The sequence below is a fragment of the Nycticebus coucang genome, chromosome 8 (genome assembly GCF_027406575.1).
Source record: "Nycticebus coucang isolate mNycCou1 chromosome 8, mNycCou1.pri, whole genome shotgun sequence".
Classification (NCBI taxonomy): domain Eukaryota; kingdom Metazoa; phylum Chordata; class Mammalia; order Primates; family Lorisidae; genus Nycticebus; species Nycticebus coucang.
In genome coordinates, this window is record NC_069787.1 from 51,927,011 (window position 1) to 52,071,189 (window position 144,179).

Sequence of the window (144,179 nt, forward strand, 5' to 3'; positions counted from 1 at the left end):
AACCAATGATTTCAGGTTGTAGAAGTCAGAAATCTTATCAGGTATGCTAGAGTAAGAAACTTCTCAGTGACACAGGAGGCAACGGAAGGGTATTAAGCAGGACACTGATGGGATAAGCCTCTTATTTTTAAAACTATCTCCCTAGCAAAAGAGGTACTAAGGATGAGTTATTGAGGGCATAATAATAGAACTAGGAAGATAATTTAGGAGGTCATAGAAAAAGTCCAGGAGAAAGATAATGATAACTTCATCCAGATATGTCACCAGAGGCAGAAGGCAGAAAAAGCCTTTAGATGACATTTTTGCATCAGGACAGAAGTTGTGGTAAGTTCCATGTGGATGGGAAGGGAAGGAAAGAATAAGGATGATTCTTGGACATTTGGCTTGAGAAAACTAGGTACCCTGAAAAATTTCCAGGGAGAAACAGGATAGAACGGGTTTGGGTTCCAAGAACTCTATTTTGACCATGTTCACTTTAAGGAGTCTGTTAGACGTTCATACACATATCAAATTGCAAGTTGGATATCTTGGCCTGGAGCTAGGGGACTAGGGAGGGCAACAAAATAATGTAAGTTACCAGACAAAGCAGTAGATCAAACTTTCCAGGAAAATGGTCTGTTCAGAGAATTAAAACCCAAGCCCTATGACATTTTCAAAGGTTTGGCAGAAGTAAAGAATGCAGCAAAAAATATGGAGAAAGTAAGGCTGATTGATAGAAAAAAGTGCAGAAAATGGTTTGTACCACAGAAGAGTGGAATGTGAGTCAAGGAGGAGATAAATTCTGTCTAACTTAGACCTGAAAAGAGAAGAGAGTAGTCTATTTTAACAATTAGAACTTCATTTTTGCTAGTGTTTTTGCCCTTATTGTTTGGATTTTCCCCCAATTTAATCCCATAAGGTTTTTTGTTTGGTTGATTTGGTATGATTTATAGTATTTTTCTCTTTTCTCTGTACTTGGTAGAGGTGGGGTACTGTGTCTAAACAGGCTGTCAAAGAGCTGCTGACCTCAAAAGAACCATCCAACCCAGCACCTCCAGAGGTGGGAGTCTATTTTAAGGTTGGATCAAAGTACACTACTGTACACCTATATTGCTCCTGTTTCCCTCATTCTGCGCCTGTCTTATATTTGTCAATATTTCCTTTTACTCATCACCTCTCCTTTCTCTTTTTCCTTTTTTTTTTTTTTAATCTTTTTTCACTTCTTGCTCTTCAATCTTCTCATCCTCTGGTCTTATACCAAAAGAACTCATCAAAACCTTAGGCCAGTGACACAGTAAATTAAAGAGCAAGAGGAAGTGAAAGGAAAATTAGGGCAAGGAAACAGATAAAAGAAAACACTCATGAGGAAGAATCAACAGACAAAATTCTGGCAACATGAAAAACCAATCCAGAGCAACACCCTGCCCCCCCTCCAAGGGATCATGAGCTACTACAGAGGATTCCACCTATAAAGAAATGTTATAAATGACAAAAGAGGAATTTAAAATACAGATGATGAAAACAATGAGGGAAATAACTGAGAATGTGGAAAATAACCAAAAAACAATGAAAGAAATTGCTGAGAAAGTGGAAATAATCAAAAGGAAACCCCAAAACAGAATTAAATAAGAGATGAACAATATGAAGGATATAGCAGAGCTGAAGGAATTGAAAGAGTCAATTAGGTAAGTTAAAGATGCAATAGAAAGTATCTACAACAGATTAGATCATGCAGAAGAAAGAATCTCAGAGGTAGAGGACAAAGCTCTTGAGATAACTCGGATAATTAAAGAGGCAGAAAGGAGGAGAGAGAATGCATAATGTTCACTGACAGAATTATAGGACTTTATGAAGAGTTCAAACATGTGAATTATAGGTATCCGAGAAGGGGAAGAAGAATTCCCCAGAGGAATGAAAGCCATTCAAGAGAATAATATAAATGAAAATTTTCCAAATATCACCAAAGATTCTGACACACTCCTTTCAGAGGCATATCAGACACCAGGTTGCCTCAACTCTAACACAGCTTCTCCAAGACACATTGTCCTGGTCAAGACAAGTGTGTCTTCAAGACACACTGTCCAAAGTCAAGACAAAAGAAAAGATTCTTCAAGCAGCCAGGAGTGTCAGTTGTTATACAGGGGCAAATCCATCAAGGTGAATACAAACTTCTCTAATGAAACTTTTCAAGCAAGAAGACAATGGTCGTCTATCTTTATTCTATTTAAACAACAATTTCCAGCCCAGAAGTCTATATCCTGCTAAGCTAAGCTTTAAAATTGACAGAGAAAACAAATATTTTACTGATAAGCAAACATTGAGAAAATTTGCCACAAGACCAGCTCTACAGGAAATACTTTAACCTGTTCTATACATTGACCATAACAATGGACCATCAGCAAAGTAAGCGCCTGGAAATTAAAGGACAGAACCTAGCTTCCACAATGATGCAGAAGACAAAACTAAGCAATGGACTTCCACAAAATAAGGTGACTAGAATGCTACCACACTTAACAATTAGCTCAATAAATCTTAATGACTTGAACTCCTCACTAAAGAGGCATAGGTTGGCTCATTGTATTAAAAAACACAAGCCATCCATTTTCTGTTTGCAAGAAACACACCTAGCTTCAAAAGACAAATTAAAACTCAGAATTAGGGGTTGGAAGACAATTTTTCAGGCACACAGAATACAGAAGAAAAGAGGGGTTGCAATCTTATTTCAGATATATGTGGATTTAAAGCAACTAAAGTCAAAAAAGACAAAGATGGTTACTTCATGTTGGTCAAAGGAGAAATACAACAAGAAGATGTTTCAATTCTAAATATTTATGCACTCAATTTAAATGCTCCCAGATTCTTGAAACAAATCTTAATTAGTCTGAGCAATATGATATCCTATTATACCATAATAACAGGGGACTTTAACACTCCTTTTACAGAGCTGGACAGATCCTCTGAACAGAAATTAAACAAAGATATAAGGGACTTAAATGAGACTCTCGAACAACTGTGCTTGATAGACCTACATACAACACTCTATCCCAAAGATAAAGAATATACATTCTTCACATGACACAGTGGAACATTCTCCAAAATTGATCATATCCTAGGACACAAAACAAACCTCAAAAGAATCATAAGAATTGAGATATTACCTTGTATCTTCTCAGATCACAAGGCACTAAAGGTGGAACTCAACTCTAACAAAAATGATCAACCCCACACAAAGGCATGGAAGTTAAACAAACTTATGCTGAATGACACATGGGTGCAGGAAGAAATAAAAGAGGAAATCATTAACCTCCTTGAGCACAGCAACAAGGAAGACACAAGCTACTAAAACCTATGGGATACAACAAATTCAGTCATGAGAGGAAAATTTATTGCTTTAGATGCCTACATTTGAAAAACAGAAAGAGAGCATATTAACAAACTAACAAGCCATTCTTACGGAATTGGAAAAAGAACAATCTAAGCCTAAACCCAGCAAAAGTAAATCAGAGAAAATTCGGAGGCATAGCATGATGGCAGACAGGAAAGACATTTAGCTCAACTCTACTGGAACAACAGGCGAGAGGGCTATACCATAACAAGCATGAAATATTGGTGTGGAGTGGCAGTTTAGGGTGTGTAGTGAGGTGGCAGATTCCCAGATTTGTAGTGTAATCAGAGCTGCAGAGACTACCAGGAAAGGCTCTGACCAGCGGTGGCCAGCGGCGGCAACTAGCCCCACTATGGAGGATTAAAATTCTAAGTTCATGGGAAAACTAGCTATTGTGTGGAAAGACCGGTGAAGTGTGGACTCCCAAACAGTATTAGGCGGCCAGAGTGGGGTACTATCTGGTGCGGCACCCCCACTGTTAGGTGGCAGGAGAGAGACTTAGATGGGAAAGATCCCAGATAAGAAGAGGCCATTGTTTGAAAATTTGGGGATGGCAGTCACCACAGGCACCTTTCTGCGCAGGCCAGGCAACATGATTTGAGTCTCACCTGCAGACAGTCATCCTACACTTATATCTGGCCCTGGATATACCACACTTCACAGTAGCTGTTGCAGGGAGAATTTGTGAAACCTGCCTGTGAAGATTTTTTGAGATGGTGAAATCAAGTTTGGCAGGATCTAGTGCCAAGCAGGTAATCAGGCAAACACCAAGAACAATCTAAGCCAGGAAACAGATATAAGCCTGGGAACTACTCACAGCATCACCTGACTGAAGTCAATCTCTATGGTAAAGGGATATACATTTATATATACATATTTATAAATTATAATTATAATTTGTAATTATAATTTATAAATATATATAATTTATAATTTTGTTGCCTTTTTCTCTTTGCTCGTTCTTTTTGCTTTTAAGAGTTTTTTTCTTGTAGGAATTATTGTTACATTTTTTAAAAATTATTCTTATTATTATTTTCTCTACTTCCCCTTTTTTTTTCTTTTTTTAGACAGAGTCTCACTAAAGTGCCCTCGATGGAGTGCTGTGGCAATCTCTAACTCTCTTGGGCTGAGCAGTTCTCTTGCCTCAGCCTCCTAGGTGGCTGGGGCTGCAGGCATCCACCATAGTACCTGGCTGTTTTCTTGGTTGTGGTTGTCATTGTTGTTTGGCAGGCTCTGGACTGGGTTTGAGCCCACCAGCTCTGGTGTGTGTGGCTGGTGCCCTGGCCAATGGGCTATGGGCGCTGAGCCCTCCCCTTCTCATGGTTGCTGAGAGTGTTTACATCACGCTATTTGTGTTTTTTGTTTGTTTTTGTTTCTGTTTTTGATTGTTTGTGTGCTTGTGTGTCTGTATTTTTTATTGGTTTGTTTGTTCATTTTATTTCAATGTGCCTTGCGTTCTGCTAAATCCTCGGGTTGGCTATTTTCCCTACTCCAATTTTTACATTCAACAACAGCAAAGGAGAGGGAGGTTGATAGACAACTGAAGCCAGCTTTCAACAGAAACTCTCATCCAGAGGGAGCATTAAAGGCCAGAAAGAACCTAACAAAGCTGGAGGTTGGGAGTCAAGCTGAGAGAAGAGATTGATAATTTCATGTTTTCTCTGCTGAGGAAAGCTGTGACTTCAAGGAAACAAACTACAGGTACAGAAGCCACCCCAAACAGGATGCGTGTCCATCCCCTTCCCCAAGAGAATTGCTTGTTTTCTGTGGGATCTCTGCTAGTGAACTGAGTTAGAGGTGAGTGAACTGAGGTGAGGTTCTCTTCTCTCACCTCACTGGAGAATATTGCTGGAAGCTTGGACTCCTTCTCCACAGAGTCCCTGCTGTGAGCCTGGGCATTCTCTTGTCTGGCAGGAAAGTTGAACAAGTATTTTCCCTACTACTTTGAACTCCCAGTCCACACTTCCCCCTGGCCTAGAAGGCGGTCTAGAAGCCCAACCCCTGCAGAGACCTGAACATTTGCAGTTCATTGTTAAGACTGGGCATTGCATGGTCTGAGGTAGCACAGCTATGCTGTAACTGTGAATCTGGTAACAGTGCAGAAAGGCACAGAGGGAAAGGTGTCTGGCTTGGCTCTGAGAAAGTACAACTCAGCAGCAAGTGGAGGCTTGGGTTTCCACACAATGGATGGAGGCTCAGGAGCCACTGAGGCATGGGAACCTGAGTGGAGACACCTCACACCTAGAAGCAGCATTAACAGATCCCACCAGGGTCAAATTTTGGAGAGACACCTCTCCAAATCTGGGGACTGCCAGAGGATAGCATTGCAGGGATACCGGAGGAGAAGAGTGGCTGGGGTAGAGGCACAGTCTCTGAGGGCGAAAAACATTTGCTGTTTTGTTAACCTCTGGTTTGGAATGAGCTCAGGTGGAGCACTCCCCAGTATCCATTGAGCACCTGAGGTAGTCATAGTTCAACTCCCCAGCTGCCTGGTGGCAGAGTGTGTTTGCCTGACTGACAAGGCATTGACTTCCATCTGACTCTGGCAGGCCAAAATCCCTGACACATTTGCTCAGTGGAGAAAATTGGGCCACAGCCCCATGGGGCTACCAGTACCTGGGTGTGATGGAGGTGCAAGGTGGGGAAGGAGGCACCAGCCCCACTGGACTATTTTGCTGGGTGGGTCTTTCTGACTCCACAGAGCACCAAAGTGAGTTACACTTGAGCTGCCAGTGGACAGCCCTTCCTACCAAGATGCTGAAGACCTTTTGAACTCTCCCACCTGATCTGTGTTTGTGTTGACCAGAACAATCGTTTTGGAATTCCTTACCTGGGCTGATCAGCCGGGGACTTACCAAGGTTATACCCTGGTTGTGGTGTTGTGGGAGTGTGGGATTCACTTCTTCCAGTTGTTGCCTGTGGGGGGGTGGGGTGTCTAAGTTGCTTACATATCTCCATAGCTGAGATTTCAGCCCAAAGCCAGTGATTCACTAAGATTGGACAGAGACTCTCTAAATACAGGTCAGAGTCATCTAGCCCCATCACATCAAGAAGGTCCCCAGAGTTGCAGTCTGTAGTACTGAATGGGACCTTTGTAAGTTCCAAGTTCTTTGGTAAAGGGCTGGTTAATTACAACTCCAGGAGCCCTCAAGTCAATTTCACCTTACCAGCTTCTCTAGCCAAATGGTGAAAAATAATCATGGGACAGAATCAGTGGGAAAACTCTGGCAACATGAATAATCAGAGTAGATCAGCTCCCCCAAGGAATGACAAAGGAGATGCAAAGAAGATACCAAACATAAACAAATGGCTGAGATGTAAGAAATCAAATTCAGAATTTGATTGGAAATAAGATTAACAGAATGGAGATAAAGTTGGAATTAGAAATTCAAGGAGCAATTCAAAAGTAGTCTCAAGAATTCAATGAATTCACAGACAAAGTCACCAAAGATTTTCACACATTGAGGCAAGAGCTTGCAGCCCTCAAAGATCTGAGATATACAGTAGAATCCCTCAGTAACAGAATGGAGCAAGCAGAAGAAAGGATCTCTGACAATGAAGACAAAGCTTTGAAATGCTCCCAAATGCTCTGAGAGAGAGAGAGACAAGTGGAGAGCAAAAACAGATCATTCCCTGAGAGAATTGCTGTACCATTGCAAAAGATCAAACATTCACCTTCTAGGAATCCCTGAAGGAGAAGAGGATGGTCAGAAAGGCACAGATACTCTACTCCAAGTGATAATTGAGGAGAACTTCCCAAGCATGTCAAGAGATACTGAAATTCAGATAGCAGACAGTTTCAGAACCCCAGCATAAGTCAACCAAAATAAAGCATCTTCTAGACACATTGTAATTAACTTTGCCAAAGTTAATATGAAGGAGAAAATTCTGCAAGCAGCCAGATGTAAGTAAATCATAACCTACATGAGGAAGAATATTAGAATGACTGCTAATCTCTCTGCTGAAACTTTTCAAGCCAGAAGAGGATGGTCATTGAACTTCAATCTCCTAAAACAAAGCAACTTTCAGCCCAGGATCCTGTAACCAGCTAAATTGAGTTTCGTTTATGACAGAGAAGTTAAACACTTTAATAACATACACACACTGAGGAAATTTGCCATAACCAAACCAGCTCTTCAGGGTATTCTCAGACCCACTCTCCATAATGACCAACACAATGCTCTACCAAAGCATAAACCACAAAGCAAAACTGTGTGAGACTTTCCCAAAACTACAATTTTTAGTCTTCAAGGGTCACAGTGGAAAATATGAAAAGAAAAGGCACAGAATATTCTAAATACATATACCTGACAAAGGATTTACATTTATAGCATATAAATATTCTTTATAATTCAGTCACAAAAATAAAACTCACTCTGAAATTCTTGATCAAAACCCAATTTCTACAGTGGTGAAAAGATTTAAAATGTCCACTGGACTTTTGCAAAACTTGACACCCAAAATATTACCAGGCTTATCAATATTCTCAATTAATGTGAACAGCTTAAATTGTCCTCTTAAGAAGCACAAGTTTGCTGAATGGATACAAAAACTCAGGCCATTTATCTGCTGCATATAAGAATCTCATCTTACCTTAAAGGATAAATATAGACTCAGGGTGAAGCGATGGACATTTGTAATCCAGGCAAACAGAAATCAGAAAAAAGCAGGTGTGGCAATTTTATTTGCAGACACGTTAGGATTTAAACCAATAAAAGTAAGGAAAGACAAGGATGGCCACTTCATATTTGTTAAGGGTAACACTCAACATGATGAGATTTCAATTATTAACATTTAGGTGCCGAACCAAAATGCTTCTCAATTTATAAGGGAGACCCTAACAGACATGAACAATTTAATATTTTCCTGCACCATAATAGTTGGAGATTTTAACACCCCTTTGGCAGTGTTGGATAGATCCTCCAATAAGAAAGAAACCAAAGAAATTTTGGACTTAAACATCACCATACAACAATTGAATTCAACAAACATCTACAGAACATTTCATTCTAACAAAACTGAATACACATTCTTCTCATCAGCCCATGGAACCTCTTCCAAAATTGATCACATCTTACGTCACATGTCTAACCTCAGCAAATTTAAAAGTATAGAAATTATTCCTTGTATTTTCTAGGATCATCACTCAATAAAAGTTGAACTCACCAATAACAGGTATCTGCAAACTCATACAAAAACATGGAAACTAAATAACATTATGCTGAACGATAGCTGGGTCATAGATGAGATTAAGAAGGAAATTGCCAAATTTCTAAAACAAAACAATAATGAAGACACGAATTATTACAACCTGTGGGATACTGCAAAGGCAGTCCAAAGAGGGAAATTTATAACATCTCAAAACTTCCTCAAGAGAATAAAAAGAGAGGACATTAATAACTTAATGGGACATCTTTAGTGACTGGAAAAGGAAGAACATGCCAACCCTAAACCAGTAGAAGAAAAGAAATAACTAAACTTAGAGCAGAATCAAATGAAATATAAAACAAAAAAATTATTCAAAAGATCAATGAACCAAAAAGTTGTTTTTTTGAAAAATTCAACAAAATTGATAAATGTTTGGCCAACCTAAACAAAAATAGAAAAATTCCCTAATATTGTCAATCAGAAATGACAAAGGTGAAATAAACAGACACCTGAGAAATTCAAAGAATTCTTAATACTATAAAAAAATTATTCTCAGAAATATGAAAATGTGAAACAATTTGACCAATACTTGGAAGCATGCCAACTTCCTAGACTTAATCAGAAAGAATTTGTAATGCTGAATAGACTTATGTCAAGTACTGAAAAAGAATCAACTATACAAAATTTCCCAAAAAGAGTCCAGGACCAAATGGCTTCACATCAGAATTCTATTAAACCTTTACAGAGGAACTAGTACCTATGTTACTTAACCTTTTCCAACAGTTGAAAAAAAAGGAATACTTCCCAAAACATTCTATGAAGCAAATATCACCCTGATCCCCAAACCGGGAAAAGACCCAACAAGAAAAGAAAATTATACACCAATATCTTTAATGAACATAGATACAAAAACATTCAATAAGATCATAGCAAACAGAATCCAGCAACATATCAAATGAATTATACACCATGACCAATTGGGTTTTATCCCAGGGTCCCAAGGATGGTTCAATATATGTAAATCCATAAATACAATACATCACATAAACAAATTAAGAAACAAAGACCATATGATTCTCTCTATTGATCCAAAAGAGCTTTCGACAATATCCAGCATCCTTTCCTGATCAGAAAGCTTAAGAAAATAGGTATAGAAGGAACATTTCTTAAACTGATAGAGGCCATCTACAGAAAACCCATGGCCAATATTATAGTGAATGGAATAAAATTGAAAATATTTCCACTCATTCGGAAACCAGGCAGGGTTGGCCATTGTCTCCACTGCTTTTTAATATTGTAATGGAAGTCTTAGCCATCGCAATCAGGCAAGAGAAGGCAATCGAATGTATACAAATAGGGTTAGAGGAGATGAAATTTTTACTCTTCATGGATGATATGATTTTATACCTGGAAAACCCCAGGGATTCAACTACAAAACTTTTTTAAGTGATCAAGGAATACAGTAGCATCTCAGGATACAAAATCAATACTTTCAAATCAGTAGCTTTTATATTTACCAATAATAGTCAGGCTTCAGGAACAGTCAAGGACTCTGTTCCCTTTGCAGTTGTGCCAAAGAAGATGAAATATTTGGGCATTTACCTAACAAAGAATGTGAAAGACCTCTACAAAGAGAATTATGAAAGTCTGAGAAAAGAAATAGTTGAAGATGTCAAAAAATAGAAAAACATACCATGCTAATGGCTGGGAAGAATCAACACTATTAACATGTCCATATTACACAAAGCAATTTACAAATTTAACACAATCCCTACAAAGCACCACCATCATACTTTAAAGATCTGTAAAAAATATTACTTCATTTTATATGGAACCAGAAAAAAACTCAGAGAGCCAAGACATTACTCATAAATAAAAACAAATTAGGGGGAATCATGCTACCAGACTTCAAACTATACTATGAATCTATAGTGATCAAAACAGCATGGTACTGGTACAAAAATAGAGAGATAGATGTATGGAACAGAATTGAAGACCAAGAGGTGAACCCAGACACTTATCATCATTTGATTTTTGATAAGCCTATTAAAAATATAAATGGGGGAAAGATTCCGTATTCAATAAATGGTGCTGGATGAATTGGCTGGCTACCTGTAAAAGACTGAAACTGGACCCACACCTTTCTCCTCTAAAAAAAATGGACTCTCACTGGTTAAAGGACTTAAACTTAAGACAAGAAACTAAAAATTCTTAGACAGAGTGCAGGAGAAATGCTTGAAAAAATTGGCCTGAGAGAATATTTTATGAAGAGGACACCCTGGGCAATTGAAGCAACATCAAAAATACACTACTGGGATCTGATCAAATTAAAAATCTTCTGCACCCCCAAGAACACAGTAAGTAAAGCAAGCAGACAGACCTCAGAATGAGAGAGGATATTTACAGGTTATGCTTCTGACAAAAGTTTGATAACCAGAATCCACAGAGAACTCAAACTTATTAATAAGAAAATAACAAGTAATCCCATTTCATTGTGGGCAAGGGACATGAACAGAAGCTTCTCTAAAGAGAATAGGCACGTGGCCTATAGACACATGAAAAAATTCCGATAATCTTTAATCATCAGAGAAATTCAAATCAAAACCACTTTGAGATATCATCTAACTCAAGTAAGAGTGGCTCAAAAAACAAAATCCTGAAACTATAGATGTTAGCATGGATGTGGAGAAATGGGAACACTTCTGCACTGCTGGTGGGAGTGCAAGCTAATACATTCCTTTTGGAAAGAAGTATGGAGAATAATAAGGGATCTAAAAATAGACCTGCCATTTGATCCTGCAATTCCCCTACTAGGTACACCTAGTAGAGGAATCCAAAAGAATAAAAATCACTTTGCAACAAAAATATTTGCACCAGATTGTTCATTGCAGCTCAATTCATAATAGCCAAGTCATGAAAGAAGCCCAAGTACCCATCGACCCATGAACGGATTAATAAATTGTGGTATATGTATACCATGGAATATTATGCAGCCTTAAAAAAGATGGGGACTTTATCTCTTTTACATTTACGTGGATGTAGTTGGAACATATCCTACTTAGTAAATTATCTCAATAATGGAAGAAAAAATATCCAATGGACTCAGTACTATTATGAAGCCAATTTACAGTCACTCACACTTTCATATGAAGAATAGATCACAACTATGGCCGAGGATGAAGGAGAGAGGAGGAGGGACTGGAAGTGGATGGGGGAGGTAAGATCAAGGGAGGGTAAACAGATGGATCACACCTATGGGGCATATTGCAAGAGTACATGTTGGATCTATTGAGTATAGAGTATAAATGTCTTAACACCATAATTAAGTAAATGAAATGAGGTATATATCAACCAGTGCAATGTAAGCATTCCTAATTCTATATGAAAGCAGCACATTGTACCCATAAATGCTTTAATGTATACATGATCTTTCTGTTTTATGATTTAATAAAAAATAAATAAATAAAATGAAATAGAAAAAATAAATTAAATCAGAGATTAATGAAATTGGAAACAAAGGAATCAATCAGAAAATTAATGAAACAAGGAGTTGTTCTTTTTTTTGAAAAAATAAATAGATAAATCTTTGGCCATACTAAGTAGAAATAGAAAAGTAAAATCTCTATTAACCTCCATCATAAATGACAAAAGGGAAATAACAACTGATGCCACAGAGATACAAGAGATCTTCTCTGAATACTACCAGAAACTCAATGCCAGAAATTTGACAATGTGAAGGAAATGGATCTGTATGTGGAATCACACCCTCTCCCTAGATTTAGCCAGGAAGAAATAAATTTCCTGAACAGACTAATTTGAAGCACTGAGATCAAAGAAATCATAAAAAAGCTTCAAACAAAAAAATGCCCTGTTCTGGATGTCTTCACACCAGAATTCTATCAAACCTTCAAAGAGTGTATTCCCATACTGCAGAAATTATTCCAAAAAATTGAGAAGGAAGGAATCTTCCCCAACATGTTCTATGAAGCAAACATCACCCTGATACAGGAAAAGACCCAACTAAAAAGGAGAACTTCAGACCAATTTCACTAATGAATATGGGCATAAATTCTCAACAAAATTCTAGCCATAGATTACAGTTTATCAAAAAAAAAAAGTCATATATCATGATCAAATAGGTTTCATCCCAGGGATGCAAGGCTGGTTTAACATACGCAAGTCCATAAACATTATTCACCATATCAACAGAAGCAAAAATAAAGATCATATGATGCTCTCAATAGATGCAGAAAAAAACATTCAATAAGATCCAGCCTCCTTTTCTAATTAGAACACTGAAGGATATAGGCACAAGTGGCACATTTCTTAAACTGATGGAAGCTATCTATAACAAAGCCACAGCTAATATTTTATTGAATGGAGTAAAACTGAAAGCTTTTCATCTTAGAACGGAAACCAGACAAGGTTGCCCTCTGTCACCATTGCTGTTTAACATAATGCTGAAAGTTCTAGCCAATACAATTGGCAAGACAAGGAAATAAAGGGTATCCAAATGGGAGCACAGGAGGTCAAATTCTCCCTGTTTGCTGATGATATGATCTTATACTTAGAGGACTTCAAAGACTGAACCACAAGAATCCTGGAAGTCATCAAAAATTACAGTAATGTTTCAGGATGTAAAATCAACATACACAAGTCAATAGCCTTTGTATATGCCAATAACAGCCAAGATGAGAGGCTAATTAAGGACACAACTCCCTTCACCATACCTTCAAAGAAAATGAAATAGCTAGAAATATATCTAACAAAAGAGGTGAAGGACCTCTACATAAAAATTATGAAACCCTAAGAAAAGAAATAGCAGAGGATATTAACAAATGAAAGAACCTACCATGCTCATGGCTATGAAGAATCAACATTGTTAAAATGTTTATACTTTCCAAAGCAATCTACCAATTCAATGCCATCCTATTAAAATACCAACATTGTGCTTTCAAGACTTGGAAAATATGATTCTGTAGGTTGTATGGAACCAGAAAAAGCCCTGTGTTGCTAAGGCAGTTCTTACTAATAAAAACAAAGTTTGGGGGGCCATAGTGGTCACAACTGCATAGTACTGGCACAAAAATAGATTTGGAATTGAACAGAAAAACAGGAAATAAAACTAACATCTTACAGCCACCAAATCTTTGATAAATCAAACAAGAACATACACTGGGGAAAAGACTCACTATTCAATAAATATTGCTGGGAGAACTGGATATCCACGTGCAAATGAGTGAAACTGGACCAGCACCTTTCTCCACTCACAAATATTGATTCCAGATGGATAAAGGACTTAAATTTAAGGCATGAAAGGATAGAAATCTTCAAAGAAACATTGGAAAAACACTGAAAGATATTGGCCCGGAGAAGGATTTTATAAAGAAGACTGCCGTAGCAATTGCAATAACAACAAAAATAAACAAATGGAACTTAATGAACCTGAAAAGCTTCAGTACAGCTGAGGAGACAATAACCAAAGCAAATAGACAACCTACACAATGGAAAAGGATATTTGCATATTTTGAATCAGACAAAAGCTTGATATCTAGGATCTATAGAGAACTCAAATTAATCCACATGAAAAAAGCCAACATCCCATATATCAATGGGAAAGAGACATGAATAAAACCTTCTCTAAAGAAGACAGATGAATGGCTAGCAAACATATGAAAAAATATTCATCATCCCTAATTGTTAGAGAAATGCAAATTCAAACCACCCTGAGATATCATCTAACCCCAGCGAGAATGGCCCATACATCACAAAATCTTAAAACTGCAGATGCTGGCACAGATGTAAAAGGAACACTTTTACATGGCTGGTGGGAGTGCAAACTAATACAACCTTTTTGGAAGGAAGTATGGAGAAATCTCAATGAACTCAAGTTAGACCTCCCATTTGATCCTGCAACCCTATTACTGGGCAGAAGGAAAAAAATCCTTTTATCATAAGGACACTTGCACTAGACTGTTATTGCAATTCAATTTATAATTGCCAAAATGTGGAAATAGCATAAATGCCCCCCAACCCAGGAATAGATTAACAAGCTGTGGTATATATATAGCATGGAATACTATTCAGCCATTAAAACAAAATGAAGACTTTACAGTCTTTGTATGTATTAACCTGGATGGAAGCGGAACACACTATTTTTAGTAAAGCATCACAAGAATTGAGAAGCATGAATCCTAGGTACTCAATTTTGATATGAGGAGAATTAATGACAATTAATGACATGGGGGGGTAGAGGTAGTGGAGAGCAGAGAGAGAGAGAAGGAGGAAGGGGGTGGGAGAAGTAAGAGCAGAGAGGGAAGGAGGGAGAAGGTGGGGGTCTTGGTGTGTGAGACACCTTTTGGGGGCAAGACACAATTGTAAGAGAGACTTTACCTAACAAATGCAATCAGTGTAACCTGGTTTCTTGTACCCTCAATGAATCCCCCCTGCAAAAAAAGTACCTTTGGGAACAACTGGATTGAATATGGTATAGGAATCTGACATTTAGAAATTATCAGTTGTGTCTGCTGTGTTTACAGGACTGTGGTTATGTAGGGAAATGCCCTTGATTTCTAAGATTACAGAATTATTTGAGGAATAAAATATCTGTAAATGACTTTAAAATTTTTAATAACATTAAAATATGTTTAGAAACACATATGGTAAAATGTCCTGTTTTCTTGAATATTGAAAATTTCCTTCATAAGAATTTGAAAAACCAGGTGGCACCTGTGACTCAAGGAATAGGGTGCCGACCCCATACACTGGGGGTGGTGGGTTCAAGCCCAACCCCAGCCAAAACTGCAAAAAAAAAAAAAAAAAGAGAGAGAGAGAATTTGAAAAACCCACTACTTCAGAACTCATCATAAACCAGTGCAAGGAAGGGGAGCAAACCAAAGTGGAATTGGTGGGGACTGAGAAAAATACAGCACAAGAGAAGACACAGATACAAAAGATGGGATCAGGAGAACAAACTGAGCTGATGGCTGCAGCCCACACCAAAGCACAAAATCAGCTTTATTTTATAGTATCTGTATGGTGTTGTCCAGGGGGAAGTAGCACAGACAATCTGAGGAAATTGCATAAACAAAAGACATAGTTTTTGTCTTCTAGTACAATATGAAAATGTAAATGACTTTAACAAAAATAAATCATCTTGTTAATGGTTTCTACTCAACTTCGTTAACATATGAGAAGAAGCAATAAGGGAAAGATCATGAGGATCCCAGCATAGTTAACAACACAAAGGAAGGGCTATGTGACTCAGTGGTTACTACTTTGTTAGCATATGAAAAGGAGAGGGAAGAGAAACACTATGGGGATCTCTGAATAGTTAACAAGACAAAGAGCTACCTGACTTCTGGCAGAGGGAGCGTGAAGAAAGGAATATGGCTGTTTGGGGAATGGAGGAGAAGCAGTTGGGGGCTCATTCCCTGAATGTTTGCTAGGCTGTGAGGGCCCTACCATCTCACATCCCACTCTCCACAAGAACTTTCCTGTTTACCTTCACCAATAATTCCATCCATTCCATCATTTTTTTCTGTGGCACTAATTGAGATTGTAAAATATCTTATGTACTGAGAATCTGTCACTTTCCACTAAAATGCCAGCTTGATCTGGGCAGGGATCTCTTTCACTATTCACCAGGGTTGTCCTGAAAATAGCATCAGTTTTTTTGTTTGTTTGTTTGTTTTAATCAGTAAAACAGAATGAAAACCTGGACTGGACAAGTCAGGGGAAGATTATAAAATGCCAACAACAGTAAGACACAAGATTTATACAGTAGTAATTAGGCAGAGAGACATCTCAGAAGACTTTTCAGCAGGGCAGTGACATAATCCAAATTAGTACATGATTGTTCTACCCCTGTCCTGTTGAGACTTAATTCATAGACAAGCCAGGTACTTTGCATAGGAAACATAGCAAGTGGGCAACTGGTTTTCATGACTTTCCATCATGGCTTTGTAACAGGTAATATTTTATGAGGTCGATCAATATTGTGTAGCAATTCATGCACCCATAATCTATGCAAATATGAAAGTGAATTTCTGATTGAAAAGTTGGTGTGGAAAGCAGGTTTCAGCTCAAAATAAGAAATCTCAGCAGAGTTTCAGAGCAAATACAATTCCTTTGGGATACTTTCTTAATTTTGTACAACTGTAAAATACCATATACTGTATCCTCCACCAATGACCCACGGTACTTTAGCTCTCTTTCAATGATTCTTCTGAATAACCATAAGAAATTTTATTTCTGAGTGAGTGAAAAGTGTCTTTCTGTTCCCTTTTATCTCCTTTCCCACCCCCTATCCTGGCCACCATCTATCCTTGAGATGGTAGATGTGTTCAGTGTGCCACAATGGAAAGGGAAGATTCTGTAAGCCCATGGACAGAAACAAACAAACAAACAAACAAACAAAAAACATTTTTCCTTTATCTGCACTTTTAAATTGGGATAGTATTTATATTGCAATTATTTCTGTATAGAAAATCACTCTAACATTTAGTGGCCTGAAATAACCATTTATGCTCACAAAGGGTGGTCAGGAATTTGAAAAGAGTGTAATAGGAATGACTGGCTCCTGTTCCACTGCCTCAACTGGGCAGGCTAGGAGCTGGAATCATCTAGAAGTTTTGTCATTCACATAGTTGATCAGGGATTGTCGGTGTCGCTCGGCCGCCGGCCAGCAGGGACGAACACACCAACGCAAACAGCTTTCAGCAAGTTTATTATGGGGGGCAAGCAGCTTGTCCGGGGAGAGCAGGATGGAAAAGCCCTAACCTTGTCCGGGGAGAGCAGGATGGAAAAGCCCTCTAACCTTGTCCGGGGAGAGCAGGATGGCAAAGCTCCCTAACCTTGTCCGGGGAGAGCAGGATGGCAAAGCTCTCTAACCTTGTCCGGGGAGAGCAGGATGGAAAAGCTCTCTAACCTTGTCCTGGAAGAGCAGGATGGCAAAGCTCTCTACCTTGTCCGGGGAGAGCAGGATGGAAAAACTCTCTAACCTTGTCCGGGGAGAGCAGGATGAAAAAGCTCTCTCCTTGTTTACAGCACTCTATATTTATACTCTAGGACACTTCCTGTTGTCGGTTTCTTGACTTAGATATCTCTCCAATGAGCGCAAAGGGCACGGGCGGCAAGGTTGTTGCCAGGGCGCAGCCTGCAAGCAGGTTTCCTAAAGTACGCCTCCACCATCCTGTTTTTGTGCCTGATCGATACATTGTATAAGGGCCCAGCACAAGGGATGACTCAACAGCTGAGCTCAGCTGAGATGATTAAACACAACACCTGAATGTGGCCCCATCAGTGAGTTGGGCTTCCCCACAGCATGGTAGGGCATGGGTAACTGTACTTCTTACTAAGAAGCTCAGGGCCCCAGGACAGAATTCCAGTGACTGAGGTAGAAGCTGCACAGCCTGGTCCATGTTGTCACTTCATTGTACTATATTATCAGTTGCAGGATTGTGAGTCTGCTCAGACTTGAGGGGTGGGGTGTCATTGCCACTGGTAAAGGCCCTGTTCCAGTTCCCAGGTTCAGGTTGTGGACGCTGTGCTGTTATCGCTCAGGAACAATTGCTCTTAGGTGACTGAGGGCTATTTACTTTAGCAGAAGAGATAGAAAGATAGTCTTTGAGAGTGAAGTAGTCTTAGAATAGATCTTAGTTTTTAGCAGAGCTTAGTGATCTTCAGGGGCGCCACACCATGCTGGCTTTCTGCAGGCAGGAGAAGCAACAGAAAGAGAGAGTAAGCGGGTCTGTGGTAGAATGTGCACGCTCCCGACTGCTTTCTCCTCCAGCCCAATATAAGGCTGATCTATGCCTCTCAACACCACAGGTGTAGAGACTGCCAATTCATTAATGCTCTTATCTCATGAGCTCTCTCATGCTTGTTAGGAGAGCTGAATCCCTCCCCATGCCCTTTTCACCAAGGTGGTCCATTATTGAGCTACAGGTGTTTCTTAAACTCTCACTCCTCCTAGCCATAGGCTATATGGGCTGCTACAGTGGGGACTCGGATTTTTGATGGGAAGAGAGTAAAAAATGTCTAATCTTGTATTAGAACTTCTATGATGGGAGAAATAATACATAATCAGAAATACTACCATGAAGTGTCTACTTGAAATAAGTCCACTTACTCTCAGTCTTGTGCAGACTTGCTGAGGGGTAGAACCAACTTGAAGAAGCAGGGCCATCTTCTGCAGATTTTTGTCCTTTACATCCTAGTTCTTGTTCTGATGATTCCTTCTCATTCAGTGAGAATAGAACATACAGATGTTGTTTTAACATTGAAGCTAGCAAAATTTTCTGACGGTGCTTTACAAATGTAGATGTGACAATTTCTCTAAAATCAAAGAATTAAGTGATCAAAGGATCACTTGATAAAGTGATTAATGGATCCCCATTTTCAGGACATACTGAACTGAGAGGGTATCGGCTTATGTAACCTGGTGTTTGTGCCATCCATGGTCTAGTCACGATGCTTCCACTCTGGGCTGTTGGCCTCAAAAAGCAGGAACGGTGAACAGGGACTTTTCAAATTGTACCAACAGTCTGGCCTAGTAAACTATTGAATAGTCCCTACCAAATGCTATCGACAGGCTGACAAGGTTGCTGCAAGGTCCAGCCCTTTCAGAAAAGTAATTCTGTAAGGAAATTGCCCGTGATGGAAGATGTGGGACTCAGCCAGGTGACAGCCATGTCATGGTGATCAATACAGGAACAAAACAAATCAAATATTAGTGAAAGATGGATTTGTTCATGTACAGGATCAGTATTTTTTTGTAAGTGCTGTTTTACTTCCACTGTCTGCTTTCCAGTCAAGGCTGGGGATAAGCTCACTGACGCTAAACACAAGGTGACATTTTTATTTCAATTATTTCCTAAACTGTCATCTTCTTCCTTTTTCTCTCACTTCTTGTGAAGAACTGCTGGTAACATAATGAAATACTCCATCAACCACGGAGACTGGAGTCTGTGGAGGCAGAAGAAAGTTTCTGAATGTAGAATACATCCTAATTTGGAAGCCAGCATGAGGATTTGGGGAGGTTGTTGGCTTCAGAAAAAGATATTATCAAGATAATTTAGCCTTAAAATGTCTAAATATCTATTTAGCAAATTAGCTGTTAATTAGGTATAAGCTGGCAGCCTTCAAGAAAAGAATCACAAGAATGATTATAATAAGGGCTAACCCTTGTTGAGTACTTATACTGATATTATTATAAAATCTCATTTTCTTCAGAATTGGTGGCCATTTTTAATCAATTTGTTTATGAGGTCTGCTAAAATTTTGCTTTTGATTGCTTCTTTTATGTAATGTGGAAAAAGCCACAAAAACCTGGGAAGGGGGAAAAAGGCAAAAAAAAAAATTGATGTTCGTTAGAGTAGAACTTTCTATTTTGACTCAGTTGAACAATCATTAAGTACCCACGTGGAAAGACTGTCTAAAAGAATTTAACTGACTGACTCCATTAAAGCAAGTAGATGCCACTGGTCTTTAGAAAACTGAAGTACTTGTCGGTTATTGCCATTTTTTTGTCCATTTCCCAAAGACCCCCAATATAATTTTTACCTGGAATGAATAATAGTTACTCATTTTGTCAATAAATATACAAGATGCAATCCTGCTTTATGTCCTTGACAACTAAAGATGATATATTTAGTTTATAAAGAATGAATTAAAATTTCAGCTAGTCATGGTGGTCTGTTAACTTCACAAAAAATTCACAAAAAAGTCATTGAGGGCAAGTGTGACAGGGGCACATAGAAGTAGATAGTGTCCCCGTGGAAAGGCCTTTCTCAGGCACTCAGGTTTTCAGCAGCAGCCTGGTATAAAAGAAGGGAGGGAGTAGGAGAAAAGAAACTTTCCTCTTTTCTCCCCTCCCTTCTCTTTCTCACTCTGAGGTAGAAAGAGTGATGGCCCATCAAAAATGGTCACATTCGAATATCCAGGCCTGACAATAGGAGTGGATGGGTTGGGAAAGTGGGGGGTCATTTACAATGTAACTTTGAATTAATGAGTGATCACTTCTTACTACAATCTTCAAATTGTGCTGTCTTGAACTGTCAGTCTCACCACCCAGTTACTCCTTGACTTTCCCTGTTTACTCCAACTGCTTTCTTAAGGGTCTTTGGTAGCCTCATAATTAAGTTCAGTAATGTTCTGCACCTCCACTCTCATTTTTAATCTCTTTATATATGCTTGTTTTTCTCTTACACATTGTAGACATCCCTTCCTTCTTAAGATATTTTCTGTGACTAGCTTCTTTGATGCTTTGAGGTTATTATTTGCTTTGGCGGGGTTCTTTTCTTCATCTCTAAATGTTCCTCTCCTAGCTCTTTCATATTTAAATATAAGGACTCTGTTAGGATCTGTCCTTGACTATATTTTCTTTTTTAATACTTTTGAACTGGCAATCTCATAACAAGACATTACTCCGTGGGTGCCACCTTGACCCTTCTTATCTCCAAATTTTAACTTTCTACCAGGCTGCACTTCTAAATGCCTGTAATATATTTCTGCACCTGAATATACCTCTGGTACCTGTAAGGGGCTAACAAAAACTTTCAGCTAACCATTCCCCTACCCCATGTATATAGCCTCCTAAGCGAGTTATTCTATTGCTCTGGTTTTTGACACTTCACCTATAGATCAGGAGTACCACGGGGCTACAGGTACCTTGGCTTGGAAGTTTCACCACTTGAGGCTTCTGCTGCAACAGTCCTCTGTACAATGATTTCTGCAAAGTCAATGGAAATGACTCCAGGAATTGTCTAGTGTGAGTCAGACAGAAGCATATATAAATCATGTAATAACAAGGTGGGAACACACAGTAGATACACATCTTTGTCCTTGCAAAGGAGGTGGTCAGCCTCACCTGGCCTGCTCTTGATGGGAGGTGTTCTCTGATTCACCTTTCCTCTTCCTCTTACTATCCCCCAATCATAGGCTGTCCATGTGGCCTCAGAGGAGTCAGGGAATCTTCCTTTATTTCCTCTTTTCTATTCCCTTATGAATGAAGGAAATTGGAGTTTGCAGAAATAGGGCACATGATAACTCAGCCTAGGTGGACATAGTCCTGGGGGGCACAGGTAGTCAGTCATATAATGGGCCTCCAGGTATAAACACTTAATTTCCCAATAGGCTCCCACAGTGTGTTTCTTATATTTGTTGGTAGAATCAGTGACCATCCAACCAATTACCCAAGCTGTGACTTGTGGAGCTGCCATTGCTTCTCATTAGACTCTACTATAGCCGTGTGGCAACGAGCTTCTGTCTAAACTGGGCTCATGGTGGTGGCAATGGAGAGGGAGGGACTAGTGCAGAAAATGGAGTAAATGATGAATTTAATGAGCCTTGGGAGTTCATTATGAAGAAAGGATGAAGGAGAAGGTGGAGTTGGATTACAATAATAGCTAACAATGATTGAGCCCAGACATATGTGCTGGGCATTATTCCAAGTCTTCCCAGATTCTCGCCATTAAGGAATTGTAAATAGGATAATGCTGAAGTTTTAACTTGAATCAGCTGATAGTAAAAGTCAGTGCCACTCAAAAGAAGATCCATAAATTCTTGTAGGTCCACAGACTGTTCACAACAACCCATGACAAAATGAGCACGTAAACTGGAAGTGAGCATTGGAAATATCTATGGCAGGCTAATAGAGTGACTTGTTTGTTAAATATAATAGTAAAGTTTTGGCTTCTGTGTTTTATGCTTTTGCTTTTATATTTTATGTTTCATATAATTTATTCGGATGGCATTTCACACATGTGCCTGTCACATTCATATGCACATGATCATCTAACAGGAACCATGAGGTCTCTGGATCAGAGAACAGATTATTTATTACTCACCTCAGTTCTCTGAGCCCCAATTCTTCTAGCAATACAATGAGAGCAGAAGAGGAAACTTGAAATTATGAGACTTGAAGCTTGTACAGTGTGGAGGGAGCATTGGTCCATCCCCTGCTCCAGAGAGAGATAAACCTTTACTCTGGATTATAAATAAATATTCTCCAGGGAGGTGAGGCAAGTGGGGGCTATCACTTCGCTAGCCTGGAATACAAACCAATGGCTTAAGGAGAGATAAAACTTTAAGTCTCTCCAGAGCAATATACTATCTCCAGCTTCTAATATTTGTCGGTAAATTCTCCTTTAAGTTTCCTAGTTCTCAGAAGCTCAAAGTATAAATATGAAGAAGTAGCTCCACATAATATTAATCTAAGACAGAATGGTAATTAAAGAAAAATCCCCCCTCCACAGTCAGTTGAGAAGCGTGACCGTAAGTGACGGACAGAAAGAGATGGAGATATGCCGTTCATGGTGATGAGGGGCAGGGTGAAAACTTTGATTTAGATGACAGTCCCTGGAAAGGCAGTTTTAGGGCATAGCAGAGAGCAGAGGAAAGATGCATTTTTAAAAAAGTCATCTTCAGAATGGCATTTGAGACCAGAAAGAGTGGAAAAATCTCTCTAATGGACAGAGAAGAGGCAGAGAAGCAAAGAAAGAAGAATGCTAAGAGAACGTGGCTGAGCGTTAGGGTTCACGGGAAAGACAGGAGTTTTAAAGGAATGTCTGGAGGAGGTTAGGGTGGGCATCGGAGCAGAGCTAACACAGACTTCAGGGAGGCACCATGGTTCAGTCACCTCCAGGCACCTCCCAGCTGTCCATCCCTATTAGCTGGAAAACTCCTCACCTGATAACTTGAGGATACAAATGCCAATCCCTTAGTTTCATTTTAATGAAAGATTTTTTTTCAAATGTTATTTCTTCTGTAAATAGAATGCTTTGCAGAACCAGCTCTCAGATTAGTTCCCTTTGGTTAACATTTGAAAATCTGGAGCTTTCTCATAAAATTTCACATTTCTAACTTCTTTGTCTTCCCCCCAAAAAAGAAAAGAAAGAAAATATGAGCATATTGAAGCTGCATTTCTCCCTAGATGGGACTTCTGTTCTCCAGCGTCCCATTATCCCCAGCCTGTTCACTCTCTGGCCAGGAGCCCGAATCACAATTGCCATAGTGTGAGCATCACTTTTTCTTTCATCATGCTGGCTTTACTTATTTATGTGATTAATGTATGATATTTTTCCTTAGAAGTTTTATTTTTGAAACATACTTTTATATCTTAAAAAAAAAAGCTAGCACCCAAAATAGAGTTTGATACCAGAAATTGATCCAGCAGTGGCTTTAAAGGATTGTGTTTCCCATCTCCACTCTATGGTGTCTGGGTCTGGCAGAGAGGGTGGCTGGTCACCAGAGAATGGTGAGTTGTGACTGAGAAGTGGCTGCCCAGCCAGACATCATGTCTTCAAGCTCCTTTGCATCTGAATGGAGCTGCATGATTTATGTGGGGCAGTGAAATGAGGGAGGCAGTAATGTGTACCACATCATGACCTGGGGAGTTGGGTCCATACTCAGAGCAAAGTTTTGGTGCTCTCATAGGCCACATGTTGAAGCCTTTAGCTTCATCAACTGCCCCAACCTTGCATCTTTGAATCAATGCTTTAAAAAGCAACCCAACTGGGACGGGGTTTACTTGACCTAGAACCTTCCAACTGGATTTTTTGAAGAGAGACTATGTTTGTTTAGGACGTTAAGTCACTAGGACTTTAGGGTTGTCTAACATAGCAATCAGCCTCTTAACTAAAACTCCAGTCATACAAACCTGGATGGGTTAATTTACTTATCTTTGCCTCAGTTTCCTCATCTATAAAATGAAAAGATAAAGACAGGATACCTCAGAGAAATGTCAGCATTAAATGGGAGTAGTTTGTATAAAACATTTAAGAGTGTAGTTGCCACTCATAGCATTGTTACTTTCTGCTTTATTAATGTAGCCAAACGTAGTCTTTGGAGAAGTAGGATTCATTCTCTTTCTTCCCAATGTATGGTAAGACCATAGAGGCAAATTAGGCAGAACCTAGAATCCCCCTTCAGAAACCCTAGTAGGTATTTCCATCAACAAAGTAGAAAATCCTGCTTCTATTTTTAACTAAGCAAATAAGAAGTTGGATAGGACTTTCTTGAAATGGCCATCCTCTCTACATTTCCTATTTATTGTTGGGCTGAGCCCACATAACCACCATATTGGCTGGTCAGGAAAAATGTGGCAAACTCTGTGGAAAATAGGTGTGTTAAATTATTTTCATCATTATTTTCACTGTGGTTGGGGTGGGAACATGGCCATTATTTTGATTCTCTTAAATCTGATCCTCCTATCATAGGAACCTGTGTTTATGGGGGAGGGGAGCTCAGTGCAGAGAACTCTTCTCACCATGGTGAAAAACAGCCATTGTGTTGACTATTATCTCTCTCAAATCTGAAATGAAAACGAGAGAGAGAAATGTGCCTTTATGGGATAGGGGACCTCAGTACAGCAAACTCTTCTCACTGTGACACTGACTAAGGCATTGGGCCTTCCTGGCTCTGGGTGTTAGAGAGCTGTCTTTCACATTCTACCCTGCACCATCAGGCAGCTTCTGCAGTGGTTGGCAGGGGTGGCTGTGGAGAACAGTCCTTAGTGAAGCTTTGTGTGGCTGGGGTGCCCTCCTGTAGTGTGAGAAGACATGGGGAAAAGTAGGCTAGAGGGGCCATTTCTAGAAACTTCAGCAGTGTGCAGGAACCTGTCCTGTAGGACAAAACCTACGGGTTTTTCTCTAAGTAAGCTGTATTGGAACTGCTATTATTTGAGCACTGGTACCCCAAACTCATGCTCCCCTTTTTATCCTCAATTTGAATCCACGTTTCTTCTTAATTGAATGTACTTTATGCCGCCTCAACTTTACTAAGTCTACTCTGCCTTTACAAATGGAACCCACAGTGGTTGGCATGTACACCTCTCCATCCATGGTGTGTGAGTTTATTAAAGCTCCATAAGGATTGCTCCTGGGCCAGCCAGGCACCCTGGCCCTGGCACATGCCCTGTGTCCTCTCCCTTCCCTCACACTATGTTCCTCCCCGGTTGGCAGCTCTGGAAGAAGTCTGTCAGTGCTGGAAAGGAAGCCAAGCAGATAATCAGGAAATCAAATATTCACCAGGAATGGGTATTTGGAGTGCAGCAAGTTCAATTTGCCAGATAATTTGCTTCCCACACTCAGCTTTACCTACAGCACAATGAAATACATTTCAATTTAAATTGCCTCCCAACTTCAATCAGCATTAATTTAATAATACATATTCAATAGATATAAACACTTCAAATGACTGGAAATGAGTGCAGATCCACATGTGTTTACACTGATATTGGTGCCTAAATATGATATTTATCAGGAATGGCAATGGAAATGATTTTTCTTTTCATCCCCCACTCCTCCCAAATACGAATATGAAATCACCTGCAAGGTGCTAAAGGATTTGCATACTGGGAGAGCATTTGGCTATTTTGCTTTGCTTTTCTGTGTATTCATTAAGGTTGACTCTGATGGGTTTCGCCCTCCTCTGGTGACTTTATTCTCTGGTCCAATCACAGCCCTACTTCTGGTTTGTCTAGAGCGGCTCAGCTCAACCTGCAAGTGTGTTTTCTTCCTTGTTTGTGGAAGAAGACGGAAGGCTGAGGGAGCTTTAGGACATTTTTGGCACCTAGACAAGAATGCCACACAACAGCCCTAGGACAGAGTGAACATCCTAAAATAGACTCCAGGATTGTCAGGAAAATACCCCCTGAGGCTGTGCCTTTCATGATGCAGATGGAGAAACTGAGGGAGGGAGGCCTAAATGTCAGGCAGAGAGGGGACCAGAAGTCAGGCTTCCACCTCTAGGACTCCAAAATACAGCTGCCCCTGGGGAAAAAAATACTTAGATTGCATGTGCAGCCAGATGACCCCACCCCCACCCCCTGCTTTTTCAGCCAGGTGTGGAATGGTTTGTTCAAAAAAGTAGTTTAGCAGCTAGGAAAAAAAAAAATTAATTAAAAAGAAATTTGAAAGTTTAACATAAAAGCAAAGAGTAGTGATAACGGTGGAGGAACTATACATCTTTAACTCTGTTGAAGTGACCTTGATGCAAATCTAATGCGAACATGTCAATTTTATTAATTCATTAATACAAATGAGATAGTAAAGCTGGTTGCAAGAGCATTTGAAGAATTGAGAACTTACAGGAATTTGAAAAAATGTGTGCATCAGTTTGCTTGATTAGATACAAAACTGTTTTATGTTTCACAGGGTAATAAGACCTTAAAACCTTAATGTTTGGGATAGCTTTTCTACTGGATGTAACATGTAACTCTAACGTGTAATTTCACTGTGTCTGGGCTCCTATCAGCCACTAAACAGCAACATCAAACACAGGTACTGGCTTCTAGAGAAATAAATCCTGAGTGGACCCGTGAGGCAAGGCCTTATTAATTCAACTTGCCATCTCCCGTGCCCCTCACCTATTTTCAAGTGTTGGGTAATGATCAGAGCAGATTTCCAGGTTTCAAATCATAATCACGGTAGAGCATCATAACCGCGCTTTATGTTTTCCCATCTATCTCTCAGGCCAGACGCTGCCTCCCCGTTCCACACCTGCCGCTGGTCTCCTTTCACTCTCAGTCCTCAGCCTGCCTGGGCTCTTGCCTTTCCTGCTCTTCCTCATTCCACTTCAGTAGTCCTTCACTTTTCTAGTATCAGTGTCACAGGATCCCCAGACTTCTGCAAATCCTCCTGTTGCAGACCAACCACCCTAGTAATCTTCGAGGTCAAAAATTGTCTTGCTGGAAACAATTTGGTGCAGCAGTGAATAGTAGGGTCAGACCTAGAAATCAAAAGCTAATTTCTGTTAGAGAAGGAAAGAATAGGGAAGAAGCTGAGGATACACAAGCATTAGATGTCTTATTGTACTAACTCAATCATACTAACATAATCCCCACCCAGAAAAGTCTCCAGAGATGTGTAGTTCAGGAAATAATTCAAGGGTTTGGCTCTCCCGGGCCAACATTCAGGGTAGCATCGAGCCTTCCCTTTCTATCAGCCATGTGCCTTCCTGTACTTGAAAGCACTTTGACAATTCCTGGCTTTCAGTGAGTAGCTTTGTTGGATAAATTGTTTTCCTTTTAGCATACTCTGAGTTTGTTTTTATGGATCTGTAATTATGATCAGCTATTTGGTCTGCTTACATAGGCACAGACTTCAATACTAAGTTCTAATATTTTAAGAAAAAGTGGTTCTGAAGATGACATTTCCTTGGGTTTCTCACAAGATCTGAGACATGGATGCATTTGCTGGGTATAAATAATTTAAGACATCTCAGCCTTCAGTTGGAGACAATAAGTACAGAATTTGTTTACCTTTAAAGTAGATCAGAGAAATAGAAATGGCATGAGGCCTGAGGTCAGAAGAGCAAGGCTGTCCTTGGGAGTCTTCTAGATAGGTGTGTGGCCTTCGGTCAGGTCTGCAGGCCCCAAAGGATAAAATTCCCCTTGCTTTGAGTCGCAGGCAAGTTAGTGATGGAAAGCATGTGTGTGTGTGCATGTGTGCCTGTGTGCACGTGTGTCTGCATGTGTGCTGTTCACCTGTTTCTCAGTATATGGCTTGTTTAAGTATTTGCACATTATCTTTAGAGCAGTAGAATCAAGTGTTCTACTGAACTTAAAGGATGTAGTATTCCTCCAACATTAACAGAGCTGTGGATTTTTTCTCTTTCTTTCTTTCTTTTTTTTTTTCTTTTAGAGATGGAGTCTCATTTTGTTGCCTACAGCTCACAGCAACTTCCAGTGCTTGTGCTTAAGCGATTCTCTTGCCTCGGCCTCCCACGTAGCTGGGACTACAGGCACCTGCCACAATGCCCAGCTATTTTTTGTTGCAGTTTGGCCAGGGCCAAGTTCAAACATGCCACCCTTGGTATATGGGGCCAGTACTCACTGAGCCAGAGTCCCTGCCCCAGAGCTGTGGGACCCTTTTTGTTTTGTTTTGCTTTGGTTTTAGTTTGTTTTTGAGACAAAATCTTGTTTTGTCACTCTGGCTACAGTGTAAGCAATCCTCCTGCCTCAGCCTCTCAAATAGCTAGGACTATAGGGACCCCCTTCCCTCCTCTTCCCTTCCCTTCCCTTCCATTCCTTCCCTTTCCTCCTCTTCCCTTCCCTTTCCATCTCTCTCTCTTTCTTTCTTTCTTTCTTTCTTTCTTTCTTTCTTTCTTTCTTTCTTTCTTTCTTTCTTTCTTTCTTTCTTTCTTTCTTTCTTTCTTTCTTTCTTTTCTTTCTTTCCAGAAAAGATCTTGCTCTTGTTCAGGCTGGTCTCCAACTCCTAACCTCCAAGAATCCCCCCTTCCCCTCCCAGAATATTAGGATTACAGGTATGAATCATCACGGGTTTGCAAATTTGTAGGAATAGCAGGTGAAGTCACCACCTGCTGGAAGCCACAGCCCCTCCCATGTTGCCCCTACACCTAGAGGAAATGCTGCTGTACCTGGCAGCTTGCACAAACCTCTAAGGAGAAGTCTCAAAGATTACAGAGAGGGATGTGCTGATCTATACAAATTCTACTGGCCTATATGCCTTAAGCAAGGGGATTAAGGAGAAGCCCATGAACTCATTTCAGAAAGTCTATGAGAATGAGGTTCCTGGACTTGATACAGAGTGTGTGTGTATTAATGGGGATCCCCCACACTCAGCTTGCCCAGCTTCCTCAGTTGCTCAGCATTCCTCAAGAGACATTGTGGACAGGGAATGTTGGAGTGCTCACTGATGCCCCCATGGTCCTGCAGCTCACATCTATGCAGCTTCCCCCATAGCAGTCACTGCTGATGACTTTGATTATGTCTTATGACATTTCCTCAAAGGGTCCTGTGTGTCTCCAGAGGTACAAGTTACCTGGGTTGTGGTTTCCTGGAGCTTGCGGGGCTCAAAGAGCTGAGCTTCACATCTGGGGTCCGTAACAGTGAACTCTGTCTCTGCCTTGTGTTTTCTGCTATTTGACAACTTCTCTCATCATGGAGATTCTGAGTTCTAACTCTTGATCCAATGTTGGAACAAGTGGCACAAGGTCACCTCCCATCTCCCCGTGTTGTATCTACTAACTCACACAGGCTGGTGGGATTTGTACATATCAGCACATCATGGTTTTGAGGTCTGTGATCTTTGAGTGTTCTCATGAGAGGTGAGTGCATGCTGTCGTGTTGAGTTACACTTCTCAAACTATGGTAAAGTTCCTTCTTGTTTTTAAAATTTCCACTTTTATAATGCAATAAAAGTAGAAGAAAAATTAAACTTAAAAATATACAAAATGCAAGTTCCTTGTTTTCATGATTAGATATAAAATTGTTCTTTCAAGTCTCTATGGAATCTCTGAATGTTTTTTTTTTTTTCTCAATTTCAATACTTAATTTATTGTATACCAGTAACAAGCAACTTCACAGACCAGTGTGGCTGATGGCCCACAACTGGAGAAACTCTGGTTGAGAGCACATGTGGGAAGGTTCTGTGCTGGTGTTTATATGTCCTGTCTGGTGTTTATATGTCCTGTCTGATCCTGTTCTCAGACCTATGAGGGCCTCTACCCTATCCATCTCCTCTAAGTCTTAGAATCCACATTCAAAGTTCTCTGTGCCTACAGGGTAGAAAGATAATATTCATAAACACAAAATAGTTTAAGGACACCATGGGTCCCTTGAAATCTACTGTATGAATGAAAAGAAGAGGACTTCACCTCCTAGACAACCTTGATGTTTAGTTATTTATTACAAACTTTTTAGCAAGCTGATTTTTTTCCATCCAAATTACAGTGACCTTAAATTACCTTATGTCTGACAAACAGCTTAGGTCTGAGCATTGAAGCAACAGTCTACTGTCCACTTGGATTAAGGGAGTGGGAATGTAGATTCAGCAGATGACTTGAAGAATCCAGTGTTTTCCCTGCATGCTAATTTGAGAAGGCTGCAGTGGTGTAATTATCTAAAGTATAAACATCTGTGTAGGAGCCTGATGCTTTAAAATTATACAACAGATCAATAAATCCAAAAGTTGGTTTTTTGAAAAGGTCAATAAAATAGATAAACCTTTGGCCAACCTAATCAGGAAACAAAAAGAGTAAAATCTCTAATTTTATCAATCAGAAATGGTAAAGATGAAATAACAACACACCCCTCAGAAATTCAAAAAATCCTTAATGAATATTACAAGAAAATTTACTCTCAGAAATATGAAAATCTGAAAGAAATCAACCAATACTTAGAACTATGCCACCTACCAAGAATTAGCCAGAATGAAGTGGAATTGTTGAACAGGCATCAACTATACAAAATCTCCCTAAAAAGAAAAGCCCAGGACCAGATGGCTTTACGTCAGAATTCTACCAAACCTTTAAAGAAGAACTAGTACCTATATTACTAACCTCTTCCAAAATATAGAAAAAGAAGGAATACTACCCAACACATTCTATCTACAAAGCAAACATCACTTTGATCCCTAAACCAGGGAAAGACCCAACAAGAAAAGAAAATGATAAACCAATATCACTAATAAATATTGATGCAAAAATACTCAATAAGATCCTAACAAACAGAATCCAACAACACATCAAAAAAATTATACACCATGACCAAGTGAAATTTATCCCAGCTCTCAAGGCTGGTTCAATATACGTAAATCTATGAATGTAATTCAGCACATAAACAAATGAAAAAATAAAGACCATATGATTCTCTCAATTGATGCAGAAAAAGCTTTTGATAATATCCAGCATCCCTTCATGATCAGAACATTTAAGAGAACTGGTATAGAAGGGACATTTCTTGAACTAATGGAGGCCATCTACAGCAAACCCACAGCCAATATCATATTGAATGGAGTTAAATCGAAATCATTTCCACTTAGATCAGGAACCAGGCAAGGTTGCCCATTGTCTCCATTGCTCTTTAACATTGTAATGGAAGTTTTAGCCATTGCAATTAGGGAAGAAAAGGCTATCAAGGATATCCACATAGGGTCAGAAGAGATCAAACTTTCACTCTTCACAGATGACATGATCGTATATCTGGAAAACACTAGGGATTCTACTACAAAACTTTTAGAAGTGATCAAGGAATACAGCAATGTCTCAGGCTACAAAATCAACACCCATAAATCTGTAGCCTTTATATATACCAACAATAGCCAAGCCAAAAAAACAGTCAAGGACCCTATTCCTTTTACAGTAGTGCCAAAGAAGATGAAATATTTGGGAGTTTATCTAATAAAGGACATGAAAGATCTCTATAAAGAGAACTATGAAACTTTAAGAAAAGAAATAGCTGAAGATGTTAACAAATGGAAAAACATACCATGCTGATGGCTGGGAAGAATCAACATCGTTAAAATGTCTATACTACCCAAAGCAATATATAATTTTAATGCAATTCCTATCAAAGCTCCATTGTCATATTTTAAAGATCTTGAAAAAATAATACTTCATTTTATATGGAATCAGAAAAAACCTTGAATAGCCAAAACATTACTCAGTAATAAAAACAAAGCAGGAGGAATCATGCTACCAGACCTGAGACTATACTATAAATTGATAGTGATCAAAACAGCATGTACTGGCACAAAAACAGAGAAGTAGGTATCTGGAACAGAATAGAGAACCAAGAGATGAATCCAGCTACTTACCATTATTTGATCTTTGACAAACAATTAAAAACATTCAGTGGGGAAAAGATTCCCTATTTAACAAATGGGTGCTGGGTGAACTGGCTGGCGACCTATAGAAGACTGAAACTGGACCCACAACTTTCACCATTAACTAAGATAGACTCTCACTGGATAAAAGATTTAAACTTAAGACATGAAACTATAAAAATACTAGAAGAGAGTGCAGGGAAAAATCTTGACGCAATCGGCCTGGGTGAATATTTTATGAGGAGGACTCCCCAGGCAATTGAAGCAGTAACAAAAATACATTACTGGGACCTGATCAAACTAAAAAGCTTCTGCACAGCCAAGAACATAGTAAGTAAAGCAAGCAAACAGCCCTCAGAATAGGAGAAAATATTTGCAGCTTATACCTCCGATAAAGGTTTAATAACCAGTATCCACAGAGAACTCAAATGTATTAGCAAGATAAGAACAAGTGATCCCATCTCAGGGTGGGCAAAGGACTTGAAGAGAAACTTCTCTAAAGAAGACAGATGCACGATCTACAGACACATGAAAAAAAGCTTAATCATCCTTAATCATCAGAGAAATGCAAATCGAAACTACTTTGAGATATCACCTAACCCCAGTAAGAGTAGCCCACATAACAAAATCCCCAAACCAGAGATGTTGGCATGGATGTGGAGAAAAGGGCACACTTCTACACTGCTGGTGGAAATGAACACTAATACGTTCCTTTTGGAATGTCACATACTTCGGTATTAATGTCTTGATAAATATGGCTGGTTAGATAAAAATCATTCTTCTACAAGAAGCCATCCTCCATAATTTTATTTAATGACCCCCCAAAACCTCCTTGTATGACTTCATCTTTGTGATAATTTCTTTTATGTGAGTGAGTTTTTCATGTAATAGCATTATCTTTCCATTTAATTGCTCTACACAGTTGCAGTCTCAGAAGTAATTCTCTCCCCCAATTGTGTACCAAGCCAGTTACAATCTTACTGACTGATGTGGCAATTTCAGGCAAGGAGGAAACAGTTAATGTAGTTAATGTAGTTAATGCTCTGATGCACTGTTTTAACCATCAGAGAAATGGTCTTTGGAGTAACACAGGAATTTCAGTGATTCTGACATAGTTAAAAATGAGTGATAGATCTTTGGTTATTTATAATGAGCCCCTTTAGCTCATACCTGAACCCCTTCAATCTCTCCTTCAAAAGTATGTTAGCGGTTGCAAAGTTGCCCTTTTTGGTGCCTTCACCAAATATAATCTCTTTCACATTTAGGTAAATGATATGATGGAATCAACTATATGACATTCTTTAATAGAATGGAAAGAGTCAAGTCTTGTAGTTAATAGTTTATTCCAGGCTTCAGAATCATCTGAGGTATTTGTCAGTAACAGGGATTTCAGGTTCCCAAGCCCAGATATTCTGTCATCAGATCTGAAGTAACATAAACTGCCTTCTCAAGCATGTCAGGTGAGTCGGACACAGGTGGCCCCTAGAACACTTCCAAAATCCACAAATTCTTCACTGTGTGAATGAGGAAATGGGAGACTTATCTGTGCAATCTTGATGAGGCTTTTTAAACTCCAGGAGCTAGAGCCAAGACTAGAACTCAGGGATCCCATCCCCTCACCTGGCTCTGCTGCTGAATTGCTGTCTGTCAACACCTTGGAAGTAAACACATCATTCTCAGTTTATAAATGGAAGGACTTGCCAGGGAGGACTCAAACAAGTGCCTCACAGATTATCAAGACTTTTTTAAAATTCTACTTTAGTTACATCATGTCCAGTGAGTACCCTGGATCTCTATAAACTCAGAGATAGCCAATAGCCAAGAAGATGGGTAGCAGAGAGCCTTTCTTTTTGCTCCTGTTGGAGATCTAAAAATCACAAAAGGAAATAGAAGGGTTTTCATTTTGGGGTAAAAAATTAATGATTATGACTTAAATATTCTCTCAATCTTGACTTTTAAAGAGTGTTCTTAGTTAAATGTTTTGACTATTATCTTTTTAACTAGACCATTGTAATGTTAACAAAACAGATAATAGTCAAAACATTTAACTAAGTTTAATAAATGGTTCTCTTGATGACTGCAGACATGTAAGGCTGTTTGGTAGTGATCAGAAACATCCCAGTGTTGCTTTTCTTCTTGGATAGTCTTCAAGTATGAAATGGCTATCAAACCAGCAAGCCTGCATTTATGCATCTGTCATTTTCAGGATTGTTGGTAACCTGGGCATATTTCCCTCAAATAATTCTGCTGCTTTATGTCCCGAGGCCCAGCTCCCTCCCGTTGACCTCTATGGCAGACTCTGTTAATAGTACTGAAAGTTGTATATCATGGGGATAAGGGATTCTTCTTTACACTGAGAATTATCAGGAAAGAAGGTGGCTTTCAGTTCAGGCCCTGTTACTTGGGCCTTCTTGCAATGTAGGCCCATTGGCGTCATGAATCTTTCATTTTTAGGTGGTTTTCTTCTAAAGCCATCACCAACAAAGCAGCCTTTAGCAACCAGCCTCCATCTTTCTTTCCTGTTCAAATAACTTTTAATATACCTGTTTCTCCCTGGACTTTGGGTGAAGTGACTTCCCATTCTCCCACTTCTCCTTTGGGTTTTTGTTGAATCATACTGGAAAGTACTTTGGCTCAGTAGTGTCCCTCCCTGTCCAGCAGATAGTAGCTTCTGCTCCCCGTGGATTCTTTTCATCATCATCCTTTAGTTCGGTGTTTCTCTGTTCATGCGTCTTGATGGTCCTTTTTATTTGTATTTTCTCAGCATGGCGTGTTTGTGGTAGAACTTGGCCCTGGGAACAGGCATTTTCTTTGCCTTCTTTGAGCACTCTGAGCCTCTGACTTTCCTTTTTTCTCCTTTTCTCAGGGTAATTCAAATGATATCTATAGTGTTTATGGTATAAACCACTATATTCATTTTGTGGCATGATGACAGCTGCAGGGCTGCTGGGCATAAGCTCTGGGGCACAAAGGAGCTCTCAGTCTTTGGGTGTCAGAGACCCACTAACCATTTGAGGTAGGACGTGACAGGAAAAGCTGTCTTTTTTTTTTAAGCCACAAATGATTTCTGTTCAAGAAAGAGTTGTATACAGTTGATAAAGTCATATATGAAAATTAGAAAAATTTACATCATATAAAGGAAGTCAACAAATATTAAGTCTACTTCTTATAGACTTTTCTTATAGATTTTTCTATTTTCTTATAGATTTTTTTTCAGCCACAAATGGTTTAGTGCTGCTTTTTCCTACTGGTCATGCATCACTGGGATTTACAAGCAGATTGCATATTACATTTATCCTCACATCTGAATTACATTTTATCATTCAATAGCCCCCACTTCTCATAAAATAAAACCTTTTGCAGACACACACTGCCAACAAGAAGGGCTAACTAGCCTGTCCCCACACAGCCTCTGTTATGTCAGAGTGACACAGTTAGGAGTTCAGGACAAAGGCAGGCAGGGGCACGTGTCTGGTTGAGGTTGTTGTGTAATGCCTGTTGTCCCGTCAGATGGAGTGGTGTGGTATTATGCAGGCAAAAAACTAATCAGCTGGATTTTGATGTCAGATTATTTAGAAAACCAATCTTCTGGATTGTTAGGAAAGATTGAGCACTTGGTAGATCAATATTCTGTAGGCATGTAAACTGCTACCATCTTACATCCAAACAATGGGAAATCCCTTAAGAAATGAAGATCGGACTGCAATAAACATTCTGGTACATATGTCTTTCTTATAATGTGATTTTTGGTCTTCTAGGATATATACCTAGTAGAGGAATTGTAGGATTGAATGGCAGGTCTATTTTTAGATCTCTAAGTGTTCTCCAAACATCTTTCCAAAAGGAGCGTATTAGTTTGCATTCCACCAGCAGTGTAGAAGTGTTCCCTTTCTCCACATCCATGACAACATCTCTGGTTTTGGGATTTTGTGATGTGGACTAACCTTACTGGAGGTAGATGATATCTCCAAGTAGTTTTGATTTGCATTTCTCTGATGATTAAAGATGATGAGCATTTTTTCACATGTCTGTAGGCCATGTGCCTGTCTTCTTCAGAGAAGTTTCTTCATAATTGCTAAGTCATGGAAGAAGCCCAAGTGCCCATAAACTCACAAATGGATTGATAAATTGTGGTATATGTACACCATGGAATATTATGCAGGCTTAAAGAAAGATGGAAACTCTACCTCTTTCATGTTTACATGGGTGGAACGGGAACATATTCTTCTTAGCAAAGTACCTCAAGAATGGAATAAAAAGTATCCAATGTACTCAGCCTTACTATGAAACTAATTTATAGCTTTCATTTGAAAGCTATAACCCCATGGGCGGCACCTGTGGCTCAAGGAGTAGGGCACCGGTCCCATATGCCGGAGGTGGCAGGTTCAAACCCAGCCCCGGCCAAAAAAAAAAAATCACAAAAAAAGAAAGCTATAACCCAATTATAGCCCAAGTATATGGGGGAAGAGGAAAGGGAGGGTAGAGGAGGGAGGAGAATGGGCAGAGGAAGGGTAATTGGTGGGACCACACCTTCCGTGCATCTTACAAGGGTACATGTGAAATTTACTAAATGTGGAATATACATGTCTTAACACAATAACTAAGAACATGCCATGAAGGCTATGTGAACCAGTTTGATAAAAATATTTCAAATTGTATATAAAACCAGCGCATGGTACCCTATGATTGCATTAATGTACACAGCTATGATTTAATAAACAAACAAACACGAAAAGAAATGAAAATCAAGCTTGCTGTTGTCCCTCAGACTTACATGCAACACTTAGGACTAAAGGGCGCAGAGAAGTCTCAGAAAACACCAAAGCCCATGAAATCCACTCAAGTGCACAGCTATACTTTTGACCTCAATCTTTTAAGTTATTATTTGGTTTTTGTTCGATTTGATTCCTACCTTGTTTGAAGATGAAAAAAAGAAGTGACAGTGAAAAATCTATAAATGCAAAGGAAATTAAACCTCTTGGTTTGGATTCAGAAGGCCACATATTTAAATAATTGCGTAGAATTATTGAAATATTTTTATTTTCACTGCTTTTTCCTTTGATTTAAACTTTTTTTACACTCTATTTTAGTTGTATTTATTATAGGTACCATGGTTAAATATTATTTTGACTTGCATAAAAGAAAGCCATGAAAGGGCCACTCAAAATTATGGTGATTTCTGATGTAGTAGGTCTTTTTCTTTCATGTTGTTTTATGTTGATTAGTTTTTGCATTTTGTTTATTTTTCTTTCCTTTACATTCCAGAGATTGATTAATACTATTTATTCTCTGCCAGTTTAGGATTTCGGCCACAGTATGTATTTTTATTTTACTAGTGCTTACTTTTTTATTTTAACAGTCATAAACATATTTAAAACCTCTTACTTTTTTTTAACAGCATTTTATTGTGAAAATTGTTAGACACACAGCACATTTGAAAACGTTTTACACTACACACTTGTACCCACTACTTGGACTCTGCAATTAACATTTCATTGTACTGGCTTTATTAATTAGGACAATTTCTTATGATGAAAGTTTACTCACTACTGCTTGCAATAGTACTTACATATTTTTATTAATCAAGAAAAGGTGCATTCGAACTTTTTAAAGCCTTATAAAAAAAGAGGTGGATGAGCTAGAGTAGGCCTTACTCAATGAATGTATAGAGGGAAACTTCCAAGGCTTACATGCCTCTCCATACAGTGACCTCTAAAAGGATCCATTGTCCCTACGCTAGAATCATGTTCAGCGTGAGCGGGCCTTTTTAAATGTTCATCTTCTGAACTTAAGCCTTTTTATCCGATGCAATTAAATGTCAACTTCTGTCATTTCCAGAGAAAAAGTGATTGATCAAGCTGTTTGGCTTGATGTATTTCCTAAAAGTTGATAGAATTTTGCATTAAATCCCAGATAGTGAAGTATCAATGTATTCTTTTTCATTAGTTTTTAAAAATATCCTCTTTGCAATAAGTTTGAACTGATTTCATTCATTAAATGCCTTTTACAAGATTTGTATATATTCATAGGGTACAGATACAATTTTGCTACATGGATATATTGCATAGTAGTGAAATCAGGGCTTTCAGTGCATCCATCACTGGAGTGAGGCACGGAGCACATGCGGAGCAGCCTCCTTCCAGGACCCCGCGGTCCCCTTTGTCTGTCATTCTATACTCTGATACCTTGTGCCCACATTATTTAGCTCCCACTCCTAAATGAGAACATATGGTTTTTGTGCCTCAGTTAAGATAATGGGCTTCAGTTTCATCAATGTTCTCACAAAAGACATGATTTTATTTTATTTTTTGTTTACAATTGAATAGTATCTCATTGTGTACCTATAACATATTTTCTTTTCCTTTTCTTTCTTTCTTTCTTTTTTTCTTTTTTTGAGACAGAATTTCACTCTGTCACCCTGGGTGTGTGTGCTGGGGTGTCAAAGCTCACAGCAACCTCATACTCCTAGCTTTGAACAATCTTCTTACCTTAGCCTCCCTAGTAGCTGGGTCTACAGGTGCCTGTCACAACGCCCGGCTAACTTTTCTGAATAATTGAGGCTAAAGGCACCTGCCACATTGCCCAGTTAAGTTTTTGTTGTTGTTTTCCTATTTTTAGTACAGACAGGGTCTCACTCTTGCTCAGGCTGGTCTAAAACTTCTGAGCTGAAGCAATCCACCCACCTCAGCCTCCTAGAATGCAAGGATTACAGGTGTGAGCCACTGCACCCAGCCCCTAGGTATTTTATTGTTTTAGCTATTATGATGGCTTCTTGATTCGGTTGTTGGCTATATCATTATTGGTGTATAGAAACACTACTAATTTCGCTACCTTGATTTACTATCCTGAAATTTACCAAATTCATTTATCGATTTAAGGGTTTTTTTTTTATGAACTCTTGAGAGTTTTCTAGATATTAGATTTTTTTCATCAAAGAACAGGGATAATCTGACTTCCTTTTTTCTAATTTCAAAATTTTTTCATTTTTATCTTTTTTCTTACTTGATGGCTATGGCTAGCATTTCCAGTACTGTGTTGAATAGGAGTAGTGGAAGCATGGCTACCCTTGTATTGTTCCAGTTCTTAGTGGGAAGGCTTTCATCTTTCCCCCATTCAATATGATGTTGACTTTGGATGTGTTATATCTTCTTTGCTTAGCTTGTTGAGAGTTTCATCATGAAGGGATGCCACATTTTATCTAATGTTCTTTTTGTGTTTGTATAGTTCATCATTTGGTTTTTGACCTTAATTCTGTTTATGTGATGTATTATGTTCATAGAATTGATCATATGGTTTTTGTCCTTGATTCTGTTTGTATAATATATTGTGTTTATTGACTGCATATGTTGAACCATCCTTGCATTCCAGGAATAAAACTCACTTGATCACAGTGTATTACCTTTTTGATATAAGGCTGGATTTGGTTTGCCAATTTCTTGAGTATTTTTACTCTTTATGTCATCAGGGATATTAACCTACTGTTTTCTTTTGTTGTTGTTGTGTCCTTGTCTTATTTTAAGTTCATGAAGATGATTCTGGCCTCATAGAATGAGTTAGGGAGAATTCCTTCCTCTTGTTTTTTTTTTTAATAGTTTCAGGAGGATTGCTACCGGTTTTTCTTTGTACATTTGGTAGAATTTGGCTGTGAATCCATCTAGTCCCGAGCTTTTCTTTGTTGGGAAATTTTTTATACTGATTCAGTTGTATTACTCCATATTAGTTTGTTCAGGATATATATATTTTCTTCTTCCTAATAGTACATTTCCAAGAATATGTCCATTTCTTCTAGTTTTCTAGTGTATGAGCCTGTAGTAGTTCATAATAGTCTCTGACCTTTTGTATTATTGTCTGGATTATTTCAGAAGACTAGTCCCTGAGTTCTGAAATTTTTTTTCTTGGTTTAGTCTATTCTTGTACCTTTGGGATGTATTTTGTATTTCCTTCAGCTAATTTTTCACTTCTAAACTTTGTTTTGTTTTGTTTTTCTAAAGATATCTAACTCCTTGGTATATTTATTATTTGTGTCCTGAATTGATTTTCTAATTTCTTTGTATTGATTTTCAGATTTCTCTTGCATCCCATTGTGCATCCTTAGAATCAGTAATTTGAATTCTTTATCTGGTATTTCATAAAATTCTTTTTGATTGGGATCTGTTGCTGGACAATAACTATGGTCCTTGGGAAGTGTCATTTTTCCTTGCTTTTTTATATTTCCTTTGTCATTATGTTGTTATCTCCACATATGTTGTAGCAGTTTCTTCTTTCAATTTTTTGAAATTGATTTTTCCCTCTGAAGATCTGTATATCTTGTTAGTAGAATAGTTTGTTTGCTTTGATTTTAGGTGCCACAGTAGTGTGATCCCTGTAGGACTTCTTCAGCAGCACACAGGGTCAGTGAGTTCCTTGATGGCTCAGAGTATGGTTAGTAGTTGAGACTATGGTAAAGTTTTGCTGTTGACTAGTACACCAACTGAGCCAGTGTTTGGGTCCCAGTTGTGGCAGAAGTGTCCTTTTCTAGCCCCCAGAGTGGCATGCACTAGCTCCAGTGTTAATGGTTTCTAGAGGATTATTGGAACTTAAGGTGGCTTGCTTAGAGCTAGTAGTGGGAGTGGTAGGTGTGTGAGCTGATACTCAGACTCCTTGCCTGCTGGTGTGATGTGAATGATGGCCGTAGTCATGGTAGACCAACTCACTGGGACCCAGGTGGTCTGTGTTGGTGTTGTTTGTACCTGAAGTGGGTTGACTGGGCTAGTCCCCGGTGCATATGGGTAGGTGTTAGTGGTAAGTTGGATTGACTCAACTTCAGACCCCAGCAGGAGTAATCTGGTGCCCAAAGTAATGGACTGTGTTGGGATATTTCCAGGGTTCTGGGGGGCATTTTTCAAGTACTGAGAGTTTGGGTCTGGGACTGCAGGTAGTGCCTGTCATGGGTTGTGACAGGTAGATGCAGAGTGGTCCCCAGACCACCAGCAGCATGCTTAGGTGTGAGCTGTTGTGTCTGCAATGTGGGCCTACCATCAGGAAGGGCTGGGACCCTCTCAGATGGCACATCATGGGCAGGAAACAGTGAGCAATCCAGAGTGCACACACCATGGTGTGTCCCCACAGCAGACAGCAGCAGGAGAGTCAGAATTATTCCAGGGATGTGTGGGAGTGGATGCTCTCCCCTCTCCATCCTTGGCATGGAGGCAGTTGTAGCAATGTCAGCTTGTGCTGGGCCTGAAGAGAGGGTGCAGGCCAGTGATAAAGGCTGAAGATGGTGTTGGCTAGGGGCCCACCCCAGAAAAGACAGGGTTCCTCGCAAATGAGCGATGTGGGCCGGAAGCTGTGGGGAATGAGGTTCACTTGAGTCTCCCTCTCACAGCAGCCTGAAGTGGAGCAATGAAAATTGCCCCGAGGGTTTAAGGGAGTGCTTGATCTCCCCTCTCCCTCCTCAGCTGGCTTGGCCTGAGGACAGTTGCAGCCCAATTTTGAATTCTAAAAATGGCAGTGGCTAAGGGCCCATAACCAGAGAAGGCAGAGACCCTCTCAGATGAGCAGCACAGGTGGGAAGCTGTGGGGAGCATAATCTGTCCGCTGCTTGGTCTTACAGCAGCCCATTGCAGGATGGTGTACAGGGTCCTAGGTATGTGTGCAAGAGATTGCTTTTCCTAGAACCAGTGTAGGGACCATGGTTGTGTCTGTAGATCACCAAAATCTAGATTCTCAGAATGGTGCCCAGCTGGAGCTGCACTAGGTGGCCTGTGGGATTCCATGTGGGTTCTGTTTGTGGAGCTCCCATGTTAGGCCTGGGTCCCATGTGGTTGAGGATTTCTCCCACAGCCAAGGTTATAAAGACCTGTTTTGGAGTGTAGAAGCTTGGGGGCTTCTCGTTTACTCTTTCTGAGTGTCCAGGACCTTCTCCTGACTCTCAAATAGTCCCTAGCTGAACAGACTGCCATGAACCCTCTTGGTACATCCTGTCCCTTCTCTGTTGAATGTTAGGGATCTCTCCTAGATGTTCTGCTCAAAATCTATCTCCATGAAGAAGATACCAAAGACCTGTAGCTAGTTAGCTCCTCCCTCTATTTTTTTTTTTGTAGAGACATAGTCTCACTTTATGGCCCTTGGTAGAGTGCCGTGGCATCACACAGCTCACAGCAACCTCCAACTCCTGGGCTTAAGCGATTCTCTTGCCTCAGCCTCCCGAGCAGCTGGGACTACAGGTGCCCGCCACAGCACCCGGCTATTTTTTTGTTGCAGTTTGGCCAGGGCTGGGTTTGAACCCGCCCCCCTCGGCATATGGGGCCGGCGCCCTACTCACTGAGCCACAGGCGCCGCCCGATTCCTCCCTCTATTTAATTTCTCTTAAGAACATTATCACTGGCCTGTAATCCTAGCACTCTGGGAGGCCGAGGTAGGTGGATTGCCTGAGCACACAAGTTCAAGATCAGCCTGAGCTAGAGCAAGACCCCATCCTAAAAATAGCTGGGTTTTGTTTTGGGCACCTATAGTCCCAGCTACTTGGGAGGCTGAGGCAAGAGAATCACTTAAGCCTAAGAGTCTGAAGTTGTAGTGAGCTGTGACACCATGGTACTCTACTGAAGGCAACAAAGTGAGACTCTGTCTCAAAAAAAAAAAAAAAAAAATCTTTATCACTGGCTTATTTAGTCAATGAAAAACATTTTAAAATCCTTCATTGTTGGATATGTGATTATTCCTCAAAGCTGGAATTCAACAAATTGAAAAATAGTGCCTGGTTTCAAAATACCACACATACACTAATACTAAAAAAAATGTAAATAGGAAAATCATGAGGAAAAATAATCAACTTGTGAAATGTTATTTAAAACACATAAAAATATCAGTTATAATCAGCTACCTTGGAATCTCATTGTGAAAATAATGAAAAAATATAAAGGAAGTATAAACTGAGGGAACTTTATAGATGGCTATCTCAATATATAATGTGTACCAAAATGAATAAAATAAATGTGCAAGTATTTTAAATGCATTTAGGAAAATACATGAATCTAAAAGTTGTAGGTCTACAAGATCATGATGTATGCCAGATACCTTTCCAAGTCAAAGATAGACTTGCTTTTCCTTCAACCATGTTTGAGCATAGCTTTCACAATGTTTGTGAGCAGCGGTATTGACATAAGGATTTTCTTTATCAAAGTAGTTTAATCATAAAAGGGGGAACAAACTAAAGGCTCTTCTGTCTTTCCTTTATCACATCTCTCCTTCATTTGCTATCATTTATTTCCTATTCTTATACCCAAAACACTTAAAACTATTATCAATATTCTTTGTCTCCATTGGTATATCTTGTAATTACTCCTCAACTCATTATTAATCTGGTCTTTGCACCCGAAACATCACTGAATCTGGTCTAATTAATATTGCTGTTACCACTCAATCAAAGGACAATTTCCACTCCTGAGCTTTCTTGAACTTTGTGCAGTGTCAATGTCTTTTTTCTAACATCTCTATTTTTTTCATATTTAATGTTGCTTCTTTTTACTGACTTTCTGCCCAATTCTCTGCCTGTTCTTTCATAGACTTTAACTATCAGAAAGACTCTTAACTTATAGTTTTCTTTATGGATTCTCTTCATTGAAATTCCCTATATCCAACTCCCCAATATAAATCAATTTCATTATGAGGCTAATTGTTCTCAAACACTAAATCTAACTGTTCTGTACATGGGCCTCTGAACTGTTCTCCATGTTGTACACGATGTGTTCTTCTAAAGCACAAATATAATCACAACTCACTCCACTTAAATTTCTTTAGTAAATGCCTAAGTTGGTTCAGCGTTAGTCTTGAAAGTATGCAAGACTTTGTGATTTAGCTCCTGCTTACTTTCCCCAGCTACACTCTCCCTCTTCTCATCTCTACCCCACTACCCCCTGTACTACTTTAAACATTCTGAATATTGGTGATTTCCTTCAACCTGCCACATGCCTTCTTGATCCTCTGGCACTTTGCACATTACAGTCCCTCCTGCCTAGTTCCCCATTCTCCGTTCAGCTCTTAGTGTAGACATTGCTTGTTTTGGGATGACTTTTCTAAGTACTGCATCTTTTCTTTCTTTATTATTATTATTTTTTTATTAAGTCATATACACATAGATCATGAATACATTTATGCACATGTGGGGTACAATGTGTGTTTTTTTTTTACACTTTGATGTGCTTACATCAAACTAATTATATAGCTTTTGCCTCAATTACTTGATTATTGTGTTAAGACATTTATGTTCTACACTTGATAGTTTTGACTTGTACCCTTGCAATATGCTCCATAGGTGTGGTCCCACTGTTTACCCTCCCTCTATCAATCCTCCCCCCTCCCTCCCTTCCCACATTTCTCTCCTTCATCCTGGGCTATAGTTGTGTTCTATCTTTCATAACAAAGTGTGAGTAAATATAAGTTGGTTTCATAGAAGTACTGAGTACATTGGATACTTTTTCCTCCATTCTTGAGATATTTTACTCAGGAGAATATGTTCCAGGCCCCTCCGTGTAAACATAAAAGAGATAAAGTCTCCACTTTTTTAAGGCTGCATGGTATTCTGTGGTATACATATACCACAATTTATTAATCCATTCATGGGTCAAAGGGCACTTGGGCTTCTTCCATACTTGGCTATTACGAATTGAGCTGCAATGAAATAATCTGGTGCAAATATCTTTTTTTCAAAGTGTATTGCATCTTTTCAATGTTTCCCTACATATCCTCACTTATAACATACCAAATTGTATGATTCCCTTGTCTGTGTCCAACATTCAGTCCATCGTTGTTCTAATAATAAATTAAACAACAGGCACTGCTATTAATGCCTATTGAATGCTTCTTTCATATGCAGCATTGCTCTAAGGGCTTTACATGTACAGATAAAATTAACTGATGTAACAGCTGAGTGTGGTTGGTGCTGTTAATACCATTGTACAGGTGAACCAGGAACAAAGAGGTCAATTCAGTTTTCTACACTCTCATAGCTGGAAGTGATATCATCAGTATTCAAACCTAGGCAGGTAGAGCTGGGACTCACATTTTTTAACCAGTGTAGGCCTCCTTTCTCTTAATTATTCCTTCTTCACTGTCTAGTATAGCTATAAGCACATAGTAAGTGCTCAATTAATAATTGAAGGAAGAATGAATGATGTATCTGAGCAGTGTGTTAAAGTCATCAGAACTTACATACAGGTAAAGACATTACTAGATATCACATCTGATAACTTCATAGGTTACCAGGCTGCTTAGATGAAAAGTTCTCAACACCACATATTACAGATTTCCCTTCCTTCCTCCCAAAACACATAGTACCCCATGGGAAACCAGGCAACTCCAATTACCTGTTGACATTTTTTCCCTGACAAAAATATGTTCTTATTTGAAAATCGGTGAAACTACTTTTGATTGAATAGATCCCCAGAGGGATCTCTTAGAAGGCTTTTGGATACTGTCTAGAATCAAAGGGAAGGAGAGGTTTACAAAATAGGCCAGAACCAAGATATGCGAGGAAAGCAGGTATGCATGTGATCTTTCTGAGTGAAGAGCCTGTTCATTCACTCCTTTAAAATGCCATTATTGGCATCTTCTCCACCACCTGGATGTTTGTACACCACTGGACACACATGGCTGAGTCATCAGAAGATTTTTGAACTCCTTGCTGTAATCACTTTGAAAATAGCTTTGCTGTTGATGGGTATTTGTGTTGATTTTGTAAAGGTTAAATGTTCTGTTTGGGGGCATATGACTAGCTATCCTAATTCTCATGCCTTTGCCCTGCCCTGACCTATCCCTCTCATGTCCCACCTTCTACCACCTACTCTTTTATGATTCTCCAAATATATAAAAATCCTTGGAATGCCTTGTTATCTCTTTCATTTCTACCAAAATACATACATACATACATACACAGAGCCTGCATCTCTCAAGTTAGAAGGTAAAAGTGATGAATTAAGAGAAATACTACATCACCACCAATTCTTACTTTTCCTCTTTTGAAGTTAAGGTTTTAGCCTAGAATAGGCTAAGTATCAGCCACAGTGGCACGATCTTCTACTGTATTAAGTGCTCATATTGCACATTTATTAAGTAGCTCTTTTGTGCTGGACACTACTCCAGGCACCTGGTGGAAAGAAAAGATGTTGTCCCTGCTTCCCTGGAGCCCACGCAGCCTACTGTTAACTCACTAGCAGCCAGAAATCAAGCAGGCTCATTGGAGTACAAACCTTAAAGCTCTCTCAGCAAAGTGGCAGAAATGGTACACAAATGACTTCACATTCCTCTTGCGCCTTCTCTAATGGTGCGTGATTTCAATGTGACTCATCCCTAATGACATTCAATGTAATCACTTAAGGTGGGGTTCGCCAGTTTCTTTATTACAATGTTATTTTGCCCTTGTGTATTTATTAAGTACAGCTGTGCCTTACTATCTATGTAAATTGCTTCCAGGACCCCTCATGAATACAAAATTCATGGATGCTTAAGTCTTTTTATGTAAAATGGTGTACTATTTGCATACAACCTATGTAATCCTCCCATATATTTTAAATTTACTCTAGATTGATGATAATATCTATAAAATGTAAAGGCTATGTAAATAATTGCTATACTAATTGCTATATTATGTAATAATAAGGGGAAAAATCTATACATGTTCAGTACAGACATAACCATCCTTTTTTATTTTGAATTTTTTTTTTGATCTGTGGTTGGTTAAATCCACAAATATGGGACCTACAGATATCATGGCCCAACTGAATTTTGTGTAGAAATATGCTGACATTATGTAAACATCCTGTTACTCATCAACCTTTCTACAATGACTAGGCATTAATTTCTACATTAATTGGCATTCTGAGGTAGTGTTTTCTTTTTTCCTAAGTTTTTGATACATTTATATGTTCATATCAGTGTGGACGCATGGGTACAGACCTGTTCACTTTCAATGGATTATAAACCATTATATCATTTACCATGATGCTCAGATGTCCCAGACTTGGTCAATGGGCACCATTTTACATGAGCTCCTGTTTCTGCCGACGTGTTTCCCACTATTCTTTAAACATTTCCTTACGTACCGTTGCAGCAAGGTGTTGCAGACTCTTTGGGTGCTTTTCCTACCCAGTCCTCTAATCAGCTATTTCCCTAAGGAATGCTGGTTCTTTGTAGAATGGCATTTACAAACCAAGAACTAGGTATAGATGTGTTTATCGCCCCTGGGTCCCTATTGTGAACAGAGCTAAAAAATGCATGTCTATGAATACGTGTGTAAATACCCACATTTATATCTGTATTGATTTCTCTGTCTCTATAATCTAGTAAAATCCAGAGTTTTGATACTCCAACCCAAATCTGATGCCACAGTGTTCCTCACAGCGCTTCCCCACCCCACTTTCCATGTCTCTAACTCACTTCTCCAAAAGTGGAACCTGGCTGCTATGATGCTTTCTTGTATTCCATTTGCTCAGTCTTCCTTCTGGGATCCAATCTCTCATCTTCCTCACTGTCCACACCTTCCTTGCACAGGCTTTGATCCTAATAACTCTTGGGAAAAAAAAAGAAGACAGGCAGGCAGCTATCTGGTGTCTAAGGTATTTACTCATCAGGGTTTTGAAGCACAGCAGATCAAACCATCTGTGCACATCTGGCTCCTTCTGTCTCCTTGTGTGCTATGATGGGGTAGAGGGACCTTAAAGTACCATCTTCCCTTTCCTTCTTGTCATTGGTTTTTGGATTTATGTCCTGTGTAAATCATCTCTTTGGAATCTAGTTTTGCCCTCTTCCTTAATATGTGAGCATTCCTGAGTGGGATTCCCCTTGTCTAATATGTGGGGGTTTTTGCACGTCATAGATCTTATAATGCCACAGCATCCCCCTTTTTGAAATATTTTTTTAATTTTTAAAAACTATGAGGCACATGTAAAATTTTGTTACATGCATAGATTATATTCTTTTAAAACTTTCAGTGACTACTTGGTTAAAGCAGTGTTTTCAGATTTTTCACTTATTTTATTTTAGAAGCAGAAGACATCATAGGTGGGGGGGAAATTTATAACAAAGGCTCTTCTTTGTAGCAAGGCAGTCTTTCAGACAATCCTGTGAAAACTGGTAGTCTTTACAAGATAACCATTTGCTTCTAAATTGGTCCTTGGAGGAGTGGTGGCTCAGGCCTATAATCCTAGCACTCTTGAAGGTTGAAGCAGGAGGATCCCTTGAACTCAGGAGTTCCAGACAAGACTGAGCAAGAGGATGACCATGTTTCTACTAAACAGAAAAAACTAGTCAGGAGTTGTGGCTGACACCTGCAGTCCCAGCTACTCAGGATGATGAGGCAAGATGATCTCTGGAGTTCAACAGTCTGAGGTTGCTATGAGCTATGATGCCACTGCTATCTACCAAGGGTGACTGAGTGAGACTGATGCCTCAAAAAAAAAAAAAAAATGGTCTTCAATTGCCTGAAATTTATTTAATCTTAATAATTGATTCATAACACACTCATATCATTAGTCCATCCATGGCCTGCATTCATTCATCCCTTTGTTCATTTCTTTATAACCATGTACTACGCATCCACAAACACACCACCCTCAACAAAACCTAACACCTTAACCTATATTAACCTCATAATCTCCTACCCCACGATGTCTCTTTGTTCTTTTTAAACAATAATACCACTAGCATGAATTTTATGCTCAATTCTTTGCCTAATTTATAAATAATTTTCATGCCTATATATGTACCTTTGTAAAGTATGCTTTTTACTTTAACTGCTCTTCACTTTATAAAAACATGAACTTTTATTCACTTAATATTATGTTGCTAAGATTCATCCAGCTCATGTACCATTTTAGTTCATTTTTTTGACTGCTGCATCATGTTCTATTAAGTGAATATTCCACAGATTATTCTGTGGTGATGGGCATTTAGCCTTTTTTTTCTTTTGTGAGCAGTGCTTCTATAAACATTTTATAATGTTGCCACCTGTAAACGTGCAAGCATGTGTCAGGTGTTTACCTACATGTGGCTGTGTTACAAGATCTTCAACTAATCTACTTCAAGGTCTCCCAAACTAGGCATCATTGGAATTTGGAGCCAGATGACTCTTTGTTGTGAGGCTTCTGTGTACAGTGCAGAATGTTAAGCGACATCCCCAGTTTCTACCTTCTCAAGCTTGGTGGTGCCACTTGCAAGTTGTTACCACCGAAAATAACAACAGACATTGCCAAATATCCTCTAGGGGTGCAAATTCTCCCCTGGTGGAGGAATACCGCTTTAAAAGATAAAAAAAACAAAAACAAAAAATAGATAGTGTCAAAGTGGTTGTACCAGTTGTTAACACTCACCAGAAGTGTGAGTATATCCTAAGTACCTTCTGTGACACTGGGTTTTGTCAGAATTCTGCATTTTTGTCAATATTTTTCAGGGTGGCAATTTAACCAAAGCTATCTTCATTTCTAGCTACTTGGCTAATGCTAGGCTATAACCAACCAACCTATCTTCCCTGATGAAACTGGCCCATTGTTCTGATTTATTTATTCATCCTGTAGATATTTGAGTGACAACTTGATGCTCAGTATTGACTAGGCTTGCAGTACGCGGGTGAAAAGGCATGTGTCTCTGCTCCCATGCAGCTTCATACTAGTGGGAAACATGGACCTTGGTCACGTTACCACACTGATTAACAGCGAAGGACAGAAACATAGGGTGGAAGACCTGCAACAGGGGAATTTGACTCAGCCAGCAAAGTCAGGAGCATACAAGAGAATGGAAGAGCTCCAGTGTTTCCAGAGAGAAGAGAATGAATGGGGGAAGGGAAGACACTGCTGGTGATGGAGATGAGGATAAGACCTCCCCAGGTTTGCTGGCCAACTTTAGGAGTCTGGATGTTGGCATAAAAACACAAGAGGCATTTGTAACAGCTCAGGCTCCCATAACAGAATCCCACAGATGGGGAGTCATAAACAATAGAAATCTATTTTCTCACATTCTAGTGACAGGAAGTCCAAGATGAAGGTGTTGGCATGGTTGGCTCCTGGTGAGGGCTCTCTCCCTGGCTTGCTGATAGCCATCTCCTTGCTGTGTCCTCACAAGTTCTTTCCTCTATGTGTCCTGGTGCATCTTCTTCCTGGAAGGACTCCACTCCTACTGGATTAGGACTTCACTCCTATAACCTTATTTAACCTTAAAGGTCCTATCTTCAATTACAGTCACATTGGGAGTTAAAGCTTCAACCCATACATCACTTCTTTTTAAAATTAATTTCATTCAACAATGTAATCATTCATTCAGTATCTATTAAGGAATAGATATTAGGAAACAGAAGTACTTAGACTTCTAGCTACTGGGAGTATAGCAAGTAGAAAAGCAGATGACAAGCTCTGCCCTGTGGACAAACCAGGCCCAAAACTGGAGCAAAGTTTTGTTAATAATGTCCTGTGCCATGGCAGTGGAGGTCATTAGCTTCCCTTATGCTAAATCTGAGAGAAAATAAGGATATGAAGAGTAGAGGTGATTAATTGTAACTCTGGAAGGAAACTGAAGTACAGACATCTGGGACGGAGGACAGGGCAAGTGAGTGTCTATCCGTGGAAGTCATCACACAAGACAAGACCCTGCTACCTGGATGTGACTTAAGTGAAACAACTGTTTCTCCTGTCTCTAGTATTGACGATCTATTCTGTGTAAAGAGCCAGCTCTTCCCTCCACATGATCTCTAATGCATTTCACCTCTTATAATTAATTCCTCCTGTCACATTGGAAACAAAAAGAAAGGAGAATGGTCTTTCTGTGAATATAAACCCTTCTGATAGGAAATAGGAAGCCTCAGAATCCTACATAGTCATTATTTGCCTTCAGTTTCAATATTTGCTTTCCAATAACTAAGCAGCCAACTCACTTCTTTTATCCGTGCCCCCCCAGTCTTTCTCAGTTAAATAAAAGTCAGATGGGAATTGATCAAGTATCTAATGTTAAAACAAGCTTACAAAAATCGTGCTGAAATGATGCGATAAAAAAACAAGAGAGGAAGTGTTTCAAATTCATTGAAGCATAAAACTAAATTAAGTAAATAAGTGCCTACTTTTTAATTGGAACCTAGGCAAAGACTGCTATTTAGGCATTAATTCTTAAACAAAGGGCTGATGTCAGGGTCCTGAAATAAATAGCATATGTTCAGAGGTGAAAGAAGGCCCCAAATTAGACAAATTTAAATAATCCAGAATTCTCAAAGAAGACATAAATGTGCATTTGCCAGCATTCTCTGGGAATGGAGACCAATGCCTCCGAGCTCTGAATCAAGAAATGTTGCCATTCCTATCCATTCTTGTTAACTCAGATATAATTTAATACTTTGCCCCTCATAGTATAAATCTCCCATCTATTTATTTAATAATGTTGATTTCAAAATCATTCCTCAAAAAAAAAAAAAAGCCATAAAGCATTCTCTATAATGATTAGGAGAAATAATTAAAACTTTCCATGAGGAAAATTATACAAAATAATACATCCTGTGAATCTTCTTGATGATGCTTAACTGGTGTCAGGGACCTGAACTCTAGGCTCTTCATTACATAGTTCTTTGTTACTTGATGTGAATTACTGGGGGGTTGGGCAGTTCCCCCAAATCTGACTTTCCTATCTCTAGAAATACTATTATTTCAGGGCAGACACAAATACTTCATGGACCAACTTTGGGGTTGAAGGGCTAAGGCTATTTTGTGAAAAGTAATTAGGAAGGTCAAGGCTCTTACAGATTGTATAATCCACTGATGCTGATTGGCCAGAATGAAAATTATCACAGATAATTAGGTAGCTCACTGAGTTTCCAGAAGGACCAGAACCCAAGCTGAGACCTATATAATCAAGAACTTGTAGAATGTAAATGTTTTGGCACAGTAACTGAGATAACGCCGGAAAGGCTATGTTAACCACTGTGATAAAAATGTGTCAAATGGTTTATGAAGCGAGTGTATGATACCCCATGATCATATCAATGTATACAGTTATGATTTAATAAAAAAAAAAAAAAAAAGAACTTGTGGCTAAAGGAAATGCCCAACCACAGCACAGAATGCTCTAACTGAAACGTCACTCCTGGCTTTTGTGTCACTTGATACCAGAGATGTTGGGACTCCCTGCTGAGCTGCCCCCAGGAGAGCCCTAGACTTCCCATATTATCTTTTAGCAGAAGTTCCGGTCTCTGCTTACTTGCTGCAACCTCCTTATACTCATAATAAACTCTCAAGTCTCCGGAAGGTATGTGTTGACCTGGAAGCTTCTAGGTTACCCAGGTGACTCTCTTCAAGGGAGTCTGGGAAATGTGGTCCTCTATGATCAGGAAGACATGGCCAGTGTGGGAGCTGCTGGAAGTGAGTAGTAATCCTGCCATACTGTTCACCTATTTTCAGACCTTCTTCCATCTTTAGGACCTCTTCCCCAAATCAGAAAATTGGTCCTGACTAAAGAAAGAAATTTAGCAATGTTGAGTTTTATGGTACTTAATATACTTTGGAGGCATTTATAAGAGCATTAATAGGAAAATTAACTTTTATATTACTCAGAATGCTCTTAATTTAATTATCTTAAAAAGCAAAACCAGAGAAAAAGAGGGAAAGAGAGTGAGAGAGGATTTATTAAAATGTAATATGGAAAAGATACTCAAATATCTCATGGGATCTGTGAATTAAATTTAGTAAGCAATGAAGCAAGGTTTGGGGACAGGAACTAGGATTCAAGATCTCGAGGACCTATGCATCTCTGCTTCCTACCTCCAGTTCCCTTCCCCCCGATCATATTCCCATTCAGTTCAATCACTGTTGACAGGAGTTGGCCCAACCTAACTGGCTATACCCAGATTGACATGTCTTCCCTGGGAATGTGTGGGTATAGTATTTTGTGATTGCCTCATTAAAACTGTATTTTTTAGTTTTTTTCCTGGTAGGTAACATGGCTGTCAACTGTTCTATATTTACATTCTCATAGCACATCATTCCCATCAGACTTTAATATTATAGAATACATGTAATACTTATTCAAAATATTAACTGTGAGTAAAGGATACATTCCCAGACCCATTATGACATGTTTGGTCATATAACTTGTGGTACCTCTTTCTGTGAGATAATTATAAGTTTTGACTTCATTGATACCTAGATTTGGATCCAGAAAGCAGCCTTGGTGGTTCGAAGCTATTGGGATATGTGAGTTTATTATAATAGCATAAATGAGCCCAAGCTGATTAATACAGACTTCTTTTTTTTTAAACAGTTGTATATTAAACTAGTGGAAGAACTCTATTGGCTCTGCTGTCCAGATCTTGAACCAATCACCATCATTGGGAGGGGAGCAAAAATGTGATTGGGTGGTTCAGGAGGTGACATGTGCATTTCTTTGACCAAACAGGAAGCCTTAGTGGTTAGTGGGATGTGAGAAATGTTCTGACACTATCAGAACTTTATTAATTGGATAGGGGGGCAATGTGATTCTCAAAAGGAAAGGAAGCATGGGTGGCTAAAAACCCATGTCACTAGAATTTCTTCCTTTATCATCTTTAAAATTAAAAGAAAATTCCTCACCTACTCCTCAGGGTTGCTAGTTTCTCTGTACCTACTCACAGAAGGTTATGGACAGATATCACTGAAAACATTTCCTGGAAATAAAAAGAGAAATCATGTTTTGTTTGGGGTTGACCTGTCCTGCATTAAGAGGGCAAAAGTTTATTTCCTACTTCTCTTTCAGGAGGCCAGAGCTAGCCTGTGCTTCACCTTTTTGATTTATATCGAAGACTAAGTGACTCTTTCATCTTCTTTTATAAACAAGACTCATCCTTTCCCCATTTCACTTCCCAGAAGGCTCCATAAAACATAAAGCTGCAACCTCAAACAAAATAAAGCTGTGGATTCTTCCCCACACCTGCATAAATATAACCAGACTTTGTGCCCTATCCTCAATCTGCATTCTCCTTGAAAAGGCCATGAGAAGAGGACCCATCCTGGGGAGGGAGTGTATATTAACAGCATATTTATAACTACCTTGCCTCGAACAACTTGTGTCTTAGAGAAGTCTGCAAGACCTATTTTGGAGCCACTGATTTGTGTTGACATTTTTGGTCAGGGAAAAATTGTTTGCTAAACCTATTGAAAACACCATTTTTAATTGAAATTGGGGCTCTTGTGACACAGGATTAAATGAACGTCATTTGTTACTCTGTGCTGTTCAGTCTGAAGTCTAACAAATGCATTTCCTTGGGAGCTGCCTCTGGGAGTGTAACTGAATTAAATTATGGTTGTATGGTGTAAATTGAGAAATCTTCCCCACTGCAGTTTAGCCTAATGTCTATAATAAAAGTCTGTTTTAGCAAGGTCAACCTTATTCTTGAGCAGCGGTAATTAGACAAAACAGAGATCCTCATTGCCATCTTATACGTAGGCTGAAGATTATTCTTTTTAAAGTTAGTTGCATCCACCAGTGCTCACAGAGGGGCTGGGATGGAGCAATTAATATAAAGAGGGCATTATGTCTTGTATCTTACAATATTAATGTTCAGTCACATGGAAACTGAATTTTTTCTTCGACTGTGTTGTATTTCAACTTATTTTGTCCACCTTAGAGAGCTAAACCAAGTTGAATAAGAGAAGTTTTTACTTTAGTTTAATGGGAAATTGTCTAACAACCCCACATAGTTTATTTTGCATGTGGTGAAAGTGAAGTCCAGAGAGAGGAAGTGCCTGTAGAAGATCAAAGTGTGACTTAGTAACAGTGGAGCTGCAGTGACGATCCCCTTCTTCTGTCCCTTCTTTGTGCCACACCAACATTTCCCAAGGTGTAATCTTCAGAGCAGTTTAGAGAGTTCCATTCTTTTTTTTTTTTTTTTTTGTAGAGACAGAGTTTCACTTTATCGTCCTCGGTAGAGTGCCGTGACCTCACACAGCTCACAGCAACCTCCAACTCCTGGGTTTAAGCGATTCTCTTGCCTCAGCCTCCCGAGTAGCTGGGACAACAGGCGCCCGCCACAACGCCCGGCTATTTTTTGGTTGCAGTTTGGCCGGGGCCGGGTTTAAACCCACCACCCTCAGTATATGGGGCCGGCGCCTTACCGACTGAGCCACAGGTGCAGCCCTAGAGAGTTCCATTCTAAAGAGAGCCACTCACAGCAAAAAAAAAAAAAGTCACCAGTGATGAATTCATTTGCTTCTATAACAAACTTTTCCCAATAAAGTGATAATTTTGTCCTCATTTTAGCTGTTGTAGAATTGTAATGGGATTAGATGTATAATTTAACAGATTAAGAAAAAGTCCAATCGTTTTACAATCATCTGAAATTACTTGGAGAAATACAACTCAGAGTATATTTCAAATATTTCATACAAAAAGACTGTACAAAAATCATGGACTTTATTATACATTTAAAAAATCTTCTAACAACAATTTCCTGAAGTCTTGTCAGCAAGACTTACTTTGACAAAATGAAAAAATAAGTTCCCCCCACATGTATACCATGATCACATAAAACTGAGTTCTTCAAATTCAATTCTAAAACAAAATGTTGCATGATTTTTAATTGTACATTGTATGATTAATAGTATCGGTGAAATAAGAATTAACCAATTCACTTACATTACAAAATCACCAAATATACAAAGCAATTTTGGACATTAGTTATAACTTAATCCCCAGTTCTCATATTAACTGAAGTAAATTACTTAATGAGTGCAGCCACAAGAGATTGGTTTAAAACTATAATATGGTTCCAGTTTCAAAACTTTATGCATTATTAATTAATGTAGAACAAAATTTCATGGATGAATAAACCAAACTTGCTAAAAATAAAATTAACAGCTTGCTTACTACAATTAGTGTGTTTATTTAAAATACATTCTGAATTCTAGGAAGTTGTTGTCAAAACAAATATTAATATTTTCATTTTATTAGGTGGCAGAAGGTTTTACAATATAGTAGCTCTTAGGGTCTTTCAGCATGTACATGTATATTAAGATTCAGATTTAATTTTATTTATTGATTTATTTATTTGGAGACAGTCTCACTTTGTCAACCTTCGTAAAGTGCTGTGGCGTCAAAGCTCACAGCAACCTCAAACTCCTGGGCTTAAGTGATTCTCTTGCCTCAGCCTCCCAAGTAGCTGGGACTACAGGTACCCACCACAATGCCTGGCTATTTTTTAGAGATGGGATCTTGCCCTTGCTCAGGCTGGTTTCGAACCCATGAGCTCAGGCAATCCACCAGCCTCGGCCTCCCAGAGTGCTAGGGTTATAGGTGTGAACACCATGCCCGACCCAAGATTCAGATTTTTAATACTGGTCAATTTTAAATACTAGTGGAGCCTAGATACAACTCAAAATTAAGCCAGATGCCTTTAATACATAAGATTTTATGGTACCTAGGATGCACATCTATTGTCCTTTTCCCAAGCATAAGGAAAACACATGTACCACCCCTACACTGTGGAGCCTGAAGACTCTTTGGAAATGAAACACAAAGTAATCATTGTAGATGTGGCAAAAACTAGCCTAGCTTTGGGGACTCTGTTCAAGGTAACAGTTTCAGTCTCTGACTAGCAAGTTTTCAAAAGTTTTTAAGGGAAAAATAATGGTTTTCCTAATGAAATGACTGACTTCATTACCATAGTTATAAAAGTACTATTCAATAGGTAGCAGAATTTATAGCAGAATTAAGTAAGCTTATTTCTTCTTTTTTAAAAACGCTTTTTGTTAATTTCTAAAAACCGTTAAGTGTAAATCTGAATTTGAGAAAAGATATCCCCAAATCTAACCCAATCACCACTGAAACATCCCAGAGCTAGAAGAAATTTCAAAGGAGGATAACAGTTAAGATCAGCTATAACATCAGGCAGAAAGCCATGGGCAGGTTTAATAACAGAAAAACCTTATTAAAGTTGATAATTAAATATCTACAGCAATGGAATAATTCATATAGTACAACAGCAATAGAACAGAAGTTGAATCACCTAAAATTGTTAAAAATCCACTCATGACTTCTATTTGGCGTTGGAATGCATTTTGATCTGACCTATAGACATGAGTGTGTTATTTTAGAAATTCCTGTGGAAACATGACTTAAAAGAACTACAGGTCTGTCCAGCATCCCTAAGTCTGCTAGTACCCTTAGCTTTAAGCCTAAACTTTGACCCAGAGTGCTAATGAAGGGCAGCACTTCCACTTCACTACCAGGCAAAGCACCAGTTAAAATGCCTCCTAATGATAACCACCTTCCTTATAGGGCAACAGATTTTATCTGAACTAAGTGAGGTGACAACTTGTATACACAAAAGACTTAGTGGAACAGAAAGCTTACTAATCTCAAAAAGGTCTTAAAAGCAGGACCTCCCATGACTAACTAGTGCTGAACAAAAGAAATTCCAACTTCAACAAAAGGAAGGCTTTTGTGAAAGCATTCCCTTTGGTAAGCACAAAATAAAGTAATCCATAAATTTATACTTTTTTTACTATATATTTTGGTAACATAAGGCATCAAAGAGTATTAAGTAATCATTATCTCCATTTGGCACATGGATTAAAAAGAATATCATGATCCTATATATAATTATCTATCCCATTCCTACAGAAAACAATGTACATACACAGTGTGAAACAGACGAATTATGTTTTGAGAACTAAAACAGAGCCACTTCTAATTCAGAACTAAGAAGAAAAAACCGTATGTCAAAGTTTCTCTTGTGAAATTAGTCTTAGTGGCTAACCTCTTGAAGATTTATAAATGTATGACTATGTAAAATACTTTACTAAATATATTTAACTTGTATATATGTATACTTTTTCATGTGAAACACATGAATGTAATTTCTATAAGCAATGTTAAAAATGCAATAAAAAAAGATATCAATCAAAATTTGACACACGAGATACAGCAGTATTATTTTAACCTTGGCACCAAGCTAAAATCCTTTCTTGGCTAATTTCTCCTGTACTGTACCAGGCATTCAGTTTCTTTTTAATCTTTCATGGAATTGGACCTGTTATTCATTTGAAGAGTTAAAAGTACTTAGAATAATTAGTGCAAATGACTCTATTCTCATACATTAGTTATTTGACTGCGAATATAAAGTGGTGATCCAGTACTTTATCAAAACATGGAATTATGAAAATACTAGGAATATCTGTCTGAAATTTAAAAGATTACATTTGCTAAACTAAACTCTGAGAATTTTTACTTTAAGCATGAAACATAACTGTTATAGAATTTCTTTTGAAATGTCACTTGATTTTCAATAAAAACTATTTCACATAATGCAGAAAATACAATGTGTCATCCTGTAACAATATCCTTACACATCAATCCTAATCTAAAATGTATTCGAACAACAAAAATCTCTTAATAAATTCAAAATCTTATTTTTAACCCTTACTGCTCTGCAGCAATAATTGAAGTCCCAACCTGAGAACTAAGAGTGTGATAATAAAATGCCAAAGCTGTTTCAATTTTGAACTGAAGACACTTAAGCTTCTTGCCTACTATCATCAGGTGTAATACATCAGAGAAATGAGAGCAAGCTAAGAAAGTGCCCTGAAATCAACAGTACCACCTGCCACAATTTGAAACCTTAAGTGTAAAATCGGTTCTGATTATTTTTATAAAAGTTCTATTGCACATTTAATATTGTTAAAATATCTGCAAACCTGTAGAATTCTCTGTATAAGGGGTTTTAAACTTAGTCAGCTGAATACTTCCTCACTGCCAGCAAAACATTCAATAAAAGAGAGAGACCATATCCATGAACATCTGAGCCTGAAGAAGAAATAATTTCCTATGATCACAGCCAATTACAATGCAAGATAAAAAGGTCACAGTTTGAAGAAAAAAATGCTTTAGCAAATAAATTCCTCAACAATCTACTGTGGAGATGAGCAGGTTTCCTTTAGACATACAGAGTTTAATGTTAATGTATAGTATGTTATGTTTAAGGGGGAAAAAAAACCAATGCAAACCTAAGTCATCGAGTTCAATCTTATTCTTTAAATGAAGCTAAAACAAGAAAATATAAAGCTTAGTCTCCTCCTTGATACTTCAACATAGTTGTTATCTTGTGCCATTTCACCACAGAAATTGTCACATTCCATGGGGGTTCGGGGGGATATCAATCGAAAAGCAAAGGTAAGTTTATGCTTCTGATTCTCTCTTCTTTCCTTCTTCTCCCAAATCACTCTCTTCTGACTGGCTACTGCTAAGGACAACAAACTGCCCCTCACTACTAGCTTGGTTTGGTCTACTGGAAGCAGCTATCAACCGGCTTTGTTCTTCCAAGTCCTAGGGGAAAAGACAAAAAGAAATTAAGTTAATTGTAAGCAGGCAAATGGAAAACTATGCAGTTAAAATACATACTTGAGAACCACTTCAAACCTTCTGCACAAATACATATTCATAATTTTGACAACTTGATGAAAACAAAGGCCACACTCAATCAATGTGACGCCAAAGTGAACTTTGGTGCCATTCCAGAAATCCTATAAAAGCCAATATTCAAACTAAAATCTCTGAAGTGTTTTTCTCATTTTCTATTTTTCTGGCTAACAACCAAATTCAGGCCATCATCATCTCTCACTGTATAATACAGCAAAAGCCTCATAAGGGATCACCACACTCCCCCTCCACTCCACCTTTCAGGACTCTGTCCCACCTGTCCAGTTCATCTTGCTAAACCAGCCGTCACCTTCCCTCAGTCTACTCTAGCCTCACTTCAGGGTCATCTTTGCCACTTCTCTCTTCTTTGTCCACCTATGCAATCCATTGCCAATTATTACTGAGCTGTTCTCAGTAAGATCCCACAGTTGTCTTCTCTTTTAATTTCCTACTGGCAATGCCACAACCTTTACTGGACTCTTAATAATCTCTTCATGGATCATCCACCTATCGAATGCATTCTCTAGGTTTTGCTCTGAAATTCATCTAGCAGAAAATTATCCTATTGGATGGTAATGATTTGACACTTCTGCAACATTAATATATGTATTTTTATTATCACATGTGAGTATATAATTTACATTCTATTTAAATAAAATTACATAATGTATTATAGAGGGTGTTCATAAAGTTCATGTACAATTTACTATATTAAAATTTTAAATTGCACAGGAACTTTATGTCCAGCCTGTATATAATACTGGGGAAAAAAAAATGTTTTTCTTCTAGAGGGCAAAATGGCTTAGCAATGGCAGTTAAATGTGCATAACCTCTCAAAAGAACAACTGTTCCAGAGACAGCCCTCACTGGTATATAAAAGTTCTGGTATGTTTGCTAAACAGTAACTCTCATATGACATGTCAATATAACTATAATGTTAACATCCTATCAGAAAACAGATGTAACCCTTTTCTGCTATGCTATGAATTATCTGGTTATGGAGTGGCTGAACAAGGAGAAATAGCCCTTCACTTGGAAATTCAAATCTGAAAATCACAGTGCTGAATTAAGTCTTCACAAACACCATATAAAGAGAAGACCCAGACATTAAGACTGCATACCTTTTCAATCTGTTTTTGTTTACTAAGTTCTTTCTGTTGCTTCTCTTTTACTCTCTCTATTTCTTTTTGTTTTTCTGACGCCCTACGATCCTAAAGAACAGATAAATAAAACTAATGAATTAAATATGAAATAACTTTAAAATTTAGACATTTAAATTTAGACATTAATACCTCTTTTGTTAATCTTTTCAATTTTTTTTCAATCTTTTTGGCATTTATGTATGAGAAAGCATACCAACAGTTTATATTCTATGGTAAACATTTATCCAAATTCTAAATGCTATATCAGCCATAGCATCCACTATTAACCTTGCTTAGCAAAATCATTTTATCTACTTGCCCATATGAAAGATCTTATATTATTACCCTACTTTAGTTAACGTTCTTAGAAAATCAAACATCTCAGATTCTTACCAGTTCCTCATGCAAAGCTATCTGTTTTGCCAATCCGACAGAATCACAAATCTAAAATGACAAAAAGCATGTTCTCAGGTGTTCTCACATCAAAGCAAAAAATTTTAAGTATTCAAAAATTTCACAACTAGTCAAAATAAGTTGCTTCAAACAAAAGCCGATTTAAGAATGCTCCAGCCCCCAAATCAAGCCTTTATATGTTTTCTTCAGAGTCTGTGAGCTCTCCTGGTTCTCACCCTCTTCGTGTACCCTACTTCTGGTTATCTCAGATTCATTACTGATACAGTAAGTCAGCAGTTGCTGATGCTGCTCTATGTTGAAAATATCTGAAAATGGATGATTGTGAGACTATATTCCATTCCCACAATAAGTTAATGAGGTTAAAAGATTGTACCAGCTATCAGTGGCCAGGAAGGTATGGGTCTGTAAAATCAGAATAGCCACCCCAGGAGCCTGGCTCTCTTCAGAGCAACATGCTTTGGTCAAGCAGTTCATTAGAACTAGGCAAAATTTGGGAGTCTTTCCTAGAAATCTCAATAAGAATTATGTAAGAATGTACGTGTATAATGTAATTAATAGTAATTTTATTTAATTAGTAAGAATTTAAGTTAAAAAAAGAATTTATTAAGTCATAGTAAGAATCACTTATGTATTTCATTAACAGAAACATCTTGAAAAGCCATGTACCTTTTCCCCTTCATTGTTTGACTCAAATATATAGCAGACTGATGACAGATTACTTTCATTTCTCCCTCCTGATGTCCGAAGAACAAATCCAAAAAGGCGTTTATTCTCCTGGTGTGTAGCATATAGAACTACACAGGGTAATGGAAACTGCCTCAAAAAACAACAGAAGCAAACATGAGAACTTTCAAACCATAACAGCAGCACTTATATATGACAAAGTCACATGCTAGATTCTAAAACTGTCATAAATATTAAAGCCAATTTTTTTAACAAACTAGTAATCTAAGAATAAACAATGTCATATTTGTTTACCAAGCAGAACAAGAGGGTATTAAATACTGAATTTGTTTAGTAGTCAGTATTAGTCAGTAACACATTTTAAAAAATCAAAGTCAATAACAAAATGCTCTTTTTAATAAATGACTAGAAACACACACAGCTATTTCAAAATAGATAACTTTAAAATACTCTCAATCGTGTTCACCTTTTAATTCCTATTATTGATTTCTTTGGTGTATATGATATATGCTTCCTGAGGGCTAAACACTAAATACCATGCAAAACTGTGTTAAGTTACATGGAATGTTCAATTATAATGATGGCTATAGATTTAACTATAATATTCTAAAGACCAATGATAGCTGATACTACCATACCTACAGGATCAGGATTATTATCATTGTAAAATGTGTATATGCACAAAGCTTAAATCATGTAGAACTCACCGTTAGCCTTGTAACTTGTGTCTGTGGATCAATTAATCTACAATAATTAGAAAACAAATTTTAATTAAACTAAAATTATGTAAATGTTTTTAAATGTTTTTTTAGGGAGAGGTTAATACTTACTTTAAACAGTCACAAGTGACTAATAAATGTGATTCTGTCATACGAAAGATGTTATGGATGGCCCGGGCTGCTAAGATTTGGCGCATTGTTTCATAAACAACATCTGGATGGTCATCTGATTTCACCTCCATAGAACCAAGGAACCGGACAATAAATAACTGATGAAGAATAGAATCTATAACAGAAAAACAAAAAAAAAGAAAACAAACAAAAAAAATAGAATCTATAAAATAAGGTATATTACGCATTTTTAAATCCCACATTTATTTTCCAGAAGATAAAATACACTACTTCCTTTTAGATTTTCTACTGAAAAAATTCAACTTAAAGGAGGTATTTAGAAATAACTCCTAACTACAATGTTCAAATTATAGGAAAATTAAGGTCTCAAATTCAAATAGCAAAAGGTAGTACTTCAACAATTGGCGGTTACGGGTAAAAAGAATTCCTTGCGCTATTCTTATTGCTTTTCTATAAGTTTGAAATTATGTTAAATAGATCATAGGAAAAAGAAAAAAAAAAGTTATGCACCAGTACAAGAAGTTAAACATCACCTGTTAGGAAAAGCTTAAAAGGTATCTTATACATTGAGAATCTTAAGGAGTCAAAAGTATGTTCTATAATTCTCTATAACTCTGCGAATAACATCTTAAATCAGATTAAGTTCCGTTGTTTCAAGCATACTATGAAAGAAAATTTTGAAAATAATACTAAAACTGAGCATAGTATCAGAGCAAATGTAAATGGCAAATTCTTCACACAGTTTACTACTGAAAAGTAGTTCTATGGCTCAGCGCCTATAGCTCAGTGGCTAGGACACCAGCCACATACACCGGAGATGGCAGGTTCAAATGCAACCCAGGCCTACCGAACAACAACAACTACTACCAAAAAATAGTTCAGCATTGTGGCAGGCACCTGTAGTCTCAGCTACTTGGGAAGCTGAGGTAAGAGAATCGCTTAAGCCCAAGAGTTTGAGGTTGCTGTGAGCTGTGATGCTATAGCATTGTACAGAGGGTGAAATAGATTCTGTTTCAAAAAAAAAGATAAGTAGTTCTAAAATACTGCAAATCTGTTTTACCTTCAGTTTCAGATTTTGTACTTCCTCCAGATTCTCCAAATGGATTTGTACGCCTGAAAAGTTGAGAAAAAAATATGAACAAAGGGTCAGTTACATCATGGAAGAAGTCTAATCACTGAAGCCAAGAGTCACAAAACTTTATATATACATTTTAGAAAGAAAAGCTCTAAAATGATCCATCCTGATAAGGAACATTACTGATAACCAAATTACTATGATGGTTTGTTTCTGCCTTCAGGTACTGAGTTAATAGGCTGCACCCAATGCTTCTACATTTTAGAAGTTTAGCCAACATCATAATAAACCATGTTGCAAAAGTTCTTGAATCCTCATAAGCTAGCACAGAGGAACATTGATTTAGCTCCAATCTTAGCTGGTTGAGACAAATGCCAGGGATCTCCTGATTGTAAAAACCTCCTTTTAAGTTCTCTAAGTACAGGTTGCTACTATGATGATTTGAACATTTTCTGGTTTTAAACCTGTATTTCTTAAGGTATAAGTAAGAATACAAGAAAAAAAGCAAACTGGAGACTGACACCACCTCCATCCTTAGTGTACATGGCTTGTGGCACACTCAGAGTATAGAAAAAAAGTACAATTCAAAGTAGGTTTCAGGCTCAGCATCTGTAGCTCAGTGGCGAGGGTGCCAGCCATGTACACAGGAGCTGGTGGGTTCAAAACCAGCCAAAACAACAATGACAACTACAACCAAAAAATAGCCAGGTGTTGTGGTGGGCACCTGTAGTCCCAGCTACTCGGGAGGCTGAGGCAAGAGAATCACTTAAGCCCAAGAGTTGGAGGTTGCTGTGAGCTGTGATGCCACTGCATTCTACCAAGGGTGACACAGTGAGACTCTGTCTCAAAAACAACAAACAAACAAAATCAAAGAAGGTTTCAGAAGAAAACAGAGGTAAGAGGTTCAAAAATAACACAGGCATTAAGATAACAGGAAATTGATCTCTTTTATATGTCTGACCTATTATATCAAACACTAAGTATATTTATGTAAATATAATAAAATGTAAATTACTTTTCCTGGGTCACAACCATGTATATCCCAAATTAACATATTATCAATTTACTAGATGTCCAACCTATTTAATAAATGATTTGCTTTAAGTCACGTTTCCTTCATCTACAGCCAAGGAAAAATTTTAACTGCTTTGACAAGAATATTCCTTACTATATAAATAAAAGTTGAATATTTTTATTTTTATTCAGTGATAATATTTTAGTTAAGTTCCTGAAGATTTCTTATTCTGGTATAATGTATAATATTTTCTAATAAACTTACAGCTTATATTATTATAAACTTATGTTTTATTTTAAATTAAGTTTAAAATATCGTAAGACAGAATTATCAACTTTGTACTGTCATTTTAAAAGCAAATATCCAAGAAATAGACATAATAAGAAATTCAGAATTAAATATTTTTGAAACTAAATTATCCTAACTCCTTTAATTGAGGCAAAGACTTACAGAAAAATCTGCATGATTGTTCCCTATTAAAGTTATGTTAGGTAATTAAACAAAGAAAGTATAACATAGTTGATGCACTTGATAAGTAAGAGATGACTCTCAAATATAGAAACGAAATCAAAAACTTTACAGACCAAGGAACAATGTCCTTGTGATGCCACCACCCACCTGCCTCCCTGGCCAGAGGCTTTTGCCTGGCCAGGCTGATCTTCACACACAGGAGAAATTATGTCAAACTGTATTGGGGTGTCTGGAGCAACAAGAGAATCTAAAGAGAGGGCAGCCAAATTTGTGGATTCAGATCCTAAGGATCCTGAACTGCTGGTTCGAGCCGTTGGTGGCCGAGATTGTCTTAAAAACAAAGGAAAACAAGAAGGCGTTGCATTTAGTTTTTTCTTTTGGAAATCAAAATACTTAACAAACCATGAAAAAAGAAAACAATATTATAAGTCAATGAAAAGTATAAAAAAATTTCAATGAAAACACTATCCCAAATCATAGTTACTTATTTAACAATAGACTTCTTTCTTTCCAATTATTAAACTCAAAAAGATAAATCACTTCAATCTCTAGATTTAGTTGGAAATGCTAGGGAAATCTGAAATAATTCTTTAGTACCCTTAGTGGTAAATTTACCATTTTGAAAATATATTTTCTCTATTGTTCAAGGAACTATTTGGTATTAATATAAGCAGTACTGCTAAAATCAGAGTGCTCACCAACACTTTAAATAGCCTGTATGATTCTTTAAATAGCTCCCAGTGCGGTAACTCACCCTGCTGGCCGCAGGCTCTCATGCCTCTGCTGGAAAGATGGGGAAGGAGTGACAGCTTCTAGAGCTGACTGATTTACTCGTGCAGCAGTTTCCTATTTTGATTATTTTTTTTAAAAAAGGACTAATATTAGTAAAGTAAGAAAACCAAAAGTTTTAATATAACTCTGAATTGTTAGAATGCTTTTGAGTTACACTTAAAATTCAAATTAGAGCTACTACAGTAGTTTCACATTCTCTTCTCTTAATGTTCAGGAATATAATTTAACTTCACAACATTATAAACTTAAGTTTCCTCTTGCTTCCTTTAGAAAAACATCTGATTAATTTCTACTAATATTATAAACTTAAGTTTCCTCTTGCTTCCTGTAGAAAAACATCTGATTAATTTCTACTAATATACATAATTATTCTATGGCTTTTTTCTTTAAATTTTTTAAAGAAAACAATGTTTTTACTTTACAATTTTTACTAGCTATTTTGATTAAGGTTTGTATTGCTAGAGCTCAGCACAGTGCCTGGCGCAGCAGACATTTGTTGAATAAAGAATTTTAGGAGAAGGAAATATTTACAGTATGAAAGTTAGTATAACTATGCTGGTAAAGTTTTCATAATTTTCGAGAATATATTTATGTTCGGAAATATCTACATATTTAATAATTTAAAAAGTTATCATGGATATTTGCAGACCAAAGTTTAAAAGTAAGAAAGCTTTCCGTTAGAAATATTTTAGACTTATTATTTATTTAAAACATTGGCTAATAAAAATGTCATTTAAATTAAGAGATCTGTTTTAACAATGTACATATAGTTAATACTGCTCCCTCTATTCACCTGAAAATCATTAAGATGATAAATTTATTTTTATCATAATTTTTAAAATGGCCTTTAAATTAGAAAAAATAATCACAAAACAGAAATGCAAAGCTGTATTGGTAAGTTAGCAAAAATACCAATATGATGTCACAAATTGACCAAAATTTCTATTTTAATTAATACAGATAAAATAATTCTGGATAACCTAAAAAATACTAACCAAAAAATGAAAGCTCTTATAACTGGCAGGAAAGGACTCTAAATATGAACTATTCAAATCCAAACATTGTATCCCCTATATATTTCCTAGGCAATAAAATAAATAATTCAATTTGCATTTTAATTTTATTTTTTGTTGCTTTTAAGTAACCTTACAAAAAGAAAAAGCTAGACTGGCAAGACCAAAATCCTTCTCTACAGTTTGTACTGATTTTCTAAGATTAAACTCATCATTCATTATAATAATATACCTACAGTTATAAATGTTCATATAGAATTATAACAACTCATCATTATAAAACTAACAAATTACTAATATTTTGGAGGTCCTGAGATTTTGTTTCTTTGGTTTAAAACTTCCTTCTAGGCACTGAAATTATTTTTCTCACAGGTTCCTCAAAGCCATTAAGATAAAAGCAGAACAGCTCTGCTTTTCCAAATTATTCTTCTCTTTCCTTGGGCTTAAAACTTGAATATCATCTTTTCCCTATTCATCTCTTTCATCCTTCACATTAATCAGTTGCTAACTAGTCTAATTGTCTTATTCACCATTATATCAACAGAAGTTTTGAGATTTAGAAGGGTGGAACCTGCCAAAGAAATTAACCCTCCCCGCTTCAGCTGAAATCATCAGCCCCTGCCCAGCCCTGGACGGTACCTGGATTCATAGCACAGAGAGGTCCACTAAGACTGCCAGAAGTCAGACAGCCCTTGTTGTAGGGCCAAGTCTTTTTCCAACTGCAGTGTGGGCCCACATGATTCCTTCCAGTATTCTCTGGACTTCTAGGTATTCCCTGAATGTTTGGACTGTGTCTATGGCTATATGGACACTGCAGGGTTCATCTGTTTTGATATACTAGCTCTCAAAATATCATTTGCAAAAGTGGGAGTTCAAGCTTCATCAGCCCAGGCATACTGAATCATAATATGCATTTTTATAAGATTCCCCAGGTAATCTATATATACATTTCAGTTTTATTATTCTCTATCAAGAACTTTTCACTCTAATTACATTACTCATTTCATAAATATACCATTTATGCACTTGTGCTTTTGTTTTTATTTTCTTATCTACGATGTCTCTTCTTTTCCTCAAAACTAAGACAAATCCTACCCAGCTCAGGTTTCCACTATCTCCACAGAGCTTCCTCTAAAGCTGATCTTAATATTCTCAAAACTTAAGCCACTACCATATGCTTTCAATTACATCCTGTTGTATCTGAAATGTTAATGTTTTAGTTTTACTTCTCCATACGGGTTGGCTCCTGTAAAGCACAGGCCATGGTTTATTTTTCTTCTGTATTTCCTTTCTCCACATGCTCAACAGAGTTAAACAGTTAATACCTAGTAAGTATTTGTTGATTAACTGATTTCAGTACCTTTTGAAATAATTTATTGTTCTAAGAACATCACTCATTACATACATGGCACATAAAGCTACCTATTCAAGGTCAAATTAAAAAATTACAGAACTTGAGATATTATGACAATTAATAAAACCATAAATTATTCAATTTTGCTTAGATCTAGATAATAAAATTAAAATATTACCTCTGGATTTTCACTTAAGTATATTTGTTTAGATATGTTATTTATTGTACAGATCCACTGCAAGAGAATAGAAAAATATAATTAACTTTTTCTACAAAGTTTCTCTTCTAAAGGTTAATGATGTTCAATATTCAATTGAAACAGAATTTTCATCAGAAGTAACACATAATCTTCCTTGTAAGGCATACAGTAGTTTTATTAATTATTAAACATAAGCATATATATGACAACATTCAGCAGATTTACCAGGCACAGTGGCTCATGCCTTTAATCCTAGCACTCTGGAGGCCAAAGCAAATGGATCACTTGAACTCAGGAGTTCAAGACAAGCCTGAGCAAGAGCAAGACCCCATCTCTACTAAAAATAGAAAAAAAAAAAAAACTAGCTGGGCATTGTGGTGGGCACTATAATCCCAATTACTTGGGAGGCTAAAACAAGAAGGATCGCTTGAATCCAGTGAGGTTGCTATGAGCTATGATGCCACAGCACTTCTACCCAGGGCAACAGAGTGAGGGTTGCCCAGGTTGCCCAGACTCTATCTTAAAAAAACAGATAAGTAAATAAAAATCCCAAATTTATTTCACACAAGGAAATAAAAAATACAGCAATCATATTAAACTACAATTTAATAGTATATATTTATCTTCTTATATCACTATGCCCCACCTCCATAATTTTCAGCAAATAAAAGACAGTCTGGACTTCGGTACTGTAATTAATACCAATGCAAAAAAAATTAAGAGATAAACATATTCCTGGTGAATATATTTTACATACTTCCCTTCTTTCAAGTTTATGAATAATTAGCATAGAAAACAATCTCTTCTGCGTATCTACTTTATTCTCAAGAATTCCAGCAACTAATGAACTTCACTAAACTAAACAAATATTTTGTTTGGTAAACATGCAGAGAACAGAGACATTTGTCTGTGTTCCTTAAAGACAAAAATCAAGTTTTAATATTATCTCTTTTCCAGAAGAAGTAATAAAGGTAGACGTCTACAGAATTTCCAACTTTGTCTCTTACCAACACAATTATAATACCAGATATACAGCCTCAAAATCAAGCTAAGGTATATTTTCATGGAAGAACATCTCTCAAGACAAAGTTTTTTAAGCATCAGTTCTTGCTAGTTCCTTACCTTCCATATTTGGTGTATTAGTAGTAAAAATGGAGCCAAAAATAAAAGACTCGTGAGAAAGAACAGAGACTCCCAAATTTTTGCTTTTCTGTCTTTCATGTCCCCAAAGTTTTAAGCTTTAGCTGCTTCCTGGCCTGCCACATCTGCTGTCACTATGTTCTAACTGCAGTGAACAGTGTCTCAAAGGGTTGGTGAGAGAGGGAATAAATTAAACTATTGCCTCATGATACTAACAGCCTGCCAAATGGCAACAGTCACAAGGTCATTTCTGAATTTGAGCTTTTAAGATAGCAGAGAGATGATCACTAAAATAAAATTCTGTGAGAAACTTAAGAATATCACTTCAGGACAATAGACTTTTACAAAAAAAGAAAGATTATTAATTAACTAGGATTTTCCAAAATTTCTATAATGAATACGAGTTTTGTCATCAGAAAAGTATTTTTAAATGTCACTGAAGAAGTTAACTAGATAAAACTTTACCTCCTCATGGTCTTTTTTACTCTCTGCTTGCAAAATTGAAGATCTGGAAAAAAAGAGAGGTTTGAGTCACAATTCTCTTTAAAAGTACTTTCAGCACGATCTGAGAGAACTTATTATCTTTAATGCCATAGGTATATATAAATCCAATCAGTATTAAAAAACAAAAACAAAAAACACAGCCAACAGTATCTTAGGAAAAGGAGACCACCAGAGGCATCAGGACCTAACAACTCCGGCTATCTATGCCAAACGTACCAAAGGAAACAGGTACCAGTCCTTGAAGATGGACTACAACAAAGGTACATTTCAACAACTAAGGCAATGGCATTTCAACTTTCTGTACTTATATATTTCAAATATTAAATCATTTATTCTAATAGAAAAAACTAACTTTGCTTTCTATTATTTCTCCTTAAATAGGGTTAAATAATTTCAGTATATTAATCACTAATATATTTAGCTTTCCTATAGATGTTAATATTTTAAAAGGTTGAGAAAAAATAATTTTGACTAATTTTGCATCACACCTGGAATATAAAATGGGAAATCATGTTAAGCATTAGAAAAAAACTGAAAATACAAAAATGTAAGTATTTGTAGTAACATATTAACAATTTGGTACTTTTGATAAATCTGACATCCAGTGTGATAATTGAAACACAGTATTGACATTCATTATGTATCACATAAAAGGAATGTGAAATAAAGCCATCTTAGCACTTTGGGAGACCAAGGTAGAAAGATCACATGAGGCCAGGAATTTGGGACAAGCCTGGACAAAATGGAGACAAGTCTACACACAAAATTTTTTTTTTTAATTAGGTGGTTATCTGGGGGCCAGATCACACCTGTAATCCTAGCACTCTGGGAGGCCAAGGCAGGTGGGTTGCATGAGCTCACAGTTCGAGACCAACCTGAGCCAGAGTAAGACCTCATATCTAAAAAAATAGCTGGGCATTATGGCAGGTGCCTATAGTCCCAGCTGCTTGGGAGGCTGAGGCAAGAGAATCACTTGAGCGCAAGAGTTTGAGATTGCTGTGAGCTATGACACCATGGAACTCTACCGAGAGTGACCAAGTGAAACTCTGTCTCAATTAAAAAAAAAAAAAAAATTCAAAGGTCAAAAACAATATTTTAATTAAGTATAGTGAAAAAACTGCAGATAGCCTAAACATCTATCATTAGGAAAATGCTTTAGTTATAATGTATGTCCCTTAAATAGACTATCATGTAGCCACTATGAAATGTTTTCAATAAGTGAGTACCAATCAAAATTATATATATAATATTTCTTTAACTATTTGAAAAATGTACTTAAGATAAAAACTAGAAGGCAACAGATCAAAAAGTTAATTGTTGCAGGCCAAGTGCGGTGGCTCACACCTATAATCCTAGCACTTTGGGAGGCCAAGGCAGGTGGATTGCATGAGCTCAGGAGTTTGAGACCAGCCTGAACAAGAGTGAAACTCCATCTCTACTAAAAATAGAAAAACTAGCCGGGCATGGTGGGGCATACTTGTAGTCCCAGCTACTTGGGAGGCTGAGGCAAGAAGATCACTTGAACCCAGGAGTTTGAGGTTGCTGTGAGCTACGATGACACCAAGGCACTCTACCTGACTCAGTCTCAAAAGAAAAAGTTAATTGTTACTTCTGGTTAATCAGATTATAGATTTTTTTCACACTCCTTTTTGTATTTTTCTACGCTTTTTGAAAATTTGTTCTGAATGTTACTCTAAAGATTCTGGTTTTTTGTTTTTTTTGAGACAGAGTCTTACTTTGTCACCCTTAGTAGAGTGCTGGGGCATCACAGCCCACAGCAACCTCAAAGTCTTGGGCTTAAGTGATTCTCTTGCCTCAACCTCCCAAGAAGCTGGGACTACAGGCGCCTGACACAACGGCCGGCTATTTTTTTGTTGTTGTTGCAGTTGTCATTATTGTTTTAGCTGGCCCGGGCCGGGTTCTAACTTGCCACCCTCAGTGTATGTGGCCGGCGCCCTACCTACTGAGCTACGGGCACCACCCTAAACATTCTTATTTAATGCAAAAGTAATAGAAATGTTTTTAAATGGCATTCTAAACATTAATAAAAAAAAAGTATGGGGCGGCGCCTGTGGCTCAGTCGGTAAGGCGCGGGCCCCATATACCAAGGGTAGCGGGTTCAAACCCGGCCCCGGCTGAACTGCAAACCAAAAAATAGCTGGGCGTTGTGGCGGGCGCCTGTAGTCCCAGTTACTCGGGAGGCTGAGGCAAGAGAATCGCTTAAGCCCAGGAGTTGGAGGTTGCTGTGAGCTGTGTGATGCCATGGCACTCTACCGAGGGCGATAAAGTAAGACTCTGTCTCTACAAAAAAAAAGTATGATCAGAAATATTTGACTAACATTTAAAACTAACAAACTAAGACTAATGTTAGCCCTTGCTGTATGTTAGGCACATTACATATTTTAGATTTATATTCCTCATAATAGAAATTTACAAAGGATTATAACCCCCTCACCTACATTTTAACACAGTACGTAATGGATCCAGAATGTGAACTTTCTGATCCCAGTGATGAGACTCTTTCCAGTAATTTCTATTATCTTTCCTATTCTATGCAAGATTTTCAGTCCTACTCTCTTAACATGAAATCACAGATCTTTATCATTTGACCTTACTTTGACAACCTCAAAATATTAAGAAATCATTTAACCAAATCAGAAACAAAATTTCAACACATTTCTACAAGATTAAGAAGCATATTATCTTTATATGTAAGTCTAAAATGTCAACATTTCTGAACAAAAAAGAATTATCCTACAGTTCAGGAGTTTAAAATATGACAGATATTAATAGTAGAAAAAATACTAACTTTTTTCCATCAAAAGAGGTGATCTGAAAACAGTATCGCCTGTCTTCACAATCCACAGCCATCACTGAACAGTTGTCTATGTCCATGGCCAGGCCTCCTGCTACATCTCCACGGGCCTGACTCATCAAGTTTCCGCCCTGCGTGAAGTAAAACTGTCTATCCCAGGTAGATGACACCAAGCCTGTTTTACTAAACAAAAAAAGCACATTCACTTCTTAATTACAACATACCTGAAATCTTCTTGTCATCAGGCAGAGATAAAGAATGTTACAAAGAAACAGCTTGCAAAAGAAAGCAGTGCCAAGAAAATGGAAGTATGTTTTTCAGTCTCTAAAATAAATTCAGAGTTTATAGTTCAACTTTCAAGACATAAATTCAAAACAAAAATAATTTATTTTGGCTCAGCAGCCATAGCACAGTGGTTACAGCACCAGCCACATACGTTGAGGGTGGCGAGTTCGAACCCAGCCCAGGCCAGCTAAAAAGGCCGCCACAAAAAAAAAAAAAAAAAAAAAAAAAAATAGCCGGGCGTTGTGGTAGGCGCCTATAGTTCCAGTTACTTGGGAGGCTGAGGCAAGAGAATCGCTACGCCCAAAAATTGGAGGTTGCTGTGAGCTGTGAGGCCACAGCACTCTACCCAGGGCGACACAGTGAGACTCTGTCTCAAAAAAAAAAAAAAAAATTATTTTATTCCTAGGGTTAACCTTCTTCATCCTATCATCAGGTAAAAACTAAAATTTGACTGAATACTATAATTACCTGTATTTTAAGGTATGATAAATGATATTTAATAGCATTCATATGTTATGATAGATTTATTTAAACTCAAATTGGTTTTACTTCTTTTATAATTCTAAATTACTCAATAAATACCTAGGTAGAATTTTACTTCTGAAAAGTATACATGTACCTTACCTGTCAAAAAGTTCACATAAATATTAACACCACTAAACAGGTTCAACCTTTAGTAAAATTAAAACAATCTCACAGACAATATCAATTATATTATATTATATTTATTTGGCATTGCCTTACATGATATACAATATATGAAAATAACAATGGTCTTCTTACTTTCTAGCATTCAGGTATCCAGCCTTTCGGGTTAGATTTCGATTAACAGGAAATTTGGTGGTGTCTGGGTCAGGCATATACAAAGGGTCACTGGCCACTTCCAGATCCTCTATTGTCTGCTGCATCGTCTCTACATCACTGTCCATCTCCCTGCGAACACTGACAGAGAACAGATTATGTGCTGCCAATGGCAACCAACCAAGAACGCCTTACCAATCACATTTACCTATATTATTTGTTTTGTATATATTTTCTCAAACAAAGACACAGTGGCATGGGTGGTTAAAGTAACATAAATACATTTCGGTTTTTTTGAGACAGAGTCTCACTATGTCACCCTGGGTAGAGTACCATGGCATCACAGCTCACAGCAACCTCCAATTCTTGGGCTTAATCAATTCTCTTACCTCAGCCTCCCAAGCAGCTAGGACCACAGGTGCCTGCCACAACACCTGGCTATTTTTTGTTGCAGTTGTCATTGTTGGTTAGCTGTGGGGGTCGGGCTCAAACCCGCCAACTTCAGTGTATGTGGCTGGTGCCGTAACCACTGTGCTAAGGCACCGAGCCCACAAATACATTTTTTTTTTTATTGAGACAGAACCTCAAGCTGTCGCCCTGGGTAGAGTGCTGTGGCATCACAGCTCACAGCAACCTCCAACTCCTGGGCTTAAGGGATTCTCTTGCCTCTGCCTCCCAAGTAGCTGGGACTACAGGCACCCACCACAATGCCCAGCTAGTTTTTGTTTGGTTGCAGCCATCGTTGTTGTTTGGCGGGCCCAGGCTGGATTCGAACCCACCAGCTCAGGTGTATGTGGCTGGCGCCTTAGCCACTTGAGCCCCAGGCACCAAGCCCACAAATACATTTTGAAACAGCTTTACATTTTATTTGAAACTTAAGATATTTTGGAAACAATACTAAATTCAAAAACTAATAATAGCAGTTGGGTCCAGTAGTTCACACCTATAACCCCGAAACTTTAGGAGTCTAAGGTGAAAGGATTGCTTGATGTCAGGAGTTTGAGATTCTATTTCTATAAAAAAGTAGAAAATGTAGCTGGGTGTAGTGGCATTCACCTCTATAGCTACTCAGAAGATTGAGACAGGAGAAATCACTTGACCCAGGAGTTTGAGGCTAGAGTAAACTATGATCGCACCACTGAACTCTAGCCCAGGCAACAGACCAATTCTGTATCAAAATCAGAAAACAAAAGCAGAAAACTAATAAAGCCACAGTGAATGCCTGACTTTAGAGGAATTTTCAAACTGCTCTGTCCTATGCCTTTAAAACAACGATCATTTTTGTCTCTCTCCATGCCTCAGCCTGGCCACATCACTATTCAGCCTTTTGAACCTGAAGAGAACTGCTTTCTCTCGCTAAGCTGTCATGGCTTGGAAGCAAGATTTTGTAATCTTCCATCTAGCCCTTACAATTTAGAGTCTAAATATAATTATCGGCTTAGCACCTGTAGCTCAAGTAGCTAAGTCATCAGCCACATACACCAGAGATGGTGGGTTCAAATCCAGCCGGGGCCTGCCAAAACAACAAGGATAACTACAACCAAAAAATAGCTAGGCGTTGTGGTGGGCGCCTGTAGTCCCAACTACTTGAGAGGCAGAGGCAAGAGAATTGCTTAAGCCCAGGAGTTTTTGAGGTTGCTATGAGCTGTGATGCCACAGCACTCTACCCAAGGCAACAGCTTGAGGCTCTGTCTCAAAACAATAAAAATAAATAAATAAATAAATATAATTATCACTTATGAATAATTACTATCTTGTATCTGTTATTTTCAGACACAAGACTAAGTTTATTTTTGGGGGGAATGGGACACAGTCTCGTATTCTGTCACGCTGGTGGTGAATGCCATGGCATCATAGCTCGCAGCAACCTCAAACTCTTGGGCTCAAGCAATCCTCTTGCCTCAGACTCCTAAGGAGCTAGGATTAACAGGCACTCACCATAACACTTGTCTATTTTTAGAGATAGGGTGGTCTCGCTCTTGCTCAGGCTGGTCTTGAACTCCTGAGCTCAAGCAATCCACCTGCCTCAGCTACCCAGAGTGCTAGGATTATAGGCAAACCTAAGTTTAGAATCAGTAAAATTACAACCAGAACTGACAATGTTATGAAATTCAGAGTTCCCATTCTATGGAAAAAATAATGAAAAAAAACAAGAATCAATCATGGCAGATATTAAATATTAAATTATGACATTTAGCTGTTAACTTGGCATTTATATCCTCTCATTTTCAGTTTTATGGATAAAATACTTACTTCTGTACACTTGTTCCAATATTTGCTAAAAATTCTTCCAGTTGTTTACTGAGATTTTCAGAACCCATCTTAAAGAAACTTATCTGGGTAGGGGAGAAGTAGGGGATTGAACAGTACAAACACACATTAAAAACATACTTAATCATATAAATGATATCCAAGATACATGGTTAAGTAAAAAAAAACAAACAAATTATTTCCATTCATGTAAAAATAAGTTGTAGTTTGTGACTTCTATGGGTCATGAAGCTACTGAGGAAGTTAGACTTAAATTCCATTGAATATCCTTTTATATTTTTTGAATTTAACAAGTAATATATATGTATGATTAGTAATTTTATTTATTTATTTATTTGAGGCAGAGCTTCAAGCTATAGCCCTGGGTAGAATGCCGTGGCATCACAGCTCACAGCAACCTCCAACTCCTGGGCTTAAGCTATTCTCTTTGAGCCTCACCCTCCCAAGTAGCTGGGACTACAGGCGCCCACCATACCACCCAGATAGTTTTGGGTTGTAGTTGTCATTGTTTGGCAGGCCCAGGCCAGATTTGAACCTGCCAGCTCTGGTGTATGTGGCTGGTGCCTTAGCCACTTGAGCTACAGGTGCCACATGATTAATAATTTAAATTGGAAAATAAATTTTAAAGCATTTCAAATAAATTATACAAATAAACTATTACACGTTTACTATAAAGATAAGTAAATTTTATATCTGAAGTATAAGTACTTTTTTACCTAAGGGAATACTCAAATTTCTTTAAACTCTTAGATTTTTAAAAGCCTAATATCTTTTGGATGTTACCCAAAACTTAATTTTCTAGCCTCCTTCCTGATGTACACTTGTTTGGGCATTTTGCGGTTCATCTACTATTTTTAACTCAGGAAGTGTGCAAGGAACATGAGGAAAATTCAAATTATTCATTCTTTTTTTTTTTATATTCATTCTCTTTTAAATCTATTATGAAGCAAGAGTGAGTAAAAGTTCCAGCAAGATGTGTAACTCTGAAATTCATTTAGCTTCCTGTTCCTTATCTCCAACTTTGGTGAACAAGGTGTATACAAGTGGTTTCATATTTGAACTCTTTGAAATCTTGAAATATTTGAAAATATTTGAAATCTTTATTTATAAGAAAAATAACTTCCATAAACTCATGTTCTAATGACATTTTAAAAATTACTTTTAAAACACAAACACGGTTAAAGACATTGACAAAAGTTTGTAATAGCCTTGCATTTAATGTAAATATCAAGATTTTAGAACAGTTACAATCCACAAAACAGTACAGTACCTGAGCTTGCATGTACCCAAGTAGAGGTTCTAACAATGCTATTTTCTTCTTGTACTGAAGAGTATTTAGTGCACAAAAATAATGCATCATGGTCTGGTGTTGTTTCTTTCTGGAAGTGTACACATCTTCTGTTACTTCATATTTCACCTTTGAACAAAAATATTAAAAATGTTGTTATTTACTTAATTTTGTATATCTTTGGTAGAGAGTAGAGAAATGTCTACTCAAGGAAAATGGTGTATCATGAGCAATTGAGCTTAACTTTCCTGTTTTTTGGTCTATTAGAAAACTTCAACATACTGGTCAACTATATCACTTGTACAATGTACATTAAACACAGAATTTTACACATAATTAAAAATGATACAATAACTACACTGAGCATGGCAGGGAAAGCCTACCACATGGAGAAAAGGCAGACAACTGTTACTAGCTTGCCCTGTAGTCTTTGACCTTAATCAAGTCACAGCATACCTTTCCTCTCCTGTTCTCTTCCTACCACTAGTGCTTCCTGTCTTGTACTTGCTTGTCTCCCTTTATTCATACTTAAAATATGTGTGACCCCTGGAGTTCTTTTATTCAATCATCAAACATTTATTGAGTACCTATTATGCAATATGCCTTAGGCTATTCTATCTTCTTGCTTTCCTTAGAATTCTTCACCAAGTACTAAGAACACTCTAATACACCAATGACTCAATGACCATAATTTTTTTTGTACTGTGTAATTCCTTTATTTTCTTAGTGCTTTACCAACACTAAAACCATAAAGAATACAATTCCAAGTACTTTACTTTTTAAGTTTAGGGAGATTACAGTCTACAGGCTCATTTATTTATATTAAACAAGATTAACCTCATTCGAAACTTCCTACAGTTTTTAAATTCACATAAAAATAGAAATTGCAATTAAACAAAAATTTCAGGATCTTAGCTTTTAAATTCTTAGATTATAACTTTTTCTGCAAGGTATAATTACCTGCTCCATAATTACCAATGGTTGTAGTTCAATTTAACTACATAAATTATAAACCTTTTTTACCTTTAAAGAAAATGTTAAATGAAAATTATAATTTCTTATCAAAAGTTTAGGGATTTCCAAATTTCAAATATTTGCTTCCCCTTCCCCCGCTTTTCAGTCAGATGCTTCAAATAAACTAACTACATCTCACCTGCAACATTCAATAATAGCAATAACTGGGGACACAGTCAAAATTTTATACATCAAATGACCACAAATTTTTATCTCCTGCCCTTCACTTGCCCAATTGCCAGAGGAAACGTATCTCCAGCTGGGTTCTTCATTTATATGTTCATGTGCTAGAAATGAACAAAACCGAAGACAATTTCTTCCCCACAAAACCTCCCTTTCTACTTTGTTTCTTAGCACTCTTAATGACTCTAGGATTCACACAGTCACCAAACAAATTTAGCACTCATTTTTAATTCCTCCTCCTACCATGAGTCTTGTCAATTCTATTTATGAAGTATCTCCCAAAAGTATTGTTCCTCTCCACTTCCAATTAATAGCCTTAGCTGAGACCTTTAGTATGTTTTTGCAAACTATGCCAATACCTTTTCATTGGATTACCTTTAGTCTTGTCCCCTTCACAATGCACTAGTATTTTTGTCCTATAACACAACTTCATTGTGTTATTCGCCTACTTAGAATTCTTTGGTAGCTGCCCTCTCCTTCTAACATAAATTTCAAGGTCATTACTATAGTATTCTGACCCCTACTTCCTTCTTGTCCTTTCTGCCATAGCTCCTGAACACATTCTATGCTTCAGACATACTGATGGATTATCTTCCATCATCATCATTATAATTATTACTAGAATTTATTGAAAACTTGCTATATGCCAGATACTCTACATACATTCCCTCATTTCATCCTCCCAACTATTGAGCTGTGGTAGGTCAAAGAACAGGCCTGGAATTAAGTAACTAGTGCAGCTCAGGCAAATAAGTGGCAGAGCTAGAGCCAGTGTTCTCAACATTTACCTTCTCCCAACCCTACTATGTGCCTCCAGCACAGGCTGCTTTTCTCTCAGGAACACCCTCTCTCCAATCCCAAACCAGTGTACCTTCAATATAAATATGACCTCCTGAAAGTGTGATCTTTTCCAGTTCACCAGAGCTAACCGCTGCCCTCTTTGTGCTCTCTCTGCATTTTATTATAGCCTCTATTATTGCACTTAACTACTAATTGAGGTTTGGTTTTTGGCTTTTTTAAGACAGAGTCTCACTCTGTTGCCCAGGCTAGAGTGCCATGGCGTCAGCCTAGTTCACATCAATCTCAAACTCCTGGGCTCAAACAATCCTCCTGCCTTAGCCTCTTAAGTAGCTGGGACTAGAGGCATGCAGCACTACGCCCAGCCAGTTTTCTTCTTTTTCTTTTTTCTTTTGCAGGGTACTGCTTTTGTTCAGGCTGCTTTTTTTTGAGACAGAGTTTCACTGTGTTGCCCTCGGTAGAGTTCTGTGGTGTCACAGCTCACAGCAACCTCAAACTCTTGGCTTAAGCAATTCTCTTGCCTTAGCCTCCTAGTACCTGGGACTACAGGGGCCCACCACAATGCCCGGCTAATTTTTGGTTGCAGTTGTCACTGTTGTTTAGTAGGCCCGGGCTGGGCTCGAACCCCCCACCCTCAGTGTATGTGGCTGGCACCCTACTCACTGAGCTACCGGCACCTCTTAAACTCTGGAGCTCCAGGGATCCTCCCAACTTTGGCCTCCAAGAGTGCTATGATTACATGCTTGAGCCACAGCACCCAGCCTAATAAGAGAGTTAATCTATGCCTTCCCTTCAGCCTTGCGCTCCTACACCTAGGCCAGCTGTGTATCTTCACACAGGAAGCCTTCAACAAATGTGGAGTATCCACTCCTTGAGAGCAGAGTGAAACCTATTCACATTGTTCCTATAAGGTACTTAACATACTGATTGATAAATAATATGTCCCTATACATTTTTTAAATAAAATGAAATGGGTAAAAGAATGTTTTTTAAAAATACTTGCCACAGCCAGAGGCAATATAAAATGTACCAAATTTTATATCTAGGGCCTTTAACTACTTCTCTAAGGCCAAATGTAGACTAATGTAGATCCAAAAATGTATACGTTTTACCAATACTTGCATCAGGTAATCTGTGAACTGAAATTAGAAATACAAAACAGAGGCGAGGCGCAGTGGCTCACGCCTGTAATCCCAGCACTCTGGGAGGCCTAGGTGGGTGGATTGCCTGAGCTCAACAGTTTGAGACAAGCCTGATCCAGAGAGAGATCTCATCTCTAAAAATAGCCGGGCATTGTGGTAGGCACCTGTAGTCCCAACTACCTGGGAAGCTGAGGCAAGAGAATCATTGAGCCCAAGAGTTTGAGGTTGCTATAATCTGTGACGCCACAGCACTCTACCAAGGGCGACAAAGTGAGACTCTGTCTCAAAAACAAAATGAAAAGCAGATTATTTTATTGAATTTTGTGTGTGAAACATCCCCTTTTATTGTCACAGTAGTCCTACCCAATTGTGGATTCCCATAAGCAGTCACCGTGTCTCTACTACAAGCTGCAGCCAAAGCTACAGACACCAACATGCAGGCACAAAGCTCACCCCACTCACAAGCATCTAGTTACGGCCTACAGGGGAAGCCTTTGGATTAGGCCCCGGAGGGACATGATCTCAAAGAATATGCAGGTGAACTGGTTAATATTCTGTTCTTTGATGTTTACTTGCACGCATTTCTCCTCAACTACAGTATATTTCTATATTTCACTCCTTGAAGAAATATAAAATGATATATATGTTTGCTGTAAATGAGGATGGCCTCATAACAGAATTTCATTCAATTATACGTGCAACAATGCAATTTTTTGACTACTATATCTCAAAACATTTTTGAACACAAACACATGTTCAAACAAAACAAATGCAATGCCATCAAAACACAAAGCAAGAGACAGTAAAAGTACTGAGCATCAATTACATTTTTTAAATAGTTATGTTTACTTATGGCATCAGAGCTTGGCAGAAGAAAAATATTTTGTTTAAATAGATTAATGAGTTTAAGAAAGGTTTTGAACAGCTACAAGGAAAGAATAAGAGCAATACAGCAAAACATACAAAATAACTGCTGACTATTTTTAAACAGGAAAAACTAGACCCCTTAAAGAAAAAGCTGTTAATTATACTACTGAGGACTTAACTATGTATCACACCTTATCATTTTCTCTTTTTTTTGACAATCGGCTATATCTGTTAATTGCAGCATCATGATCTAGAAAACAGAAAGGAATGTTAACAATACAACACTACTTTGCAAAACTTATAAATGCTTTAAATCAGTGGTTCTCAACCTTCCTAATGCTGTGACCCTTTAATACAGTTCCTCAAGTTGTACTGACTCCCAATTATAAAATTATTTGCGTTGCTACTTCATAATTATAATTTTGCTACTGTTATGAATCGTAATGTAAATATCTGATATGTAGGAGACCCCGAAAGGGGTTGTGACCCACATGTTGGGAACCACTGCTTTAAACGGTCTTCACATGTGCATATTTCTGCAAATACACTAAAGCAAGATAAGAATTCCCTACCAACTACATGATTGTGACACTTAAATTTTCTCTACAGCCAGATTTCTCCTAATTATGTATCTACCTACTAAATTTGTTTTTAAAAAATTGGTTTAAAAAATTTAAGAAAACTTTACCCCACTAAAAGTTTTTAAAAGTATTTTTTAGTAAAAAATAGTAAATGCAGCTAGGCGTGCTGGTGTGTACATACAGTTCCACCTATTCAAGAGGCTGAGAAAGGAGGACAGGAGGCTTGAGCTCAGGAATTCAAGATTGTAGTGAGCTATGATTGCACTTGTGAATAGCCTCTGCACCCTAGGCTGGGCAACACAATGAGAGCCCGTCCCTTTAAAAAATAAAAATAAAAAAAGCAAATGCTCATTAAAGAAAAACTGAAAAATAAGGAAGATAAAATATTACACCATCTCCCTAGGCAACATGAAGAGGGTAAGCTACAAGACTGAATTGCTTTCCTTTAAAATTCTTGTAGTCTCAACAGTGTAATTTAAATAGCAATGTGATTTAAATAATGTTCACATATATTTAATCAGGTTCGGATTTTTCAGTTGTTACAAAGAATTTGGCAATGGATAGATGCTGAAAAATACAACATTATAAAAAAAAAAGTACAAAGTATTCAGAGCTTACCATTACTCGCAATCTGAAATACTTCCTTTAATGTTAGTATTTCTGAAAAAGTTCAAGAATAATTTAAGTTTAGCATATTTATGAAATACATTTGTTTAGAAAATAACTGCCAGTTAAGCTATAATTAAAATTCTAAATGTTTCATCCTCCAACATTCAAGCTGTAAAATTACTCTATATTTCAACTAGTCTATGGAAGATTTATTGTCATCAACAAGAGTTATACCACTAGAAGATCTACTTACTACAAATTAAGAATATGACACAAAAACAAATTTTAAAACCCAATGTAAATGCTAAGATATGCAATATTCTGATTTCATGCCAGAATTTAACTTATTAATTCATTTTCTATATATAGCTTTAAAAAGCTCAAATGCTGAGAAGTAAAAATTTTATTACGATTATGCCTTTTACACTGTGAGAAAAGAGATCTTGTTTCTTGACCTTAGAAATGACCATTCCTGAAGATCATAACCACAGTTATTAACTCCATCTCTAAAGTATATTTGTCTTTAACCCATACATTACTTCCATGTTTTTATTCTGTCTACATATTTTGGAAATAAGTCTGTATGACTGAAATCATAAGTTATGAAAAAGCAGAGCCAATGCTATAAAATTCTCATTGTATATCACCTAGCAATCCCAAGTGGATAGGAAAAACCCTCAAAACTACTAAGTTGCAAGTTATTAGATGGGGCTACCTCTTGCCACGCTAGCCCGTATGCGTACACATGCCTCTATACCCTGTACCATTATCCTAATTCAGGCATTGGTCATACCTCACTGGACTCTCACAACTTCCTAATCCATTCTCCTTGACACTAAATACACTCTATTCCATACTCCAAAAACAGATTATGTCTTTCTACTCCTTAAAGACTCCCATTAGCTTGTAAACTCAAGTCTAACCTCTTTGACATGATTTAGTCCCTTCTAACCAATTTCTAGATTCATCTCCTGCCTTACTCTAAAACATTCAGCATTACAGCCACACTGAATTTCTTCTTATTCTCAAGATAAGCTATGTATTTCCATAACCCATACTTTTGTGCACTTTAGCACCTATAACAGAACAATGACTCTCTTTTCATAGCAAATTCCCCATCATTGTTCAATGCTCACGTCACATCCTTGGTGAAGCCTTTCTGACTTCTTCCTAAAAGCCCCCACAACACTTTACTCATTCCCTAATTATAAGAGACTTAGTGTCATAATTATGTGTTTACCCGTCTCCTTCTCTAGGATTTCTCCAGGGAAAGGACATTTTTTCCATATCAATATTTCTTAGTATCTAGTTCGACACCTAGCAGGAGCCCCTATAAATGTCTGGTAGCTGATTAAAATAGCACAGGTTGTGGTCAGAATAGAATAATAAGAATTTGATAGCCACTGATCTTCTGACAGAAGATGAAAGTAAATATAATGTTGATTTCAATACCTTTCACATCTCTTTCTTTAAACTGGGTAATGGGGAACATCATGGCATCAGCAAGTTGAGTTGAAAGTACTGCATGACAAGAGCTAAGCTAGAAAAAGAAAGACCAAAAAGGCCAAATAACTATACAGAGACAGTTAGCCAGTGTTAAGTACATTTAAACAAAATCTAATTTTAAAGTTTTGATAAATTTTATATAAGAAAATACTAAAAACTGTGATACAGTACAAAATATTATATGATCAAAATTTTCCATTTAAAACTTTTTTATTTTTAATAATTAATTAATTTTTTTTTTTTTTTTTGCAGTTTTTGGCCGAGGCTGGGTTTGAACCCACCACCTCTGGTATATGGGGCTGGTGCTATACTCCTTGAGCCACAGGCGCCGCCCCTATTTAAAATTCTTAAAAGAAAACATACAATAACCTTGGATTTAGCAATGATTTCTTAGATATGACATCAAAAGTACACAGGGTGGTGCCTGTGGCTCAACGGAGTAGGGCTACGGCCCCATATGCTGGAGGTGGTGAGTTCAAGCCCAGCCCCGACCAAAAACTGCAAAAAAAAAAAAGTACAAGAAACAAAAGTAAATATAAATTGGACATCATCAAAATATTGTGCATCAAATGATACTATTAAGAAAATAAAAAGGGCTGGGTACAATGGCTCACCCCTGTAATCCTAGCACTCTGGGAGGCCAAGGTGGGAGGACTACTTGAGCTCAGGAATTCAAGACCAGCCTGAGTAAGAACAAGATCCCATCTCTACTGAAAAAAAGAAAAATTAGCCAAGCATTATGGCAAGTGCCTGTATCCAAGCTACTTAGGAGGCTGATGCCAGAGGATCACATAAGACTAAGAGTTTGAGGTTGCTGTGAGCTGTAATGAGGCCACAACACTCTATCCAGGGTGACAGAGTAAGACTTTGTCCCCTCTCAAAAAAAAGAAAAGAAAAAAGAATAGTTTGGTGGTTCTTCATCAAAAAGTTAAACACAAAATTACCACGCAGTGACCCAGCAACTTCATTCCTGGGTATTTACTCAAAAACACTTGAAACTAGTGCTCGCTTCGGCAGCACATATACTAAAACTGGAACGATACAGAGAAGATTAGCATGGCCCCTGCGCAAGGATGACACGCAAATGCGTGAAGCGTTCCATATTTTGATGGGGGGGGGAACACTTGAAACTAGTGTTCGAAAAAACAAATGCATATGAATGCTAAAAGCATCATAATTCAAATTAGCCAAAAGATGGAAACAAACCAAATGTCTACCGCAGATGAATGAATAAACAAAATGTGGTATAACCATACAATGAAATTTTATTTAGCAAAAAAAGAATGAAGTACTGATGTATATTACAACATGGATGAACCATGAATACATTATGCTAGTGAAAGAGAACAGCCATAAATGTCCACAAATCATGAGAATTTATTTATATGAAATATCCAAAACAGGCAAATCCATAGAGACATAAAGCAGATTAGTGGTTGCCAGGGGCTGAGGGGAGCAGGGAGGTAGAAATGACTGTTTAGTGGGTACAAGGTTTCCTTTGGGATGATGAAAATTCTGGAAATAGATAGTAATGATCACTATATAACACTGTGAATGTACTAAGTGTCATGATTGGCAAATTTTATGTTATATGTATTTTACCACAATTTTTGAAAAAAGTTGTATTTCCTGTAAGTATTCTTTACCTTGATTTCCTGTGATAACATTTTGCTATAATGATTGAAGTAGTTCCAAAAATTACTTTCTCCAGTTAAGAGTACCAAAATAAACAGAACTATCTAATGGTTCATGTGAAAAGAAGTTTGGCTCAGCACCCGTGCTCAGCGGTTAGGGCGCTGGCCACATACGCCCAGGCTGACAGGTTCGAACCCGGCCCCCGGGCCTGCCAAACAACAATGACAACTACTATAAAAAAACAGCTGGGTGTTGTGGTGGGCGCCTGTAGTCCCAGCTACTTGGGAGGCTGAGGCAAGAGAATCGTTTAAGCCCAAGAGTTTAAAGTTGCTGTGAGCTGTGATGCCATGGCATTCTACCAAGGGCGACATAGTGAGACTCTGTCTCAAAAAAAAAAAAAAGAAGTTTCACTGCAAGTATAACAAACAGTTATGGATTCTCCATACATCTCTCACTACTTTTCTTTTTCCTACACCTACACCTTTCAGGTCTTTTTAAAAATGATTTGTTGTGACAAATGGTTTGAGAAATTAGGGTTGATTTTTGGCTGTTTAGGACAGCAGGATTAATAAAGATTAAACAGTAAAATATTGTTTGGTGGCAAAAATGAAACCACAAAGAATCTAGCTGTATCTCACAACTTAACTCTTTAACTTCCTGCCAACATTAAATAACACAATGTTAAGATTGGGTCAGGTGCAGTGGCATATGCCTCTAATCCCAGCACTTTTGAAGGCTGAGGCTGCAGGACTGATCGGGGACCAGGAGTTTGAGACCAGCCTGGACAACATAACAAGACCTCATCTCTATAAAAATAAATAAATAAATAAATAAATAGCAGGGCATGGTGGCTCACACCCCACACCTATAGTCCTAGGTACTTGAGAGCTAAGGTAGGAGGTTTGCTTGAGCCCAGGAGTTTGAAGTTACAATGAACTATGATCATGACACTGCATACCAGTCTGAGCAATAGAGGGAGACCCTGTCTCTAAAAAATTAGAAGATAAAATAATAGAAAAGATTGAATGGTACAGAGACTAGGAGTAGAGAAACCATGTTTATATATTTATTTCTAGAAAACAATTTGCTTTCACCAAATAAAGTATTGTTTTTGTGAACCAGCCATTAGTACATAAAAAGAAGGCCCTTCTTTAGGAATTTTGTAATGGAGTTTTACTCATAAAATAATCAAATTTACCAATAAAACCTATGCAACTTGAGTAATTTATTTAAAAGAATACTTATTTGAGCAAAATAAAATAAACACTTACTTCATCTATAACTTTCGAAAACTGTTGTAATGTAGAGCTCATAACTTCATCGTCACCCCCAAGTGGGAAACGCTGGAAAGTGAGAAACAGAGATGAAGTAGCAATTCAGTGCCAGGGTCTTCTGTGAATGACAAGGTAAGCTGTACTTTCAAATAACCTCAGAAAACTTCAAAAATTGTGAATACGCCCAAAAAGGTCATTTTAACAAAACAGCATAATTTGTATAATTAATAAAGATTAATTACAATGTCTGCCAAGTAAACAACTAACATGGCATATTGGAATCCACGCTGTACTGGAAGTGCAAAGATTTGGTGTTTAGATCCAATTAGTCCAATAACCAACAGTGTAACTTTGAGCCAGCCCCAACTTTCTTCATTTGTAAAGAGAAGAGAGGTAAACTAGATAGCACCTCTATTTAATATTAAGTCACTAACATTATCTCAACATAAGTGCCGAACTCAAAAAAACTTAAGGATTCTTGATGAGGATATATATCACTGCATACTTTAGATCAGGAGTCCTCAAACTTTTTAAACAGGGGGCCAGTTCATTGTCCCTCAGACCATTGGAGGGCCAGACTATAGTTTAAAAAAAAAAAAAACTATGAACAAACTCCTATGCATACTGCACATATCTTATTTTGAAGTAAAAAAACAAAACGGGAACAAATACAATCACCACTGCCTCATGTGGCCTGCAGGCCGCAGTTTGAGGACACCTATTTTAGATTATGCTTTTTTTTTTTTTATTGTTGGGGATTCATTGAGGGTACAATAAGCCAGGTTACACTGATTGCAATTGTTAGGTAAAGTCCCTCTTGCAATCATGTCTTGGCCCCACCCACCTCCCTCCTTCCCTCTTTCTGTTTCCCCCCCATAACCATAATTGTCATTAATTGTCCTCATATCAAAATTGAGTAAATAGGATTCATGCTTCTCCATTCTTGTGATGCTTTACTAAGAATAATATCTTCCACGTCCATCCAGGTTAATACGAAGGATGTAAAGTCTCCATTTTTTTTAATGGCTGAATAGTATTCCATGGTATACATATACCACAGCTTGTTAATCCATGCTTTTAAAGCTTCAATATACCTTACCTGTTTTTCATATTCTTTCAAAAGTTTTGAAGTCAGGTGTGTTGCTGCACTTAATTCATTCTATGGAAAAAGAATAGCATACAAATTGGCACAATATTACTGATTAAGAAAAATATTTGGGCAGCGCCTGTGGCTCAGTGAGTAGGGCGCCGGCCCCATATACCAAGGGTGGTGGGTTCAAACCCAGCCCCAGCCAAACTACAACAACAACAACATCAAAAAAAAACAAAAAGCCAGGCATTGTGGCAGGCACCTGTAGTCCCAGCTACTCGGGAGCCTGAGATAAGAGAATTGCCTAAGCCCAAGAGCTGGAGGTTGCTGTGAGCTGTGACGCCACAGCACTCTACCGAGGGTGATAAAGTGAGACTCTGTCTCTACAAAAAAAAAAAGAAAAATATTTTAGTTGAAAATACCTAGGCCACTTTTATTTAATATCACTTAATGTAAATACTGTATAACGTGTTTTTTAAAACTCTTATTAAATTGCTGGAAAGGAAACTATCATTAAAGAACTTTAAAAGGAAATTCAAGCCATGAAATAGACACTGTAAAAGAATTCAGCAGTATTCCAGGTATGTGCTTATTTGGGGGTTAATAAAACCTTAAGCACTAAACTAAATATTTTAAAAGCTAGAAGTAAACTGTTGTAACCTTAGCAAAATCTTTAGAACCTACATTGATGACTGGTTATGCCTCTCTAGATCCCAATACTAGACATGATGACCATTTAATATAATAACAAAAAACTAAAATGTGATTGAACTAGTCATATAACACAGCAACAGAACCATATGAAAGACAATTTTTTTAATTCTAACTTTTTTTTTCAGTGATGAATGACAAAAAAAACTTTTTTTTTTTTTTTTGAGACAGAGTCTCAAGCTATCGCCCTGGGTAGAGTGCCGTGCCGTCACAGCTCACAGCAACCTCAAACTCGGGCTCAAGTGATTCTCTTGCCTCATCCTCCCAAGTAGCTGGGACTACACGCACCTGCCACAATGCCCGGCTATTGTTGTTGCAGTTGTCGTTGTTTTAGCTGGCCCAGGCCAGGTTTGAACCTACCAGCCTCGGTGTATTTTACATATTAATCAACTATCTCTGGTCAAAAATCAAAGCCTGAAAGAACTATTCCAAGGAACAAAATCAACTAGCATAACATTTTCAAGCATATAATTAAAATGTGAACCCAGAAACGAGAGAAAATGAGAAGGAAAACAAAATCAAACTTGTACAGTTAATTAATCCCAAAGAAAGTATTATCATAGAACCCAGGTTGCTGTTAAAGCTTGTAATTAAGTCACCCAAACATAACCTCAAATTTTATGCCTGGTCAACAAGAAAAGCTAGTCATACCCTTCTTAAATTCATCACCTTGTATTCCAGAGCTACATCTAATTTTTATTACCCTCTTCTAACTACATAAAGGCAGACTATTCAAATCCTCTACTCAAGAAGGGGACGTGTTCAAAAATATTAAAAGCATGATTAGAAATACTAAGTGATAATATGGGGTCCTCAGTCAAATCTTAGGCAAAGATCACTGTCAGTGAGTTTCAGTAAGAAAGCCCTTACTGTGTTTGAGGGGAAAGGGCAGAAGCTTTGATCTTCCATCACTTCTGTAATGCTACAAACTGTACAGTAATAATTGAAATGTAAACTCTGTAATACAAAATACTTAACACTCATTCATCTATTTGACAAATATCTAGATTACTATGAGCCCAGGTCAGGACTAAGCATCAGTAAACAAGAGAGACGCTATCTGTCCTCATAGAAGTTAAAGATTCATTTTTAAATAATAGTACTGAGTTAGCTCATAGCTTTTTACCTGTGCATCATAAATTCGATGCATAGCTTGATACAATTGGTTCATATAGTTGGAAATAGCTGTTGCATCTTCTTCAAATACACCAAGTAAAGACCTTGTCTGTGTAAAATAAAAGCAATAAGTTTATGTAAATCATTATATAAGATGAAAAACTTTTTTTTCTAAAGAAAGCACAAATTCTGAGTTTCAATCCATTTTCTCTCTTTTGATAGCAATGCCAAGAAGTCAGAGTATTTTGTTCTGTTTCACTTTAATAAAGCACATTTTCCAACTATGTCACACAAACTTTAGAAGGAACAGAGGTATATTTTTATGAATTAAAAATCCTATAATTACACTAACAGCAATCAACAGAAATGTTCAAAGCTAAATTAATAGCATTCCATGCAATATACATTTTAAATGTCTTATCAGGATGACTTAGTATGATTATTTTTCTTCTTCCATGGTCTCTTTTAGTAGTGCCAACCCCCTCCCTGTCCTAATCTAAAATAAAATCAAAGTACCCTCCCCAACATGACCAACTTTTCAGCCTGTTTTTCTAAGTACAGAATTTCAGGTTTTTTCCTCCTTCCTCTTCTTTATACATGTCAATACTGTTTGACTTTTGTTTTGTTTTTACCATGAGCCTGTAAAAATTACCTTCATTTTAAGAGGGAAAAACTTGTCAGTAAGTAAATGTTAAGAATGCTAATAATGATCATCAAAGATATGGAAATTCAGCCCATGAGAAACAAGGTATACTCACCGTTTTATATTCCCAAGGTAGAAGAAGAATTAATACCAACTACCACTGGAGATAACTGCAATTTAAAATCCAAAACATGACTTTGTATTTTTATTCCAGAAATAATTTATGCCTCTGCCTTGGAGTGGTTTTTTTAAAAATCAACTTATTTCCTAGCTTCCTATTTTCAGAAGAGGAGCTAAGTCAATATAGCATAAGGGGGGAGGGGGGGAAGACATAAGATCATTATGCTCATCAACATATGAACTGCTCATTGTAAGTCCTCTGTTTCCCCAGACCTCAGAGGCTTGATTTGACAGAAATTTTTTACTCCACTCCAATTCCCCACATTTACTTTTTTAGAAGTAAAAAATAAAGCCTTAGTAAATCTTATCTGGCTAGTAACATTCTTAAGAAAGATCTGTTTAGGGCTGGGTACATGGCTCAAGCGTATAGTCACAGCACTCTGGGAGGCTGAGGTGGGTAGATGGCCAGAGCTCAGGAGTTCCACACTAGCCTGAGCAACAAGATTCCCATCTCTAAAAATACCCAGGTGTTGTGGCAAGCACCCGTAGTCCCACCTACTCAGGAAGCTGAAGCAAGAAAATCAGTTGAGCCCAACAGACTGAAGTTGCTGTGAGCTATGACGCCACAGCACTGTACCCAGGGTGACAAAGTGAGACTCTGTCTCCAAAAAAAAAAAAAAAAAGGAAGAGCCACTTAATTTTTTCCCCAAAATGGGTGATTCTAATTTAAGGAATTATACAAAACAGTATTAAAACAAGTTCCCTATTTTAAGCTAATGATATTAAGTTCAACACTGTATAACTACTATTTGTGTTTGTTAGCAGCTTACAAAACTATAATCAATATGGTACCATTTCATTGACTCTACAATGGTATCCATTGTAAGATGCATTTTTTTTTTTTTTTTTGAGACAGAGTCTCACTCTGTCACCCTGTGTAGAGTGCCACAGTGTCATCTTAGCTCACAGCAACCTCAAACTCTTGGGCTCAAGTGGTCCTCTTGCTTCAGCTTCCTGAGTGGCTGGGACTACAGCCAAGACACTTGTCTAGTTTTTTCTAATTTTAGTATCAAGGACATAGTACAGCTTTCACATAAACACAAAAAGGAAAATATAAGTAGCACAAATTTAATGTATTTCGAAAATTTCATATTCAAAGTTCAACTCTTATGAATCACTTTTCCACTTGAAAGTCATCAATATCCCTGTTTTCTGACTGGGCGTGATGGCTTCTGCCTGTAATCCTAGCAGTATGGAGGATCCTTTGAGCTCAGAAGGATCTTGAGATCAAGACTGTTCAAGACCAGCCAGAGCAAGAATGACACCCTATCTCTACTAAAAACAGAAAAAAATGTGCCAGGCATTGTAGCAGTACCTGTAGTCCCAGAGGAGGATCACTTGAACCCAGGAGTCTGAGGTTGCTGTGAGCTAGGCTGATGCCCTGGCACTCTAACCTGGGCCACAGAGTGAGACTCTGTGTCAAAAAAGAAAACAAAATCCATGTTTTCTCATACATTATTATTCTCTGTGCTATGAAGAGGTAGTACATATTTCTTAGAGGTGGTCCACTTTTGTCCCTAATCTTTTCTTCTAAGCCATTGACTTATTTAGCAAGTTTCTTTTTTTTTTTGAGACAGAGCCTCAAGCTATCATCCTGGGTAGAGTGCCGTGGCATCACAGCTCACAGCAACCTCCAACGCCTGGGCTCAAGCAATTCTCTTGCCTCCACCTCACAAGTAGCTGGGACTACAGGCACCTGCCACAACGCCCAGCCATTTTTTTTTTTTTTTTTTTTTTGGTTGCAGCCGTCATTGTTGTTTGGTGGGCCCGGGCTGGATTCAAACCCTCTAGCTCAGGTATGTGGCTGGTGTCTTAGCTGCTTGAGCCACAGCACAGGCGCCAAGCCAGCAAGTTTTGACGGTGGTATCTAACATCTTACCAGGTGTCAAAGGAAGGTTTTCAGGCAAACCAGGACTGATAATCCTTTCTAAAATGGTTCTTAAATCAGTATGTTGGCTTAACACCGAAAGGGTGTACTTGGCCCTTATGCCAGGAGAAAAAAACAAGTATGGACACTTACAGGCAATACCAAGTACACCACAACTGCCATCTGGCTGTTAGCAATTGTTAAAATATTATCAAGCCTAAAAGGAATCCCAATCAGAGATGTTAAGACAAAGCGGGGAGGCATGTCTTATACTCTATGAGTATTTCTTTTCTTTTTTTTTTTTTTTTTTTTTTTGAGACAGAGCCTCAAGCTGTTACCCTGGGTAGAGTGCTGTGGCATCACAGCTCACAGCAACCTCAAACTCCTGGGTTCAAGCAATTCTCTTGCCTCCGCCTCCCAAGTAGCTGGGACCACAGGCGCCCGCCACAACGCCTGGCTATTTTTTGGTTATAGTTGTCATTGTTGTTTGGCGGCCGGGGCTGGATTCAAACCCCACAGCTCAGGTGTATGTGGCTGGCACCGAGTCTCTACAAGTATTTCTTATTATGCAAATAAAGGTACCTACATTTGGGGCTGGGGTTTGCCTTCATTGTTCTATCAAAAATTGATCATTGTTGGGCTAGATGGCTCATACCTGTAATCCTAGCACTCTGGGAGGTGGAAGCAGGTGGATTGCTTAAGCTCACAGGTTTGAGACCTGCCTGAGTAAGTGTGAGACCCCATCTCTAAAAATAGTCAGGCGGCAGAGGCTGAAACAAGAGAATGGCTTAAGCCCAAGAGTTTGAGGTTACTGTGAGCTATAACACCACAGCACTCTACTGAGGGAGATAAAGTAAGACTTTGTCTCAAAAAAAAAAAAAAAAAAAGAAAGAAAGATAATCATTAAGATATTTATTTACACATAAAATCAATTATTTTTTAAAGACCATACCTATTCTTAGTAATTAAAAAGTTTAATGTTGATTCTGATTTTCAAGATAATATATAAACACGGACCAAGTATTTAGTGTAGGCTTAAGATTTTTTGCCACAATAGGTATGATCTTTTGCAAAATTGTGTGGTTTGGGCAAGATAATTCTAAAAACGCTTATGTTTGACTAGCTGGACTTGGACGTGCAAATTTCCCCCATTTTAATGCCTAGTTACAGTATATCAAGCTCAAAACAGACAACTGTAATTAAGGATAGTCTTCAATGACTCCCCCAACATTTGTATATAACTGGTGAGCCACTTAGGATCAAATAAAAAAATTATCAGGGAAAAAAAAAAAGTTCTACTTATGGGCGGTGCCTGTGGCTCAAAGGGGTAGGGCACTGGCCCCATATGCCGGAGGTGGTGAGTTCGAACCCAACCACAACCAAATACTGCAAAAAAAAAAAACTTAGGAGTTTTAAACGTTTTCATTTTCTTTGTCATTCTAATTCTTGGATTCTATCCTAGATAAAATAGTCAAACTGAGAAAAATTTATACCCAAAAGCAAAACTTTAGGAATACTCTAGGAGTCCAGCAATGGAGTATTAAGTCAGTTAAAAAAATGTGAAGTCTGGGTCTCAGTGTGTAGGGCACTGGCCCCATATACAGAGGGTGGCAGTTTCAAACCGGCCCCAGCCAAACTACACCAAAAAATAGCTGGGCGTTGTGGTGGGTGCCTGAAGTCCCAGCTACGTGGCAGGCTGAGGCAAGAGAATTGCCTAAGCCCAGGAGTTGGAAGTTGCTGTGAGCTATGACGCCACAGCTCTCTACTGAGGACAATAAAGTGAGACTCATCTCTAAAAAAAAAAAAAAAGTGCAGTCTGGCTTGGCGCCTGTACTCAGCGGATAGGGCGCCGGCCACACACACCAAGGCTGGTGGGTTTGAACCCGGCCCAGGCCTGCTAAACAACAATAACAACTACAACAACAACAACAAAATAGCTGGGCATTGTGGCAGGCGCCTGTAGTCCCAGCTAATTGTAGGGCTGAGGCAAGAGAATTGCTTAAGCCCAAGAGTTTGAGGTTGCTGTGAGCTGTGATGCCATAGCACTCTACCAAGGGCGACATAATGAGACTCTGTCTCAGAAAAAAAAAAAGAAAAAGAAATGTGCAGTCTTCAAATTTTTTTATTCAAAATGTAAAAATATAGCCGGGCATGGTGGCTCATGACTATAATCCTAGAGCTTTGGGAGGCCAAGGCAGGTGGAGGTGGATTGCCTGAGCTCACGGGTTAGAGACAGACCAGCCTGAGCAAGAGCAAGACCACTGTCTCTAAAAATAGCAGGGCGTTGTGGTGGGCGCTGTAGTCCCAACTACTTGGGAGGCTGAGGCAAGAGAATCACTTGAGCCTAATAGTTTGAGGTTGCTGTGAGCTATGACACCATGGCATTCTACTGACTGTCTAAAAAAAAGGTAAAAATGTAAAGATATTTAAACTATAATGTTAAGTCAAAAGCAGGCCCAGGTGCCATGGTTCATACCTCTAGCCAACTACTTGGGACGCTGAGGTGGGAGAATGGCTTGAGCCCAGGAGTTAGAAGTTGTAGTGAGCTATGATGATGCCACTGGAATTCAGCCTGGGTGACAGAACAAGGCCCTATCTCTTAAAGAAAAAGAAGCAGGGCTCAGCACCCATTGCTCAGTGGTTAGGGCGCCAGCCACATATACCAGGGCTGGCGGGTTCAAACCCAGCCCAGGCCTGCTAAACAACAACTACAAAAAAAAAAAAATAGCCGGATGTTGTGGCAGGCACCTATAGTTTTAGCTACTTGGAAAGATGAGGCAAGAGAATTGCTTAAGCCCAAGAGTTTGAGGTTGTGGTAAGCTATGATGCCATGGCACTCTACCCAGGATGACATAGTGAGACTCTGTCTAAAAAAAAAAGAAGCAGAATATGGTGGGACCACACCTACAGTGCATCTTACAAGGGTACATGTGAAACTTACTAAATGCAGAATTTAAATATCTTAACACAATAACTAAGAAAATGCCATGAAGGCTATGTTAACCAATTTGATGAAAATATTTCAAATTGTATATAAAACCAGCACATTGTACCCCATGACTGCATTACTGTATACTATGATTTAATAAAAAAATAAAAATGGAAAAAAGCAGAATAAAATCGTTATGTACAATGTAATCTCAATTATGTTAAAATATGTCTTTAAAAAAGGACTAAAATAAAAAAAGCAAACTGTTACTAGGGTTTGTTGCTAGGTGCGCGATAGGTATGTGTATTTGTATGTTTCTCTTTTTCTGTACCTTACAGTTATTCTAACCCAGCAACTGTTATTTTGTATAATCAGGATCAAAAATAAAGACATTCACTAGCTACAATAGCTGAGGTTCAGAGAAGTAGAGTAACATGCCCTAAAGCAAAATGCATTAAGTAGCAGCGTGGACTAAAACCCTTGTCTCCTCTATCCCAGATCCAGGCTTTCTATTCTGCCACAGGTTCTGCTTAAGAATTACCTTCAAGTCACTACCCTTCCTAAATCCCAATTGTCCCACGTTCCCCAAATAAACTTTACTGTCTCTAGAAACAGGAAGAATATCAATGTATGTGCATGATGGTGCACACTTGTAATCCCAGCTACTAGGGAAACTGACGGGGACAGAATTGCTTGAGTCCAGGAGTTTGAGGCTACAGTGCACTATCATAGTGTCTGTGATTAGCCACAGCACTCTAGTCAAGAAACACAGCAATACCTCATCTCAGAAAACCAAAAAATTATTATAAAACTGACACTAATATGAGGTATACTTGTCCACAGGTAAAAAAGCAACAACGACAAAAAAAAATCTCACGATTCTCAAGTTGTAAACTAATTCTGTGAAAAGTTCAATAAATTAACCAGATAAGTCAAGAGATTATCTCTGCCTCACAAGTCATGACTAGGGCACTGTGCAACCCATTTGGAATTGTTTATAGACTTTATGGGCCATAAAAAAAAAAAGGCAGGTAAAAGAAGAAAGGTAAGGCAACCTGTTGAGTCTTGTATAATAAAAAAGTAAAATACAAAGTGTACCTAACTAGTATATCCCACAAAGCTTTTGTACATCATCTGAAACAAATATAGCTTAAAACTTTATACTTGAATAATCATTAAGAAAAATGTGAATCAGCTATAGCAGCCAAAATAAACCAAACTGTGGGTTTCTCATTTTGTCAGTATACGCTGATAACAGTACACAACCAGTAGGCAAATGACCTATGAAGATAACTTTCAGGAAGAAAAAGAACAAATCAATAATACAATCAGAGCCCCATTTCATCTTGAAGATTAAGACTGGCATGAAATCCATGGCAGAAGTTCTATCCGGGAACTAGACCCTTCCTTCCTTTCTTCTTTGGGGGTCATATTAAACTGTAAAGATACATAAAATGTGTGCAACTGTATTCTTTTTTTTTTTGAGACAGAGTCTCATTATGTCACCCTTGGTAGAGTGCAGTGGCATCACAGCTCACAGCAACCTCAAACTCTGCAGCTTAAGCGATTCTCTTGCCTCAGCCTCCCAAGTAGCTGGGAGTACAGGCTCCCGCCACCGCCCGGCTATTTTTTTTGTTGTTGCAGTTATCATTGATGATTTTAGCTGGTCCGGGCTGGGTTCGAACCCACCAACCTTGGTGTATGTGTCCGGCGCCCTACCCACTGAGCTACAGGCGCCGTGCTGCAACTGTATTTCTAAATGAACAATGCTCCAGAAATTTTTCATTCCAAGTGTTATCCAACCAGCAGCATGGCCTTAAATTGTTTACATTATTGCGCCACAGGCAGGCTTAAAAGTTTCTCTATTAAAGTTAAAGCCACCGCCACCATCTTTTTTAATATAGCTGATTTCATTCTTCAGTATTGAAAAATATCGAAGTCTTAAGATAGAACAAGCCCACCAGTATCATCTGCAAGGCACAAAACACAGAACACAGGGCTTTTATTTTGATGAGTTTATTAAGGCCAAATCTGCAGCGAGCAGCGCCGCAGTCGTGGAGCCAGGAAGGCACGGTCCATCACATGCCGTGTACAGCCCCAGTGACAGCGGCCACAGGCACAGCCGCGACAGGGGCACACTGGGCGGGGAGAGCGGACGCAGGCTCCAGGACCTGTCACGGGTTTCGCTGACAGCTCTCCACACACATCCTTCAGCATCTACCTAAGAAAAACTATCCCTTTCCTTCACTACTCTGCTGAGCCTCAGAAACCATTAACTAAGTTAATGGTTTTTCTTCCTTTCTGCATTTTCCCCGAAGAGGTTTTCGGGGAGAAAATTCCACGTTCGGGATTTATCACCTCACACCACGGTGATAAAAACAGCACCTTTCGTCAAATAAAAGAAGACCCGCGCGCGTACGCGACCGTCGGGCCCATGAGTGGCGGCGGCAGCGGCTCGGACTCTGTCCGCGGCCCTCGGCCGCAGCTGCGCGGGCCCACGCGGGCCTGGAGCTGCAGGCCCGGCCTCCGCGGCTCTGGGCGCGGCCCGTGGCGGGCGGGGGTACCTGGGCGGCGGCAGCGCCCACCTGGGTCTGGCACCTGCGGCGACCCAGGCCTGAAGTCGGCCCTCCCGGCTCTCCCTTGCCTCCAGACACCGCCCGCGCCTCACCTGCGGGCTGTCTTCCAGAGTCTCCTCGATGGGCAGCTTGTCGATCCCCGGCATCGTGGCGGCGCGAGGGCGGCGGCAGGAGACGCAGCAGCCCGCCCGCAGCAGCTGACCCCGAGCCAGCCCTCTCTCGCAGGCGCGGCCGCTGTCCCCGCCCGCACAGCCCTTGCCAAGCGCGGAGGAGCCGGGAGGGAAATCCCGCCCCCTCGGACTCAATGCCCCTCCTCCCAGAGCGCCCATTGGCTCATGCCTACGCCCATCAGTGCTGCGGAGCTGGCCCGGAGGTTCCTCGGCCTAGCCCGGCTCTACCGCGAAGGCGGGACACGGAGGGGATGGGGGCCGCGGCCGAGACGGCGCTGTCTGCGGTGGGTGAGCGCTTTGAGAGCGCGCGCGCCTGCGTCTGGATGTAAGTCGTAGGGGACTGTCTCCTCCATGGCTTGTTGGTGCGGGTAACCAGAGCCTCCAGTAAGGACCACACGGGGGAATTTGGGTCGGTTTTACTTCTCCCGTAAAGTATTTCCCTCAGAGACCTTGGGGAAAGCCCTACTTTAGTTTCCTCAAATTACAACCGTCCGGCCCCCACCCGGAGTATCCAGTCTTAGTCCCCTGCTGCAAAATGGTGCTGGCTAACTCAGATGTCTTAAGATCCTGAGTTGTCTCATTAATGGAGCTTTCTGGGAAATTCGTGGACAGTAGATTCAAGATTATTTTTCTGGGCACTTGGATATCAGTATATCCGGATAAAAATAGGCGACCTTACCTGGCCTTTCAAGGTCAGTCCTTTAGGACTGACGCTGCAAATTCTGACTTCCATATTTCTTTTCAATCACAAAAGAAAATATCTTTCAAAATCAGGGTACACTAGTTATTATGTTTATAACTGATTAGCATTTCTATTCCATCAAAAAGTTTTGGGAAAGGCTTTAAATAGCTTTTTTAGCTTCTAATTTTACATTAAAGTGAACCTCAAAGAGGTTGGAGGATTTGCCCAGATGAGAGTTAGAATCCAGTCTTTCTTCCTGCCTTTTCATCCAACTTTCCCAGTCTCATGCTGCCTCGTTTCTGTCTCTGTAGCTTACAGCAAGCTTTCATCAGTATACAAAGAAAGCGGCAAAATAACTAGTGCCTTCTAAAAATCTAGTCATTAATTCCACTAGTCCATTCCATTTTCATTCCAGAAATATGAAAGATACTAAGTAAAGATTATTAGCTGCCTGGTTCTACAGACACATGGGAACAAATCCAGATACAGTGGAACAAATCCAAATATAGTAATAGGAATGGAAGTTACATATTTTAAGCTAAAATACCAGACTTTCTCATGATCTCTTGAAGGAAAGGTAAGTTAGGTTTTAAAACTTTGAACAGGGGCCGGTCATGGTGGCTCATGCCTGTAATCCTAGCACTCTGGGAGGCCCAGGCGGGTAGATTGCCTGAGCTCAGGGGTTACAGACTAGCCTGAGCAAGTGCAAGACCCCATCTCTAAAAATAGCTGGACATTGTGGAGGCACCTATAGCCCCAGCTACTTGGGAGGCTGAAGCAAGAGAATCACTTGAGCCCAAGACTTTGAGGTTGCTGTGAGCTATGATGCCACTGTACACTACTGAGGGTGACAAAGTGAGAATCTGTCTCAAAAACTAAAAAAGTAAGGCTCGGTCCCTGTAGCTCAAGCAGCTAAGGTGCCAGCCACATACACCGGAGCTGGCAGGTTCAAATCCAGCCCCAGCCCACCAACAACAATGACAACTATAACCAAAAAATAGCCAGGCGCTGTGGTGGACGCCTGTAGTCCCAGCTACTTGGGAGGCTGAGGCAAGAGGATCACTTAAGCCTAAAAGTTTGAGGTTGCCGTGAGCAGTGATGTCACAGCTCTATCCAGGGCAACAGCTTGAGACTCTGTCTCAAAATAAATAAATAAAACTTTGATCAGGTAGACTTTCATTATAGGTTTTCTTTTTCTTTTGCAGTTTTTGGCCGGGGCTGGGTTTGAACCCGCCACCTCTGGCATATGGGGCCAGTGCCCTACCCCTTTGAGCCACAGGCGCTGCCCTTCATTATAGTTTTATAGAATTATCTTTAGTGTTATAATCTTTAAATAAAAGCTCTCCCCTTAGATTGTTTATCACCTAGTCGCTCTGTTGAAGAGTTCTTTAGCTTTTGAGGAAGTTGGTTTGGAGTCAGTTCTTTTTTTTTTTTTTTTTTTTTTTAACAGAGTCTCAAGCTGTCACCCTGGGTAAACAGCTCCAACTCTTGGTCTCAAGTAATCCTCTTGCCTCTTGCCTCAGTTTTCCCTATTATTAGTAGAGACCAGGTCTCACTTTTGCTCTGGCTGCTCTTGAACTCATGAACTCAAGCTATCCACCTGCCTCGGCCTCACAGAGTGCTAGGATTACAGGCGTGAGCCACAGGCCCAGCCTGGAGTCAGTTCTTGAACCATATTAAGGGTTACCAGTTGTGTTATAGGTTCCTTATTCTTGAATTCTCTTTTCTATTCTGCCAGTACAAGCACAATGCATCTGGGCTCTAGAGAAGGAATACTTTCAAGGTAAGTTATCTTCTTGGTTGAACTGTGATTTAGATTTTAAGAGAAGAAAGGTAGTGACAACTGGTAAGAATCAGGAGTAAGTAACAAGTGAAAACACAGTGTAAGAAAGAAGAGTGGGCCAGGCACAGTGGCTCACACCTGTAATCCTAGCACTCCTGGAGGCCGAGGAGGGTGGATTGTTTGAGCTCAGGTTCTAGACCAGCCTGAGCAAGAGCAAGACCCTAAAAATAGCTTGGCGTTGTGGCCGGCACCTGTAGTCCCAGCTACTGTGGAGGCTAAGGCAAGAGGATATCTTGAGCCCAAGAGTTTGAGGTTGCTGTGAGCTGTGACACCATGGCAGTCTACTGAGGGCAACAAAGTGAAACTTTGTCTCAACAACAACAACAAAGTACAAAGTTATTTGGGAAAAGGAAATGGTCATTCTCTATTTGCATAGTTGTACAACATGTGATTTGAGGATCACCCACTTTGGACTTATATGAAGAGATTCTCAGCCCCATTAGTAATTTTAGTATGTGCTGCTAAGTGAGCATCAGCCCCATTTCTGACATACTACATCAAAATCTTCCAGCAGGGTTCAGGAATCTATATTCTAATAACCTCTGCAGATGATTTTTATGTGTGCATAAGTCTGGAAACCAATGACCTAAAGGGGTAATTTTTAAAAGTAAAGCACCAGAGTCATTTGAGTTGTTGGATTCTTTCCTATTACAGACCACAGACCAGACTTAAAGGAGTATCATGTAAAAACCTAATTATAAGAAGCCTAAATATAAGTTTAGAAGACTAATAATTAACTAATCTATTTACAAGATTGTATGTCCTTTTGTTGTAAATTACATGTGTGAAATGTTCAATGAATTATATGTCTTAAACATCTTAAAGAATTATTTGGTGGGTGTAGTTTAATCCTGACTTGCCTTTCATAAAATTAACCAGCTGCCCAAAGTTTTTACTATTCTACCCACACTTGAGTCTCCAGTAACCCCTGAGGCGTTCTCTGTACAAGCCTCATTTCCTGTACAAAAGGAAATTGGCTTAAAATGAATTGAGTTTGGTCAACTGCACAAAACTTACACCGATTAAACTTAAACTGGTTATCAAAGGGGACTATGAATTCTGCAGCTGTGGAAATGTTTTAAAATAGGAAACACAACCATATTTTTGGATGAGCAAGGTAGCCTAAAGCTAGAGGATCCAACAGAAGGTTAAAACTAGATTCTTTCTAGTTTTATAATTTGATTAATTCCCCCATCCATTGAATATTAACCTGTTTTTGTTTGCTTTGGTTTTTACCCAGCTGAGCCTGGCAAGAATTCCTCGCTTCCCTCCGGTAATGTAATAGCCTCTTGATGATCCTTTACAGAACAGTTTAGATACACATAACATCCAAAGGAAACTAATTTGATGATAATACCACACCCAGATAATTGAGATACCTAATAGAATTTTTCACTGGAATTATTTGGTTTGGCCAAGTTAGTTGGGTAACTCCCCTTCAGTTACACTTTATAATTACTCTTCTTTTCTTTTCTTTTCTTTCTTTCTTTCTTTCTTTCTTTCTTTCTTTCTTTCTTTCTTTCTTTCTTTCTTTCTTTCTTCTCTCTCTCTCTCTCTCTCTCTCTCTCTCTCTCTCTCTCTCCCTCCCTCCCTCCCTCCCTCCCTCCCTCCCTTCCCCTCCCCTCCCCTCCCCTTCCCTTCCCTTGACAGAATCTCCCACTGTCACTGTGGGTGGAGTGCTGTGGTGTCATAGCTCACAGAAACTTCAAACCCTTAGGCTCACGTGATCCTCTTGCCCTAGCCTCCCAAGTAGCTGGGACTATAGGCTCTCACAATACTGAGTGTTGTAGAGGGGCCAATAGCCCCAGCTACTTGGGAAGCTGAGGCTTTTTTTAGAGACAGGAGTTTTGCTCTTGCTCAGGCTGGTCTCAAACTCCTGAGCTCAGGCAGTCCACCTGCTTCAGCCTCCCAGAGTGCTAGGAGTACTGGTGTGAGCCACCACACCCAGCCCCACGCCTTGTACTTTAGAGAATTTAAAGAAACAACTAAACATTTAGAAAAACATTTCTAGGATCCAGCTGAGAATAATGAGAGGGACATATTTTCAAGCTAAAAAGCCTCAAAACCACCTATTCACAAATATCCTCTGAAAGATTCCATCAATTAGAAATTCTAAGGAATTCATGTTCTTTTTAAGAATGTAATATACAGTGCAAATAATTCTGACATTGCTTAATAAATCACTCTTTAGTGGGACTAACTTTAAGAGATAATTCAATTATTTCCTTAATATCCAGCTAAGAGATGGACAGCACCTGTGGCTCAAAGGAGTAGGGTGCCAGCCCCATATACCAAGTGGGGGGTTCAAACCCAGCCCTGGCCAAAAAAATGAAAAAAAAAAAAAAAAACTGTTAAAAAAAAAAAATATATATATATATCCAGCTGAGAGGAAGCAAATTCAAGAAATATTACTTGATCATTTGGGACTTGATTCATTTTATCTATTTTTTCTTTTTTCTTTTCTTTTCTTTCTTTTTTTTTTGAGACAGAGTCTCACTCTGTTGCCCTGGGTAGAGTGCTATGGCATCATCTTAGCTCACAGCAACTTCAAACTCTTTGATTCAATCTATTTTAACATTAAAAACAGGGCGGCACCTGTGGCTAAGTGGGTAGGTTGCTGGTCCCATATACCGAGGGTGGCAGGTTTGAACCCGGTCCTGGCCAAACTGCAACAAAAAATAGCCGGGCGTTGTGGAGGCTGAGGTAAGAGAATCGCCTAAGCCCAGGAGTTGGAGGTTGCTGTGAGCTGTGACACCACGTTACTCTACCAAGGGGGATAAAGTGAGACTCTGTCTCTTAAAAAAATAAACAAACAACAACAACAAAAAAAAAAAACATTAAAGGCAGTAGAAGGGGGAAGCTGTGGGTAATTGCAAGGTAGAACAAAAATTTCTAAAGAGTAGGTTGGAAAAAGGAGAAGGGCAACAAAGACCAACTGGTTCTTCATTGTGCCACTGCAAACCATAATCTTAATGGCCATGGCCTTCATCTTAACATTACTTTTGCTCATTGCCACAGCATCCTTAGAATGATGAGCAAATTTTGTACTTCTTTTTTTTTTTTTTCTGTGGTACAGAGTCTCACTTTGTGCCCTTGGTAGAGAGCCGTGCTGTCACAGCTCACAGCAACCTCAAACTCTTGGGCTCAAGCGATCCTCTGGCCTCCGCCTCCCTAGTAGCTAGGACTACATGCACCTGCCACAACACCTGTCTATTTTCAGAGATAAGGTCTCGCTCTTGCTCAGGCTGGTCTCGAAACCAGGAGCTCAGGCAATCCACTGTCCTAGGTCTCCCAGAGTGCTAGGATTATAGGCAGGAGCCATGTGCCTGGCCACTTCTACTTTCTGGATTGTGAAGAAAATGAAACCTTTTTCTAGAATAATTGTATATGCTTTTCCTTCCTTTATGTAGTATGGTTGCCCTCATTCTTGCGGGGGAGAAGAGGACATTAATAAATTATCTGATCAGACCAAGAACTTTGACACAAAGCAGCACCATTCTCACATCTGTGTGGAGGTGGATGAGAGCATGAATGGAGCTCGTGGGCTTGGGCTGTGGAGCCAGCCTACCTGGGAATCCTGGCTCCACTGTTTGCCATCTAGCTTTGTGTCTTTAGTCAAGTTACTTCTTTTTGTCTCTATTCCATCATCCGAAAAATGAGACTTAATGTGGAGAACCTACATTATAAGGCTGTTAATATAATTAATGTGCTTTCAGAGCAGTGTCTCCACAATAAACATTCAGTAAAAATTAGCTAATTATCCTTTTCATTATCTACTTTTAAGGCAGCTTTCATTTTCTGCATTTCCCCCTCTTTATCCTATCTAAAGAAACCAGTATTTTCTTTTTTGAGTTTTTCTTTTTTTTTTTTTGCAGTTTTTGGCTGGGGCTGGGTTTGAACCCTCCACCTCTGGCATATGGGGCTGGCTCCCTACTCCTTTGAGCCACAGGCACTGCCTAAACCAATATTTTCTAAATCAGAAGATTGTATTTATCTTCAGTCCTGATGCTATTTTAAACATTATTATTGCCCTTGCTGATGTTTTATCACTTTGATTTAGGGGCTTTTGAGGCCCAAACCAAAATTTAAAAATCAATAAATATGCATTTTGGTATTCTGGAGAAAAGGTATACAAAAATAGTTACCAAACAACAAGTACTATTACCACGTTAAGTTTTTTGTTTTTTGGGGGTGGGGGATGGCAAGGGGGTAACTCAAGCTTAAAGGCTAGAAGACCTTCATCACATTCCTACCCCCACAGGAATTCTGCAAGGAACAGGTTAGTCAGTGGAGAAGAAATTGCTCTAAAAGAAATCATTATGTTCCAAGACTATTTAATCATTGAAAGCATTTTAATTTTTGCAGAACCACAGAAGGCAGTAAAAAACAGTAACAGGATTGATGAACCTCTCGCTAATTCAAGTAACTCTCAGAGTTAATCAGCACATCCTTCCATGAACACTAGATGGCAACATTAATTTAGTTTTGGGGATTCAAACTACCTTGGGGAATGGCTCTCTCCAACAAATATTTATTAAATAACTAACGAAACATTAAAAATTCCTACCCTTAATCAAAACCACCCTGAGATATCACCTAACCCCAGTGAGAATAGCCTATATCACAAAGTCTCAAAGTTGCAGATGCTGGTGTGGATGTGGAGAGAGGGGAACACTTTTATACTGTTGGTGGGACTGCAAACTAATATAGCCTGTTTGGAAAGAAGTATAGAGAATCCTCAAGGAACTCAAATTAGACCTCCCTTTTGATCCTACAATCCCATTAGTAGGCATCTACCCAGAAAAACAAAAATGATTTTATCATAAGGACATTTGCACTATATTGTTTATTGCAGCTCAATTTACAATCACCAAGATATGGAAACAACCTAAGTGCCCATCAACCCAGGAATGGATTAATAAACTGTGTATATGTATGCCATGGAATACTATTCAGTCATAAAAAAGATGGATACTTTTTAACTCCTGTAGGGAGTTAAAACACATTTTTCTTAGTAAAGTATTACAAGAATGGAAAAGCAAGAATCCAATGTACTCAATACTAATATGGACCTAGTAGACGATCTAATACCCACATAAGAGAAAAACTCAATTCAATTGGGGGGAAGGGGAACAAAAAAGGGTGAGAGGAAAGGGGATTGGTGTGCTCCCACTTTTTGGGCACAATGTAAGGGTATATGGCACACTTTTTGGGTGTGGAACACAAGTACAAGTGGGACTTTAACAAGTACAAATATTATAACTTAGTTGTTTGTACCCTCATATTAACCTGAAATCAAACAGTTCTGCCCTTTGGAGGTATGGTTTAGCAGGTATGGTAAGGAGAAAGCCAGACAATAACATAAAAACATAATAAGTAGGGTGGCACCTGTAGCACAGTGGTTATGGAGCCAGCCACATATACCCAGGCTGGCTGGTTTGATCCTGGCCTGGGCCAGCTAAACAACAATGACAACTGCAACAAAAAAATAGCTGGGCATTGTGGCAGGCACCTGTAGTCCCAGCTACTTGGGAGGCTGAGGCAAGAGAATCACTTAAGCCCAAGAGTTTGAGGTTACTATGAGCTGTGACACCACAGCACTCTACTGAGGATGACATAATAAATGTCTGTCTCAAAAACAAACAAACAAACAAACATAATAAGTAGTATTAGAAGTATAATATTTTTAAAAATAGTATAATATTAAATAATATATTAGAAAGTGGAAAATGCTAGGGAAATGAAACAGGAAAAACAGAGTAAGGGATAAAAAAAAAAAACGGTAAGGGGCAGCTACAATTTTAAATAGGCTCTTCCTTCTTCATTGAGAAGGTAACATTTAAACAAAAAAAGGAGCCATGGGGGAGCCATGGGGACATCTAAGGAGAGGGCATTCCAAGAAGAGGGACCACCAGGGCAGAGGACCTATGCTCTAAGACAGGAGTGGTAGAAGAGAGGAAACAGGAGAGAGCCTGAGCAATGAGCACAAAAGGAAGCCTGATCATACTTAGCCTTGCACCCTACCAGGAGCACTTTAGCTTTGACCCTGATTTTGGACAAAAACACCTTTAATAGAGGTTGTGATTTGAAAGAAATGTTGGGGAATCTGAATGAATCAATGATATAAAATATAATAAATTGTGGGCAAATTAACATTGTCTTGAGTAAATTTGGGAGAGTTTGTGAGATATGGGAGTTTATGAGATATATTGATATATATTATTGATTATTGATACATATATATAGATTATTGATATATATTACTTCAGTGATTTGGGGTGATTTTGTTAAATCACATTTACTATACAGGACAAAAAGTACTGTCTTAGTAACAGAACGTAATGTTTTAACATAAAAGTGGGTGTATACTATAATCCTAGCACTCTGGGAGGCCAAGGCCGGTGGCTTGCCTGAGCTTAAAGGTTCTAGACCAGCCAGAGCAAGAGCAAGACCCTGTCTCTAAAAATAGCTGGGTGTTGTGGCAGGCACCTGTGGTTCCAGATACTTGGGAGGGTGAGGCAAGAGAATCAGTGAGCCCAAAAGTTTGAGGTTGCTGTGGGCTATGATATCATGGCACTCTACTGAGGGTGACAAAATGAGATTCTGTCTCAAAAAAAATAAAAATAAAAATGGGTGTATAGTTTTTCTTCCTCCTTTCCAGAGTACTAATTCAGTCCTATAGCCATTAGATGGAGCCAGGTAAACCAGGAGTCTGTGCAGGATGGGGAAGTCATAGGAGCCCACAACAGGCTGTTGAGTCCAACCTAGATGAGGAGGGTATCTTCACAGAGGGGATGCCTGGTGTGGGGTGTTAAGGCCTGTGTGAAGTGAAGAGGGCATCTGCAGAGGGGGCGTCAGGGCACAAGTAGGGCAAAGCGGGTATTTTGTAAAGCAAGGGCTGTTTGTTAGAACAAAAGTAGGATGAGAAGGGCATTTGCATGAGAAGACAGTTTGGGGGTTTGGGAGCCCATACAAGATGAGGGCATAATGGTAATTGCAGTTGCCTTATTTGATTACAACCTTTAGAATTATATATTTATTTTAAAGCAATTCTACTGATACCTGAATTGCTGGATTTCTGAAATAATGTTATTTTCGGTGTCTTCTAAATTTAACTCATTTAGATTATGTGTGAGTTATATGACAGTTATATTTATTTATTCTTCTAGACAAAGTTTTTCCCTAAAGTATTTTTAGAATCTTTGCATTCTTCCAATTTTCACTAAAATTTTATCAACTCATTCTGGAAACTTTATTTTAGTTCTGAGGTAATTCAATTTGCTAAATATTTGTTTGTTTATGTAATTAGAAATAAAATTTGCACAGTATTTTGATTAATAAATTCTTTTCTCTATATTCCCTTCTTAGGTAATGATATGGTCCTCCACCTGATCATCTAAGCTAGAAACAGAGAATTGAGTTAGCTTTCTTCCTGTCCCTCCCCTCAACAGACATATAAGCACATACACATCCCTACCCCTCTTCCTGAAACATCCCTGCCTCAAGACATCTCCAAAAACCCTTTATAATATTGATAAAGGTAGTAAATAATAGCAAACAGATTGTTTAATGTCTGTTACATGTCAGGTGCTATTCCAAGGGCTTTGCAGATGTTAACCCATTTGATCCTCCATTGGGTGATATAATTATGCCATTTTATTGCAGGGATACAAAGGATAAGTTATATGCCTAAAGTCACATAGCTAAGAAAGGATGGAGCTGGAATTTGGACCCAGATAATCTAACAAACGTGTTGGGCTCTTAACCACTCTTCAGTTCTACATGATCTTTAGGCCATTTTCTATTTAGCCTCTTCTGCCTGTGTCTTGTCTTGACTTGTCTTGCCCTTGCCCTTGCCCTGCCCCTCCCCTTCCTGTTCTTCTCCCCCTCCTCCCCTCCCATCCCATCCCCTTCTCTCACCTTTCCTCTCCTTTCCTTCAGAGTCTTTGTTGCCCAGGCTAGAATGCCATGGTGTGAACATAGCTCACAGCAACCTTAAACTCCTGGGCTCAAGCGATCCTCCTGGTTCAGCTTCCCACATAGATGGTACTACAGATTCCCACCACAAGGCCCAGCTAATTTTTCTATTTTTAGTAGAAACAGGGGTCTCACTCTTGCTCAGGCTGGTCTGGAACTCCTGAGCTCAAGTAATCCTCCTGACTTGGCCTCCCAGAGTGCTAGGATTACAGGTATGAGCCACCAGGCCCAGCCTGTGTCTTTATTTTCTTATATTGTAATTGCACATGTTTATAAGACTAAAACAATTTTATTATTTACATTTATAAAAGTAAAGTAAATGAAGAATTCACATACACTCATCTCTCTAATTGAACGCTTACCAACATTTTGCAATACTTGCTTCTCAATTATGTCTTTCTTTTTTTTTTAGAGACAGAATCTTATTTTGTCGCCCTCAGTAGAGTGCTGTGGCGTCACAGCTCACAAAAACCTTCAGCTCTTGGGCTTAAGCGATTCTTTTGTCTCAGCCTCCTGAGTAGCTGGGACTACAGGTGCCCACCACAACACCTGACTGTTTTTTTTTTTTTTGGTTGCAGTTTGGTGTGGGGCCGGGTTTGAACCTGCCACCCTTGGTATATGGGGCCAGCACCTTACTCACTGAGCCATAGGCACTGCCCCAATTACCTCTTTCTTGGTTTTCTTTCTGTTTTCCTGAAATCTTTTAAAGCAAAACCCAGGCACCATGAAATTTCACCTGTAAATACTTAAGTAGAATATCTTTTAAAAGGGCATTTTTCTACTTAACCATAATCACATTATCATACCTAATAATAATGACATTTATTACTATTTTCAATCATGAGTTTCTCTCCTTTTTTTTTTTCTTTTTTTTTTATTTTATTTTATTTTTTATTTATTTTATTTTTTTTTTTTTTTTTGCAGCTTTTGGCTGGGGCTGGGTTTGAACCCACCACCTCTGGTATATGGGGCTGGTGCCCTACTCCTTTGAGCCACAGGCGCCACTCAAATCATGAATTTCTTGAAGGCAGAATGATTTCATTTCTGTATTCTGAATACCTAGCATGTTGGAGTTTAATAAATGTTTGTTGTAATTCAAAAATTTTTAAGTTGTGGGGCAGCGCCTGTGGCTCAAAGGAGTAGGATGCTGGCCCCATATACCAGAGGTGGTGGGTTCAAACCCAGCCTCAGCCAAAAACTGGAAAAAAAAAAATGTTTTTTTAAGTTGTTTAAAACCATAACATTTATCCCCCTAAAACAATGTTATGAATAACTATCAGGTTCTTGGGCTGACAACTCCTATTTCATCTACAGAGACTAGATTAAACATTACTACAGATGAGGCCTGAGTGTATTGGAGCCCTAAATCCTAAACTCTTTCATCTTTGATATTGAATCTGGGGAAAGCCTGGGTTTTCTTCCCACTGTTATGCCCACTCCCACTGGGGAGGGCATAAGAACAAGGACTAGATTGAGTGGGAATGTTCATTGGTAGAAATTACTTAAAAGGAAATATGTGGCATTCACTAAAAAATATGCTCGCTCTTCAGAGTTTTTCCATGGAAATATGACTTTATGTCTGCTAACTGATATGTAGAAAGTATTCATTGCCATGTCTGTTATAATAAAAATTGGAGACAATCTGGGGGTTCATTATCAGCAGTATAGTTAGATAAATTATGTTTTATCCACTAGATGTAATGCCAAGCAGCTGCTGAAGAAAGAGACAAGCTATACATGTTGACAGGGTATGTGTATGAGTGTGTGTCCCACATTGGAGGAGGGTTCCATGTTACTTAACAATACACGTCTGACTCCATGTGGATAAAAATGTGTGTGTGTGTGTGTATATCTTCCTATTTATGTCAAGGTATTTAAAAAAGACGAGTGGGAGAAGCAGTGTATTATTAATAGTGGTAGCCAGTAAGTTGGGAAGGCGAAATGACCCATAAAGGAGACTATCATATTTACTCTGTATGAATGAAATATTTTAAAAATAAAAATATGTTTATGTTTTGGATGATTTGATCAAATTTTTTAAATGGAAGGCTATAGAGTGCAATGGCTCACACCTTTAATCAGGAGTTTGAGACCAGCCTAACCAGATTCAGTGGAAATGTTCATTGGTAGAAATTACTTAAAAGGAAATATAATGGCATTCACAAAAAAATATGCTCGTATTTTTTGGGAGGGAGACCCCATCTCCACTAAAAATAGAAAAAAAAGAAACTAGCCAGCCATTATGGTAGGCACCTGTAGTCCCAGCTACTTGGGAGGCTGAGGTAGGAGCATTGCTTGAGCCCAGGACTTTGAGGTTGCTGTGAGCTATGATGCTACAACACTCTAGCCTGGAACAGCAGAGTGAGACTCTGTCTCTAAGAAAAAAAAAAAAATCAGCTGACTGTGAGAAGCGTGGTAGACCAAGTAAACATCAATAGAGAAACAGGTAAATACTGGCATGAGATCGGTGTGTGCAAAAATGGTCCCAAAAGAGCTCACCAATAAACAAAAGCAAAGAAGAGTCAAAGTTTGCCAACACTTTTAGAGAGGCAAGACAATGTTTTGGGCCATGTTGTCACTGATGATGAAACATGAGTATACCAATACAACCCTGAAAGGATCAAAGCACACAATGGAAGTAAGCCAACTCTCCATGCCCCCAAAAGTTCCATCAGTCCAAATCAAGAGTCAAAACAATGTTGCTAACATTTTTGATATTAGAGAGAATGGTACCAACTGAATAGTTAACCAACTTTACTATTTGAAGGTGCTGAAAAGTCTGTGTGAAAAAGACAAAAATGATTCTAACTTCACCTAACAATTCACGGCTCTTGCCTCATGACAATGTACCAGCTCACACGGCACTGTCTGTGAGGAATTTTTAGCCTATAAACACATGACTACATAAGAACACCCTCTCTACTAACCTGATCCACCCCCCAATGACTTTTTTCTTTACCCAAACGTAAGAGAAATATTGAAAGGATATTTTGATGACATTGAATACATCAAGGGTAATACAACAACATTCTGATGGCCATTCCAGAAAAAGAGTTCCAAAATTGCTTTGAAGGGTAGACTAAGCCCTGGCATCAGTGCGTTACTTCCCGAGGGGAGGGAAGTCACTTAGAATGTGACTATAGTGATATTCAGCAATGAATATCCTATTCTAGGATGAGTTCATTAATTGTCAGACTCATTTTCAAGGTTTTACCTATTTTCCTTAATTGATTATTGCACTTTGATATTCTGTGAGATCTTTGGTGAAGATGTTACAGTACCCATTAATTGCTGATATCAACAGAACAAGGTATTTGGAGACAGAAATAGTAAGTCAAGGCTCAGCTACTTGCCGATTAGTGACTTCTGCCTATTACAACTGTACTCTGTTTTCTCAAGCTACAAAATAGTGGAAGATTTGGGAGAAGATATACCAAAATGCTTCGGAAGCTATAAAGCCCTAGAAGTACTTTGTGTTATAAAATTGTGACAGGTAGCATTTATTAAAAACCAACAATAGATACTAATAATGTTAACACTATTCTCATGTCAGAAATAAAACAAGAATGTGTTGACTTTTATTGAAATCAGGAGCCATTTTTTGAGCAGAATTGTGACATGAATAGACTTATGGTTTTAAATTATCTTTTTGGCTGCTGTGTTGATAGAAAACCATAGGGGTCAAGGGTGGAAGCAGGGACCACTAAAGGTACTGTTGTAGCCATTCTTCTCCTTGGCCCTTTTCCCTCTCTTGTCTCTGTTACCGTGTCTCCAGATTTTTCTCCTGTCTTACCAGCCACTCCTTCAGAACCACTCCTGCCCCAACCTCCAAACACTGGAGCATTCTAGACTTGGTCCTGAGACCCTTCTTATACCTCGCACCATTCACTGGGTGATCTTATTTAAACCTATGACTTTTAAGACCATCTCTTTGCTGGTCATGCACAAACTTAGAACTCAAGCACTGAGCTCATACTCGGTGAGGTGCTATCCACACTAGAGCTCTTCATTTCTCCCCAGACCCTTCCTCCCCTAGTCCAGTCTTCCACATCCCAGTATATGGCACTGTGTTTGTTCAAGCCGAAAAAGAAAGTCATTGGGTTTTTTGTTGTTGTTGTTTTTTTTTTTTATAGAGACAGAGTTTCACTTTATCACCCATGGTAGAGTGCCGTGGCATCACACAGCTCACAGCAACCTCCAGCTTCTGGGCTTAGGCGATTCTCTTGCCTCAGCCTCCCGAGTAGCTGGGACTACAGGCGCCTGCCACAATGCCCGGCTATTTTATTGTTGCAGTTTTGGCCAGGGCTGGGTTTGAACCCACCACCCTCGGAATATGGGGCCGGCGCCCTGCTCACTGAGCCACAGGCACCACCCAAGAAAGTCATTGTTAATGCCTCCTTTCCCTCACCTCCATATCTAATCCATCAGTAAGACATTTTCTGAATCAAAGAGCAATTTCTAGAATGCTATGAATAAGATAACCTCAAAGCCCTCAGTGGCTTAAATAATGAATATTTCTCTCATAAAACTGCAGAGCTGCAGGTCAGTAAGTATTTGGCTGAGCTTGGCTAGGCTCAGCTGATGTGGTAGGCTGCAGACTGCAGGATAGGACAGGGTCTGGTACAATCCATGTATGTCCATTTTGAGGCTCAGGCTGCAGGACAGCAGCTACCTCAGGGATAACCTCATAGTGATGGTAGAAGCCATAGAAAACAGACCAATCATGCTGGCACATTCTGCTCACATCACTTCCCATTGGCTGAAGCCAGTCACACAGACAAGCCCAAAAGTCAAGAATTTGCAAGTATACTGTGTCCACAGTGAAACCGCAGCAAGGGGATGGGATTGAAGAATTGGGACCAAGTGTGCAATCAGACTCCTACAACCTTTTGAAGAATTCTTCCTGTCTCCAAACCCACTATTACCCTTTTGTCCAAAGACCATCATCTTTTGCCCCTAAAGTATTACCTGTGTCTTCACTACAATATCCCTACCACCTAGAGCAATGTGTCGCACATAAGATATGCTCAGTAAATATGTGTTGAATAAATAACTCCCAGCTGATGTCCCTGCTTACATTCATTCCCCTTTAAACCCTTTCCACAGAGCAGTCAGAGTAAGGTTTTTAAAACATGAATCCTATTGTGCCAGTTCCAGTTTAAATCCCTACCCTAACTTCTCTTTGCACTGGAACTCCTATGGAGAGCTTTTAAATGTCCATCCTTGATCCAGCCTGGCCTGGCTCCCCAGATGCATCTGGCACCACTAACTCCAGCCCAGCAGCTTCCTTCTCCCTCAGATACGCCACACACTGTTCATGTGCAAGACCTTTGTATTTGCTTGTCCCTCTGACTGCAGTGCTTTTTCTCAGGCGCTAGCTTACTCTCCTTCTCGGCTTCAGCTAAAGTGTCACCTCCTTAGGCCTTGCTCCACCATCAGCTACCAACTGCCAACCACCGTCCTCAGTCCTCCTCCCCCATCATGCTGCATCACCGGCACCTTGTTTACTCCTCCCGCTATATGTATCACTCTCTGAAATCACCATGTCTTGTTCATCACTGATCTCTAACATGTATAGTGTCTGGCACATATTAAGTGCTCTAAAAAAATACGTGGAGTGAATAGACAAGAAACTGGGTGGCACCTGTGGCTCAGTGTATAGGGCACCGGCCCCATACACTGAGGGTGGCAGGTTCAAACCCGGCCCTGACCAAACTGCAACAACAACAAAAAAAAGAACAAGAGATGAATATACGAGAAACCTTTTTCCACCCATTTTTAGAGAATTTCTCTCCTGCCTTTTTTTTTTTTGTGGTTTTTGGCCGGGGCTGGGTTTGAACCCTCCACCTCCGGCATATGGGACCGGCACCCTACTCCTTGAGCCACAGCGCCGCCCTCTCCTGCCTTTTATTTTCATCTACTCATCTATATGCAAAAAGGGTTCTGTAAATCCAAATCACATCAAGTCAAGCTGAATAAAAATATTGGAATGCACTTGTTAATAAAGAAGAAATTGGGAACCTGATGAGTTGCTTCAGCATGTGCTGTGGGATACTCATGCCAGGAGCCTTGGAAGTGCCAATCTGTGATAGTGAGGATCTCGGGGAGACCTGCCCTGCTGTCTACCCACCCCCCCAACCCCGCTGTCAACATGCTGCCCTGTTGATCTGCCTTGCCTGGCTTGTCTCTTCCTCTTTCTCATTCTTATCCCTGGCTAACAGACTGTTTTTTCCCTGCCTTCGTCCCCCACCCCTACATACTATGAACTTCATGAAGGCAAGGATCCAATACTTTTTTTCTGGTCCTGAGTAGGTGCTCAACCCATTGTGGAAGAAAGGAATGAATGTCTCAAAGGAGAGAAAGAAATCTGAGAAGGTGTTGAATTCCTCCTCCTCCTAGTCTTCCCAGATTAAGGTTACCTCCATCTTTGCAAAGTCTACATCTCAGCACTATATATAATATCTCCACGAAGTATAAATGTTCACTGGTTTTTTTCATCCTCAGAATGGCCTACACGTACATTTATAAACCCAGCCTCTGTGTGCCTGCTGATGTGTGTGTGAGATCCTTTGTTTAGTTGAGAGCTTGCAGAAGGAGGGATTTAGCTTAACATATTTGAGATCATGATAGGATAAATCTGATAAAGTTGAGCTCTATTCTGTACAGACAATTTCCTCTAAGGGTGGAGACAACTTTTCCTCTTCCCTGAAGAAAAGTCTGTTGTTTAAAGTCGAACCCTTAAATATATCTTCAGGGAAGTATATCAATACTTTCCCTATTATCTCTTTAAGAGTCTAACCTTAAACTGTGTGGTTTCCTCATCTGTAAAATGTTCATTGCCTAGTATAGAACCTTTTTAGTAGTAATAAAAGGGTCTTGTCTTTCAAAACTTGTAGAAAAGAAGAGTAGAATTTAAGAAAAAGAAACACAATTAAATATTGTGTGGAGGAGCGGAGGAGCAGATTACAGGAACTGCAAGTATTACACCTTTGGTTTGGGGTGGGGAACAAACAGCCGCTTCAAAATCTTTCCAACTAGCAGTTATACTTTATTTTCAATTTCAAGTTTTTTTAGGATTGTGAAATTAAAATATTCTCTTCTTGGTTATTTTTCATAAGCTTAACCATCTTTTTGAAACCCCCACACACACTGCACCTCAAAAGATCAACAGAAGGAAACTTTTCTTCAGAAAGTAAACTATTTTCTTTTTGAAACAACTGTGGAAGGGAAAGAAATTATTCGCTTTAAATAGTCCTGCTTTTAAATTGCTTGGAGATGCTTACATCTTCACATAAACTTGTGTGTCTCTCATTTAAAAGAAAAGATGAAGGAGAGGAATTATACCATTAATTATTTAAAATACTTGGTGCAGGCTCGGTGCCTGTGGTTCTAGCAGCTAGGATGCCAGCCATATACATTGGAACTGGCGGGTTCGAATCCAGCCCGAGCCTGCCAAACAAAATGACAACTACAACCAAAAATTAACCAGGCGTTGTAGTGGGCACCTGTAGTCCCAGCTACTTGGGAGGCTGAGGCAGGAGAATCGCTTAAGCCCAGGGTTTGGAGGTTGCTATAAGATGTGACGCCACAGCACTCTACCCAGGGCGACAGCTTGAGACACCGTCTCAAAATAAATAAATATAAAATAAAATATTTGGTGCAACTGTTCCTATCCAGGCACTTGGAAGACAATTACACTCAGTTTTAATAGCATTGCCAATCTTTTCCAGTATGCTGCGCTCCAAATACTATTGTGTTTTCATCGACAACATTCACTATTACATATGCATGTGAAAAACAGGCATTTTCATCAGTATTACTATAATAGCATTAAGAGATTATTATTTTTTCCAATTTCTTTGGAAGAAAATTCACTTAAATTATTTATTACTTGATTGCACTCCTGTCTTGCCTGTATTTTTAGGTGACTGGAGTCCGTGAAAGTATAAACTTCAGAATAAAAAAGCATGATTTTATACATTAATGATTTCAAATAAAGGAAGAGTGCTACATTTGTGCATCACTTCTTTTGAGAAAGTTAAATCTGTGTTCTGCTTAGGAGAGATAACACTTTTTGTCCCTGTAGGTGGCCCCCCTGGTGTAGCCATTAGTTGCTAATTACTTGCAAACAAATAAACAATTAACTCCTTAAGCTGCTGGCTGGGCAAGTGTTCATTGACATGCTAAAACTTTCTAAGACAGGATTTTAATTAGTGACGTTCTAAATCCAGCCCCCTTGTCAGCAGAGCTATAAGGTGAACTGCAGGAAGATCCCAGCCTTGTACACGTGGGGCAGAGCCAGCAGAGAGGCCAGCGCTGTCCATGAGAGAATGTCTCCCAGCCTTCAGGATGGTGCTCGACTTGGGGAAAGCAAACCCTCACCCTGCTCCTTTTCAATAGAGAGCATCTTAGGACTGGACCAGAAGCAAGACTCTATTCCATCAGTGAAACCCCACAGGCCCTGGACAGACACGTGCAGTTCCTCAGGTATGCCACAACTTAATTTTTTAAACTCCTTGTTATTTCATTTGCAGTGCTTAATTTGGCCTTCATTTCATGCTACCTAGAGTTAGAAGCTACAGTTTCATTCAGTTACGTAACTAAAGCTTCCAGGTCTTTTTTAATGCCTCCAGCTGAGTCCCATGGGAAATAAAAATATCAGCCTTAGAAACAAGTGGATATAAAATTCACTCATAGGAAATGCCAAGAACCTGCTTTTATTTTAGAAGATCAATCCCCCCTTCCCGACACTTCAGATATTTGAAATCTGTTTTCAAAGAGAAATAAATGACAAGATTAGAAGACAGGATTTCCAAGGCAAGGTCTTCATTTTTGTTTGGTTTTTGATATTTGGTTGATGAGGGGCTGTTCTCTTGTGAAATCCAGAAGAATTCCACTAGGAAGTTAAAGCAAGTTCCTGAAATTACTCCTTGTAGAACTTTGTGGAACATAGGATTGGTTGGCCATCTAAGACAGGGTTTATTTTTCTGTTTTCAGGGAAAGATGGTAACCTATGTTTACATGTCTCAAGTCTTCCCAGTGGGATCCCATTCCCTTGCATATTGGATCACCCAATGCCAGAAGAAAAAGCTTTGAAGTATGAAAATTCCTTTTCAGCCTCAGAAAGACTGACTTTGAAAAGAGAGTTGAGTTGGTATAGAGGCCGAAGACCCAGAACTGCTTTTACTCAAAACCAGGTGGGAAGTTTTTTCATCCAATAATGATAATACAAAGGTTTTTACTAACATCCTGTTAAGCAAAAAAGCCCATTCATTTGGGATCTCAGTTTAGAAGCCTTATTAATGAAACAATAGACTATCATATTTTAATAATTTCTAGATAATTTTTAAAAGGCATTCAGATTGATTGTGAAAGATTTATATGCTGTTATTTTGACATAGAAATTAAAGCCCATTTTTAGTGACATACTGGAGATCAACATTTTTTATTCCTTATTCTTATAAGAATTATTTCCTTAATCTTAGATTGAAGTGTTGGAAAATGTCTTTCGAGTAAACTGCTATCCTGGCATTGATATCAGAGAAGACTTAGCTCGAAAATTGAATCTAGAGGAAGATAGAATTCAGGTAATTTTCAAATTTAGTTGTTATTCATGCTGATTGAAATATTAAGAATAGTAAAATAATGTTTCTGAGGCCTATTTTATTTTTTCTTAATTTTAGATTTGGTTCCAAAATCGTCGTGCAAAGCTGAAAAGGTCCCATAGAGAATCACAGTTTATAATGGTGAAAAAAAATTTGAACACAAATTTCTTGGAATAGATAGAAAACTAAACATGTGAAATTATCTTCTAATTGCAGAGCATGACAAATCAATGGAAATATGAAGTGTTGAAAATGTGATTTTTTTCCTGCATTTAATCTGAATATTGTCTTTTTTTCCTGAAAATATATTGTAAATAATTACTATTGTAACATGGTACATATTCTATTTGGGCACTTTTAGTTATAAGACTTTTCCTATATATTTTAATAAACATGTTTAGAAAAGATGGCTATTTTTTAAGTGAGCAAAGTTAATCTAATATTAGTTTGCTAAAATCAGTAAATTCATGACTAAGTGATTCTATAAGATTTCATTTACAAAGTGTTTCAAGTAAAATAATCTGAAGAACAAAGGTTAGTTTCTCCTAACCACATTTTGAAACATGATTATGCTTAACTATATTGTTCAATATGATTTATTGTTGAATGTCAGTTTCTCTTGATTTATGGCATAAAACAGTGACAAATTTCTCACCATGTATCAAAACAAATTCCTATAGCATGATAGTGTCAAGTTTTTTATAAGCAAATTCATTATGCCACAGAAAATATAAAAGCATCAGCTCTCAAATTTATATTATGTACAAAAGAATTAAGCTACAAATAAATGCAAATTTTTAAATAGTTTCTAGTTATTTAATGTTGTGTTTTACTTTCTTTTACTAGAGGGATAATGATCATCTAGATTATGTTGATCCCAGTTTAATGATTTCCAATCACTGTATATTTTGTTTTAATATTACATTGGCTGAGAAGGTAAAACAAATGACCTGCCTTTTGTAAGTGCCCTGACATAGCCGCTAAATAATCAGGATACTTTCTAAGTGACAAAAACCATGTGATTTCATTTCCCATTTTCCCTTTGTACCTGCCAATTAAAGATGGGAATAGGATAAGATGTATGACAAGAAAGGAGTCCTCTCCTGGAAATCTGGTTATTTGTTTACCGGTTAATGGAAGACCGAAGTGGGTGTTCTTTTTTGATGTTAGCTTGAGGACTCTGACTTTTGTCCACTGGAAGCCATATTTCTATTTGAATTGATTCTCCTTTGCTTCCCTTTTCTTTTTCCTTTTCCTGTCTTTTATCTTTCCCAATGATGATCAGAGTGGAAAGTTCTACTAAATTATTAAATTTATAACCACTATATTTTTATGTGATTTTTTTTTTTTTTACGTGAAAGACTAGAGGGAGTTTATATGTTGTTTGTGAGGAAAAGCAGCATGACTCAGATTTTACAGATTTTACTGAGAGCACTTTTGGGGTAGAGAGCTCTGTGTCCCCAAAATGGGTCAACAACAAGCTGTGCTTATTCCCACTACTGCTGAGACGGAAAGGGAGAAGGAAGAGAAGGAAAAGATGGGTAGCAGGGCAGTTAACAGGAAGACCAAACGCATTAATGTTTTCCAAGAAAGACTGGGCTACTTCTTCCAATATAAAAAACTGCTTCCTGGGCGGCGCCTGTGGCTCAGCGGGTAGGGTGCTGGTCCCATATGCCGGAGGTGGCGGGTTCAAACCCAGCCCAGGCCAAAAAAAAACTGCTTCCATAAATGTAAAATCTGAAGCACTATTTATGAAATATATTAGTCAAAATTTATCCACCGGGAGCTTCCTTTGCTCTCCATTAAGTTCCTATGAAATTATGTTAAGTTATAGGACTGGAAGTCACCAGGAGTAAGCATTGAGGAATGGACTGGAGGGCAATGTGTCATGTGATGGATAAGATTCTATTTTAATCCCAACAGTCGTATTTACATACTCTAAACAATTTAAGCAGTATAGAAAGAATAAAATTTCTCTCAAATGTCATCCTCCAGAAATCACCATCATTAAAGATTTATAGATCTTTTTGCGTATCATAGAAACTTCTATGTGTATACACGGACACATACATTTGTTGTTTTGCTACTGTTATTTTTTTTAACCTGATCATACAGAATTATATGTTCTGGCTCCTTAATCTCTGTTTAGGAGAAGATTTCAAGTCTTGCATATAGTAAGAAAATATTAACAATATTAACATTAATACTTAACGCATTTTTCAAGTAGTACTTTTCATAATTTTTTTCAGAGAGTAATCACAATTTATGTAGAATTTATCGAAAATTAAATCTAACCCCTAAATCTCTAAGGAGTATGAGGATTCTGTAAAAATTATAGAATCTAGAAAACAATGAAACAGGCTCGGCACCTGTGGCTCAAGTGGCTAAGGCGCCACATATACCTGAGCTGGTGGGTTCGAATCGAGCCTGGGCCCACCAAACAACAATGACGGCTGCAACCAAAAAATAGCTGGGCGTTGTGGCTTGCACCTGTAGCAGCAGCTACTTGGAAGGTGGAGGCAGGAGAATTGCTTGAGCCCAGTAGTTGGAGGTTGCTGTGAGCTGTGATGCCACAGCACTCTACCCAGGGCAACAGTTTGAGGCTCTGTCTCAAAAAAGAAAAAAAAAAAAACAATGAAACAGCAACACATTGGTCAAAAACTAATAATGCACTGAATTTTTTTAAAATATAAAAACTAGTCACACCCACAAAATATCTGATAAAGAGAAAATATCATTATCTCAATATAGTATTTTCCAGGGACATGGTTATATAACTTACTTATATGGTCCTAAAATTCAATTTTGTGTATAACTTAAATTGTGTTTATATCTGAAGTTATATATTTACAACTAAATACTAATGTAATAGTAATGTTATATTTATATATGGAAACGTTACATTTAATTATTATTTTTTTTTTTTTAGCATTTTCAATGAAATACACATTTATTAGTTTCAAATACAGGGGCACTCAGTCAAGACCTTAATTCAATTTCTTTCTTTCTTTTTTTTTTTTTTTATTAAATCATAGCTGTGTACATTGATATGATCATGGGGCATCATTCACTAGCTTTACAGACCGTTTACCAAGTTTCACATATACCCTTATAAAATGCACCACTGGTGTAATCCCACCAATCCCCTTCCCTCTACCTACCTCCCCCCTCCCTCCTCTCCCTTTCCCCCTTCCCCCTATTCTTAGGTTGTAACTGGGTTATAGCTTTCATGTGCAAACCCTAAATTAGTTTCATAGTAGGGCTGAGTACATTGGGTACTTTTTCTTCCATTCTTGAGATACTTTACTAAGAAGAATATGTTCCAGCTCCATCCATGTAAACAATTCATTTCGATTCAAGAAACGTTACATTTATAAATGAAACAAATAACACTTAGAAATCAGAAAAATTACAATAATACCTAAAATTTTAATATTAAATAACTATAAATGTAATATGTACATCTTTTTATGTTTTGTGATATCAGTAACAGAATATCAGTTCTATTATAACTTTTAAGAAGCAAGTTTATGGGCCTTGGTGTGTGTCACACTTTATGGGGGCAAGACATGATTGCAAGAGGGACTTTACCTAACAATTGCAATCAGTGTAACCTGGCTTATTGTACCCTCAATGAATCCCCAACAATAAAAAATAAATAAATAAATAAATGAAGCAAGTTTATAATTTATAAGAATATTCAAGAAGCAACATAATGTACAAGATCACTAGTATATTTCCCTTAAAATCCTTTTCAAAAACCTAAAAATAAAGGTTAATCTTGTTAAAGGATGTAACAAGTCAGTAATATTTTTGGAAATATAATTGCTAGTAATTTGGAAAAAATACAATAATATTCAGGGGGAAAACACTGGACTTTTTAACTTTGAGGAAAAATCAAGGAAAATGAAAATTGAAATAAAAACCCGAGATAGAATTATCTTTCTTCCAAAATACACAGGCTCTAATCCACAGCTTATCTCTGCTGCTGGTAATTCTAGGCCTTTGTCTCCATTAATGCCCATGACAAGGTGAACAGTAGTAACAAATCAAACTAATGCAGTCAGGCTAATACCTGGAGCGTCTCTATTATCTGAGGACTGCCTAAATAAGGTTATTTGGTCTCCCATAATGGCATTTGTCCTTTGTGAAGCCAGCCAGACAAAGCCAGTCACTAAAGAGTGCTGCTGGAAACAATGGCGTGTGTGCTGGTGGTCAACTTTTGAGTTAATCAGTGTTAATAGCCACTTTTGCCTCCTGCATTTTATCACACATCATAGAATGGCATAAATCCCCCATTACTGAACCAAACATAGCATCAGCTGGGTCTTGGCTACTGCAGGAGGCAGGGAGCTGGGAAGCTGGACCATTTGCTTGAAGTGGAACCCAAATCACAGTCTAACAAACAGTGACTTGTCATCTCCACTTGTTTTTTCCCAGAGAAATAAACCCCCCACTCCACGTGCATATGGCTAAATTTAATGCTCATTTTGACTATCCTGACTCTGCTGGGGTACCAGCCCACTGCAGCTGAGGCAGCTTTTGGTGACTCGCATCACTTTATACCCCATAATACTCACTTCTTCTTATTTTCCTCTTTCTGATTTTCTTATTAACACCCTTTCCCTTTTTCCCTGCTAAAGGTTTGTTGGTCTTGACAGGCATTAGTGGGCCCTACAAATGAACTTCTGGCCTAAAAAGTTTATTGCTTACCTTCTGTCTAGTGTCACCAACATTTAGGAACTTAGTATCTGTTCTCTTCCTCCAAGTCTACTAGGATAACCTGGTGGATCCTCTCCTTTAATTAGTATTTTATGACGATGAGTACGGTGAAATAAATGACACCATAGTTTATGTCCTATTTACCTTATCAAGCTTGCAAATACCCATGTACCTGAGTAGCTGCTGCCCCTTTAGACTGGGCTGCAAATTGAAAAAGAATTGCTCCAAATTGAAGCAGAGATGAATCTGACCTGACATCTGGAGCCAAGCCGGGCCACATTTTTGCAAACCCCAGCTGACTCCTCAACCAATGGGTGAGTTTTCTACTGCTTTAAGGGCTTGTAAAAACAGCATCATTGCAGCAAATAGGTCCTAAAGTTTTCCTTACTGATGTGTGTTAGTTCTTTATATAGTAAACACTTGATTACCATATTTTGATGCGTAATTTCTTAACATGTGCCTTTTAATTTTATGATTTTAGCATACAGAAATTTAAGTATGTTTAAGTCAAATTTCACTCTTTTCCTTTGTAATTTTTTTCCACTGTTTTATTTGACACTGTCCCATTTTTATGGTCATCGTTTAGTATGTTGATGGCTTATCTCTGTGGTTTACACACCTTTATTATATGTTTTAGCCTCTCAGTTTCCTTTTGCATAATGAATAGAAAAATTAGAACCAGTCTCTTTTCCAAAGTCATAAAGATAAAAGATGATTATACTAATAATAAAACAATTATGCTACCATTTATTAAGTGCCAACTAGGAGCTAAATGTTTATGTCCCCTCAAAATTCATATGTTCTACTTGAGAGGCCTCAGTAGGAAGATGACTTGAGCCAGGAGTTTGAGGCCAGCCTCAACAACATAGGAAGACTCCATCTTTTGTTTTTGTTTTTGTTTGTTTGTTTGAGACAGAGTCTCACTCTGTCATCCTGGGTAGAGTGTCATGGCATCATAGCTCACAGCAAGCTCAAACTCCTGAGCTCAAGTGATCCTCTTGCCTCAGCCTCCCAAGAACCTGGGACTACAGGCACCTGCCACAGTGCCAGGCTAGTTTTTCTATTTAGTAGATACGGGATCGCACTTTTATTTATTTTTTTTATTTTTTTATTTTTTGCAGTTTATGGCCAGGGCTGGGTTTGAACCCACCACCTCTGGCATATGGGGCTGGTGCCCTACTCCTTTGAGCCGTAGGCGCTGCCCAGGATCTCACTCTTGCTCAAGCTGGTCTCCCAACTCCTGAGCTCAAGCAATCCACTCACCTTGGCCTCCCATAGTGCTAGGATTACAGGCATGAGCCACTGCACCTGGCCAAGGTGCAGTGCAATGCACCCACCTTGGCCTCCCATAGTGCTAGGATTACAGGAGGAGCCACTGCACCTCCATCTCTTAAAAAAAAACTTAAAAAAAATTCATATGGTGAAACTTAATCCCCAATGTGATAGTATTTGGAGGTGGTAGGGCCTTTGGAAGTGGAAAGATTATGAGGGTAGAGCCCTCATAAATGAGTCTAGTGCCTTTATAAAAGGTACCCCAGAGAGCTCCCTTACCCTTTCCACCATGCTGGGACACAGCAAGAAGATGGCTATAAAATGAACTAGAAAATGGGCCATCACTAGACACTAAGTCTGCATACACTTTAATCTTGAACTTCCCATCCTCCAAAATGGTGAAAATAAGTGTCTGTCATTTGTAAGCCACAAATTCTATGCTGTTTTTGTAAGACAGTATTCACCATGAGCTATGCAATATGGTGCTTCATGTGTATTATCTCATTTAACTTTCCCAGTGGCTCTAGCCTCAGATATGTTTATTACGATGATTTATTATTCCCCAATTTTACAGATGAACAAACTGAGGGACACAGACAGACTAAATTATTTGATCAAGGCCACACAGCTGGAGTGGCTTAGCCAGAAGTCAGACCAATTGCTGTCTAACTCCAACGTTCCCTCCCCCAACTAAGTCTCCCAGAAGATGGAGTCACCAGCTGTGATGACAGTACCTAAAAAGTACACTGAATTTTTCTTTTCTTCCTTCCTTTTTGTGGGGCAGGGGTGTAAAGGGATGGGAATAGAGGTCTGAGTGTTTGTTACCTAAAGTAATGAAATTCTCTTAAGTTCCAAGAATGTTTTAGAAATAATATGTTCCTTCTATGTAAGTGATATTTTGCTTATTATTAATTTTTTTAATTTTTATTTTTTAATCATTTCATTGTCAATACTCAGTAAACGGTATTTTGGCTAGAGAATATGTACATATACATCCTTGTCTGTATGAATATTAAACCTTATAATTAGGATTTAACAGCTGGACATGGTGGCTCATGCCTGTACCTAGCACTCTGGGAGGCCAAGGCAGATGAATTACTTGAGCTCAGGAGTTCCAGACCAGCCTGAGCAAGAGTGAAACAACGAGCATGTCTCTACTGAAAACAGAAAAAAACTAGCATTGCCTGTAGTCCCAGTTGCTCAGGAGGCTAAGGCAAGAGAATCCCTTGAGCCCAGGAATTCGAGGTTGCTGTGAGCTACAATGATGCCATGGTACTCTACGCAGGGCAACAGAATGAGACGCTGTCTGCCCCTCCCCCAAAAAAAAGATTTAACAACAATGACTAGATTTAAGTCCTTTTCCCTGATTGCCATCAGAAATTTGTAGAAATCCAAATGAACTCATTCATCTACAAGATGCCAGTATTTCACGTATAACGATTCTTACTTACACAATACATGCATATCATTTGCACAACTGACTTTTCAGAAATAATTTTTTTTTTTTTTTTTTGAGATAGAGTCTCATTATGTTGCCTTTGGTAGAGTGTCATGGCGTCACAGCTCACAGCAACCTCCAACTCTTGGGCTCCCAAGTAGCTGGGACTACAGGCGCCCTCCACAACGCCCAGCTATTTTTTTGTTGTGGCCTGGGCTGGGTTTGAACCTTCCACCCTCCGTAAATGGGGCCAGTGCCCTACTCACTGAGCCACAGGTGCCGGCCCAGAAATAAAATATTGAATCAAAAAGGCAAGTTATAAAACATGAGTATTATCTCCTTTATTGAAAAAAACAAAAGAAAACTAAAATAATTCTGTGTGAAATGTGTATGTGAATGCAGGGACAAAGACTGGAAAAATGTATGATAAACTGTTGAAAATGTAAGAAGTGATTATGGGGAGGGTTTTAAATACAGGGCAAAAGGGGACTCTTAATTTTTACCTTTTATGAGTGTATCTGCTACAGTGTAGGGTAGGGTGAGGAACAGAGGCTCTGAAGAGGATTGGGCTGAAATCACTACCAGAAAGACAAAGTCCATAAAATGGAAATCAAAACAGCAGTGACACACCACTTCATACTCACTAGAATGGCTGTAATAAAAAAGACAGTAACAAGTATTAACAAGGATGTGAAAAAATTGAAATCCTTGTACATTCTGGTGGGAAAGCAGAATGATAAAGCCACTTTGGAAATAGTTCGTGAGTTCCTCAAAATGACTAACCGTATGATCCAGCAATTCCACTCTTCAGTGTATTATCAAGGAAAATGAAAGCCTATGTATACCAGTGTTCAACATTATTCACAGTAGCCAAAGATGGATACAGCCCAAATGACCATCAACTGATGAATAGATAAATAAAATGTGATATAGCCATACAATGGGATATTAATTCAGCCATAAAAAAGAATATATGTTACAACATGGATGAACCTTGAAAACCTAGTAAATGAAAGAAGCCTGTCACAAAAGGTTACGTGTAGTATGATGCCATTTACACGAGCTGTCTAGAATAGGCAAATCATAAGAGATAGAAAGTTTGTTTTATTTTTTTCTTTAAGAAAGAGTCTCACTTTGTCACCCCTGGTAGAATGCCGTGGCATCACAGCTCACAGCAACCTCAAACTCTTGGGCTTAAGCGATTCTCTTGCTTCAGCCTCCCAAGTAGCTGGGACCACAGATGCCCCCCACAACACCTGCTATTTTTAGAGATGAAGTCTCACTCTGGCTCAGGCTCCTCTGGAACCTGTGAACTCAGGCAATCCACCCTCCTCGGCCTCCCAGAGTGCTAGGATTATAGGTGTGAATCACCTTGCCCAGCCAACAGATAGAAATTAATAGATTAGTGGTTGTCAGGGACTGGAGGCAGAGATGTGGAGTGAATTGTTATAGGCATGGGGTTTGGGAAGAGTGATGAAATTGTTCTAGAACTGGAGTGGTGATGGTTGCACAACTTTGTGAATATATGTATTACTCAGGGTTCTTCAGAGGAACAAAAACAGCAACATGTACATGTATATCTGTAAAGAGAGATTAATTTTAATGAATGGATTTGCATAATCATTGGAGGCCTGCCAAGTCTAAAATCTGATGTAAGTGGACAACATGCAAGAGACTCAGGAGGGAGTTAACATTCAAGTTCAAAGGCAGTCAAGCTGGAGAACCAGGAAAAACCAGTGTCACTGTTTTTTTTTTGTTTTTTTTTTGTAGAGACAGAGTTTCACTTTATTGCCCTCAGTAGAGTGCTGTGGTGTCACACAGCCCACAGCAACCTCCAACTCCTGGGCTTAGGCGATTCTCCTGCCTCAGCCTCCCAAGTAACTGGGACTACAGGTGCCCACCACAATGCCCAGCTATTTTTTTGTTGCAGTTTGGCCAGCGCTGGCTTCGAACCCACCACCCTGGGTGTATGGGGCCAGCACCCTACCCACTGAGTCACAGGTGCCACCCCCAGTGTCACTATTGAAGTCCATAGCTGGCAGAATTCCCTCTTCTTTGAAGGTCATCAGCCTTTTGTTCTATTGAGCCTTTAACTTATTGGATGAGGTCCACCCACTTTATGGAGGACAATTTGCATTATTCAAAGTCCGCTGAGTTAAATGTTAATGTCACCCAAAAACACCCTTATAAAAACATCCAGAATAACTTTTGACAAAATGTCTGAGAACTGTGGCCCAGCTGAGTTGACACATAAAACTAACCATCCACAATCTACTAAAAACTACTGAACTGTACACCTTTAAAGAATGAATTTGCCAAGTGCAGTGGCTCACACCTGTAATCCTAGTACTCTGGAAGGCTGCAGCAGGTGGATTGCTTGAGCTCAGGAGTTCCAGACCAGCAAGAGGGAGACCCCATCTCTACTAAAAATAGAAAAACTAGCAGGGTGTCCCAAGTGCCAGCTACGTGGGAGGCTGAGACAAGAGGATCTCCTGAGCCCAAGAGTTTGAAGTTGCTGTGAGCTATGATGCCACAACACTCTACCCAGGGCAACAGAGTGAGACTCTGTCTCAAAAAAAAAAAAAGAATGAATTTTCTGGGACGTAAATTATATCTCGAAAACAATTTTTTAAGGGAAAACCCATATTAAATGTGAAAATGTTGGCGGCGCCCATAGCTCAGTGAGTAGGGTGCTGGCAACATACACTGAGGCTGGCGGGTCAGCTAAAAACAACGATGACAACTGAAACAACAACAAAAAAAAATAGTTAGGCATTGTGGTGGGCGCCTGTAGTCCCAGCTACTTGGGAGGCTGAGACAGGAGAATCACTTAAGCCCAAGAGTTTAAGGTTGCTGTGAGCTGTGATACCACAACACTCTACCCAGGGTGACAGCTTGAGACTCTGTCTCAAAAAAAAAAAAAAAAAAGACTGTTTTGTAGACCTTTGAGCAAAACATTTGAAAACCTAGACAAAATGGTGAATCTCCTTTAAAAGAAAACCCTGGGGTTTACAAAATTTGATTCCTTTAACAATAGAAATTGTAAATAGACCAATTTCTATAGAAGAAACAGAGAACATTATCAAGGAACTATAGTATTCTACGTGAAAGCACCAACTCCACATGGTTTCACTCCATACAATATACCATATTAATAGATTGTAGAAGAAAAATCGTATGTATATCCCTATAGATCCCAAAAAAGCTTTAGATAAAATTTCACACCTATTTCTGTTAAAAGTAGAAATTGATGGGCGGCTCCTATGGCTCAGTTGGTAGGGCGCCGGCCCCATATACCGAGGGTGGCGGGTTCAAACCCGGCCCCGGCCAAACTGCAACCAAAAAATAGCCGGGCATTGTGGCGGGCGCCTGTAGTCCCAGCTGCTCGGGAGGCTGAGGCAAGAGAATCACTTAAGCCCAGGAGTTGGAGGTTGTTGTGAGCTGTGTGAGGCCACGGCACTCTACCGAGGGCCATAAAGTGAGACTCTGTCTCTACAAAAAAAAAAAAAAAAAGAAATTGATGAACATCTTCTTACCATAAATATTTTACTTCACTGGAAAAAAGTGGAAACATTTACATCAAGATCAAGAACAAGCCAAGTTTGTCCCTATCTCATGCAAAATATCAACGAAGTTCTTTGTGAAGCTAGAAAGCAAATGGAAAAGTAACAAAGAACAGTAGAAAGGAAAAAACCAAAAGAAAAAAAAATCTACTACCAAGGACTAGCCATACCAGGCCTTAAAACATTCTATAAAATCTTTATAACTTAAAAAATGTTATCATTGGAGGTTGGGTGTGGTGGCTGACACCTGTAATCCTAGCAATCCTAGAGACCAAGGCAGGTGTATTGCTTGAGCTCAGAAGTTGGAGACCAGCCTGAACAAGGGTGAGACCCTAGCTCTACAAAAAATAGAAAAACTAGCCAGGTGTTGTAGTGGTCACCTGTAGTCCCGGCTACTCAGAAGGCTGAGGCAAGAGGATTGCTCAAGCCTAACAGTTTGTGGTTGCTTTGAGCTTTGATGCCATGGGCGACAAAGCAAGACTCTGTCTCAAAAAAAAATAACAATAGGGTGGCGCCTGTGGCTTAGTCGGTAAGGTGCCGGCCCCATATACCGAGGGTGGCGGGTTCAAACCCAGCCCCCGCCAAACTGCAACCAAAAAATAGCCGGGCATTGTGGCGGGCGCCTGTAGTCCCAGCTACTCGGGAGACTGAGGCAAGAGAATCGCTTAAGCCCAGGAGTTGGAGGTTGCTGTGAGCTGTGTGAGGCCACGGCACTCTACCGAGGGCCATAAAGTGAGACTCTGTCTCTACAAAAAAAAAAATAAATAAAATAACAATAAATAATTAAATTTTTTAAAAAAATGGTAGCACAAAAATATTAGAAGTGGCTGAGTACAATGTCTCACATCTGCAGTCCTAGCACTTTAGGAGACTGAGGTAGGCAGATCGCTTGAGGCCAGGAACACAAGACCAGTCTGGACAACATAGCAATATCCCCTTCTCTACAAAAAAAAATCTTTTAATTAGCCAGTAATGGTGGTGTGATGCCTGTAATCCCAGCTACTCAAGAGGCTGAGGGCTGAGCAAGAGAATTACTTGAGCCTTAGAGTTTGGGACTGCAGTGAGTTATGTTCATGCCGCTGAACTCTAGCCCCAGGCAACAGAATAAGATCATGTCTCAAAAAAAAAAAAAAAGACAGATAGTACTAGGAGAAAGCACTTTCTTTATAATCTGGGTAAGAAAAAAATGATTTTCTAATTTTGACTAAAAAATTCCAAATCCTGATTCAATAAAGGAAAAGATTGATAAATGTAATGACAGAATAATAAAATCTTCCTCACAGTTAAAAAATGAGCAAAGTAAAAGATTTAAAACTAAGAGAAATATTTATAATATATTTTATAAAGAAATAACTCATCCATAAAATATATGAAGAATTATTAAATATTTAAAGATATAAATGACCAAAAATCCAATAAAAATAGACAAAAGACATAAACGAGAAATTAACCAAAAAGACTTTTTTGTTTTTTTGAGACAGAATCTCACACGGTTGCCCTGGGTAGAGTGCTATGGCATCCGTCATCTTAGCTCACAGCAAAACCTCAAAACTCTTGGGTTTAAGCGATCCTCTTGCCTCAGCCTCCTACATAGCTGGGACAAGAGGCGTCTGCTACAACACCAAGCTAGTGTTTCTATTTTTGGTAGAGATCAAATCTCACTCTTGCTCAGGAGTCTTAAACTCCTGAGCTTAGGCAATCCACCTGCCTCAGCCTCCCAGGATGCTAAGATTGTAGGCATCAGCCTCTGGGCTCCACCTCCCATTGCTTTTTTTCCCTCCCTATCCTCCCAATGTTTGACCCCAGATATATTCACAAAAATACACAGCAGAGAGGGAAGACTAAATACCTGGCTTTTCAGAGGGCCAAGATGGAGAAAAGTTGTGACCAGAGAATGTGAAGATCGTAGAAAGGAAGCATAAGAAGGTAATCTCATGAAGTTGAGAACAAACTCCTGAGCTTCCCATGGGGTGCACATGAATGCATCTGGTTCTAAAGAACACCAAAGCCTTTAAGAATTAAACAGCAGGGGCTCAGCGCCAGCCACATGCACCGAGGCTGGTGGGTTCAAGCCCAGCCCAGGTCAGCTAAACAACAATGACAACAACAACAAAAAATAGCTGAGTGTTGGGGCAGACACCTGTGGTCCCAGGGAGGCTGAGGCAAGAAAATTGCTTAAGCCCAAGAGTTTGAGGTTGCTGTGAGCTGTGACACCATGGCACTCTACTGAGGGCGACATAATGACAATCTGTCTCAAAAAAAAAAAAAAAGAATTAAACAGCAAGATCAGCAAGACATATAATTGATCGAGTATCAGCCTGATCTAGGATTGGCACACATGCAAGATTGATCCAAGTAGCACTACAAAGTCTTTGAAAAGGGAGATGATGACTCAGTGCCTATGGCTTAACCGGCTAAGGCGCCAGCCACATACACCTGAGCTGGGAGGTTCAAATCCAGCCAGGGCCTGCCAAACAACGACAGTTGCAACCAAAAAATAGCCAGACTTTGTGGCAGGTGTCTGTAGTGCCAGCTACTTGGGAGGCAGAGGCAGGAGAATCGCTTGAGCTCAGCAGTTGGAGGTTGCTGTGAGCTGTGATGTCACAGCACTCTACCCAGGGCAACAGCTTGAGGTTCTGTCTCAAAAAAAAAAAAAAGAAAAAGAAGGGGCACTGCCTGTGGCTCAAAGGAGTAAGGTGCTGGCCCCATATGCCGAAGGTGGTGGGTTCAAACCCAGCCCCGGCCAAAAACTGCAAAAAGAAAAGAAAGAAAGAAAAGAAAAGAAAATGGAACTGACATTAGAAACACAGGCCAGTGAAGGCAGATCAGAGCATGCAGCCTGAACCTAACCAGGTCAACTTCTTGCTTTAAAAAAAATGTCCAGGGCGGCGCCTGTGGTTCAGTGAGTAGGGCGCCGGCCCCATATACCAAGGGTGGAGGGTTCAAACCTGGCCCCAGGCGAAACTGTAACAAAAAAATAGCTGGGTGTTGTGGCAGGCACCTGTAGTCCCACCTACTTGGGAGCCTGAGGCAAGAGAATCACCTAAGCCCAAGAGCGGTAGGTTGCTATGAACTGTGACACCACAGCACCCTACCAAGGGCAACAAAGTGAGACTCTGTCTCTAAAAAAAAGTCCATAGAAACTTAATAAGACCTGGAGTTCCATAATATAATATTCAGAAGGTCAGTATGTAATCTGAAATTATTCAATGTACAAAAAAAATCCACAAAAGTCTGACCAATTTTTAGGGGAAAAATCAACAGATACCAGCCTCAAGATGCTCCAGATACTGGAATTAACTGACAAGACTTTTAAGGAGTTATCAAAACCATGTTTAAAGAAATAAGGGCAAACATTCTTTTGGCCTTTTATGAGACAGAGTCTTACTTCGTTGCCCTTGATAGAGTGCTTGGGTGTCATAGCTCACTGCAACCTCATACTCTTGGGCTCAAAAGATCCTCTTGTCTCAGCCTCCCAAGTAGCTGGGATGACAGGTGCCCACTGCAACATCTTTATTATTGAACTCATCCAAGGATTTTTTAGCCAGAGGCAATTTTATTTATTTTTAGAGACAGAGTCTCACTCTTGCTCAGGTTGTACTTGAACTCCTGAGCTCAGGCAATCCACTCCACCTCAGCCTCCCACAGTGCTAGGATTACAAGCATGAGCCTCTGTGCCCAGCCTGGCAAACATTCTTAAAATGAATGAAAAGACAGGTTCCGCACCTGTAGCTCAAGCAGCTAGGGCCCCAGCCACATACATTGGAGCTGGCCAGTTCGAATCCAGCCCAGGCCTGCCAAACAACAGTGACAACTACAACCAAAAAATAGCTGGGCATTCTGGCAGTCACCTGTAGTCCTAGCTACTTGGGAGGCTGAAGCAAGAGAATCGCTTCAGTCGAAGAGTTTGAGGTTGCTGTGAGCTGTGATGCTACGGCACTCTACCAAAGGTGACATAGTGAGACTCTGTCTCCAAAAAAAATCAAGAATGAAAAGACAGTAGACACTCTCAGCAAAGAACTAGAAACTATACAAAGAACCAAATGGAACATTTAGAACTGAAATATAGCCCCCCCAAAAAAAAAATCCTTGGGTTCAATAATAAAATGGAGATGACAGAGGAACAGAATTAGTGAACTTGAAGCTAGAACAACAGAAATAATTCAGTATGAAAACAGAAAAAATTTGAAAAAAAATATGAATTAGAGGTTCAAGGACCTGTGGGACAATATGTAGGTCTAATATTTGTGTCATCTGAGTTCTAGAAAAAGAGGAGCACCGAACAGAAAAAAATATTTGATGAAAAATGGCTGAAAACTGCCCAAGTTTTGGTGAAAGACATAGATTTACAAATTCCAGGAACTCGGCAAATTTACAACATTATAAAACTAAAAATTGAAAACCAGGTGTGGCACCTATAGCTCAGCGGTTAGAGTGCCGGCCACATACACCACAGTTGGCGAGTCTGAACCCGGCCCAGACCTGCCAAACAACAATGACAACACCAACAACAAAAATAGCCAGGTCTTGTGGCAGGTGCCTGTAGACCCAGCTACTTGGGAGGCTGAGGCAAGAGAATCTCTTAAGCTCAAGAGTTTGAGGTTGCTGTGAGCTGTGATGCCACAGCACTCTACCAAGGGCAACATAGTGAGACTCTGTCTCAAAAAAAAAAAAAAAGAAAGAAAGAAAAAGAAAAAAATTGAAAACCAGATTCATCATAATTAAACTAACAAAACCCAAAAAGCAATAAAAGCGGCCAGAGGTAAATAAATAACACATTTCACATACCTAAGAATAGAGTCAAAATACATGAAGCACAAACTGGTAAAACTGGAAAGAGAAAAAGGACAAATTAATAATTTTAGTTGGAGATTTAGGCACTACTTTTTTTATTTTTGTGAAACAGAGTATTACTCTGTCCCCTCAGGTATAGTGCCGTGGTCTCATTGTCGCTTGCTGCACCCTCAAACTCTTGGATTTCAGCAATCCTCCTGCCTCGGCCTCCTGAGCAGCTGGGTATACAGTTTCACACCACAACTCAAGGCTAGTTTTTCTATTTTTAGTAGGGACTGGAGGTCTTACCCTTGATCAGACTGGTCTCAAACTCCTGACTTCAAGGGATCCTCGCATCTCATCCCCCCAGAGTGCTGGGATTACAGGCATGAGCCACCACACCAGGTGACTGAAGCACTACTTTCCCCATAATTAATACAAGGAAACATAGAAGCAATAACTTATTAACAACAGAATAACACCACCAAACACATTTGGCTTTTATAGCATACTATACAACAGCAGAACACGCATTCTTTCAAGAGTACATTCCTGAGTCATAACACAAACCTTAACAAAGGTAACAGAATCGAAATCATACCAAGTATGTTTTCTGACCAGAGAAAACCAATGAATCCAAAGTTAAACGTGTTCAAAAAGGGTTAAGTCAGCAGATTCAGAATGTTCAAACACTGCACAAAGAAACTGTTCATTGACTCGCTCCTAAGGGATAACCTCTAAACCCTTATGAATATCAGGTTTGAGCAAGAGCAAGATTCCATCTCTACTAAAAATAGAAAAACTAGCTGCATTGTGGCAGGTGCCTATAGTCCCAGCTACTCAGGAAGCTGAGGCAAGAGGATCACATGAGCCCTAGAGTTTGAGGTTGCTGTGAGCTATGGCATTCTACCCAGGGCAACAGAATGAGACTCACATATCAGGTCTGATAAATGTGTTTTTGTACACCTGGGGCCTTGGGCCACGATAGATAGTTTATGCTAATAGTGTGATAGCAATGTAGTGGTGGTGGGGGTTTGGGCTATCAGCTTGACCTTGGGAGAGACTCAAGACTGATTCGCTAAGGTCAGCCACATGGTCATCCCATGCCACATGGTCACCCCATGCCTATGTGAAACCTGCAACAAAAACCCTGGATGTCAAATATCCCTGGTAGACAATACTCTGTATGTGTTGGTAAACATTATTGCTAGGAGATTTGGGTGCTGTTGGTACGACGCTTCTGCGGGAGAACATCTGGAAGCTTGTTCCTGGTCTCTCCTGGAGTCTCCCCTATATGCCTTTTACCTTTGCTGATTGTAATCTCTATCCTTTTGCTGTAATAATAGTAATAATTATTGCTGTAATAATAAGTAAAACCATAAGTTTAACAGCTTTTCTGTATTCTATGAGTTCCTAATAAATTTTTTTTTTTTAAAACAGAGTCTCACTCTGTTGCCTTTGGTAGAGTGCTGTGGCATCACAGCTCACAGCAACCTCCAACTCTTGGGCTTAAGTGATTCTCTTGCCTCAGCCTCCCAGGTAGCTGGGACTACAGGCATTGTCACAATGCCTGGCTATGTTTTGTTGTAGTTGTCATTGTTGGTCAGCTGGCCTGGGTCGGGTTCGAACGCGACTCCCTCCGTGCCTGTGGCCGGCCCCATAACCACTGTGCTAGCGGCACCAAGCCCAAAGGTCTCACATTTATAATATAACCTTCTACCTTAAGAAAGGTGAAAAAGAAAAGCATGATAAATTCAGAAATGCAGAAGAAAAATAATAAAGACCAGAAAAAGTATAGAGAAAACCAATGAATCCAAAAACTGATTCTTTGAAAATATCAGTAAAATTGATAAACCTCTAGCCAGACTGACAAAAAAAGAGAAAATACAAGTTGCTGATATTAGGAATCAAGAGAGGCTTTAACTATAGACCTATCAGTATTAAAGGAAGAATAAGAGAATATTATGAACAACTCTATGAACAAAATTCAATAGAATAGAAGAAATAGATCAAATGTGTAAACTACTAAAATTCAACCAAGAAGAAATAGATAATAGTCCTATATTCAGTAAAGAAATGTGAAATAATAATTTTAAATCTCTGAAAAGGGAAAATCCAGACCCAGGTAGTTTCCCTAACAAATTCTAACATTTAAAGAGGGAATGACATTAATTCTACACAATCTCTTTCAGAAAATAGAAGAAAAGGAACACTCCCCTATTTATGTTATGAGGCTAATACTACCCTGATACCAAAATCAAACAAAGATTACAAAAGAAAAAAGAAAAACTTGAGTCCCATTTCCCTTAAAAACATAAATGCCAAAATCCTCAACAAAATATTAGTAAATTTGGGTGGCTCAGGCTCGGCGCCTGTGGCTCAAGCAGCTAAGGCACCAGCCACATACACCTGAGCTGGTGGGTTGGTATCCAGCCCAGGCCCGCTAAGCAACAATGACGGCTGCAACCAAAAAATAGCCGGGTGTTGTGGTGGGTGCCTGTAATCCCAGATACTTGGGAGGTGGAGGCAGGAGAATCGCTTGAGCCCAGGAGTTGGAGGTTTCTGTGAGCTGTGATGCCACGCCACTCTACCTAGGGCAACAGCTTGAGGCTCTGTCTCAAAAAAAAAAAAGAAAAAAATTGGGGTGGCTCAGGGAGTAGGGCACCAGTCCCATATACCAAAGTGGTGGGTTTGAACTTGGCCCCGGCCAAAACTGCAACAACAACAATGAATATATATATTTTTATATATATATAAATTAAATCTGGCAATATATAAAAAACTATAACACATTATCACCAAGTGGAATTTACTTGGTAGAATAGAGGGCTGGTTTAATATTTGAATTTTTTTTTTTTTTTACCCAAAAGTCTAACTCTGTTGCCCTGGGTAGAGTGCCATGGCATCATAGTTCACAGCAACCTCAAACCTTTGGGCTTGAGCAATCCTTTTGTCTCAGCCTCCTAAGTAGCTGGGACTACAGGCACCCACAACAATGCCTGGCTAGTTTTCCTAGCTTTAGTAGAGAGGTCTTACTCTGTTCAGGCTGGTCTCCAACTCCTGAGCTCAAGCAAACCACCTGCCTCGGCCTACCAGAGTGCTAGAATTACAGGTATGAGCCACCACACCCCGCCTAATATTTGAAAATTAATCAATGTTATCTGTCATTAATAAACACACTATTACATCAACCGATACTAAAAAGGGAACTTCCTCTTTTTTTTTTTTTTTTGAGGCAGAGTCTCACTTTGTCACCCTCAGTAGAGTGCTGTAATGTCATAGCTCACAGCAACCACAAATGCTTGGGCTCCAGTGAGTGTCTTGCCTCAGCCTCCCAAGTAGCTGGGACTACAGGTGTCCTCCACAACACCAGCTATTTTTAGAGACAAGTTCTTACTCTGGCTCAGGCTGGTCTCAAAAGAGCAAGCTCAGGCAATCCACCAGCCTCGGCCTCCCAAGTGCTTAGATTAGAGGCATGAGCCACCACACCTGGCCCTAAAAAGGGAACTTTCTTAACATCCGCAAAACATTTACAAAAACCCCTAAAGCTAACATTATATTTAATGGTGAAAGACTAAATGCTTTACCCCTAAGATTGGAAACAAAGAAATGTCCACTCTCATCACTCCTATTCAGTGTTGTATTTGCAGTCCTAGCCAATGCAATAGAGAAAAGGGGGGAAACATGCCTAAAGATTAAAAATAAAATAATAAAACTATCCCTATTCACAGCAACATGATTATCTATGTAGAAAATACCAAGACATCTACAAAAAGAATTAGTTAGTTTAGCAAGGTTGAGGATGCAAAGTCAACATACAAAACTCAATCAGCAAGTAACAATTGGAAACTGAAATTAAAAAAACAATAGCTCCCTCCTCTCCCCAAATGAATATTTAATTATAATCATGATCTGTATACTGAAAACTATAAAATGCTAATGAAAGAAATCAAACATGACCTAAATAGGGAGACATGCTATAATACAGCGACTGCAAGACTCACCATGGTTAAGATGTCAATGCTCCCCAAAGTGATGTGTAAATTTAACACAATTCCCATCAGAATCCCAGCAGGATTTTTGGCATTAAAAAAAAAGCTGTTTCAAAATATATTTTGAAAGGCAAAGGAACAAGAATAGATAACAACAATCTTGAAAAATAAGAGCAAATGCAAAGGAATCCTACTACCTGATTTTAAGATTTATTATAACGCTACAGTAATCAACACAGTACGGTATTAGTGGCCAGATAGATACCTATCGATATAACGGAAAAGAGCTGCCAGATTTCCCAATCTTTGCACTATTGACATTTTGGTTAGATAAAATTATTTTTGTTTTTGTTGCAGTTTTTGGCCAGGGCTGGATTTGAACCCACCACCTCCAGCATATGGGGCCAGCACCCAAATCCTTTGAGTCACAGACACCCCCTAGATAAATTTTTTGTCTCGAGGGTCCAGCCTGTTCATAGGATGTTTAGCAGCATCTCTGGGTCTATCCATTCACTTGATACCAGTAACACCATGCTCCCTGTATGACAACCAAAACTGACTCCAGACCTTCCACGTGTGCCCAGGGAAGCAAAATCACTGAAATAAGAACCACTAAAATACAGCATTCAGAAATAGACCCCACATGTGGTCAATTGATTTTTGACAAAAGGGAACAGGAGAAAGCACAAGTGGTGTTTGAATACTTGGACATCATTATGCCAAAAAAAAAAAAAAAGTACCTTCACATAAACCTCACACCGTATAGCAAAATTGACTCAAAAGAAATCATAAACATAAAGTGTAAAATTATAACACTTTTAGAATAAAATACAGGAGAAAATCTTTGTGACTCTGATTAAACAGAGTTCTTAGACATAACACCAAAATTATAATCCATAAAAAAGTGATAAATTGGATTTCACAACAAAAAACTTTTTCTCTCTGGCTCGGTGCCTGTAGCTCAGCAGTTAGGGCACCAGCCACATAAACCAGAGCTTGCAGATTCGAACCCAGTCCAGGCCTGCCAAACAACAATGACAACTACAAACAAAAAATAGTCTGGCATCGTGGTGGGCACCTGTAGTCCCAGATACTTGGGAGGCTGAGACAAAAGAACCGTTAGCCCAAGAGTTTGAGGTTACTGTGAGCTGTGACACCACAGCACTCTACCGAGCAACATAGTGAAACTCTGTCTAAAAAAAAAAAATTTTTTTTCTCTGTGAAAGACACTATTAACAGAATGCAAAAACAAACTATGAACTAGAAAATATTTGCCAAACATTTATCTGACAAAGAACTTGAATCCAGAATATATACAGTGTAGAACTTTCAAAACACAACCATAATGGCAGCACCTGTGGTTCAAAGGAGTTGTGTGCTGGCCCCATATACCAGAGGTGGCAGGTTCAAACCTGGCCCCAGCCAAAGACTGCAAAAACAAACAAACATACAAAAAAAAAAAAGAACACACACACACACACACACAACCATAAGAAAATAAGCGTAGGCCAGATACAGTGGCTCACGGTAATCCTAGCACTCACTCTAGGAGGCAAGTTGGGAGAATCTCTTGAGCTCAGGAGTTCCAGACCAGCCTGAGCAACAGGGAGACCCGTCTCTACTGAAAATAGAAAAAACTTAGTCAGGCATTGTGGCAGGTGCCTGTACTCCCAGGTACGTGGGGGGCTGAGGCAGGAGGATCACTAAAACCCAGGAGTTCAAGGTTGCTGTGTGCTTGACTGACGCCATGGCACTCTAGCCTGGGCAATAGAGACTCTGTTTCAAACAAAACAAAACAAACAAAAAGTACACTTAATAAATATGAACAAACCATTTGAACAGACCCTCATTAAAAAGATATACAGAAGACAAAAAGATATCCAACATTGTTAACATTAAGTAAATGCAAATTAAACCATAATGCAATACCACCGCAGACCTGTTAGAATGACTGAAAGAAGAGGGAGAATAACAGCTGACAATAAGGGAGGTTGCGGGGGCAGAGACAAGATGGCTGACTGAAGCCAGCTTTCCACATAGGCTCCTGTCCAGAAGGAGAGTTAAAGGACAGAAATTTAGCAAGTAACCTGGTGGATTAGAGCTGCACCAAGAGAGAAGGTTGAAGAAGGCACATCAACCCCACTGAGGTGAGCTGCGACCCCAAGGATACAAACAAAAGGTACAAAATCCAGCACCAAGCGGATGGGAGTCCCATCCCCCAAGAGAACAGCTCGGAGTGCCCCACAAACAAATAAGCAGAGTTCAAAGTTCCTCCCACTACACTCCATGGGAGAGACCCTCTAAAAACTGGACCTACCTCCCCTACTAGGGTGCCACAGTGTTCTCCTGCCAGGCATAAAACTGTATAAAACTGTACATATTCTCTACCTGCAACTCTGAGCTCCCAGCACTCCCCTCCACTCTCACTCTAAAGTCTGGAGGCCTGTCCCCAAGGAGTCCAGATTCTTGGGTGATTTCTCAAGGGGTGTAGACAGTGCCTAAACTGCAGCTGGACAGTGCTGACTCTGGGGACATAGGAGTTAGGAGAGGACAGTCAGCTGAGAGGGAACACACCGGAGCAGCAGTGCTGATTCTGCAGCATGGGAGTGAGGAGAAGACAGTCAGCTGAGAGGGAACCACACCGCCCGAGCGGTGGTGCTCCAAAGCGCAGAGCAGCAGATGTTTTTGGCAAAAATAGGGCTCACTCCCGGATATTTCGGAGCCACACCCCCTATCTCCCTGAGCAACCAGAGGAGACCAGGCATCTTCTCAGGTGGCAAAACAGATCTGGGATGGAAACACAGGCCATGTGAGTAAAGGGTTTGCCTGAGGTGGTACCGGCCTGGGTGGAGCACGGGGACTAGAAAATGCACACGCAGAGCCAGGAAATTCCCAGGGTGGGGCTGATCCAGAGGACTGCTTTACTGAGCCTAAGATGCACCCGACCCTCAGGGGATCGTCAGCCTATAGACAAAGGAAGGCGTGTGGCTAGAACTGACAGCTAACCAAATACAAACCTGCAGGAGCAAAGACAGGGCCTGAGGCACAGGTTCTCGGGACTCAAAACAGCTTCTCTTCTGCAGGGGAATTTAGCAGGGACAGAAACAAATTCCCGCAAAGTTATTCTGTTCTGTCAGTAACATCAGGGGCAGGGCTGGAATGGAGTGAACACCCCCCAGCCTACATCAAGCGCCCGAGGTTATCAGGACTCACCTACACCTGCTGGACAGAGGCAGAAAGCAGAGACCTGGCTGAGCTTGTGATTCAGGCAGGTGCAAACCCCTGGAGTATCTACTAACTGGAGGCAACTGGGTCACAGCCCTGCGGGGCTATCAGTGACTGGGTGTGACAGAGGTGCAAAGTGGGGAAGGAGGCATCAACCTTCCCAGACTAATCTATTTGATGGGTGGGTCCTACTGACTTCATGGAACACCGGAGCAAGTCATATCTGAGTCGTCACCAGACCCCTGCGATCCAGTTCCCAGAGACTTTTTAAACTCTCCCACCTGAGACAGGCACTGACTGAGACCATTGATTTGGATCTTTTGAACTAAGCCAATCTCCCGAGGACTATTCAAGTGGTGCCCTGGGTGTGTGCTTGTAGGAAGGTTTGATTTTCCTTTTCCAATGTTGCCCGTAAGGAGGGGAGGGGATATTTTGCTGGTATTTCTCCACAGCTGAGACTTCAACCCAGAGTAACAGTTTCACAAGGGTCGGACAGAGACCAGCTGAAAACAAGACAGAACAACTTAGCCCCACCACACCAAACAGGTCCCCAGGTTCTCAGGCTATAGCACTGTATGGGTCCTCAACAAAACTCCAGGGGAAAATTCAAATGGTGTAAAATAATCAAGGGACAGAATCGGCGGAAAAACTCTGGTAACATGAATAACCAGAATAGATCCACCCCCCGAGGGAGAGATATGGCAGATGTAACTAAAGATCCCATTCATAAACAGCTGGCTGAGATGTCAGAAATCTAATTCAAAATTTGGATTGCAAACAAGATTAATAGAATGGAGGAAAATTTGGAATTAGAAATTCGAGGAGCAATTCAAAAGTCGGAATTAGAATTTGAGGAGAAATTCAAAAGTTGTCTCAAGAATTTAACGAATTTAAAGACAAAACCACCAAAGATTCTGACACACTGAAACAAGAATTTGCAGCCCTAAAAGATCTGAAAAATGCAACAGAATCCCTCAGTAACAGAGTGGAGCAAGCAGAAGAAAGGATTTCTGACATTGAAAACAAAGCTTTTGAATGCTCCCAAACTCTCAAAGAGGAAGAGAAATGGAGAGCAAAAGCAGATCATTCTCTCAGAGAGCTCTGGGATAATTCAAAGAAGGCTAATATCTGCCTCATCGGAATCCCTGAAAGTGATGAAGTGGCCTCGCAAAGCACAGCGGCCCTTCTCCATGAAATTATGAAAGAGAATTTTCCAAACATGCCAAGAGATTCTGAAATCCAAATAGCAGACAGTTTCAGAACCCCAGCATGACTCAATCCGAATAAGACATCCCCAAGGCATATCATAATTAACTTCACTAAAGTTAATACGAAGGAGAAAATTCTGAAAGGAGCCAGACATAAGAAATCCATTACCTACAAAGGGAAGAATATTAGAATGACTGCAGATCTCTCTGTTGAAACTTTTCAAGCCAGAAGAGGGTGGTCATCGACATTTAATGTGCTAAAGCAAAATAACTTTGAACCCTGGATCCTGTATCGAGCTAAACTGAGATTCATTTATGATGGAGAAATTAAATACTTTAATGACATTCATATGTTGAAGAAATTTGCCATAACCAAACCAGCTCTTCAGGATATTCTCAGACCTATCCTCCATAATGACCAGCCCAATCCTCTACCACAAAAGTAAATCACTCAGAAACTTTTGATCAAACTCCAACTTCCACAGTGGCAAAAGGATTAAAAATGTCCACTGGACTTTCGAAAAACTCGATACCCAAAATTTTACCAGACTTATCAATATTCTCCATTAATGTGAACGGCTTAAACTGTCCTCTAAACAGGCACAGGTTAACTGACTGGATACAAAAACTCAGGCCAGATATTTGCTGCATACAAGAGTCACATCTTACCTTAAAAGGTAAATATAGACTCGGGGTGAAAGGGTGATCATCCATATTTCAGGCAAATGGTAATCAGAAAAAAGCAGGTGTTCCGATTCTATTTGCAGACACAATAGGCTTTAAATCAACAAAAGTAAGGAAGGGTAAGAATGGTCACTTCATATTTGTTAAGGGTAATACTCAATATGATGAGATTTCAATTATTAATATTTATGCACCCAACCAGAATGCACCTCAATTTATAAGAGAAACTCTAACAGACCATGAGCAACTTGATTTCCTCCAGCTCCATAATAGTTGGAGATTTCAACACTCCTTTGGCAGTGTTGGATTGATCCTCCAATAAGAAGCTGAGCAAAGAAATCTTAGATTTAAACCTAACCATCCAACATTTGGATTTGGCAAACATCTACAGAACATTTCATCCCAACAAAACTGAATACACATACTTCTCATCAGCCCACAGAACATACTCCAAAATTGATCACATCTTAGGTCACAAGTCTAACCTCAGTAATTTAAGGAATAGAAATTATTCCTTGCATCTTCTTGGACCACCATGGAATAAAAGTTCAACTCCGTAACAAAAAGAATCTGCATACTCATACAAAAACATGGAAGTTAAATAACCTTATGCTGAATGATAGCTTGGTCAGAGATGAGATTAAGAAGGAACTTGCCAAATTTTTGGAACAAAATGACAATGAATACACGAATTATCAGAACCTCTGGGATACCA

The 144,179-nt window shown here is 39.0% G+C and overlaps 2 protein-coding genes and 1 non-coding gene across 21 annotated transcripts; 2 read left to right on the forward strand and 1 right to left on the reverse strand.

Annotated features, from left to right (window-relative positions):
- Nucleotides 1–55,451: 55,451 nt before the first annotated feature.
- Nucleotides 55,452–98,574, reverse strand: APPL1 (adaptor protein, phosphotyrosine interacting with PH domain and leucine zipper 1). Of its 2 annotated transcripts, XM_053599919.1 has the most exons (22): nt 98,403–98,574; nt 90,126–90,224; nt 88,298–88,357; nt 87,196–87,267; nt 84,236–84,323; nt 82,793–82,834; nt 81,785–81,843; nt 77,572–77,718; nt 76,284–76,366; nt 74,013–74,171; nt 72,939–73,127; nt 70,091–70,133; nt 68,465–68,521; nt 65,882–65,973; nt 65,275–65,457; nt 63,627–63,679; nt 62,546–62,720; nt 62,423–62,459; nt 61,698–61,844; nt 61,011–61,061; nt 60,597–60,686; nt 55,452–59,382 (listed from the first exon to the last, which is right to left on the reverse strand). In XM_053599919.1, the coding sequence occupies exons 1-22, from the start codon at nt 98,454–98,456 to the stop codon at nt 59,236–59,238; spliced, it is 2,127 nt and encodes a 708-aa protein (XP_053455894.1). In that variant the 5' UTR covers nt 98,457–98,574; the 3' UTR covers nt 55,452–59,235. The 2 variants fall into 2 exon arrangements, with proteins under 2 accessions (XP_053455894.1, XP_053455895.1); XM_053599920.1 differs by lacking the exon at nt 60,597–60,686 and having other exon boundaries at nt 98,403–98,547.
- Nucleotides 85,291–85,397, forward strand: LOC128592837 (U6 spliceosomal RNA). Its single transcript, XR_008382050.1, has one exon. It is a non-coding gene; the product is annotated as a U6 spliceosomal RNA (small nuclear RNA).
- A 105-nt stretch (nt 98,575–98,679) lies between the features above and the next one.
- On the forward strand, nt 98,680–119,116 carry HESX1 (HESX homeobox 1). Of its 18 annotated transcripts, XM_053600380.1 has the most exons (9): nt 98,680–98,805; nt 100,901–100,945; nt 102,246–102,278; nt 110,678–110,730; nt 115,879–115,960; nt 117,226–117,469; nt 117,980–118,179; nt 118,468–118,569; nt 118,666–119,116. In XM_053600380.1, exons 6-9 carry the CDS (start codon nt 117,313–117,315, stop codon nt 118,762–118,764), a joined length of 558 nt encoding a protein of 185 aa, XP_053456355.1. In that variant the 5' UTR covers nt 98,680–98,805; nt 100,901–100,945; nt 102,246–102,278; nt 110,678–110,730; nt 115,879–115,960; nt 117,226–117,312; the 3' UTR covers nt 118,765–119,116. The 18 variants fall into 18 exon arrangements, with proteins under 18 accessions (XP_053456355.1, XP_053456370.1, XP_053456356.1 ...); XM_053600383.1 differs by lacking the exon at nt 110,678–110,730 and having other exon boundaries at nt 98,719–98,805; XM_053600385.1 differs by lacking the exon at nt 110,678–110,730 and having other exon boundaries at nt 98,719–98,805; nt 117,229–117,469.
- The last annotated feature ends 25,063 nt before the right edge of the window (nt 119,117–144,179 follow it).

Excerpts from the sequence above, each read along its gene's own strand:
- APPL1 (XM_053599919.1), bottom strand. The coding sequence starts at position 98,456 with ATGCCGGGGATCGACAAGCTGCCCATCGAGGAGACTCTGGAAGACAGC. Across the intron at positions 73,128-74,012 it reads GGATACCTGAATGCTAGAAA|TAAAACAGGCTTGGTGTCAT; the intron begins GTAAGAAGACCA and ends TTTTTTGTTTAG. Across the intron at positions 68,522-70,090 it reads GTAAAAAAGACCATGAGGAG|TGGATCTGTACAATAAATAA; the intron begins GTAAAGTTTTAT and ends ATTCTCTTGCAG.
- HESX1 (XM_053600380.1), top strand. The coding sequence starts at position 117,313 with ATGTCTCCCAGCCTTCAGGATGGTGCTCGACTTGGGGAAAGCAAACCC. Across the intron at positions 117,470-117,979 it reads AGACACGTGCAGTTCCTCAG|GGAAAGATGGTAACCTATGT; the intron begins GTATGCCACAAC and ends TTCTGTTTTCAG. Across the intron at positions 118,180-118,467 it reads CTGCTTTTACTCAAAACCAG|ATTGAAGTGTTGGAAAATGT; the intron begins GTGGGAAGTTTT and ends CCTTAATCTTAG.